The sequence below is a fragment of the Moschus berezovskii genome, chromosome 20 (genome assembly GCF_049115385.1).
Source record: "Moschus berezovskii isolate FMDL1 chromosome 20, NW_MosBer_1.0, whole genome shotgun sequence".
In the NCBI taxonomy this organism is placed as follows: domain Eukaryota; kingdom Metazoa; phylum Chordata; class Mammalia; order Artiodactyla; family Moschidae; genus Moschus; species Moschus berezovskii.
This window is the reverse complement of record NC_142479.1, coordinates 38,513,606-38,650,601: the sequence shown is the minus strand read 5'-3', so window position 1 is coordinate 38,650,601 and position 136,996 is coordinate 38,513,606. Positions and strand designations below refer to the sequence as shown.

Here is a 136,996-nt window from a genome sequence, read left to right as displayed (position 1 = left end):
CTAGCCTCAAATCTATCCACTAAGTAAAAAATTAGGCTGGGACAACAGAAAGTACCTCTAAGTCTCCTGGTCACCAAGAATGTAGTTAGCATGCATGCTCATGCATGCTGACTCTTTGCAACCCCATGGACTGTAGCCTGCCAGGTTCCTCTGTCCATGGGGTTTTCCAGGCAAGAATATTGGAGTGGGTTGCCACTACCTCCTCCAGGGAATCTTCCCAACCCAGGGATTGAACCCCAAATATCTTCCATTGGCAGGCAGATTCTTTGCCACTGAGCCACCAGGGAAGTTAGCTTGGGTGGGGAGGGCAAAAACCAAGAAACTCCTGAAACCAGGAATATAGTTGTGAAGGAGTTAGCTGCTTCATTTTTCAGACTGGTATCATCAGCTTCCTGAAGGACCTTTACTAAAATGGAAGGTGAGAGTGACTAATTTAGGGGCAACATCATTGGTAGTAAACGCTGCAGTCCAGAAGAGTATGTTTGGGTTGATACAAGACCCACAAGTCTCTGTTAAACAATCACAGATGGCTCTACACCATCCAGACACACAGGAGGTTATTCCTGAGGAATAAACCTGAAGCTATCCAGGGAACCATTGAGTCACCTCATTAGCATAAACTCAGGTATAGTTGAAAGGGGCCTGTAATGAATAACAAAAGACATTCCTCTCTATCACTCAGGAAAATTTCAAGGGTTTCATACAATATTGAGCCAGAAATGTGGGACAAAGGCCAAATATATATTTCTTTCTGGCTGTAATGAGTCTTTGTTGGGAAATTCAGGCTCAGTAGTTAACGCAAGTGGGTTTAGTTGCCCAGAGGCTTGTGGGATTGTAGTTCCCCAACCAGGGATAGAATTTGAGTCCCCTGCGTTGGAAGGTGGATCCTTAACCACTGGACCACCAAGGAAGTCCCCCAAATATATATTGTTTATGTCAAAATATCACACACCCCCAGCTTTTTCCAAGAGTGTTGTAAAACACACCCGCAGACATCAGTTGTCTCACATGCATCTACAACAAATAAGGCCTTTTAAAAAGTGTAACCACCATGCCATTGTCATACCCAATAAAATTAACAATAATTCTTTAATATCTTATCATAGTACCCAGTTCATATTCACATTTCTTCAATTGTCTCCAACATGCCTTTTACAGTTGGTTTGTTACAATCAAGAAATAAATAAGGGTGGCTTAGCAGTAAAGAATCTGCCTGCCAATGCAGGAGGCATGGATTCAATCCCCGGTCCAGGAAGACCCCATATACCATGGAGCAACAAATCCCTCACACCACAACTATTGAGACTGTGCTCTAGAGCCCGGGAACCTCAACTATTTAGCCCACATGCTGCAACTACTAAAGCCCATGCTCTAGTGTCCTCTAGCCACAGCAAGAGAAGCCACCACAATGAGAAGCCCAAGCTCTGCAGTGAAGACCTACCACACCCATAAATAAATAAATAAAAATTTTAAAACAAAGAAATAAAGAAGATCCACAGGTGGCTTTTGGTTGTTATGTCTCTTCAGTTTGGGTATTTTGTTTTGCTTTTTGTCCTATAACAAGCCTCCTTCCCTTTTTTTATGTTCACACTGAGTCAATGAGTAACTAAATCATCTGTCCTGTAGAATGTTCCTCATTCTGGATCAGGCCGATTACTTCCTCTGTAAGGTTTTTATTTTTTTTAATCTGTGCATCTGTATTCTTTTGTTCCCAAAAACTGGCAGTTAGATCTAGATAAAAATGCTCTTTTAATGTGGTCCCTGCCAACCTCCAAAGGCTGATTTCATCCCACTTCCTGCCCCCATCTCTACCCTGGAGCCAGAAGCTCTAAATGAAGACATTTCTAAGTGTGGAACTTCCCCATTTTCTTGCACAACAAATTCCTTTACAGCTTAAAGGTCACTTCCTTAGAAGGGTAGCCTTCCTTGAACCCAGATGAGGGTAGACCTCCCTCCACAGTACCTTGTGCGTCTCCTAATGCCATAAAAGGGCAGCCTAGGTCCCTGATGGATTGAGGGGAAGTAGAACTTTTCGTCACTCCCCTGGCCAGAAAAATAATCTCTCGCTAAGTTCCTGTGCTCGCCTACATAGAAGTACCAAAGCATATCGTTATCTCCAAGCGGTAGCGTTACCAAGGGTTTGTTTACTGTATTGTTTTGCTGTCCTGCTCATTTTTCTTGCATGAACACACAGTACTTTTGTAATAAAAATGTTTAGATTACAAACTGCCTACTTTGATAATTCACTTACTAAATACTCATTGAATGCACACATGGTTTTGTGTTAGAGGGGAAAAAAACACAAAACACAAAAGAATGGTCCTTGCTTCCACGAAATTTACAAGGATCTCTTATCCTCATCACTCTACTCTTTTATTTTCTTTGAGCATGTGTCACAGTTATTTCATCATGTCATTCATTTATGTTTATTACCCCTCCTCCTCCAACACACACTAAAAACTAAATTCCATGAAAAGGGAAACCTTGCCAGTCTGATTGTAACTATGCCCTTGCACAGTGCCTGAGACATAATAGCCACTTAGCATTTACTAAAGGTATTTTTTTTTTCTTGGCTGGGCTGGGGCATAGATCTTTTCAGTTGCAGCGTGTGGAATCCAGTTCCCTAACCAGGGATAGAAGCTGGGCTCCCTGCCTTGGAAGTGTGGAGTCCTAGCCACTGGACCACTGGAAAGTTCTTCCAGAGGAATTTTAGAAAGTTATTCCTGCTATACTGGAGGGAAAATGGACTATGAAAGAATAAGGCTTGAGACAGATGAGCTAGGAGTTTTTGGTAATAATATAGGCAAGAGCTGGCGGTGCCTTGATGCTGGAGACAGACAGGTAAATCCTGGGGCTAATGAGAAGGTAGAAATAACAGGTGGTGAGCAATCATACTGGAACAAGGTGGGGGGCAGAGAAGGAGCTGTAGGTTCCCAGTCGGGGCAACTAGATGGAAGGAGGTGCCGTGTGCAGGCAGTAGGGACACAGGAAGAGGAAGGGTGGAGCTAGAGAGGCTGGAAGGAGTGGGAGACAAAGGTCATGAATTCATGTTAAGTTTGAAACGCTCGTGGAATCTCATGGTAGAAATTCTGCTAGGCTTTTAACATGTGGGAGAGGGAATTCACACAAAGAGGAGAGAGGATGAGGGCCCAATAGAGAAGAAGTGGCCTTAAAAACAGAACCCTGGGGACGTTCCAGGTGGTCCAGGATTTAAGACTCCACGTTCCTAAGGCAGGGAGGCCCGGGTTCGATTCCTGGTCAGGCAATAAGTTCCCACATGCCACAACTAAGACCTGATGCAACTAAATAAATTAATATTAATTAAGTAAGTAATATATAAGGGTTTTCCCAGGTTGCACAGTGATAAAAAATCCACCTGCCAATGCAGAAGACACAAGAGATGCAAGAGATGTGGGCTTGATCCCTGGGTCAGGACGATCCCCTGAAGAAGGGAATGACAATCCACTTCAGTATTCTTGCCTAGAGAATCCCATGAACAGAGGAACCTGGCAGGCTACAGTCCATGGGGTTGCCAAGAACAGGACACAACTGAGCACACACACACATACATATATATATAGGTGGGTGGGAGGACACTACCCTAATGGCAGAAAGTGAAGAACTAAAAAGCCTCTTGATGAGAGTGAAAGAGAAGAGTGAAAAAGTTGGCTTAAAGCTCAACATTCAGAAAACTAAAATCATGGCATCTGGTCCCATCACTTCATGGGAAATAGATGGGGAAACAGTGGAAACAATGTCAGACTTTATTTTGGGGGGCTCCAAAATCACCGTAGATGGTGACTGCAGCCATGAAATTAAAAGACGCTTACTCCTTGGAAGGAAAGTTATGACCAACCTAGATAGCATATCAAAAACCAGAGACATTACTTTGCCAACAAAGGTCCATCTAGTCAAGGCTATGGTTTTTCCCGTGGTCATGTATGGATGTGAGAGTTGGACTGTGAAGAAAGCTGAGCACCGAAGAAGTGATGCTTTTGAACTGTGGTGTTGGAGAAGACTCTTGAGAGTCCCTTGGACTGCAAGGAGATCCAACCAGTCCATTCTAAAGGAGATCAGTCCTAGGTGTTCAATGGAAGGACTGATGCTGAAGCTGAAAATCCAATACTTTGGCCACCTTATGCGAAGAGTTGACTCATTGGAAAAGACTCTGATGCTGGGAGGGATTGGGGGCAGAAGGAGAAGGGGACGACAGAGGATGAGATGGCTGGATGGCATCACCGACTCTGTGGACATGAGTTTGAGTGAACTCCGGGAGTTGGTAATGGACAAGGAGGCCTGGCGTGCTGTGATTCATGGGGTCGCAGAGAGTCGGACATCACTGAGCAACTGAACTGAACTGAACTGATGCAGCATGAGATCTTAGTTCCCTGGCCAGGGATTGAACCTGTGCCCTGTCCAGTGGCACTATGGAATCTTAACCATTGGACCACCAGAGAAGTCCCCAAACTATTTTGGGGTTTTTTAAAAGTTGGGTTTTCTTACTTAAACATATGTAAATTTCTGGTTTGTTGCATTGTGGTCAGAAAAGGTGGCCAGTACAATTTCAGTTTTGAAGTTATCTGGTATTTCCTTCAGGGCCTTATATTTTATCAGTATTTATAAATGTTTCATTAACGTCGAAAAAGGTGTGTTCTCCATTTATGATATACAAAGTTCAATAAATATCATTTGAAGCAAGCTCCAGGATGGAGACTTTATTGCTGCATTCCTGGTATCCAGCAAAGGGCATGGTGCACGTCATACACATTCAATAAATATTTGCTGAATGAGTGGCTAACTAATCAATCCCCTTATTATCATTTAGATTCTCAATACCTTTGAACCCTTGGGTATTTTTTCTTATTTCATCTGCTACAGACTTCTGAGTTATACCACAGTTTCTCGCTACTATTATATTTTATAGTCCTGATAGCTACATATAGCCATATATATATGTATGTTTGGTTTCCCAGGGTATCTAAGTATTTTGACTTTATGTATTTCAGTACAATACGATTTTGTGCCTAAAACTTTATTGTTGTTATATAATCATTGTAAATATACCCTATATCAGTATAAAATGAACACTTAACAAAACATTACCTATACTATATGTTTTAATTTTATTATGCATTTATTATCTTGAATAATCGAAACATAATAATAAAATTCAGAATACACAATAGGACCCTTCCCTGGTGGTCCAGTGGCTAAGACTCCACACTCCCTAGGCAGGGGGTCTGGGTTTGATCCCTGGTCAGGGAACTATGTCCTGCATGCCGCAACTAAGACCCAGTGCAGCCAAATAAATAAATAATTGTTTTAAAAAGATGCAATCATACATTTTCATAAAGGTGAAAAGCAATTTTCCTTTCCCTCTTGTCTTCCATATCCTGTTTCTCTCCTCTGAGGTAACTACTGTTAACAGAATTTTGTTGATTAGCTTAATTTGAAAACATTAATTTTTTTCATAGAGGAGTTTAAAATATTTTCATGAATTGTTCTGATCCACATTTTTGGTATAATCAGTCATCTTACATCTTTCTCTTTCTTATGCCTCTTGATACTTTATCTCCTGCTATATGGATTAAATTTTCTTTGTTTTTATCTTCTCTGGAACTTCTTAGAACATATTGCTATTTAGTCGCTAAGTATGTTCAACTCTTTTGCGACCCCATGGACTGTAGCCTGCCAGTCTCCTTCTTTCCACGGGATTTTCCAGGCAAGAATACTGGAGTGGGTTGCCATTTCCTTCTCCAGGGGATCTTCCCAAACAAGGAATTGAATCCACGTCTCCTGCATTGGTAGGCGGGTTCTTTACCACTGAGCCACCAGAAAGCCCAACTGGCACGTTACTCTCTCATAACTCCCATTTGCTCAGTTGTCAACCAAACTTGCAAAAATCTTTTCACAAGCCAAGAGGGAGGCAAAGGGGCCTTGTGTTTCAGCATTTGTGATACACAGGACGCCCTGCAGTCTTGCTACCATAGTGTGGTCCTCGGAACAGGAGCCTCAGCATCACCCAACTGCTTTTAAGAAATGTAGACCCTCCATCAAAAAATCTACAAACAATAAATGCTGGAGAGGGTGAGGAGAAAAGGAAGCCCTCCTACACTGTCGGTGGGAATGTAAATTAGTGAACAGTATGAGGAATGGAGAACCGTATGAGGTTCCTCAAAAAACTAAAAATAGAACCACCATATGATCCAGCAATCCCACGCCTGAACATGTATCTGGAGAAAAATACGGTTCAAAAAATGCATGCACCCCAATGTTCACTGTAGCACTATTAACAGAAGCCAGTACACAGAAGCAACCTAAATGTCCATCAACAGAGGAGTAGATAAAGAAGATGTGGTGCATATACACAATGGACTGTTACTCAGCCATAAAAAGGAATGAAATAATGCCATTTGCAGAGACATGGATAGACCTAGAGACTGTCACACAGAGGGAAGAAAATCAGAAAGAGAAAAACAAATATATAATATCTCTTTTATGTGGAATCTATAAAAATGGTAGAGATGAACTCATTTGAAAAGCAGAAATAGAGACACAGATGTAGAGAACAAACTTCTGGATACCAAGGTGGGGGGTGGGCGTGGAATGAATTGGGAGATTGGGATTGACATTTATACACTACTAGTATGAAATGGATAACTGATAAGCACTTACTGTATAGCACAGGGAACTCTACTCAATGCTCTTTGGTGACCTATATAGGAAGGAAATCCAAAAAAAGAGGGGATATATGTATACTTAGAGCTGATTCATTTTGCTGTACAGTAGAAACTAATACAACATTGTAAAGCAACCATGTGCTGTGCTAAGTTGCTTCAGTCATGTCAGAGTCTTTGCGACCCCAAGGGCTGTAGCTTGCCAGGTTCCTCTATGGGATTCTCCAGGCAAAAATACTGGGGTGTGTTGCCATTTCCTTTTCCAGGGGCTCTTCCAGACCCAGGGGTCTAACCCTGGGTTTGATCAAACCCAGGAGTTCTGTTAAGGCTCCTTCATTGGCCAATGGGTTCTTTACCACTAGCACCTACTCCAATAAAAATTAATTTAAAAAAGAAATGCAGACTCTCAGGGCTCCCTCAGCCCTGATGAATCAGAATCTGCAAGATCCCCTGGAGGTTTGTATAAAGTTAATCTGAGAGCCAGGGAGGAGCCCCTCTTGCCAAGGTCTCAGTGTGGTTCTGGCTCTGTAACCACAGGATCTAGAGTAGCCACCCGCCCGAGTTGCTCCCCATCACATCACATTGCTGATTTCCCTCATAAAATTCAGCAAAGTGTTGGGACTTCCCTGGTGGTCCAGTGGTTAAGAATATGCCGTGATATGCAGGAGAAGCAGGTTCAATCCCTGATCGGGGAACGAAGATCCCACATGCTGCAGAGCAACTAAGCCCTCGAGCCACAACTAGAGTCTGTGTGCTGCAATGAAAGATCCCACAAAGAGGGCTTCCCTGGTGGCTCAGTGGTAAAGAAATTTGTCTGCCAATGCAAGAGATCAATCCCTGGTCCAGGAAGATCCCATATGCCTCAGAGCAACTAAGCCCGGGCACCACAGCTATTGAGCCTGTGCTCAAGAGCCCTGCAAACACGACTACTGGGCCCATACGCTGCAACTACTGAAGCCTGTGCACTAGAACCCGTGCTCCCCAACAAGAGAAGCCACCGCCATGAGAAGCCTGCGTACCTCAGCTATAGAGTAGCCCCCGCTCACTACAACCAAATAAATAAATACTTTTAAAAAAAATCTGGAATAGTCTCTAACTTTTAGTTTCCTGCCTGTCTCCCAGAGTATAATATAAGCTACGGGGAGGGACCTTGTCTGGCAAGTTTAGTGCTGGATCCACTGGGTTCAGAACTGGGCCTATAAATAGAATTTCTTGAGACATCTCCAGAGGCGACACACACTATTATTTTGAAACTGCAATACTTTGGCCACCTCATGCAACGAGTTGACTCACTGGCAAAGACTCTGATGCTGGGAAAGGTTGGGGGCGGGAGGAGAAGGGGGCGACAGAGAGTGAGATGGCTGGATGGCATCACCGACTCTGTGGACATGAGTTTGAGTGAGCTCCGGGAGTTGGTGATGGACAGGGAGGCCTGGCGTGCTATGATTCATGGGGTCGCAGAGAGTCAGACACGACTGAGCAACTGAACTGAACTGAACTGAACTGAAGAAAGAATGCTGCCTGGTACATGATAGAACAACGCTTTCCTAGCACTTGAAATGTTTGTTGTATGCTAATTAAAAGTTCTTCCAAAAAAATCATGTTGATGCATACGTGAAAAGAAAACTGCAAGTAAAGTAAATTCCCCAAATTTCTTCAAAATCTGACTCTTCTGATTTGTTTCCTGACTGAGTCATAGATGACTGTTTTTACACACAAAGCTGACTGTTGTGCCGTCAAGGGCACTGGTGATGCAGCATTTCTCGAGTGCTCCCCTACTGTCACCAAGGTTTTCTGCCAAAGCGCTGGTGCTTTCTCTTTTAAAAGTTGTTATTTATTTTATTTAGTTTTGGCTGTGCTGGGTCTCTGTTGCGGCGTGCAGACTTTCCCTAGTTGCAAGCTTCGGACTGCGGTGGCTTCTCCTGTCGTGGAGCACAGGCTTATTTGCCCTGTGGCATATGGGATCTTCCCAGACCAGGGACAGAACTGGGGTCCCCTGCATTGGCAGGTGGATTCTAATCCACTGGATCACCAGGGAAGTCCTGATGCTTTCTTGTTTTACCACATGGTATCCACAGAATCAACACCTTCACTCAGTCCAATTTGTATTCCACTACTTTGTTTCCATGACTTTCTAAATATATCATCAGCTTTTTTGTCTTCCTTTTAAAACACAATGCAACCTTTTTTGAGTCTTCAAAATTGAAATATAGTTGACATATAACATTGTATTAGTTCAGTTCAGTTCAGTCGCTCAGTTGTGTCCGACTCTTTGCGACCCCATGAATCATAGCACGCCAGGCCTCCCTGTCCATCACCAATTCCCGGAGTTCATTCAAACTCATGTCCGTCAAGTCGGTGATGCCGTCCAGCCATCTCATTCTCTGTCATCCCCTTCTCCTCCCACCCCCAATCCCTCCCAGAGTCTTTTCCAGTGAGTCAACTCTTCTTGTGAGGTGGCCAAAGTATTGGAGTTTCAGCTTTAGCATCAGTCTTTCCAATGAACACCCAGGACTGATCTCCTTTAGGATGGACTGGTTGGATCTCCTTGCAGTCCAAGGGACTCTCAAGAGTCTTCTCCAACACCACAGTTCAAAAGCATCAATTCTTCGGCACTCAGCTTTCTTCACAGTCCAACTCTCACATCCATACATGACCACTGGAAAAACCATAGCCTTGACTAGACGGACTTTTGTTGGCAAAGTAATGTCTCTTTGCTTTTTAATATGCTGTCTAGGTTGGTCATAACTTTCCTTCCAAGGAGTAAGCATCTTTTAATTTCATGTCTGCAATCACCATCTGCAGTGATTTTGGAGCCCAGAAAAATAAAGTCTGACACTGTTTCCACTGTTTTCCCATCTATTTCCCATAAAGTGATGGGACCAGATGCCATGATCTTAGTTTTCTGAATATTGAGCTTTAAGCCAACTTTTTCGCTCTCCTCTTACACTTTCAAGAGGCATTTTAGTTCCTCTTCACTTTCTGCCATAAGGGTGGTGTCATCTGCATATCTGAGGTTATTAATTGTATTCTATCAATATATTTTAAGTTTACAACATAATGATTTCCTGTACATATGTATAGGGCTTCCTTGGTGGCTCAGCTGGTAAAGAATCTGGCTGCAATTCCTGTACATATATATAGGGCTTCCCTGGTGGCTCAGCTGGTAAAGAATCTGGCTGCAATGCAGAAGACCTGGGTTCGATCCCTGGCTTGTGAAGATTCCCCTGCTGAAGGGAACAGCAACCCACTCCAGTATAGAGGGCTTCCCTGGTAGCTCAGACAGTAAAGAAACTGCCTGCAATGCAGGTGACTCAGGTTTGATCCCTGTGTTGGGAAGATAGCCTGAAGGAGGAAACAGCAAACCACTCTAGTATTCTTGCCTGGAGAATTCTATGGACAGAGGATCCTGGAGGGCTACAGTCCATGGGGTGGCAAAGAGTCAAACACGACTGAGTGATTCCATATATATACATATGTATATACTACAAAATGATCACTACTGTAAGCTTAGTTAACGTCCATCACCTCATATAGTTATAATCTCTTTTCTCATTATGAGAATTTCTAAGATTTACATTCTTACAGATCTTGAGAACAGATGTGTAGTTGCCAAGAGGGAGGGGGAGTAGGGGAGGGAAGGACTGGGAATTTGGGATTAGCACAGGCCACTATTATATATAGGGGGGATAAACAATAAAGTCCTACTATATAGCCACCTGAACCAATGAATGCTTTTTGTTGCAGTAGAGTTGAGTTTCTGTGACCTCATATATTTCTTTAAAATGGACTCTGGTCATGGAAGGCAATACATGATTGACATCTATACTGTTGTTAATATAATTTTTAGAATTCACTATATATTTTCCCTTTAAAAGGATTTTTGAAACTTATATTTTGTGTTCTAACTAGGTTTATAAAAATTATTTACAGTTATGCCAAGATTTCCCCATTTTGGAGTTTTCATTTCACTTCATGTCTTGGTAAGTTAAAATATCTTAAAAAAAAAAAAAAAGGAGAAGAAGGAGTCACAATGGTATTTCCAAACCCAAACATTCTCAGAAATTCTGTTGCCCCTCACATGAAAAAGAAACTTGGATACATATAAAATAATTGACTCACAGCTTGTGACATAAATGTAGACGTTGTTCCTTTGTCTCCTGGGCACTGAGTGTCACAGAGAAGTCTCAGGCTTGATTGCTTTCTGTTCCTTCTTAGGAAGATTTTTCTTTTTTTCTTTATTTGGGGTATAGTTTTCCCTTATGATTCAGCAAGTAAAGAGTCCCCCTGCAGGTTCAATCCCTGGGGCATGGAGATCCCCTGGAGGATAGAAATGGCAACCCATTTCAGTATTCTTGCCTGGAGAATCCCATGGACAGAGCAGCATGACGCACTACACAGTCCATGGGCCCATAAAGAGTTGGACACGACTTAGGGACTAAGCACACAGGATAGTTGCTTTACGATGTTAGGTTAGTTTCTCTGTACAACGAAATGAATCAGCTATGTGTATACAGGTATATTCGAGAATCAGCTATATTCGAGATCCCCAGTGGCTCAGCAGTAAAGAATCTGCCTGCCAATGCAGGAGATGCCGGTTCGATCCCTGGGTCAGGAAGATCCCCTAGAGGAGGGCATCACTACCCACTCCAGTATCCTTGCCTGGAGAATCCCCATGGACAGAGGAGCCTGGCTGGCTACAGTGTATGGGATCACAGGGTCAGACATGGCTAAAGCAACGGAGCACAGCACAGCACATTTACAGTGAAGTAAGTAAGTCTAGGAAACCTTTTAACTTTGCTGAGATGCATCCTTTAATTCAGACATTTAGTCAGGATGGATCTGGGTTCAGTTCACTTTAAAAAATAATAATAATTTTATATATTTATTTATTTACTTTGAGCTGTGCTGGGTCTTTGGTCCTGCAAGGGCTTTTCTCTAGTTGCGGCAATCCAGGGCTACTTTCTAGTTGCAGTGCACAGACATCTCATTGCAGTGACTTCTCTTGTTGCAGAGCATGGGCTCTGGGGGATTCAGGCTTCAGCAGTTGCAGTTCCCGGGCTCTAGAGCACAGGCTCAGTAGTTGTGGTGCATGGGCTTAGCTACTCTGCAGCGTGTGCGATCTTCCCAGACCAGGGATCGAACCCGAGTCTCCTGGCATTGGCAGGCAGATTCTTTATCACTGAGCCACCAGGGAAGTCCCTGTTCACTTTTAATACTTAACCTGGGATACAGTACACCCTCCAGCCCGATAATTCAAGGGGCACCACACCCTGGAGAAACCTCCCAGCACAGATTTGTCACCTGTGACGTCACCAGTTCTGTTCTTATCTTTGGGAGCAGCTGGTTTCCTGACCTGATCTCTGTTCTCTCTCATGTTCCCTTACAGTGTTTTTGTTGCTTGTCCTCTTTCCTAATCTTCCGGTCCTTTTCTTGTGCATTTTGCTCAAGTTTATCCTTAGTATCCCTCATCAGCTCTGTTCCACCTTCAGTTCTGTTCTTTAGTGCTTCTCACATGGACTTTGGTTATCTTGGTGCATTTTGAGTTTCCAGGCAGCAGCAGCAGCAGCAGCAGCAGCAGGCAATTCTCTGTCTCTCCCAAAAGAGAACCACTGGTGCCTTTTCATCTCAGCCTTTCGTTTCTTAAAGTACTCTGCTCCTACTTCTAGTGAAAACCTTCCTGAAAATTCCTTTCAAATCCTACAGTAAATATTTCACAAGAATTCTGTTTCTTTCTTTCAGTCTTCAGGAAAATATGCCCCTTCCTTTGTTTTGATGAAATTTTTCAGAATCTCTATAATGTTTTTAACATTATTTCGTGCACACAAAATTGCACAAAATGTAATATAAATAAATACCTGTAAACCACACAACTTTTCTTTTTTTTCTCTTTACTTATCCTGAAAAGCAGAACCATCTCTCAGACTCAGAACTGATGAACTTGTAGACAAATATGCAGCTTGCTCTTGTCCCTGTTTCCAGTCCACTGGGACAGCGCTACAGTGGGAACACCCGCGAGGTGGGCATTACAGCTTTTCTGGTGGTTCAACGTCACTTCCAGTGACTCAGCAGAAACACTGGTCATCTGCCTCTACTTTCCAGTGCCTGGGCTTCTTCCTCCTGTACTGTTTCTGAACAACTATTCTCTACACAAATCTCTTCCTATGTCTTCTTTAAAATATATATATATATTATTTATTTGGATATGCTGATCAGGGATTGAACCCAGAATCCCTGTATTGACAGACCATAGTCTTAGCCACTGGACCACCAAGGAAGTCCCTTTCTTCCTATGGTATCCATTTATTTATGGATGCAGTTGCTTCGTGGCTTCTGCTCACTCCCTGCTTTCATTCTTTTCTCAGTTTCTTTTATATTTATTTTAGTTCTGGGCCTCCCCTCTGTCTGATGATTCTCAGGTTGTCTGTAGTCAACTTTCTCAAGAATGAAGATCCAATTTGTTGATCAGTCATCATTCAGTGAGGGTACCTCTCTCAGTTGGGCAGAGTTCTTACCTTCGGCAATCATACAGGTCTCTGGTTTCATGTCTGTTTTTGGGTTGCCTACTTTTTCTTGGATCAATCAGCTGTGGCCTAGATGACAGGATCTGTGTCAGTCAGCTATTGCTGTGTTACAAAAAAATCCCACAAAGTCTTCAGTTCAGTTCAGTTCAGTTGAGTTGCTCAGTCGTGTCCGACTCTTTGCGACTCCATGAATCACAGCACGCCAGGCCTCCCTGTCCATCACCAACTCCCAGAGTTCACTCAAACTCATGTCCATCGAGTCGGTGATGCCATCCAGCCATCTCATTCTCTGTCGTCCCCTTCTCCTCCTGCCCCCAATCCCTCCCAGCATCAGAGTCTTTTCTAGTGAGTCAACTCTTCGCATGAGGTAGCCAAAGTATTGGAGTTTCAGCTTTAGCATCAGTCCTTCCAATGAACACCCAGGACTGATCTCCTTTAGAATGGACTGGTTGGATCTCCTTGTAGTCCAAGGGACTCTCAAGAGTCTTCTCCTACACCACAGTTCAAAAGCATCAATTCTTCTGCACTCAGCTTTCTTCACAGTCCAACTCTCACATCTGTACATGACTACTGGAAAAACCATAACCTTGACTAGATGGACCTTTGTTGGCAAAGTGATGTCTCCGCTTTTTAATATGCTGTCTAGGTTGGTCATAACTTTTCTTCCAAGGAGCAAGCATCTTTTTATTTCATGGCTGCAGTCACCATCTGCAGTGATTTTGGAGTCCAGAAAATAAAATCTCTCACTGTTTCCACTGTTTCTCCATCTATTTGCCATGAAGTGATGGGACCAAATGCCATAATCTTTGTTTTCTGAATGAAAAAGCTTTAAGCCAACTTTTTCACTCTCCTCTTTCACTTTCATCAAGAGGCTCTTTAGTTCTTCTTCACTTTCTACCACAAGGGTGGTGTCATCTGCATATCTGACGTTATTGATATTTCTCTCAGCAATCTTGATTCCAGCTTGTGCTTCATCCAGCCCAGCATTTCTCATGATGTACTCTGCATATAAGTTAAATAAGCAAGGTGACAATATACAGCCTTGACGTACTCCTTTTCCTATTTGGAACCAGTCTGTTGTTCCATGACCAGTTCTAACTGTTGCTTCCTGACCTGCATACAGATTTCTCAAGAGGCAGGTCAGGTGGTCTGGTATTCCCATCTCTTTCAGAATTTTCCACAGTTTATTGTGATCCACATTAAACATTGGCTTTGGCATAGTCAATAAAGCAGAAATAGATGTTTTTCTGGAACTCTCTTGCTTTTTTTGATGATCCAACAGATGTTGCCAATTTGTTCTCTGGTTCCTCTGCCTTTTCTAAAACCAGCTTGAACATCTGGAAGTTCACGGTTCATGTACTGTTGAAGCCTGGCTTGGAGAATTTTGAGCATTACTTTGCCAGCGTGTGAGATGAGTGCAATTGTACAGTGGTTTGAGCATTCTTTGGCAATGGACAATGCCAAAGAATGCCAAAGACCATTCAGGTATGACCTAAATCAAATCCCTCACGATTATACTGTGGAAGTGACAGATTCAAGGGATTAGATCTGATAAACAAAGTCCCTGAAGAACTATGGACAAAGGTTCATGACATTGTACAGGAGGCAGTGTTCAAGACCATCCCTAAGAAAAAGAAATACAAAAAGGCAAAACGGTTGTCTGAGGAAGGCTTACAAATAGTTGAGAAAAGAAGAAAAGTTAAAGGCAAAGGAGAAAAGGAAAGATATACTCATTTGAAATCAGAGTTCCAATGATTAGCGAGGAAAGATAAGAAAGCCTTCCTTGGTGATCAAGGCAAAGAAACAGGAAAACAATAGAATGTTTCATTTGGGAAAGACTAACTGAAGCGACTTAGCAGCAGCAGCAGCAGAGATCTCTTCAAGAAAATTAGAGATACCAAGGGAACATTTCATGCAAAGATGGGCTCGATAAAAGACAGAAACAGTATGGACCTAATAGAAGCAGAAGATATTAAGAAGAGGTGGCAAGAATACACAGAACTGTACAAAAAAGATCTTCATGACCCAGATAACCATGATGGTGTCATCACTAGAGCCAGACATCCTGGAATGTGAAGTCAAGTGGGCCTTAGGAAGCATCACTATGAACAAAGCTAGTGGAGGTGATGGAATTCCAGTTGAGCTATTTCAAATCCTAAAAGAAGACGCTGTGAAAGTGCTGCACTCAATATGCCAGCAAATTTGGAAAACTCAGCAGTGGCCACAGGACTGGAAAAGGTCAGTTTTCATTCCAATCCCAAAGAAAGGCAATGCCAAAGAATGCTCAAACTACCACACAATTGCACTCATCTCACATGCTAGCAAAGTAATCCTCAAAATTCTGCAAGCCAGGCTTCAACAGTACACGAACTGTGAAATTCCAGATGTTCAAGCTGGTTTTAGAAAAGGCAGAGGAACCAGAGATCAAATTGCCAACATCCACTGGATCATGGAAAAAGCAAGAGAGTTCCAGAAAAACATCCACTTCTGCTTTATTGACTATGCCAAAGGCTTTGACTGTGTGGATCACAACGAACTGTGAAAAATTCTGAAAGAGATGGCAATACCAGACCACCTTATCTGCCTCCTAAGAAATCTGGATGCAGGTCAAGAAGCAACAGTTAGAACTGGTCATGGAACAACAGACTGGTTCCAAATCGGGAAAGGAGTAAGTCAAGGCTGTATATTGTCACCCTGCATATTTAACTTATATGCAGAGTACATCACGTGAAATGCCAGGCTGAGTGAAGCACAAGCTGGAATCAAGATTGCTGGGAGAAATATCAATAACTTCAGATATGCAGATGACACCACCCTTGTGGTAGAAAGTGAAGAAGAACTAAAGAGCCTCTTGATGAAAGTGAAAGAGGAGAGTGAAAAAGTTGGTTTAAAATTCAATATTCAGAAAACTAAGATCATGGCATCTGGTCCCATCACTTCATGCCAAATAGATGGGGAAACAGTGGAAACAGTGAGAGATTTTATTTTGTGGGGCCCCAAAATCACTGCAGATGGTCACTGCAGCCATGAAATAAAAAGATGCTTGCCCCTTGGAAGAAAAACTATGACCAACATAGACAACATATTAAAAAGCAGAGATATTACTTTGCCAACAAAAGTCCGTCTAGTCAAAGCTATGGGTTTTCCAGTAGTCAGGTTCGGATGTGAGAGTTGGACTATAAAAATTGATGCTTTTGAACTGCGGTGTTGGAGAAGATTCTTGAGAGTCCCTTGGACTGCAAGGAGATCAAACCAGTCAATCCTAAAGGACTCAGTCCTGAATGTTAATTGGAAGGACTGATGCTGAAGCTGATACTTTTGCCACCTGATTTGAAGAACTGACTTACTGGAAAAGACCCTGATGCTGGGAAAGATTGAAGGCAGGAGGAGAAGGGGACGACAAAAGATGAGATGGTTGGATGGCATCACTGACTCAATGGACATGAATTTGAGCAAGCTCCAGGAGTTTGTGATGGATAGGGAAACCTGGTGCGCTGCAGTCCATGGGGTCACAGAGTCAGACACAACTGAGGTACTAAAGTGAACTGACAAGAAGAAACAAAAAAAAACACCACCATCTTCTTGGTTTCTTTCCAGGAGGAAGCTTCTCTGTGGAGCTAAGAAGCAATGAGGCCACCACACATTGGCTTAGTGTGTTCTTTGTTACAAAATGCTTCTCACCCTCACCTTGACCCCTTTTTTTTTTGGCTGCACCACATGGCATGCAGGATCATAGCTCCCGAACCAGGGATTGAACCCAGGCCCCTGGCAGTGAGAGTGCAGAGTCCTAACCATTGGACCACCAGGGAATTCCCTATTTAATCCTCACCACCAGCTCAAGAGCCCAGGAGCATCACTATGCCCTTTATATGGATGAGGCAACTGAGATTTAGAGCCATTAAGGGGCTTGGGTAAGTCACAAAGCAGGTAAGGAGCTGATGGAGGGTCTGTGGAGAGGTGTGCAGAAGAGGAAGAACACTCCATGCGAGTTCCTCTGTGAGTCAGCCTCCCCCAGTTCGTCCACCACATCCTCCTCTTGGCCTATGTCTCTGCAGCAGCCCCATGTCTCCTGCCCCTGTCCTTTATCATCAGCTGCTGCCAGCTTCGCCACACCTCCTCCCCGACCTTTGCTCCTGGCTTGTTTTTTCCTCTGGACCCGGGAACCTTGGGTCCACTTTCACTCACCGCCTGTCCTTGCTGAGAGCCTCATCATGTGCACTGGCAAGTGTGCCCGCTTTGTGGGGCTGTCTCTCATCCCCCTCTCGCTGGTCTGCATCGTGGCCAACGCCCTCCTGCTGGTGCCCAACGGGCAGACCACCTGGACCAAGGACCACCTCAGCTTGCAAGTCTGGCTCATGGCTGGCTTCGTTGGCGGGGGCCTGATGGTGAGAGGACTGGCCGGGGTGCACAGGCCATGGGAGGGGGCACCTCTCTCTGGGGTCCTGACTAGGAACAGGAGGGAGTGAGAAGAAAGGATGGCAGTGGCTTGGTGGGGACCGGGAGCCCGCCCAGCCTGCCCCCAAAGGCTAAGCACTGCATAGGGTTGCAGCTCAGCCCCAGGATCCTGAGCGGAATGTTTGAGGGCAACGAGAAGGAAGGAGCCTCACTGCTCTCAACTGTTCCCTCCTGGGTAAGGAGTGTGTCCTCCCAGACCCTCCCCATCCCACTACTGAACAGATGCTGGGAACACCACATGACAAGTGTTGATACAGAAGGAACAGCTGGTTCCCTGGGAGGTTATCGGGTTAAGATAATAATGGGCTCTGTGTGTGTGTGTTGGGGGGGAAGTTTACAGTGATAGTATAGTGTCTGGAGTCAGGTAGCGATGTCGCAGATCACTCATTCTACTTATCAGCTCAGTGTCACCTCCTCCACCTCCCTGTCCAACATTTCTGGATGCCCACCATGCACTGGGCACTAACGATAAACTCAGAAGCTAGGTCAGCGTGGTGGAGAAGGGGTCCCCGTTGCTTCCTGGAGACAGGGACCTGTCAGGAGAAGTGGGGGAAGGGGAGACACAGATTTCCTGGACTTCTTAACCTCTATTTGCCAACCTCTCCCGTGAAGGGGAACTTTTTTGTTTGTGCTCCGCATGGCATGCAGGATCTTAGTTCCCCCACCAGGGGTTGAACCCGTGCTCCCTGTAGTGGAAGCACAGAGTCTTAACCACTGGACCACCAGGGAAGTTCCAAGGGGAACTTTTTGGATTGTCAAGTGAGTTTAACATCTTTATGGCCTGAAGGCAAAAGATTTATCCCCCGCACTGTTCCCCACTTCTCAGGAGGGCTGACTGATGAAATTCTCTAGGGGAACGCTTCATCTTTGTTTCTTTCGCTGACCACAGCTCTGTTCGCTAAATGGGGAACACCTCTTCTCTATTATACAACAATCCGCTCTTACCAGGGCTTCCCTGGTGGCGCAGATGATAAAGAATCTGCCCGAAATGAGGGAGACCTGGGTTGGGAATATCCTCTGGAGAAGGGCCTGGCAACCCACTCCAGTATTCTTGCCTGGAGAATTTCCATGGACAGAGGAGTGTGGCAGGCTACAGCCCATGGGGTCACAAAGAGATGGACGTGACTGAGCTACTAAGCACCCCTCTCACCCCCCTGCCCCGGGGCCTTTTCTCCCTGTCTCATGGATTTATGTCAATTGGACTCCACTCCATACCTCTGACCTCAACCCTCTCCAAAACATCACACTCCTCCCAGCCCTACTCACTCACTCCCTGTCATATCATACCCCTTTGCCAGCCCAAACCAACACCACCTCCCCACAATCTCACCAGCCTGCTCCTGGGAAGCAGGTGAGATCAGCAGTGGGCAGAGGCCAGAGCATCTACACCCCTGAAAAAGCACAGTGAGGAATTTGAATTTTATTATAAGTGCACAGTAAACTACTGAAGGAGTTTTTAGCCTTTTAAAAGTCATATAGACAACTTCCCAGATCCTTAATATACAGTTCAGTGAATTTTTATAGAGGGGACACACTTATGTTCTGGGCACTTAGATCAAGATCTGAGTCATTACAAGAATCCCAGACAGGCCTTCCACCAGGCCCTACTCCACACTGCCAAAGGCCCCACTATCCTGACTTCTACCTCAGAGGTTAGATTTGTCTGTTTAGCACTTTATATAAATGGAATCCTACACTGTGGACACTTTTGTTCTGACTTCTTCAGATCAAAATTACATACGTTTGTGAGTTTCATCCATATTAGCACACAATGCTGTAGTTTATTATTTCTTATGCATTCCATTGTGTAAATATTAGCACAATTTATTTAAACATTCTACTGTTGATGGATATTTGGATAGTTCCAAACTTGGATTTATTCCAAATAATGTTCTCTAAACATTCCTATAAATGTCTTTAGGTGAATGTATGTTTGCAGGTCTATTGGATAGATACCTACAGAGTAAAACTGTTGAGTCTCAAGGTATACAAATATTCAGTGCTAATAGATATCACCAAAGAGTTGTCTGAAGTACTTATAACAATTGTATTCCCATCAGTAAACTATGAGAGTTCTAATTGCTCCATATCCTGTTGGATATGGCTGGCTGCTGGGTGGACAGTGGACAGTAGGTCAGCAGTGGTTGCAGGAAGACCAACTGAGGTCACTACAGTTGTCCAGGAGAGATAACAGTGGCATGGACAAGTCCAGTGATCATGGAGATGGAGAAAGGTAAACAGACCCAAGCTATAAACTCAGTGCTTCCTCCTGCTTCTTCAATTACCTTTTTTCATTGAGACAGAGAGCAGAGAGTGAGACAGAGGAGCTCAGAAACAAATACAAATACAAAAAGGAAACAAATACTGTGGCTAAAAAAGCAAAAATTAGGGATTTCCCTGGTGGTCCAGTGACTAAGACTCTGTGCTCTCAACGCATGGGGCCCAGGTTCAATCCCCAGTCAGGGAACTAGATCCCATACGCCACAACTAAAGAGTTCACATGCTGCAGCTAAAAGATCCTGCATGCTGCAACTAAGACCTGCCATGCATGCTAAGTCACTCAGTCATGTCCAACTCTTCATGACCCTATGGACTGTAGCCCACCAGGTTCCTCTGTCCATAGGGTTCTCCAGGCAAGAATACTGGAGTGGGTTGCCAGGCCCTCTTCCAGGGGATCTTCCAAACTCAGGGGTTAAACCCATGTCTCTTACAGTCTCCTGCATTGACAGGCAGGTTCTTTACTATTACTACCACCTGGGAAGCCCAAGACTTGGCACAGCCAAATAAATAGACAAACTTTTCAAAAATCACAAACAAGGAAGTCATTTGAAGTTGGTAAATCCAAAAAATAAATCCAGGTGTCTCTGGGTCCAAAAGCCTCAGAGTAAGTAATATAACCAGACAGGCTAAGCAAGGGGGCCACTCTGGCCCCAGACCTGCCATGAGACAAGGAAGAGGGAAGAGCATCTAGAGGAAAGTTCACTCAACTCTGCAGGTGTTTCTGTAAGGTTGCTTGGATGATGTAATGGAACTAAAGCTCTCAGCCTCTCCCTTGGAGAAGACCCAAATGTTGCCTTGTTGGTGTGAGATGGACAAGGAAGACAGGGAGGCAAAGATCCAGACAGCTGCATAATTACAGAGATGGGAGATAAGCAAAGAACCTGGTTGGGTGCAACAAAGCTAAGGCTGAAGCCAAAGGGAGGGCGCCTCAGACACCTTCATAGAGTTCAGTCTTGACAGGTGACTCTTTGAGGAGACTCTAAGGGATTGGATCAGGGAAAAGATCAGTTGAAAGCTAAGTTTAATCTGGTGGTAGCAGGACTTCCCTGGTGGTTCAGTGGCTAAGAATTTGCACTCCCAATGCAGGGGAACCGGGTTTGATCCCTGCTGGGATCAAGCTAAAACTAAAGATTCTGCATGCCGCAGCAAAGATCAAAGATCCGTTTGCTTGAACTAAGATCCATTGTAGTAAAAAAAAAAAAAATCTGGCAATAGAAATGTAGGATTGAGTATGGGCACAGGGCAAGAGATATGGAAACCCAATAGGGTGACTGGGGACTGACTGGGTGGAAGAAAGGACTGACAGATTCAAGAGCCACTGAAGGACTTGAGGTCTGGCTCGGTATGGAGGATTCAAGTTTTCAGGACTGGGTGACCTGGAGGATATTTCCACTTATGGAGACAAGAAAGCCAAAGGGAGATGAATTTTGGGGAGGAATAAACTGTGAAGTCTAGTCAAGGCTATGGTTTTTCCAGTGGTCATGTATGGATGTGAGAGTTGGACTGTGAAGAAAGCTGAGTGCCAAAGAATTGATGCTTTTGAACTGTGGTGTTGGAGAAGACTCTTGAGAGTCCCTTGGACTACAAGGAGATCCAACCAGTCCATTCTAAAGGAGATCAGTCCTGGGTGTTCATTGGAAGGACTGATGCTGAAGCTGAAACTCTAATACTTTGGCCACCTCATGCGAAGAGTTGACTCACTGGAAAAGACTCTGATGCTGGGAGGGATTGGGGGCAGGAGGAGAAGGGGACGACAGAGAATGAGATGGCTGGATAACATCACTGACTCGATGCACATGAGGTTGAATGAACTCCAGGAGTTGGTAATGGACAGGGAGGCCTGGCGTGCTGTGATTCATGGGGTCGCAAAGAGTCAGACACGACTGAGCAACTGAACTTAACTGAACTGAAACTGTGAAGTCAGTATGAGGTTGGATGAACTTGAGTTAAGACCAAGACATACAAATGAACATACCCTTCAGGCATTCAGATCTGAATTTGAAGGTACTGATTTAGGAGACAACTATTGTTAGAAGCAGCAGCTGATGCCCTGGGAGGGGGTGGGCTCTCTGAGGAAGACCACAGGAGAAAGAAAGAAAGGATCAGGGTTGTATCTTGAGGATTCCCACCCTTCCCATCAGAGTCTTCACTTACATGCTCCTTCACCCTCCATTATAATCCCAGTTCACCAGACACCACTATTCCTTCCTGCTGCCGAGGGACTTCATACTTATTGACCATTTATGCTGAGTTAGTCTTCACATCAAGTCAACCTGTTATTTCATTAAATCCTGATAACAGCCATGGGAGGCATGCAGACCCATTTTACAGAGGACAAAACTGAGACCCAGAAAGATGAAACAGTATATGGAGTGTGAAATGAGCACAAGTTTGGCATTAAACCCAGGCTTCCTGATTCCCATTTACTTGGGCACCTACTATATACCGAGATTTATGGGGGATATAAGAATATTGGGGCCCTATCCTCCTGGAGGCTACAATCTGGACAGAGATAAGTAGGCACATAAATACAGATAAACTTAAAGCAGAGCCCCACAGTGTTTCAGGAGAAGTAGAGATAAGGTCTCCTTATAGTTCAAAGGGCTGAAGGCATCACAGGAAGCTTCCAGGAGGAGATAAGCACTGATGCAAGTTGGGGACCTGCGGGCCTTGCTATTACATCGACTCTCCTCCAATAGGTACTTTGTCCGGGAATTTCCGCCGTTCGGGCCGGTGGCAAAGGCTGTTGCGGTGCTGGCTGCTGTGGAAACCGCTGCAGGGTAAAATCCAAATTAAGCCGGGGCTCAAGGGACTTTCTTGGTGGTCTAGTGGTTAAGACTGTGCTCCTAACACAGGGGGCCCAGGTTTGATCCCTGGTGGGAGGAAATAAGATCCCACATGCCATAGGACGCAACTTTAACTAGTAAATTTAAAAAAATAAATAAATAAAGACAGCATTCAGCTTCCGTCTTTGAATCGGTCTTCGAAGAACCACATCTCAAGTCATGGTCCCTCTACTGAATTCCCAGCTTCATGAGCACCTCTGCAGAGTCCTAGGCTCCGTCTCACCCCTCCCTCGCACCGACAAATATTAGGCTTCAGTGGGCCTGACCAGAGGGGACTACACCCCCCTAGAAACTCCATGGCCACCGGCTCTTAGGAGTAAGCGGAACTCCAGCCCCGGGGTTTGACGGGAAGTGTATTTTTAACGACACTGGAAAAGATGCGGGGGCGCGGCCAGGCGCGGTTTGCCCACCACTAGGTAGGGGACCGTCCAACACACCTCTCTTCGCACTCTGCATGTAGATGCTGCGCTCAGTCTTCTGCTCAGCTATCGGGTTGCTTGGCGCCATCTACTGCCTCTCGGTCTCGGGAACCGGGCTCCGAATTGGACCACAGTGCTTAATGAATGGCTCCTGGGATTACCACTTCCAAGACACCGCGTAAGGCTTAGCCTGTTTTCGCGGCCCTGCCCCATTCTCTGTCTCTGCCCACCTGCCTTTCCCACGTGGACCAGGGAACCTAGGCCAGACTCGGCTTTGAGACAGCTTCCTCCACGTGGGCCAACGAGCTCTGTGCATGTCCCCCTCGGCGCCTGCGCGGGGCGCGAAGCCCAGGGTTGGGGGCGGGGGCACGCTCCGCATGACCTCCTGCTCTCGCGTGACCCTGCCCCACCCGCAGAGGCTCTTACCTGCTCAACCGCACGCAATGGAACTTGTGCGTGGAGCCGCCCGATGTGGTCCTATGGAACGTGACGCTCTTCTCGCTGCTGGTGGCCGCATCGTGCCTGGAGATCTTGCTCTGTGGGGTGCAGCTGGTGAACGCGTCCATTGGTGTCCTCTGTGGCGATTGCAGGAAGAAGCAGGTGGGACGGTGTGGGATGGAGCTGGCAAGGAAACCTATTTGCTCCCTGGCTGTGTCCTGTCCTCACTTTATCTTTTCCGCAGGGCTCCTCTCAGTGAGGCTCCATCCACCTGGTCTGTCCAACGCTCCGGGATACCCACCTGGCCCGCCCCCACCCTGGAATAAACTATTTAGAGTATTTAGAGTTCTCTTCCGAGTTTCAGACTGTGCCCTTATACAAGGAGTGTCAGAAGGCCTCCAGGTACACCGTTGCTTGGGGCTCTTACACCTTGCTTGCTATTTTCTTAATAAATAGTTACTGAGCTGTTGGTGCGCTGAAAGTACTGTATAGACAGGCAACTTCTGTGCTCTTAAAGAATTTAACATTCTAGGGGTTAGAAGATGGGCAGTTTTTAAAAGAGGCAGTAGATTATTTCAGTTGGTGATAAGCACTTTTTAAAAACATGGAGGTAATGGGAATAGATATTGACTGACACATGACCTTTTTCATAAGACAAAGTCCAAGAAAGAAAAATTGGACCTGAAATCTGGTGGATGGGCTAATCATCTGGACTGTTGGGAGAGTCAAGGCAGAGAGGGCAGCAAGGACAAGGACACTTATTAGGACTCAATATACAGAAAAGCCACTGTTTGAGTTTTGTAGCCGGAAGAAAAGGAAACATATGGAAAAGATGAGCTTCCCAGGTGGCTCAGTGGTAAAGAATCTGCCCGCCAAATCAGGAGATGAGGGTCTATCCCTGGATTGGGAAGATCTCCTGGAGGAGGAAATGGCAACCCACTCCAGTATTCTTGCCTGGGAAATCCCCTGGACAGAGGACCCTGGCAGGCTACAGCCCATAGGGTCATAGAGTCGGACTCCACTGAGTGGCTGAGCAGGCACGCATGGAAAAGACATGTTAGTCTCCTAAGTTCTAGAAAATGAAGCCTTAAGACAATATAGCATTGTCACCTAATTTGGTAGAAGTTTCTTAATCTGGGATCACTGGTGGTTCAGAAAGGAAACAACCTGGGCTCTTAAAGGGGATGACATGTTTGCAGAGGCTGTCAGAAAAGCAAGGACTTCCTCAACCTGTAAGCAAAATCTGTTTAAGTGCGTTTTTTTTTTTTTTTCTGAACTATGGGTCGGTAACTTTCAGTAGCTTGCCCTAGACTTCTGAGTGTGCTTAGTCGATCATTCGTGTCTGGCTCTTTGCAACCTATGGACTGTAGCCCACCAGACTCCTCTGTCCATGGGAATTCTCCAGGTAAGAATACTGGAGTGGGTTGCCTTGCCCTCCTCCAGGGGATATTCCCAACCCAGGGAAGGAACCCAGGTCTACCGCATTGCAGGCAGATTCTTTACTGTCTGAGCCAGCAGGGAAGCCCAGACTTCTGAGACTAAACCCTAACTGGGCCTGGCCCAATGCCAGGTTAAGAGGAACACGGGACAACGCAGTTTCCCATTCCCCATCCCCCATCACTAAAGCAAGCCAGACCAAAGCCAAGACAGAGAAGCTTTAATAGCGGAAGTGGGACGAGGCTTCGGGCTGGGAGATGACGGCGATGGTATCAATTGCGGCAGCAGAAAAAGCGCGCGTCATTGATGGCGGTGTCGTCGCGGACGCCTTGAGGCTGCTCGATCTTGGTCTGCAAGCCGCATACGCCTTTAGAACAAAGCTCACTCCAGTCTCCGAAGTCTCCCCAGGTCAGGCCCGGCCCCTGCAGCTCCGTGCCGTCGGAGCAAAGGAAGCGCACGTTGTTCGCAGCTGTGTTGTCCCCGAAGGTCGCGGGTGCCTCCACGCGAAGCGAGAAAGCCACCAGGAAGCCGCCGACGGGACACCACAGCGGCTCACTCCACGATCCCCACCTGCGAGGGAAGCGAAGACGCAGTGGCTCCGCGGCGCCCCCTACCCACCTCCAGCCCGACCCAGGCCTCGGGGGCTTCCCCGCCAGGTGCTTAGCCACCTGACCTCCACCGAGATGCGGGGGGGTGGGGTGGGGTGGGGTGGGAGGGGGAGGTCTCCCACCCGCTTCCCAGGTCTAAACCTCCTGGAGGAACCTGCCCGTCGGGAGGGGAGGGGATGTGTGTAACCGAGGGTAAGGGGCATATCCCGACCCTAGGGGATCCTCGGTCCCTGCCCCCCACCTTCCAGACTGGGACTCCACCACGTGCGCGTTGAGATCCGCTTGCCCGCGCGCACAGTGCAGCCGGATCCCGTTCAGGGCCGTGTCATCGCCAGGAATGCCTTGTGGGGGCTCCACCTGGGCGACCCACGACGAGTCAGAAGACTGCCACCCTCGGCTCTGGGGTCCCCTCCGAGACCGAGGCATGAGTCCCTACCTTGAGCGAGAACCCGCTGGCGAAGAATCCGTCAGGACACATCTCGGGCCAGGCCCAGTCGCCCCAGGGGCCCCCGTTGGTCACCTCGATGACCGACATGTAGCCATCTGCTCCTGTGTACCCCAAGCAAGTGGCCCGCAGCAGCAGCAGCAGCGGCAGCTTGGCTCCTGCTCCTAGCTCCATCCCGCAGCCTCCGTGAGCCCAGGCTCCTTAGCAGGCTTAAAAGCAACCTTTACTTTTAAGAGGGCTCGCATTGCGGAAGGGCCACCCGGATTAAGTGAAATTCAAAACTAATCCGGTCCAGTCGGGAAGCCTACAGACTTGACTCTCAGCCCAGCGCCAGAGGAGGAGGGGCAGCAAGAAACCACGAGTTTGAAAAACCACCCACTTACACAACGTTAACAAACTTTAAACCAAGAATCATGGTTCGCGTTTTGCAGGCATATTTTATTTAATCCACAAGACAATTTTAGATGGTGGAAATTACCCTTCCTATTCTGCACATGAGGGAACTGGAGCTGCAAAATGGCAAACAATTTGCCTAAGGTCAGGCAGCAAACCGGGGAACGTCCAGCATTGGGAAATGAGGAACCCAAGGCTAGGGATGGAAGTGATGGTTCCAGAATCCCAGGGGACAGGGACCCCAGGGACCTCCAGGATGTGAGAGAGCATCAGAGTGAGACAGGGTAAGAAAGAATCCATGGACTATGGGAGCCAGGAAGCATCGAGTGGTTGGAGTCCTGACTCCTTGAGAATCTGGGACACCTCTCTCCCTCAAAAGAAACTGTACACAGAGACAGGGAAGAAGTCTAATAAGTTTACCGATAGGTGACTGAGGACAGGAGATGCTATTTATTCCATTTCTTCCTGTATCCTTTCCCTCAATGTTTTCCCCGCTATGACCACCAGAGGGACTCCTAATTTGAAAAAACAAACCAAAAAAAAAAAAAAAACCCAAAACACCCGCTCAGGTTTGTTGTGGGGAGTAGTGAAAAATGAAAGTGAAGTCACTCAGTCCTGTCCGACTCTTTGGGACCCCATAGACTGTCGCCTACCAGGCTCCTCCATCCATGGGATTTTCCAGGCAAAAGTACTGGAGTGGGTTGCCATTTCCTTCTCCAGAGGATCTTCCTGACCCAGGGATTGAACCCAGGTCTCCTGCATTGCAGGCAGACGCTTTACAGTCTAAGCCACCACTGGGGAGTAGTACCAACCGTCATTGGCCTGCCCCTCAGGCACATTCCTTTGCTTTATTCAATACATACTTATTTAGAAACAATGTGTTGTATCTCAGGTAATATTCTAAATCCTGTAAATAGAGTAACAAACATGAGAAGGCCCCTGTCTTCATCAGAGTTCACATCCCAGTTGGAGAGACAGATGATAAATTCTTCAATGCACCTTGAGCTCTGTAAAGGCACATTTCTATTCCTGGGGCCTATACAGGGCCTGACATGTGGAAGTATTTATAAAGGTTGGTTTGACTGAGGGATCATTTTGGAGGTTTAAAGAATTAAACAAATGTAAAAGGAGACAGCCTAAAGTATATAAGACATCAGGCTTCCAGTTCAAGACAAGGTCCCCTGAGGATAGGATGGGGCTTCCCAGGTGGTGCTAGTGGTACCTGCCTGCCAATGTAGAAGATGTAAGAGATGCAGGTTCGATCTGGGGGTCGGGAAGATCCCCTGGAGGAGGGCATGGCAACCCACTCCAGTATTCTTGCCTGGACAGAGGAGCCTGGAGAGCTACAGTCCATCATGTCACAAAGAGTCGGACAGGGCTGAAGTGACTTAGCACACATGCACAAGGATAGGATACTTTAGAAGTGGGTGTTCCCTGGGTCCCAGGTGCCCCATGCTTGAACTTAAAAAGTAAGATTTATGGAGCAATTGTGGTAAGCTTTTCCATTTACAGTGCTTGCACATATGATATCATTTAATCCTCACATGAGGCCTTGCAAAAGAACCTGTTATTATCCTCAATTTACAGTGGAGGAACTCAAGCCCAGAGTCAGCTTAAGGCCTACCATTGTTCCGTAGGGGACCTGCTTCTGACCTCAGCCTCTCTTCACACTACCCACGCTGCCTCTTACTACCACCCAGCCATCAGGGAAGGGAAATGTAAGAGACGTGTCACTGCTACCGAATCCCCTAAATTCTCTTCATTCCAGTCCCTCATCCCTCGGATGCTGCCCTCTGGGGCAAAGGGCATAGGGGAAGGGGCCTTGGTAGGTTAATTATTAACTCTTTGCACCTCAGGCACTGCGGCTTCTCTCCCCTACTGGAGGCGGAGGGACAAAGCCCGGCTAGCGGCTGGCAAGGGGGCGGTGGTCCCTGCCGCAGCCATGGGGGTCGCACTGCCGCGGCACATCCCGCGGCACTGGCTGCACAGCGCAATTCCTCTCGCTGTCTTCGCGCTACTGCTTGTTTATCTCTGGGCTCGGAACCTTCGTGAGTAGCCCGTTCTCTCACCTGCTCTGGGAGGAACCGGGGAATCCAGGCCCTGGGGACCTAAGGCCTCACCTCAGATCCTCACCGCTCTGTCCCGCCTCCCCCTCTCAGGCTGCGGATCTGGGACGCAGTCCTGCATTGCGGAGGGGCCGCCGCCTTTCCAGGTACGCTACCGGCAGGGCTGGAACTGGGAGCTCCTGGCGGGGTCCTGAGCCGGGGGAAGTGGACCAGTCTGAGGATATGATGAAGGGCAGGCCCTCCTCCTACTCTCCCCTCTCCCATCAGAAGCTGAGTCCTGCCAGAGGAACACCAGCTAGATCTAAGGAATAATTTCTTCAGAGCCCAACTGGGCTGCTTGGCGAGCCCAGCAAGCTAGGGGTTCTGCTCCCATCTCGATGCCCTCAAATCTAACCTGCAGGTCCAGCAACAGTCGGGACCCCTGGAGGGCCCGGAATTGAAAGAGCCTCAGTGTCTGGGCCCCCAGGGGATGCTGGGCCGTATGATGAGGCCGTTCCACGCCAGTCTGAACCCGGAAGGGGACGTGGAATTGTCACAGTACCTGGCAGGATGGAGGGAGCTAGTTAGGTGAGTGATCTCTCTTCTCCCATCCAGTCCCCGCCTCTTGGTGGCTCCATCGCCCTCTCTCAAACCTTCCTACCCCTCCCACTATCACACACACACAGGTTCCTAACTCCCCTCGGATCCATCTTCGCCTTCGCCACAAGCGAGGCCTCCGCCAAAGTGACAGCCCTCGAAGCTCTGGTGCACGGTCCAGAGGCCGCGCACTACACGTCCCTGGGGACGATGGTGGCATGGGAGCGGCCCGAGATCGCCCCACCGCCCACGGCCGAGGCTTCGGGCTCGGTAACGATGCTCCTGCTGCACCGTGCGCTACGCTGGTCCCAGCTCTGCCTCCACGGGGTGGCGACCGGGATGCTTGGAGGCCCGGACGCCGGCGTTCAGTGCAGCGACGCTTATGGTACGGCCCTGGCACCGCATCACCCCTGGCTCGTCCGTCAGGCTGCCCACTTCGCATTCCTCGCTTTCCCGAGTCGCGGCCGCTTACTTGAGCTGATGTGTCCCGGAGCCAGAGAGACGGAGGCGAGGGCCGCGCTGGCCCGGGCCGCGGGCACCCTGGAGGACGTCTACAACCGTACCCAGGGCTTATTGGCCGAGCGTGGCTTGCTTGAGCTGGCCTGATACCTGCTGGCGGAAGGAAGGAAGCACAACGCGGAGGCGCCGGTGCGGCTGGGGTTGAGCCCTCGGCTGGCCTCTCGGCGCCAGGGGCGTGGTCACCACATACCCCGCCTCCGTGGTGACGTCACCAACCTTGCGTGGGCGGGGTTTTAGCCTCTTCCTCTCTGCAATCTCCTGGAGGAGGGAGGAACAGTGGGGAATAAAAACAGTGGGGCTATTCTCTGATAGTCGTCGACATAGGGCGTTTTGTGCAATGATGGCAGGCGCTTAAGGGAAATAGGAAAAATAGATGCGGGAAGAAGAAGGTGTGTTATTCCTATTCCCCGCCGCCTAGAGACTCGCTACCCCTGACCTGTCTCAGTCATTCCTACAGCTTCGCTTGTCCACTACTGTCTCCAGTCCAGACCTGTCCCCTGAACTCCAGCCCCCATAAAGCCAACTCTGTCCCGGACATCTCCACAGACACCGCAAATGCAACACATCCTACACGGATCCAGTCACCTCCCCGCAGAACCGCACCTCTTCTTATGTTTCCTATCTCAATAAATGACACCCTTCCCCGTCAGCTGCTGCTGCTGCTGCTGCTGCTAAGTCACTTCAGTCGTGTCCGACTATGTGTGACCCCACTGACGGCAGCCCACCAGGCTCCCCCGTCCCTGGGATTCTCCTGGCAAGAACACTGGAGTGGGTTGCCATTTCCTTCTCCAATGTGTGAAAGTGACGTCACTCAGTCGTGTCCCACCCTTAGCGACCCCACGGACTGCAGCCTACACAAGGCTAAAACCTGTGCGTCTTGACTCACGTCAAGCAGGCGCCAGCTCAATAATCTTCGTTTGTTGACTCCAGTGAACAAAGTTATACACTGATAACTCCCAAATTATAACTCCAACCCACTTTTCCCTGGATTCCAGAATACTATGTATACTCGTCCTTATTCCACATCTCCATGTGGATTTCAACTAAACATAGCACACTTAGCAAGTCCAAAACTGAGCTTCCCATATCCTCTCCTAAAATGCTCCATAGTCCTCACTACCTCAGTAAATGACAATTCCATTCTTCTATGTCCTCAAGCTAAAAATCCCTGTGGTCATCCAGACTCTGGACTCTTTCATCATACCCACCTCCAATCTGTCAAATTCTATTTCTTACTATCTCCACTGCTACCCACCTATCAAGTCAATTTTATCTATCACTCGGATTGTTGCAGTAGCCTCCTGTTTCTCTCTCCCATACTCTGCTTCCCTACAGCATATTTTCAATAAAGCAGCCACAGTGATCTTTAAAATGTAGAGCATATCATGTCACTTCCCTGCTCAACATTTTCCGATGGCTTCCTATTTCACTTAGATTAAAACTTATAAAAACTTAAGCAGAAGATTTTCTGGATCATATCTTCAGTTGAGAAGGATGAAAGTTTCTCAAAAGTCCTCTGTGATCTGATTGCACTAGCCAAACTGACCTCCTCAATATTCATTGAATGTGTCAGGCAGGGGCTTCCCTGGTGGCTCAGTGGTAAAGAATCTGCCTACTAATGTAGGATTCTCGGGTTCAATCCCTGGGTTAGGAAGATCCCCTGGAGAAGGAAATGGCAACCCATTCCAGTATTCTTGCCTGGGAGATCCCATGTACAGAGGAGCCTGGCCTGCTGTAGGCCTTGGGGGTTGCAAAAGTCAAATACAACTTAGCAACTAAACAACAACAACAATATGTCAGGAAAGATCCTACCTCAGGACCATTGTACTTGCTCTTCTCTCTGTCCAGAATGCTTTTCTCCAATATATACAAATGACTTCCCTCCTTCTTTTTGGTCTTTACATGTCTTCTGAGTGAAACCTGCCTTGATTATTCTTTCTAAAATTTCAACACGCACACACACACACACACACCCTTCCTATCTCCCTTCCTTGCTTTGTTTTTCTTCTTAGTATAATTCACTATCTAACATACTGTGAAGAGTTGACTCACTGGAAAAGACTCTGATGCTGGGAGGGATTGGGGGCGGGAGGAGAAGGGGACGACAGAGAATGAGATGGCTGGATGGCATCACTGACTCGATGGACTTGAGTTTGAATGAACTCCGGGAGTTGGAGATGGACAGGGAGGCCTGGCGTGCTGTGATTCATGGGGTCACAAAGAGTCGGACACGACTGAGTGACTGAACTGAACTGAACCGAACTGAACCGAACTGAACTGAACTGAACATACTATATATTGTACTTTTTTTTTTGTCTCCCCCAGTAGAAAGTTCCTTGGGGCTAGAATTTGTCTACTTTGTTCCTGGATGTACGTTCAGTGCCTCAAATGGTGTCTGGCACCCAGCAGACATTCAACAGCTCTTTGATGAATGAATGTATGAGGAAGCACTAAAAATAGTTCAGATGATTGCAGTCAAGAGTGTCGAAAAGAGGGGATAGCACAACAATATAAATATACTTAATGCTATTGAATTGTATACCAAAAATGGTTAAAATGCTAAATTTTATATTATTTATATTTACTACAACAAAAAATATTAAAAGAGGAGATGTGATTACAGTCAGGTGGGCAGGAGCAAGTTCACAAAGGCCCTTATAAACTATTATAGGGATGGGAGACTGTATCTTGAGAGTTAATTTTAAGCGAGGGTGTGTCAGGGTCATATTTCAATTCAAACCCCAGCTCCAGCTGAAGTATGTAAACACATTATGCCAAGTTCATAGGAAGACCACTCCACACAATAACAGTCAAATATATATTCTTTTCAAGCACACATGCAACCCCAGAGTAGACCATAGAGTAGGCCACAAGAGTCTCAAAATATTTTTAAAGGTTGAAGTCACAAAATCTTCTCCAACTAAGCTGAAATTAGAAATCAATAGTAAAAGGAAATTTGAAAAATTCACAAATATGTGGAAAGTAAAAAAGCACACTTTTAACCAAACACTAGGTCACAGAAGAAATCACCAGGAAAATACTTTTTCTCCCCCACTCCAAGAAAAACACTTTGAGACTAGGGAAAGTGAAAACAAAGCACACCAAAACTTGGGATGTAGCATAAAAAGTGCTCAGAAGAAAATGTGTAGGTATCAGTTCAGTCCAGTCGCTCAGTCGTGTCCGACTCTTTGCAACCCCATGAATCACAGCACACCAGGCCTCCCTGTCTATCACCAACTCCCGGAGTTCACTCAAACTCATGTCCATTGAGTCAGTGATGCCATCCAGCCATCTAATTCTCTGTCATCCCCTTCTCCTCCTGCCCCCAGTCCCTCCCAGCATCAGAGTCTTTTCCAGTGAGTCAACTCTTCACATGAGGTGGCCAAGTGAATGGGAATCAGGAAGTCTGGGTTTAATGTCAAACTTGTGCTCATTTCACACTCCGTATACTGTTTCATCTTTCTGGGTCTCAGTTTTGTCCTCTGTAAAATGGGTCTGCATGCCTCCCATGGCTGTTATCAGGATTTAATGAAATAACAGGTTGACTTGATGTGAAGACTAACTCAGCATAAATGGTCAATAAGTATGAAGTCCCTCGGCAGCAGGAAGGAATAGTGGTGGTGGAGTGTCTGGTGAACTGGGATTATAATGGAGGGTGGAGGACTATGTAAGTGAAGACTCTGATGGGAAGGGTGGGAATCCTCAAGATACAACCCTGATCTTGTCTTTCTTTCTCCTGTGGTCTTCCTCAGAGAGCCCACCCCCTCCCAGGGCATCAGCTGCTGCTTCTAACAATAGTTGTCTCCTAAATCAGTACCTTCAAATTCAGATCTGACTGCCTGAAGGGTATGTTCATTTGTATGTCTTGGTCTTAACTCAAGTTCATCCAACCTCATACTGACTTCACAGTTTCAGTTCTGTTCAGTTCAGTCGCTCAGTCGTGTCTGACTCTTTGCGACCCCATGAACCACAGCACACCAGGCCTCCCTGTCCATCACCAACTCCCGGGGTTCATTCAACCTCATGTCCATAGAGTCAGTGATGCCATCCAGCCATCTCATTCTCTGTCGTCCCCTTCTCCTCCTGCTCCCAATCCCTCTCAGCATCAGAATCTTTTCCAGTGAGTCAACTCTTCGCATGAGGTGGCCAAAGAATTGGCGTTTCAGCTTTAGCATCAGTCCTTCCAATGAACACCCAGGATTGATGTCCTTTAGAATGGACCAGTTGTATCTCCTTGCAGTCCAAGGGACTCTCAAGAGTCTTCTCCAACACCACAGTTCAGAAGCATCAATTCTTCGGCAATCAGCTTTCTTCACAGTCCAACTCACATCCATACATGACCACTGGAAAAACCATAGCCTTGACTAGATGGACCTTGGTTGGCAAAGTAATGTCTCTACTTTTTAACATGCTATCTAGGTTGGTCATAACTTTCCTTCCAAGAAGTAAGCTTCTTTTAATTTCATGGCTGCAATCAGCATCCACAGTGATTTTGGAGCCCAAAAAAATAAAGTCTGACACTGTTTCCACTGTTTCCCCATCTATTTCCCATGAAGTGATGGGACTAGATGCCATGATCTTTGTTTTCTGAATGTTGAGCTTCAAGCCAACTTTTTCACTCTCCTCTTTCACTTTCATCAAGAGGCTTTTTAGTTCCTCTTCACTTTCTGCCATAAGGGTGGTGTCATCTGCATATCTGACGTTATTGGTATTTCTCCTGGCAATCTTGATTCCAGCTTGTGCTTCATCCAGTCCAGCATTTCTCATGATGTACTCTGCATATAAGTTAAATAAGCAGGGTGACAATATTCAGCCTTGACGTACTCCTTTTCCTATTTGGAACCAGTCTGTTGTTCCATGTCGAGTTCTAACTGTTGCTTCCTGACCTGCATACAGGTTTCTCAAGAGGCAGGTCAGGTGGTCTGGTATTCCCATCTCTTTCAGAATTTTCTACAGTTTATTGTGATCCACAGTCAAAGGCTTTGGCATAGTCAATGAAGCAGAAATAGATGTTTTTCTGGAAGTGTCTTGCTTTTTCCATGATCCAGTGGATGTTGGCAATTTGATCTCTGGTTCCTCTGCCTTAATGTGGTCCACTGGAGAAGGGAATGGCAAACCACTTCAGTATACTTGCCTTGAGGACCCCTTGATGAACAGTATCAAAAGGCAAAATGATAGGATACTGAATGAGGAATTCCCCAGGTTGGTAGGTGCGCAGTATGCTACTGGAGATCAGTGGAGAAATAACTCCAAAAAGAATGAAGGGATGGAGCCAAAGCGAAAACAATACCCAGTTGTGGATGTGACTGCTGATAGAAGCAAGGTCCAATGCTGTAAAGAGCAATACTGCATAGGAACCTGGAATGTTAGGTCCATGAATCAAGGCAAATTGGAAGTGGTCAAACAGGAGATGACAAGAGTGAACACAGACATTCTAGGAATCAGTGAACTAAAACAGACTGGAATGGGTGAATTTAACTCAGATGACCATTATATCTACTACTGTGGGCAGAAATGCCTTTGAAGAAATGGAGTAGCCATCATGGTCAACAAAAGAGTCCGAAATGCAGTACTTGGATGCAATCTCAAAAACGACAGAATGATCTCTCTTTGTTTCCAAGGCAAACCATTCAATATTACAGTAATCCAAGCCTATGCCCCAACCAGTAATGCTGAAGAAGCCGAAGTTGAACAGTTCTATGAAGACCTACAAGGCCTTTTAGAACTAACACCTAAAAAAGATGTCCTTTTCATTATAGGGGACTGGAATGAAATACCAGGAGTAACAGGCAAATTTGGCCTTGGAACATGGAATGAAGCAGGGCAAAGACTAATAGAGTTTTGTCAAGAGAACACACTGGTCATAGCAAACACCCTCTTCCAACAACACAAGAGAAGACTATACATGGTCATCACCAGATGGTCAACACCGAAATCAGATGGGTTATATTCTTTGCAGCCAAAGATGGAGAAGCTCTATACAGTTAGCAAAAACAAGACCAGGAGCTGACTGTGGCTCAGATCATGAACTCCTTATTGCCAAATTCAGACTTAAATTGAAGAAAGTAGGGAAAACCACTAGATCATTCAGATATGACCTAAATGAAATCCCTTATGATTATACAGTGGAAGTGAGAAATAGATTTAAGGGACTAGATCTGATAGAGTGTCTGATGAACTCTGGACGGAGGTTCATGACATTGTACAGGAGACAGGGACCAAGACCATTCCCATGGAAAAGAAATGCAAAAAAGCAAAATGGCTGTCTGAGGAGGCCTTACAAATAGCTGTGAAAAGAAGAGAAGCAAAAAGCAAAGGAGAAAACGAAAGATATAAGCATCTGAATGCAGAGTTCCAAAGAATAGAAGGAGAGATAAGAAAGCCTTCCTCAGTGATAAATGCAAAGAAATAGAGGAAAACAACAGAATAGGAAAGACAAGAGATCTCTTCAAGAAAATTACAGATACCAAGGGAACATTTCATGCAAAGATAGCCTCGATAAAGGACAGAAATGGTGTGGACCTAACAGAAGCAGAAGATATTAAGAAGAGGTGGCAAGAATACACAGAACTGTACAAAAAAAGATCTTCATGACCAAGATAATCATGATGGTGTGATCACTCACCTAGAGCCAGACATCTTGGAATGTGAAGTCAAGTGGGCCTTAGAAAGCATCACTACAAACAAAGCTAGTGGAGGTGATGGAATTCCAGTTGAGCTATTTCAAATCCTGAAAGATGATGCTGTGAAAGTGCTGCACTCAATATGCCAGCAAATTTGGAAAACTCAGCAGTGGCCACAGGACTGGAAAAGGTCAGTCTTCATCCCAATCCCAAAGAAAGGCAATGCCAAAGAATGCTCAAACTACCGCACAATTGCACTCATCTCACACGCTAGTAAAGTCATGCTCAAAATTCTCCAAGCCAGGCTTCAGGAATACGTGTAGGTACACATAACTATATTAAAAATGAATGGGGGGGGGAATGAAGGGGACTTCCCTGGTGGTCCAGTGGCTAAGAGTCTGTGCTTGCAGTGCAGGGGGGGCTGGTTTGGATCCCTAATCAGGGTACTAGATCCTCCCTGCCACAACTAAGATCCAGTGCAGCCAAAATACAAGTAAATAGCACAGGGAAGTACCCTTAATATCTTATAATAGTCTATGGTGGAAATATATGTATATATATTATTTACGTAACTTAATCACTTTGCTATACACCTGAAACTAAAACAATATTGTAAATCAACTATACTTCAAATTTTTAAAAAGTTTGATGTTGGGAGTTCCCTAGTGACCTAGTGGTTAGCATTTGGGTCTTTCACTGCTGTGAACCCTAGTCAGGGAACTGAGATCCTGCAAATCACAAGGTGCAGCCAATACATAAAAAAATTAAAAAGCCTATTTCAACAAGTTTGATGTTTTGCTTATGAAAGAAAACAAAACGAAACAAAAGCCCTTTTAATAACTCAACAGTAAAAATAAAAAAAGATAATCAACTTTAAAATGGACAAAGCACTTTCCAAAAAGATATGCAAATAGTCATTCAGCACATGAAAATATGCTCAATGGTACACAAGCTATCACTTCACACCTTCTAAGAGAGCTAAAGTTAAACATGCTCAGTAACGATTAGGAAGTGGAGAAATCGGAATCCTCATTCATCGCTAATGGGAATGTAAAACGAGGCAGCTGCTGCGCAAAAGCTGTAAGTTCCTTAAAATGTTAAACAAAAAGTTACTACATGACCCAGCAATTTTATTCCTACTATATACTCCTAAGTATATAACTAAGAGAAATGAAAACATAGTGCGGTCACTATAAACCGGAGATGCACAAGTCTATCATGAAGGTTCTTTGATCCGCAATTCCGATCAGATTTATCAGTCCCGCCCGAACCGAGAGGAAAGTAGTCTTTCCACACGGTTTGCGGGTTTTTCTGTTGAGTTTTTTTGGTTTGTTTGCCAGCCACGCTGCCATCAAGCGCTCCCTGTCGCAAAAGAACTTTCCCTATGCATTTCTTTTCCCTTCTGCCGTCAACCAGAAGTCCTCAGAGCACGACTTAAGAGCGTGACAGAGCGCTTTACGGCAGTTGCTTTGCGGCAATACCGGAGGAGGAAGATGGCGGCCACCTTAGTAGCAGCTCGGGGAACAAGGCTGGCACCAGCCTTGGGGCCTGAGGCTATTGCCCCCGACTGGGAGAACCGGGAAGTTTCCACAGGGGTAAGGAAGAACTCGGGATTCAGGAGATATGCGCAAGGCTTGAAGAGATAGAAGGATAACGCTGGAGTGGGTTGGGAGAACTGAAGGGGCGGGAGGAGAGAGGTGGTTTGTGCGATAAGCTCAGTCAGGGGGAAAGGTATCCTAAGGATGCAGGAGTGATGTGGTGGGAGGTGAAAGGTAGACTGAAGCGTGGGATTCTGGAATCTTGCAGGAAAAAAACTTAAGGCCAGGGTGGCCCTTTGGGAATTTGAGGATTGGAATTATGATACCCTGCGGTGTATGGCACCCCACTCCAGTACTTCTGCCTGGAAAATCCCATGGATGGAGGAGCCTGGTGGGCTGCAGTCCATGGGGTCGCTAAGAGTCGGACACGACTGAGCGACTTCACTTTCACTTTTCCCTTTCATGAATTGGAGAAGGAAATGGCAACCCACTCCAGTGTTCTTGCCTGGAGAATCCCAGGGACGGGGGAGCCTGGTGGGCTGCCGTCTATGGGGTCGCATAGAGGCGGACACGACTAAAGTGACTTAGCAGCAGCAGCAGCGGCGGCGGCGTATTGAGACACCCCCCCCACCATGAGATTTGATGATGGTTTGGTGGCGCACGACTTAACTGGTACTCTGGGGACTGGATAGACGGATCATTGAGGTTTGTGTGTGCTGGAGAATATGGAGAGGCCAACTCGCCCCTTTATCCTTTTTTCCAGACCACTATCATGGCCGTGCAATTTGATGGGGGTGTAGTTCTAGGAGCCGACTCCAGAACAACCACTGGGTGAGCTCAGGACAACTATGTGAAAGATCTTCTTCCCATCTTTCCCTTCCTTCCTTCCTTGCCTGCCAGCCCATCCTTATCCTCCTTGGGCTGCTGTGGGAACGCAGATTTCTCCCCTCCCCGGAGATCAGGATTTGTTCCATCTTTTACTACTTTGTATTTCTCTAAACCTTTTGGTGAAATTGTCGCAAAAGTTTGTTTTCCAGCCTGTTTCAGTTTAGATGAAGACTTATCGGGAATACTAGAATTCCTACTGAGGTAGTGGATAGTGAAAGACGGAGGTGGGAGACAGGTGGGCTCCTTCCCTCACTATTCTGCCATCCTGCAGGTCATACATTGCCAATCGAGTGACTGACAAGCTGACTCCTATTCACGACCGTATTTTCTGCTGCCGCTCAGGCTCAGCAGCTGATACCCAAGCAGTAGCTGACGCAGTCACTTACCAGCTTGGTTTCCACAGGTACTTGTGGGCAGGGGAAGAGCAAGTGTCTGAAAGGAATTGAGACCTGAAGGGCTGAATGGTCTGACACTGTCTTCCCTATGACTGTCTTCATCATCTAGCATTGAGCTGAATGAGCCTCCGCTGGTGCACACAGCGGCCAGCCTTTTTAAGGAGATGTGTTACCGATATCGAGAAGACCTGATGGCAGGAATCATCATTGCCGGCTGGGACCCTCAAGAAGGGGGACAGGTCAGACACCACCACCCCCAGAATGCTGGAGCCATGCCTTTCAGTCTCTCCCCACCCCAGCCATTTTCTAGTTCTTTTTCCAGTCTCTACATCACTTATTATTAACTCTACACAGACCACTCCCACAATGGACAGGTGAATGTATTTGTACAAATGATGACATTCTTCTCTCTCTGTCTGGTAGGTGTACTCAGTGCCCATGGGGGGTATGATGGTACGACAGCCCTTTGCCATCGGGGGCTCTGGGAGCTCCTATATTTATGGCTATGTGGATGCTACCTATCGGGAAGGCATGACCAAGGAAGAATGCCTGCAGTTCACTGCCAATGGTGAGAATTTGGGCTCCTGGGTCTGTGAGCCTAAATCTTCCTACCCAAGCCAGATCAACATTCCTCTTCCCTTGTGATCCTAACTTTCTTCTCTTAACCTAATTTTCTTCTTTTATCCACAGCTCTCGCTTTGGCAATGGAGCGGGACGGCTCCAGTGGAGGGGTGATCCGCCTGGCAGCCATTGCAGAACCAGGGGTAGAGCGGCAGGTACTTCTGGGAGACCAGATTCCCAAATTCACCGTTGCCACTCTACCACCTCTCTGAATCCTGAGATCCTAAGATATAATGAGACACCCCATACATACCCCATTCAAAATTCAATAAACAGTTCATCAGTGAGAATTTGTGTGCTTTGGGGTTCTTTCCTTGATCTCAAGCATGAGCTTGTCTGACCCATTCCTGTTTGTATAAATCACTGCCCTGAGGGAGCTGGAATGGACCCTTCTAGAACCAGGTCATCATCCCCCACACTTTCTTTATCACATCCAGGCCCTTGTGACAGGATTGTGGTTGATGTGGGGGCTTTCCACAGATGTTCCACTCCCCTTGCTATTCAAGCCCAAGATGGAACTCAAAATTCTGATGGAGACTGGAGTCACCTCCCCTCAGCCTGCCCCCTGGAAGGCTACTGGCTGTGAGGCCAGAAGGATTCCATATCTCCAACCCAGGCTTATGGTCCCCTGTCTTCACACGCACCTCTGTCACCTCATAAGAAGCAGCAGTGTGACTTCTTTGGCTCTTGGATGGAAGGTGGACCTTGACGCAAGTGGAGTTTAAGACTGATGTCGAGTGGGAGAGAGCTGCCACTGGGAGTGCTGTGGGTCAGCTCCAGCAACCTTTCCTTTGGGAGGGTGATGGGAAGTCAGCTTTCAGTCCCTCAGATGGGAAACTGGGAGTGAACTCTGGCCCCTGCAAGACTGGCTGGACCCACTGACCTCAGTGGTACTCACTGACAGTGACCGACAGTCTTCTCTCATCTGTTTCTCCAGTCAATGGCTAAGGGAACTGTGAAAGCCATATTTGGAAACCTGGTTCTAGAATAGAATCCTGCCTTGGGGAATTCCCTAGCGGTCCCGTGGTTAGGAACTAAGATCCCACAAGTCAAGTGGCATGGCCAAAAAAACAAAAGCAAACAAAAAAACAATCCTGCCCTGGAAGATTTCAGGGGGTACAGAGGAATCTTCTTAAGGATGTGGTGAGGTCCTGGATTAAGTGAAGAATCTCTGACCCCAAACGTGTATCTCAAGCTTAAAATAACCACTGCAGAAGTTTTGATTTTCTGTAAAACCTGTTCTCCCAGTCTTCCCTGTCTCAAAGCATCTTTGATTCCTCTCTCCCTTATATTCTACAATACTGCAAACTCCATCCCTCCACAGAAAGGCCTTTCCTAACCTGAATTTTAAGAAACACCACTACCCTTTTCTCACATTATCTGTTTATTTTCTTCACAGCAGTTCATTTCAGTGTCTCCTATTACCATGCTTATTTATTATCCGCCTCCCCCTACCAGAAAGCAAATTCAGTGAGAAGAGAATTCCTTGTGCTTGAGTGACTGATATATTTTCAGTACCTGGCAGGGAGTGGACATTTGATATTTATCAAACGAATATGCTTCCTAGCCCAATCTGCTGTCCTGCCTACTCACTAACCGCTCCAAACTGGTTTCACCACCTTCGGCTCTGAAGCTTGGTTTCAGAAAACCTACTTCCCGCTGGGCATACCTGGGCTCTGCTGGAGATCAGGTGCCTCCTGTTTCCCACTCTGTGTCCTCACTCCCACCCTGCTGCACTTCCCACCTCAGCCCCATCACACAGGCCTGGTGTCGTGGTTGTCATCTCCTCTCCAAAACACACCACACACACACGCGTGCAATACTCAGAAGCAACTCTCAGTGTATTTAATAGAAGGTCATGAGAGTCCTGGGGGAAGGGCCTTGGGCTCAGATGAGAAGGTGGGGAAGGAAGGTTGCCAAAGCCTGGAGGTGTAGCCCACGGTTCCCCGCATCAGATGGTAGAGTCGTTGGCTGATGCTACATCATGCAGCTGGTGGCGGAAGGAGAGCCGGGCCTTCCTGCTAAAGTAGGCACCAGACCCTAGGGATGGTATCCCTCCCTCGGCGGCAATGGGGGCTACAGCCGGGCTGCTGTCTGGATCTGGAGGGGCAGCTGGATCCAGGCCTAAAAGGGACGTTGGAGGGGGAAAATGGGCAGTGGATCAGGAGGAGGAAAAGAGGCCAGGGAAGATGGCTGGGGACTTGAGGGGTAAGTGTCACCAGCATCAGATGGCTAAAGGGAGAGGGGAAGCTGGAGGCAGGGTCGGCTTCCCTGGCCCTTGACCTGTGTGCTGGCACAAGGGGCCACACTCAGAAGGGCTCCTGTGCTTGGTGTCATGCTCTGCTATCACTGTCTTAAAATTCTTGATAATTTTTTTAATAAGGCGGGCGGGGGTCCCACTTCTCCACTTCATACTGGGGCCTGCAAAGTGTTTAGCCAGTCCTGTGGCAAAGCGATAGATCCACCTCCTGCCCAGGAAGAGAGATCATCCTTTCCCTTCCCTGGTCTGAGCATTTACCTTTCTCTCCAGCACAGTTTGTCTGTCTGACTGGCAGCCCGCCTTTTCCTCTGTCTCCCCCATACCTGCTCCTCTGTCAGTCCTTCGCTGTCTCCGGCACCCACACCATGGGAAACACCATGCCCCCTTCAGACCCATCTCAACAGTGGAGAAGACAGAGATGCTGAGAATGGCCAGGAGGGCCCCAGGAGGGGTGTGGTTTCCAAGCCCCTCCACTGTGGGCAAAACTACCACTTAGCCTCAGACCGCCCGGTGATTATCGGCGCCAGGAGATGGAAGGGGGAGAAGAGGGAGGAGATCCCCCACTCAAACACCTCTCCTTTTGCACCCCCTTAATTTGGGGGCTGTCTCTGATCTCCATGGAGAAGCAGAAGACTGGGAGGGGAGGTAGGGTAGAGACAGACACATACGTGCCAGGACAGACAGGCACAGTGAAAATTCATTGCAATAATGCCAGACAACTTTGTGCCAGGCTGGACCCTGCTGGGGATGAATCTGTATTTCACAATGAGATTCATTTCTATTTAGAATGCCCAAGATGTAAAATTTAAAAGAATAGTCTATTTTTTCAGAACAAGAAAGGTTATCAGTCAGGGAAATGTTTACATTCTCATTAAACGGTCCAGTAGCTCTTGTCCCCTCTTATGAAAACAGTCCCAATTAATTAATTATCCTGTGCCAGGTAGATTCTAGGGACTTTTACACATTATCTCATCTGATTGTGTCAATGATCTTTTAAAGTCATTGTCATTCCTGTGTGATTGCACAGATGAGGAATCCGAGGCACTGAAAGATTAGGTCACTTGTCTAAGGTCACACAGGCAGTCATCAGAAGAGCAGTAACTTTCCCTCACCCTCTTCAGTCTGACCCCAGAGTCTACTCTTTACCACCTCACTTGAGCTTCCTGAGCTTGTTCCTAGCAGGCTTTGATGCCCCCAGCAGGTTCAGGGCAGCCAGAGTCCAGGCTGGGAGCCGTGGGTCCCAAGTGTGCTAACCAAAGACTCTAAATGCCCTCCAAGCAACTATACTCCAATAAAAATTAATTTTAAAAAATAAATAAGGGCTTCCCTGGTAGTCCAGCAGCTAAGACTCTGTGCTCCCAATGCAGGGGTCTTGGATTCGAACCCTGGTCACAGGAACTAGATACCGCATGCTGCAACTAAGATTTGACATGCAGCAACTTAAAAAAAAGAATAAAGAAAAAGATCCTGCAAGCCTCAACAAGATCTGAGATCTATGCTGCAAGTAAGACCTGGCACGGGGACTTCCCTGGTCATCCAGTGGTTAAGAATTCACCTGCCAATGAAGGGAACATGGGTTTTATTCCTAGTCCGGAAAGATTCCACATGCCGCGGAGCAACAAAGCCCCATGCTCTGAAGCCCTCGAGCCCGTGCTCCACAAGAGAAGCCACCTCAACGAGAAGCCTGAGCACCGCAACCAGAGAACAGTTCCCACTTGCCACAAACAGAGAAAGCCCTCTAGCAGCAACAAAGACCCAGCACAGCCAAAGATTAAAAAAAAAAAAAGACTTGGTACAGCCAAATATTTAAATAAATAAAATGCCCTCCGAGAGCTACACTGTCATTCCCGTAGGGTGTCATGATGTGGGAAAGGTCAGAAAGCACTCCTGACTCCATTGCTTGACTGAAATCTACACTTGATTTTTTATTTTATATTGGAACATCTGTTTTTAAAACTAACTTTATTGAAGTAAAAATTTACAATTTAATGCACATATCTCAGTGTGCGGTTTCATGAGTTTTGATAAGTGCATTGTTGTTCAGTCGCTAAGTCGTGTCTGACTCTGTTACCCCATGACCTGCAGCACGCCAGGCTTCCCTGTCCTCCACTATCTCCCGGAGTTTGCTCAAGCTCATGTCCACTGAGTTGGTGATGCCATCCGGCTGCCCCTTCTCCTCCTGCTCTCAGTCTTTCCCAGCATCAGGGTCTTTTTCAATGACAAGTGCGTACACCCATGTAATCCCCACCCCAATCAAGATAGGGGACATTTCCCTCCCCCAGTTCCCTATGTGCCCTTTACTGTCCCTCTTTTCCCCACTCCCTGCCACAGGCAACTGCAGATCTGATTTCCATCACTATAGATCGGCTTTGCTGTTCCAGAACTCAATACTAATGGAATCACATAGTACTCCTCTATTGTGTCTGGCTTCTTTCAGCATAATGTTTTTGGAAGTCACCCATGTTGTATGCATTAACAGTTGTGTGTATTAACAGTTGTATGCATTAACAGTTTGTGTTTCTTATAATAACTTTATTGAGAATAATTCATATACCATAAAATTCACCCTTTAGTCTATGCTTCAATGGTTTCGTTTTGTTTTTTTTTTCCACAGAGGTGAGCAACCATCACAGCTAATGTAACCTTCTCATCACCCTCAAAAGAAATGCTGTGCCCATTAGCAGTCACTCTCCTGTCCCTCTCCCCAGCTACTGGTCCAGCTATAGTCTCTTTGAATTTATTCTGGACATTTCATAGAAATGGACTCATATAATATGTGGTCCCTTGTGTTTCGCTTCTTTCACTTAGCATAACATTTCAAGGTTCATCCATGTTGTAGCAGGCTACCAGTACATCATTACTTTCAGGGCTGAATACTATTTCATGGTAGGGACATATCACATTTTGTTTATCCAAATATAACTTAATGGACATTTGGTTTGTGTCTACTTTTCGGTTATTTGAATAACATTTCTATGGACAGTCCTGTGCAAACGTCTGTGAAGAAATGTTTCAATTCTTTTTGGAATATACCTAGGAATGGAATTGCTTACCCTTACACTAGTGGTAAACAACCGAGGCAGGAAACCTAAGAGACATGGGTTCAGTCCCTGGGTTGGGAAGATCCCCAGGAGAAGGAAATGGCAAATCACTCCAGTATTCCTATCTGGAGAATCCCATGGACAAAGGAGCCTGGCAGGCCACAGTCCATGGGGTCCTAAAGAGTCGGACACGACTGAAGTGATTTAGCACAAGCACAACACAAGCACAGTAACTCTACGCTTAACATTCTGAAATTATTTTCCAAGGTGGCCGCACCATTTTACACTTTCTTTATTTTTATTGCTGAGTAATAGTCTATAGGCCACAAATTAATCAAAATAAAAAACCTCTGCTTTTCAAAAGGAATTATTTATTTATTTGTTTTGGCTGTGCTTCAAGGCTGGGCCCTGTAGTCAGAGCCAAGTCCTAACCACTGGACAGCCAGGGAATTCCCAAAAGGCACCATTATTTTAAAAAGAGAAACTATCTTCTGGGTGAAAATATTTATAGTACATTTATCTGATGAAGGATTTGTATCCAAAATATTAGGTTGGTCAAAAAGTTCGTTTTCATTTTTCCATGACACCTAATGAAAAACCCCAAAGAACTTGAAAATTCTGAACAAACTTTTTGACCAATTTAATATATAAAGAACTCTTACAATTTAATAAGTCAAATAACATGGTTTTCTAAACAGTCAGTGAAAGAATCAAACACTTAATACGAGATAGATAAAAATAGTCAATAAGCACTTGAAGTATGGTCAGCATCATTAGTCATTAGAGAAATGCAAATAAAACTACGATGATGTATTATTTTACATTTACTAGCATGACTAATGCTAAAAAGATTGACAATATCAAATCTTGGCCATGCTGCAGATCAATTGGAATTATCATACACAGATTTTGGAAATGTAAAACAGAACCACCATTCTGGAAAACAGTTTGGCAGAACCTTCTCATTTTAAAATACCCCACATTTTAAAATATTTCACTTATTTAAAAAGTGCTTTTTAATGGCCATTTTAAAATAGCTTTGTCACTTTCTCTATCATGTCTCCATATAAATGTGTGCAATTAGAGATCAAATAGATTTAGCAAGTTTCTAGCTATTTACTGAGGAGAAACGAAAAGGTATTTCTACAGAAAGACTTACCCAGGAATGTTTCAGTTCAGCTCAGTCGCTCAGCCGTGTCCGACTCTTTACAACCCCATGAACCGCAGCACGCCAGGCCTCCCTGTCCATCACCAACTCCTGGAGTCTACCCAAACCCATGTCCATTGAGTCGGTGATGCCATCCAACCATCTCATCCTCTGTCGTCCCCTTCTCCTCTTGCCCCCAATCCCTCCCAGGATCAGGGTCTTTTCAAATGAGTCAGCTCTTCACACCAGGTGGCCAAAGTTTTGGAGTTTCAGCTTCAAAATCAGTCCTCCCAATGAACACCCAGGACTGATATCCTTTAGGATGGACTGGTTGGATCTCCTTGCAGTCCAAGGGACTCTCAAGAGTCTTCTCCAACACCACAGTTCAAAAGCATCACTTCTTCAGCACTCAGCTTTCTTTATAGTCCAACTCTCACATCCATATATGACTACCAGAAAAACCATAGCCTTGACTAGATGGACCTTTGTTGACAAAGTAATGTCTCTGCTTTTTAATATTCTGTCTAGGTTGGTCATAACTTTCCTTCCAAGGAGTAAGCGTCTTTTAATTTCATGGCTGCGGTCACCATCTGCAGTGATTTTGGAGCCCCCCAAAATAAAGTCAGCCACTGTCTCCACTGTTTCCCCACCGATTTCCCATGAAGTGATGGGACCAGATGCCATGATCTTAGTTTTCTGAATGTTGAGCTTTAAGCCAACTTTTTCACTCTCCTCTTTCACTTTCATCAAGAGGCTCTTTAGTTCTTCATTTTCTGCCATAAGGGTGGTGTCATCTGCATATCTGAGGTTATTGATATTTATCCCGGCAATCTTGATTCTAGCTTGTGCTTCTTCCAGCCCAGCTTTTCTCATGATGTACTTGGCATATAAGTTCAATAAGCAGGGTGACAATGTACAGCCTTGACTTACTCCTTTTCCTATTTGGAACCAGTCTGTTGTTCCATGTCCAGTTCTGTTACTTCCTGACCTGCAAACAGGTTTCTCAAGAGGCAGGTCAGGTGGTCTGGTATTGCCATCTCTTTCAGAATTTTCCACAGTTTATTGTGATCCACACAGTCAAAGGCTTTGGCATAGTCAATAAAGCAGATGTTTTTCTGGAACTGTCTTGCTTTTTTTGATGATCCAGCAGATGTTGGCAATTTGATCTCTGGTTCCTCTGCCTTTTCTAAAACCAGCTTGAATATCTGGAAGTTCACGTATTGCTTAAGCCTGGCTTGGAGAATTTTAAGCATCACTTTACTAGTGTGTGAGATGAGTGCAATTGTGCGGTAGTTTGAGCATTCTTTAGCACTGCGTTTCTTTGGGATTGGAATGAAAACTGACCTTTTCCACTCCTGTGGCCACTGCTGAGTTTCCCGAATTTGCTGTCATATTGAATGCAGTACTTTCACAACATCATCTTTTAGGATTTGCAATAGCTCAACTGGAATTCCATCACCTCCACTAGCTTTGTTTGTAGTGATGCTTCCTATAGGAGCTTTATTCACAATAGACAAAAGCTAGAAACAACCCAAATGGTCATCAAGAAATGTCCATCAACCCATTCTTCCATCTAGAAGAGATAAAGGAATCTGCTTTGAAAAAAATGAAATATTTTGTCTTTTAGAATCTGAAATTTTTCCTGTTTGCCGCTAGACTGCTATTTCTAGAAGTGCAGTTCGTGTATTACTGTAGGCTCGGAGTCTGGCGAGGGGCAGGGACGCAATAAACAGTGAATGAATGAAAGAATGCAAGCTTGCGCACGTTAATGAATTTGTGGCCACCACCCCTCCGGCCTTTCATCATTCCTTTCTTCTACAAACGCTGGCTAAGCCGGCCCGATGTGGTTCGCAGCCCGCCGGGGAAATGAGCACTGCTCGGTTCTCGCCGCGGAGGCGCGTCCCGCCAGGGACCCAGGCGGGATCAGCGGCCGGAGAGGACCCGGGGTCCTGGCCCCCGAGTGGAGGAAGGTCGCTGAGAGCCCACAGGGCACAGTCCAGGCCCGCTCGGACCGACGGCGCAGGACAAACGGACAGCCAGGGGGATGGCGCCGCACGGATGCGAGAAGCGGGCGGCGAGGTGCAGCAGAGCTGAGGGCGGCCCCGCGTCCCTACTGCGTGCAGGACGCCGGGGCGGGCCGAGGGCGGCGGGGGCGGGACAGGACAGACGAGAATCCCGCGGAGGTGAGGCCGGGGGCCTGTCCCGCCCCCGAGGGCAGGCCCTGAGCGCCCGCTCCGCCCTGGCCCTCTGGGGTGTGGACTCCAGCTCCGGTTCTGCTCCGCTCCCTCCGCTCGCGAAGCCGCGCCGCCGCCCGCTCGGGCTGTCCGGGTAAGGGGGCCGGGGAGGGGGCGCCGCGGAGGTCCCGTGTCCAGGAGATCTGGCGGGGTCAGGAATGCGCTCGGGCTGCGGGGCCTCCTGACTCAGCCGCATGCTCAGATTTCGGGGTTTCTTTCCCGGGCGGGGAACGCTTAACTTCCTCATTCCTTCCTGGACCCCTTCTTCCAGCTGGCTTGGCCTGGCTGGAGACCCGGCGGCTCGGGACCCCTTGCAACCCCCCGGGGCCCCTTCCTCTGCCCCGCTTCTGGGCCATCCGGGCCTGGCCGGTTGTTCCTTGGCATCCTGATTAAGGGACAGGAGGCGGGGCTCGGGCGTTCTGGATGAAGGATCGGAGATAGGGGATGGAGATTAGAGTCGAGTTGGCAGGGTAGTGCGGTCCGATGGATTCTAATCAAAGAGAGATTAAGAGTCAGCGGGAGCCGGATGGGGGAAAGTGGGGGACCTGGGGAGACCGAGGACCGTGGGGGTGGGATGTGGGGGTAGAGTTCTGCAGAGCGGATCACCGTTCTGAGGCCTCTCCATATTCCCAGGATGGCGGCAACCCCCCAGAGCCTTTTCCCCTCTGGGGATGACCTGGACTCCAGCCAGTTACAGATGGAGCCCGATGAGGTGGACACCCTGAAGGAGGGAGAGGACCCAGGTACACAGGGAGGACGGCCTCGGGGAGAGGAGGAGGGGGGCTGAGACCTCCTGGAGTCCACATTCTTCTACTTTGTTTCCCACCAGCCGACCGGATGCACCCCTTTCTGGCCATCTACCACCTCCAGCCTCTGAAAACGCACCCCTTGGTGTTTGCCCCTGGGGTCCCCGTCATAGCTCAGGTGGTGGGCACTGAAAGATACACCAGTGGATCCAAGGTGGCTGGGCTGGCCCCAAGGGAGTGGGGATGGGGGAGGGCTGGCCACAGTGAGGGGCTGCCTTCCAACCAGGGAACATCCATTCAGTTCCTCACTCCCTCAGGTGGGCACCTGCACTCTGTATTCTGTCCGCTTGACTCACGGTGACTTCACCTGGACAACCAAGAAGAAGTTCCGTCATTTCCAGGAGTTGCATCGGGACCTCCTGAGACACAAAGTCTTCATGAGTCTGCTCCCTCTGGCTCGGTGAGGGGGACAAGGCTGCCTCCTCTGTAGGTCAGGTGCCCCTCACCTTGAGGCAGCCGGGGGTGTCACTGCCCCAGCCCCCATCGCTGCTTTGTGCCTGTCTCATCCCCAGGCCACAACTGACCCTACCCCAGCTACTTTGCTCCCCCAACTCTGGCCACTGGACCCCCCTCCTCTGACCCCAGTTACCAGGAAACCTTCCCTGTTCAACTCTGCCTGTCCGTGGTTCTGAGCCAGATCTCAGCTGGGCTGGATGCCCAAAGTGCCCTTGGCAGCCTCCCACCTTTTTCTGTCTCCAGGGTAGGGGGCATTCCTGCTGCTAGGTCTCTTCGCCTTTTTCAAGTCCCCGCCTCCAGTGCTTCAGGATCCCAGGCACCAAGCCTCCAGCTCCTATTGACCCTCCCTCATCCCTTCCACAGTTTTGCTGTTGCTTCATCTCCAGCCCCAGAGGGAGACAGCAGAGAGATACCCTCTCTACCCCGAGCAGGTCCTGAGGGCTCCTCCAGACGTACCTCTAGCAAGCAGGTGGGACCAGACACCAGGTCCTCTGGGAAGGTGTTTGGGTGCAAATGGCTCTGGTCCCATCTGTCTCTCTGTCTCCCATTCCTTCACTTCAGAAATACCTGGAGAATTATCTCAACCGCCTTCTGACCATGTCTTTCTACCGCAACTACCATGCCATGGTAAGGTCAGGGGCTGGCACCAGGTCTCTTGAGATGGATCAGGGGGCAGAGGACCAGGCTTGGTAGGATTTGAGGGACTGACAACTAGTCTCTCCTCTGAGCCTTTTTCTTCCTCTGCAGACAGAGTTCCTGGAAGTCAGTCAGCTGTCCTTTATCCCAGACCTCGGATGCAAAGGATTGTGAGTGTCTGACACTCTTCACCCACCGTCTGCCAACGTCTGAATCTCTCCCTCCCCCAAGAATAGGGAAAGCAGGGCAGGGTGGGCTGGGGGTCTGATTTTATCCCCACAGGTTTGAACCCTGGATCCCTCTCCAGCACCTCTTCCTGGTTTTCTCCACAGGGAGGGGGTGATACGGAAGCGCTCAGGTGGCCACCGCGTTCCTGGCCTCACCTGCTGTGGCCGAGACCAAGTTTGTTATCGCTGGTCCAAGCGGTGAGGGCTGAGCAGAGCGGCTGGAGAGTGGGTGGGGGTGAGGAAGGAGATCCAGGTTGGGGGTGGGGGCATGAAGTAATGGCTGGAGCCCTTCCACTCCAGGTGGCTGGTGGTGAAGGACTCCTTCCTGCTGTACATGTGCCTCGAGACTGGTGCCATCTCCTTTGTTCAACTCTTCGACCCTGGCTTCGAGGTGCAGGTGGGGAAAAGGAGTACAGAAGCACGGTACGGGGTCCGGATCGACACCTCTCACAGGTAAGGCCTCCCTGGTGTGGACGGGCATCTGGTGAGTGAAGAGCCATCCTGGGGCCCTAAGGGGAGATCCGCGGAAGAGGCCACGGAAGAGAGGAAGGTGTTCCCACCCCACCCCTCTGGAGATGGCCATGATTTGGAACCAGGGAACGTTCTAGCCAGATGCTTCGGGCTGCTCCTAGAGGCTGGCCTAGAGCTTTCTCTGGGGTTGAGGGGGAGTGGGAACAAACAGCAGGTTCCCTTGCTTGCTCACTCCCTAGGGGAGAGGGAGGAACCAGCTGCTTCCTTATGTGGGAGAGGGTAGGGATGTGTCCGGAGGTCAGGCCGGAGGGGTGGGTTAGGTGTTTTGCCCCTCCTTTAGGTGGTGGTGTGTACAGGGGGCATGTACTATATACCCTGCTTTTGCTCTGGGCTTTGGGCAGTTGGGTTTTTGGTCTCTTTGTATCTTTTGTCCAAAATTTGCCCTAACTGCTCATACACACAGTTATTTTTAGTCACATTTAGCTTCTTTGTGTTTTGTTGCTCCAGGAGAGGTGGGTCCAGGTGCAAGCATTGCAGCAAAGGGTCCCAGGTCCCAGGCCTGTCTTAGAAGGGCTTTTGGTGCAAAGAAAGGGCACTCTGTCCATTCATTTATTCATTCAATAAACTTGCGGGACTTCCCTGGTGATCCAGTGGTTAAGACTCCATGCTTCCACTGCAAGGGGCACAGGGGTGATCCCTGGTCAGGGAACTAAGGTCCCACATGCCATGCTGCATAGCTCACCCCCTCTCCCCACCCCCAAAAATACAGACAACAAACTTGAGCGGCTGGCACAATACTAAGTGCCAAGAACCCAACTGTGAATAAGACAGATGTATGCCTTGTCCCTGTGAAATCAAGTATGGACTGAAGAAGGAGGTGGGGAAGAGCAGACAGCTAAAGGAAGAGGGTTTCTGGGCCAAGCCAGAGGTATGGAGGGCGAAGATGGTGGTCCATCCTTTGTTCTTGCCCAGGTCCTTGATTCTTAAGTGCAGCAGCTACCGGCAGGCACGGTGGTGGGCCCAGGAGATCACCGAGCTGGCCCAGGGCCCGGGCAGAGACTTCATTCAGCTGCACCGGCACGACAGCTATGCTCCTCCCCGGCCTGGGACCCTGGCCCGCTGGTGAGACACTGATGTCCTTTCTGAAACTGTCAGTGGTCTTTCAACCTCCTTGGTATTCTCTGAGTCCTTGATCTCTCTCCTCTGATCCCTTCTGACCTCAGTAACCTACCCCTTTGACTTCTCTGGTCACCCCCACCCCCTGACCTTTGATCATTCTGATTCCTCTGATTACCCTCTGATCTTTCTGAACCCCAAATTAGGTGATCTCTGACCCTGACCTCTCTGACTGACCTCCTGTGACCTTTCCAAACCCCTTTCACCCCATTGACCCTCTTTGTTCTCAGGGATCTCAAATCTCTCTGATTCTTTCGGTCTATTTAATAAACATTTTCTGCTGCTGCTGCTAAGTCACTTCAGTCGTGTCCGACTCTGTGCGACCCCATAGATGGCAGCCCACCAGGCTCCCCTGTCCCTGGGATTCTTCAGGCAAGAACACTGGAGTGGGTTGTCATTTCCTTCTCCAATGCGTGAAAGTGAAAAGTGAAAGTGAGGTCGCTTAGTCATGTCCGACTGAGTGACCCCATGGACTGCAGCCTACCAGGCTCCTCCATCCATGGGATTTTCTAGGCAAGAGTACTGGTATTTTCTAAGCACCCATTATGTGCCAGGTCCATGGCAGGGATAAGACACAGTAGGTGATTCAATCATGAAATAGTGGGAATTTGCCACGCTGGCAATAGACACAGAGTACCAAGCACAGACAAGGGGCATCTGCTCTAGTGCAGGATGTCTGGACTGGCTTCCAGAAGGTGGTAATTCTGAGGTTCACGTTAGCAAGATAAAATGGAGAAGGGCGGTCCCTGCAGAGAAGCTAGAAATAGTCTGGCTTGTTTGGGATTCATGAAGGCTGACTTGTTCCAGTTTGAGGAGCAGCAGTCAGGAAAGAGTCTGGAGCAGGGGATTTCCCTGGAGGACTAGTGATTAAGACTCAGCGCTTCCAATGCAAGGGGTGTGGGTTTGATCCCTGGTCAGGGAAATGAGATCTTGCCTGCCATGTGCAGCGGGGCCAAAAAAATGTCTGGTGGTCTCAGGGCCTGATCAGCACCTCTCCTGCTAGCTAAGGAGGTTAACTTTTATCATAAGCAGAGAGGAGTCATGGAAACAATTTTTCCCCGCCTTGGTGTTAGTGTTGAGAACTTTGTGGATTTTTTGAATTTTTATTGGAGTTGATTTAAATGTTGTGTTGGTTTCGGATGTACAACAAAGAGAACCAGTTATATATATGTCCACTCTTTTTTGATTCTTTTCCCATATAGGTCATTACAGAGTATTGAGTAGAGTTCTCTGTGCTCTATACTAGGTCCTTATTAATTGTCTATTTTATACATACTACTGCTAAGTTGCTTCATAGTAGTATATATATTTCAGTCCTGATCTTCCAATTTATCCCTGCTTCTCCCATTACCCCTACATCTGTAACTATTTCTGTTTTGTAGATAAGTTCATTAGTACCCTTTTGAAATTTATTTTTTAACAGAAGAACTGATTGTACCAGCCGTGAACTGTTCTGAGTGTTTATGCTTTGTTGTTGTTGTTTAGTCCCTAAGTCATGTCTAACTCTTGTGTGATGCCATGGACTGTAGCCCACCAGGCTCCTCTGTCCATGGGATTTCCTAGGCAAGAATACTGGAGTGGGTTGCCATTTTCTTCTCCAGGGGATCTTCCCGACCCGGGATTAAACCTACGTCTCTTGCACTGGCAGGCAGATTCTTCCTGCTGAGCCACCAGGGAAGCTGCTTTATGTTTATGAACTTACTCCGTGACACAGGTACAGTTGTTATCTCCATTTTCCAGATGAGAAAACTGAGTCAAGGAGAAGTTAAATAACTTGCCAAGGTCACACACCTTGTAAACAATAGATTCAAATGCAGGCAGTCTGGGTCAAGACCCTCCTCTTCACCATCAAACAGAACAATTATTTAAAGTCTAACGGGCTTCCCTGGTGGTCCAATGGCTAAGACTCCCTGTTCTCAATGCAGGGGGCCTGGGTTCAATCCCTGCCGAGGGAACTAGACCCCACATGCTGCAACAAAGAGTCTACATGCCCAACTAAGACCCTCTGCAGCCAAATAAATAAACAAATATTTTAAAAGTAAATAAAAGTCTTAACAATACAGAACTCCCACAAGCCTTTACCTACTCTCCATACCTTAGTTCTTTGCTACTCCCCTTCCCACAAATCCCATTTCTTTCCCCAAAAGTAATCCTGGTGATAGTTTGATATTTATCTTCCCAGATCTTTTCCTGCATATGTTCATGCACTTGTGCATATATGTTACTTTTTGTTTTAATGTAAATAAGATCCTGTGCCCTCTCCTTTGTTTTTTTTCCACTTAATACATGTGTTAGAGATTAGGCATTTACATTATTTCCCACTTTCAGTCTTATAAACAATACTGCAATGAACACAATATTTGCCTAAGCATTTAATAGGATGTCTTCCTAGATACAGAATTACTAAGTGCATTTAATGGTATTAGGGAGTATGTACATTTTAATATTCTGTTAGATATTGCCAAGTTGTCCTCTAAAAAGGCTATAAAGCCAATTTATATTCTCACAGTCTATGAGAATACTCCCCCTATGCTGATACTGTTACTTGTGATTTTAATTTTTGCCAGAGTGGATTTAAAAAGTGTTATTTTATTTTAATATCAATTTCCTTGTTTAGCGATGATATTGAACATCTTTTCAGCTATGACTGGCCATTTTCTCCCCGTGATCTATTCGTTCTTATTCTTTGTTCAGTTGGCTTATATATCTTTTTGTTACTGACTTGTTGGAACTCTTTATATGTGATGTATTAATCCTCCCAGGCTTTAGTCATTTTCTTTAGTTTATTGTGTCTTTTGTAACTTTTAACTTTATTTAGTTCATACTGGCAAATTTATTCCACTTTGAAATATCTGCTACTATCTGACCTCTGTGATCACTCTTGGTCTTTGACCTTGCTGTCACCTCTGACCCATGACTATCCTTCGGTCTTCACTCTCCAGAGCTTTCTGGCTTCTGACTTCCCTGACCTCCTTGGCTTGGCCTCCCCCCAGGTTTGTGAATGGGGCAGGTTACTTTGCTGCTGTGGCAGATGCCATCCTGCGAGCTCAAGAAGAGATTTTCATCACAGACTGGTGGTAAGTGGGGGAAGAACCTGAGCAAGAAAGGGTGGGTTAGTACCTGCAACAAGTCAGCTTATGGGTCAGTAAAGGAGTGGAAGGGGAGGAGTGGCTGTTGTTGGGAGCTTAGCTTACCCTCACCTGCTGCCCTGAATCCCAGGTTGAGTCCTGAGATTTACCTGAAGCGTCCAGCCCATTCAGATGACTGGAGACTGGACATTATGCTCAAGAAGAAGGCGGTGAGGAGAGTGGTCTGGCTGGAGGGGAGGTATGGTCAAGGGGTGGCTTGTGGGTGGAGATTGGTTGGAAGAGACTATAGCATGGCGGGGGGTGGGGGCGAGAGGTAAGGAATCTGAAACTTGAGGAAGAGGAAATGTACCCATCCTGGTTCAGTCTCTCAAACATCACCTCTTCCACTTCCCTAGGGAGAACTCCCTTAGAGAAGAGGACCAACCTCCCTGTTCTTGCCCCTCCTCTCCTTGGTGTAGACTTTCCTCCCAATACCCTATACTCTCTATTGTGTTACGGGGGATGGACATATCTGTCTCTCTCATTGGGCTGATGAATACCACTAGCTGCAGTACAAGGCACAGTGTCTGCTATGTTGGGAGCATCCATTGATGTTGATGGATGGGAGGAAAGATACGTGGATGATGGAGAGCGGGTGGGTTAGGGGATGGATAGATGATGGAAAGGGAGACAGATAGAAAGATATGAGGTTGGGAAGGTAGATCCCAGCAGAGTGAGTAGACAGATAGATGAATGACAGATGGTAGATAAGGGGATGAGTAAATTGTTGGGAAGATGGATGGCTAGATAATGCTAGGTAGGTGGGTAGATGTGTGAATGGATGAGTGAGTGAGCAGATAGATGGTATTCAATCTAAGTTTGCAGTAAGCATCAAAGCAGGGTGTCAGTGGCATAGCATTGAGGATCTCTGGCTGGAGAGGAGGAACATACGGGAATCCTGAAGGTGGGAAAGGGTCATTAGGATCTGATTCCCTCACTGATCACCAGGAGGAGGGTGTCCGTGTGTCTGTACTGCTGTTCAAGGAAGTGGAGTTGGCCTTGGCCATCAATAGTGGCTACAGCAAGAGGGCCCTGATGTTGCTGCATCCCAACGTAAAGGTGACTCAGGCCCCAGAGACCCCTCCCCTCCGGCCCTCCACACTACACTTCCCCATCCTCTCAACCCTACCTGTCCTTGAACGTCTCATCCTTCCATCTTCCTGTTCCCCGCCTCCTCCAAACGCTGCCTCTGGCTTCTTCCACCTACGCCCACCCTCATGAACTCCTCCCATACCTGCTCCAGGTGATGCGCCACCCAGACCAGGTGACATTATGGGCCCATCATGAGAAGCTCCTGGTGGTAGACCAAGTAGTGGCCTTCCTGGGGGGGCTGGACCTCGCCTATGGCCGCTGGGATGACCTACACTACAGACTGACTGATCTGGGGGACTCCTCTGAGTCAGCTTCCCCCCAGGTAATCCTCCAAGGCCTTCCCGAGCTCCCCCCAACTCAACTAATGTAAATCCACACACCTTCCCAGTTGCAGCCTTCCTCTCCAGTCATAGCCTGCATTCAAGGTTCTTAGGCCTCTCTGGGACCCCAACAACCTGCTTTGAATATACTGACTCAGTTGCCTCCCCATGACCACCACCCTTTCCTCTAGGGATTTCAAATGCATCTGAAGGGGAGAGCCCGGGAATCAAACTCTCTTTGTTTCATTCTTCCTCTGTGTGTCTCTCTGTCTCCCCATCTTCCAGTGCTCCTTTCTTATCTTTGGCCTGGCTCTGTGTGACCCATGACCTCTCCTTGCCCCTGGCTTGGGTGTGTTCCCCCTACAGCCTCCCACCTCATGCTCAGACCTTCCAGCTACCCCCGACCTCACTCACAACCAACTCTTCTGGCTGGGCAAGGACTACAGCAATCTTATTACTAAGGACTGGGTGCAGCTGGATCGGCCTTTTGATGGTAGGGGGTCCCCATTCTTCGAAGTCCCTGAGAGCCGGGAGCTGGGGCAGAGGGCGGGCCTGGGTCTGAGGATGGGATGAACTGGGTCAAGGGTAATGCCACCTCTTCTCTGGTCAGCACCTCCTTCTCCCTGACCCAAGTGTTTCCAAGGGACCGTCCCTGACCTATTCCCTGACTCTCCTGGGTCATTCTCCTGCCCCCCAGATTTCATTGACAGGGAGACTATGCCCCGGATGCCATGGCGGGACATTGGGGTGGCGGTCCACGGCTCACCCGCTCGGGACCTTGCCCGGCACTTCATCCAGCGCTGGAATTTCACCAAGGTGCTTGATCCCTCCGAGGCTGGAGGGTGGGCGGGAGCCAGGGGCAGCTAGCTATCTCCCGCTGACTCTGCCACCTCTCCGCCTTAGACTACCAAGGCCAAGTACAAGACACCCATGTACCCCTACCTGCTGCCCAAATCCACCAGCACTGCAAACCAGCTCCCTTTCACACTTTCCGGAGGGCAGTGCGCCACTGTGCAGGTGAGGCTCGGAATTCAGCCCGCCCTCTCCCTGCTCCTTTCGGCGCAACCTCCCTTCAGCACTCTCCCTGACCCAGAGCGCCCTCCCGCCGCCCCCCACCCCCGAACCCCGCCTCCCCTGGACTCAGGAGGCACATCCTATACGTCGTTCCCGCAGGTCTTGCGGTCAGCGGACCGCTGGTCAGCTGGCACCCTGGAGAACTCCATTCTCAATGCCTATCTGCACATCATCAGAGAGAGCCGGCACTTCCTCTACATTGAGGTCTGTCGGAGTGAGGGTGGAGCAGAGAAACTTAGGATATCCTGTCAGTGGGCTCAGTCTTTGAGGGCTGGCATAGCTGGACCTGGAGAACTTGGTGAAGCCTGGACCCAGGGCCGGGAGCCTGGGGATCGGGATGGCAACAGGGAGCTGAGGGCAGGAAATGCTGACGGGGGTCATTGGTCCCTGCTGCAGAATCAGTTCTTCATTAGCTGCTCAGATGGGCGGACGGTGCTGAACAAGGTGGGCGATGAGATTGTGGACAGAATCCTGAAGGCCCACAAGTAAGGCGGACCAGCTTGGAATCTGAGGGTTATGGGCGTGGTTTAAGACTGACTAGAGGGGTGAGGGGAGGGGTGGGGCTTGGGAGACGGGTCACACCTCTGACTCCGCCCCTCTCCAGACAGGGGCAGTGCTTCCGAGTCTACGTGCTTTTGCCCCTGCTCCCTGGGTTCGAGGGTGACATCTCCACAGGTGGTGGTAACTCCATCCAGGCCATTCTGCACTTCACTTACAGGTGACCACCGCCTCGCCCCTCCCACCCCTACCCCTGCCAGACTCTGCCCCTCCATGGCCCCATCCTGATCCCTTCTTGCTGGACTGTTGCGGTCCACCTCTTCTGACATCCCCCCACCCCACCCTGCCCCACCCACCCGCACTGTCCAGTCTCTGCCTTCCTCACCCATTCTTTTTGCTCAGGACGCTGTGTCGTGGGGAATATTCAATTTTACATCGTCTCAAAGCAGCCAGTGAGTTCTAGGGGCTGGGAGTTCAAGCCCTGGACCCCCGGGGAGGGGGAGATTGAGGGACTGGAGCCCCAGGGATGGAGGGACAGAGGCTGTCACGCCCGCATGCTTCTGTGGTTACTGCCGGAGCCCGTGGTAGCCTATTAGTGCAGAAAGAAGTGTATAGACCAGGCTATATAGGGCTTCTGAAGTGAGACGGTAGATGGACCAGGACTCTGTCTGCAATGGAGGGCACCTCTCACCTCACTCCCTTACCCCCCATCTCTTGCTCACAGTGGGGACAGAGTGGCGGAACTATATATCCATCTGTGGGCTACGCACACACGGAGAACTAGGCGGGCACCCAGTCTCGGAGCTCATCTATATCCACAGCAAGATGCTTATCGCAGATGACCGGACAGTTATCATTGGTCAGTGCTGGGTCCCCAGCAACGAGAGAAGGGTGGGGAGAGGTGGAGCAGGGCCCAGCCAGGGGCAACGGGATGGGACTGGGTGATGGAGATAGCAGCTGACGTCCATTTGGGAATGGAAGCCAAAGAAAGCATGTTGCCCACAGGCTGGTGCTTGGGTAGAGGTGATGGGGTGGGGTGGGGTTCCCTGGGCTCAGGAAGACACAGTGTGTCCTGCATCCACCCAGGCTCAGCAAACATCAATGACCGGAGCTTGCTGGGGAAGCGGGACAGTGAGCTGGCCGTGCTGATCGAGGACACGGAAATGGAGCCATCCCTCATGAATGGTGTGGAGTATCAGGCAGGCAGGTTTGCCTTGAGTCTGAGGAAGCACTGCTTCAGGTAGAGCCAGGTGGGATGCTACAACGTTGGGGGGAGGTGGAAAGGGGGAGGGTTTGCCCTTTAAACAGGTGTGAGGATTGTCTAGAGGTAGTACTGGATTACTAGTACTTGTGCTGTGCTAAATCACTCAGTCGTGACTGACTTTTTGCAACCCTATGAACTGTAGCCCACCAGGCTCCTCTGTCCATGGGATTCTCTAGGCAAGAATACTAGAGTGGGTTGCCATGCCTTTCTGAACCAGGGATCAAACCTGCTTCTCCTAAGTCTCCTGCATTGGCAGGCAGGTTCTTTACCACTAGCATCACCTGGGAAGCCACTTACTAGTATTTACTTAGTACTTGCTTGCATTCTTAGTCACTTCAGTACTTAGAGGCAGACTATGACCAACCTAGCTAGTATATTAAAAAGCAGAGACATTTCTTTGCCAACAAAGGTCCGTCTAGTCAAGGCTATGGTTTTTCCCGTGGTCATGTATGGATGTGAGAGTTGGACTGTGAAGAAAGCTGAGTGCCGAAGAATTGATGCTTTTGAACTGTGGTGTTGGAGAAGACTCTTGAGAGTCCCTTGGACTGCAAGGAGATCCAACCAGTCCATTCTAAAGGAGATCAATCCTGGGTGTTCATTGGAAGGACTGATGTTAAAGCTGAAACTCCAATACTTTGGGCACCTCATGCGACGAGTTGACTCATTGGAAAAGACTCTGATGCCGGGAAAGGTTGGGGGCGGGAGGAGAAGGGGACGACAGAGAATGAGATGGTTGGATGGCATCACCAACTCTGTTTGAGTGAACTCCGGGAGTTGGTGATGGACAGGGAGGCCTGGCGTGCTGTGATTCATGGGGTCGTGGAGAGTCGGACACGACTGAGCAACTGAAGTGAACTGAACTGAATCCAGTTTAGGGTACCTGCAAAGCGGGGATACCAAAAAAAAAAGAGAGGGAATCAAATACTTCAAAAATAATTTGTTATTTTTTTTTAAGCATTAAAGTAGTCACCAAAGTAGAGACAAATTAAAGCTCTGTTGGACTTGTTTACACTGATTTGATTGTTTAGCAAAAGTGTTAGTTGCTGACTCATGTCCAGCTTTTTGCAATTCCAGGGACTGTAAGCCCACCAGGCTCCTTTGTCCATGGAATTCTCCAGGCAAGAATACTGGAGTGGGTAGCCATTCCCTTCTCCAGGGGATCTTCCCAACCCAGGGCGCCTGAGCCACCTGGGAAGCCCTGATTTTACTGTTTAACCGTGCATCTATTTTCAATTACCTGGATAGGTGTACCATAACTTTTCTGGTATTCAGGACCTTGAAGGATCTTAATCTAGCCCCACTGGGACCCCTTTCTCCTGCAGTGTGATTCTAGGGACTGCTACTCGGCCAGATCTTGATCTCCGAGACCCTGTCTCTGATGCCTTCTTCCAGTTGTGGCAAGACATAGCTGAGAGCAACGCCAATATCTATGAGCAGGTGGGTGGGGGTTGGGGGAGTGCTGGTCCAGGGAAGTTGAGGAATTATCCTGTCCAGGGTAAGATGGAGAGGAGCCACTTCACACAGCCATTCTCATAAGGAGATGAGGGTCTGGGGACATCATGGGATTCAGGGTCAGTGTAGGGGGATATGTGGAGGGTGTGGGGAGTGGAGGCATGTAGCCTGGTTGGGCTTGGGCTCTTGGCAGAGTCTCCTCAAGCCTTATTGACTTCCATGCATCCCCCACCCACAGATCTTCCGATGCCTGCCGTCCAATGCTACACGCTCCCTGCGGGCACTTCGGGAGTATGTAGTCGTGGAGCCCCTGGCCACGGTCAGCCCTCCCTTGGCCCGGTCTGAACTCACCCAGGTCCAGGGCCACCTCGTCCACTTCCCCCTCAAGTTCCTGGAGGATGAGTATTTGCTGCCCTCCCTGGGTAGCAAGGAGGGTGTGATGCCCCTAGAGGTGTGGACATAGCTGCAGCTCCTCTGGCCTGGATGAGGTCACCAACCTCTGGGCTACATCGCCTCTGGTTCTCTGCCCACTAACCCTCAGGACCGGGGCAATGCCTTTGAGACCTGGGGGAGGCAGGCATCCCTGGAGGGGACTAGAGAAGTCACAAAGGACCTTTTTTGGGCACTCCCAACCCCAGGTTGGGGAGATGGAAGAGGGTCCCAGAGAGTTTCCTCCTCCTTGCTGTCCAGTTCAAACCACTACTACAAAGGAGAAGCAAGATTCCTGCCAGGATGCCTGGGGGTCGGCCTCCTACTCCAGGAGGACCAGACTCGGCCCTGGGCCTTCTCATCTCTCCCTTGTTTTCCTGCTGTGGAACCCCCTCCCTGCCCCAGGGCCTCTCCCAGCTCATTACTGCCAAGGCGGAGGGAAGGATGGAGCCACTGCTGGCTTCAGCGCCCATGGTGGGGAGGGGTGGAAGGGGGGATGCACACTAACCCCCTCCACCAGCTGCTGACAGACACTAACTTTGTATCCGTTCATTAAGCATTTCATAAATAAAAGCCTAGAAAAAGTCCTTGTCTCTTCCTTGGCTGGACTGAGTATGTGTCTCAACGCAGCCCTCCAAGCCCACACAGGCCCTTCACCCCCTCTCCCCACCCCACTCCTTTCTTTCTTTGGCTTCATCTCAGCTCTGCTCCACTTGTCTGTGGCTTTTGGAGCTCCATCACTTGGTGCTGGGAATATTGGTGTTCACACAGGGTTGCCTGGGTAGGAGGAAGCGTGGACCCCAACCAGAACTCCTGGAGGAAAATGCAGCTGCAGGTGAGGGAGGTGCCCAGAGAAGGGCCCAGAGGGGCCACACCTTGTTCCTCAAGTGACTGCCCAGGGGAGGCTTAGGGAAGCCCCTGGGAGTCGGTAAGGGTATAGGCTTGAGGTCAGGAAGAACTGGGCCCAAGTCTCAGGCTTGTCACTTTTTACCTCAATGGCTTTGTCAAGTCACATCACTTCTCTGGGCCTCGGTGGTCCCAACTGGGGAATGAGAATGAAAGTGAAAGTGAAACTCACTCAGACGTGTCCGACTCTTTGCGACCCCATGGACTATACAGATCATGGAATTCTCCAGGCCAAAATACTGGGGTGGGTAGCCATTCCCTTCTCCAGGGAATCTTCCCAACCCAGGGATCGAACCCAGGTCTCCTGCATTGCAGGCCGACTCTTTACCAGCTGAGCCACAAGGGAAGCCAGGGAAATGGGAATAATACTTACATAACTGTCTTGCTGTAAAGATTTAGTCGTTGACTTAAATATTTATTGAGCACCTGCTCTTTGCCAGACATCATATAGACCCACAGCAGTGAGTACCACAAAATCCCCACCCTCATAGGACACAGCTTCACTGTCCAGTACAGTAGCCACCAGCCACATTTGGCTATTTACACTTAAATTTATAACAATTTAGAACTAGGTAAAGATTTAGTTCCTTGCATCAGCCACCAAGTGGCCAGGAGCCACTGGCAGCTAGTGGCTAGCATACTGGATGGAGACCATTTTTGTCACTGCACATTGTCTATTGGTTGGCACTGCTGCAGAGGGAAGAGAGAAAGTACATGGTATTGTGTATGAGAGTGTGTTCAGTCGCTCAGTCGTGTTCCACTCTTTGTGACCCCATGAACTACAGCACACCAGGCTTCCCTGTCCTTCATCATCTCCTAGAGCTTGCTCAAACTCATGTCCATTGAGCTGGTGATGCCATCCAAACATCTTGTCCTCTGTCATCCCCTTCTCCTGCCTTCAAACTTTTCCAGCATTGGGGTCATTTCTAATGAGTCGGCTCTTTGCATCAGATGGCCAAAGTATTGGAGCTTCAGTTTCAGCATTTGTCCTTCTAATGAAGGACTTTAGGATTGACTGGTTTGATCTCCTTGCAGTCCAAGGGACTCTCAAGAGTCTTCTCCAATACCACACAGCTCAAAAGCCATCAATTCTTTGGCGCTCAACCTTCTTTATGGTCCACCTCTCACATCCATACATAGTTACAAGAAGGTATATAGCACACACTGGATTGAGGAGGGTTACCTCCCATGGCAGGTAGAGAGAAAAGGCTAAGATAACGGGTATACAGAGAGAGCTCTTTGAACTGGTGACTTTTATTATTATTAATTTTTAATATTTACTTGTTTGGCTGTACCAGGTCTGATCTTCGGTCTTTGTTGCGGCACATGGGATCTTTAATTGCAGGATGCAAATTCTTAGTTGCAGCATGTGGGATCTAGTTTCCCTGACCAGGGATCCAAGCCAGACCCACTGCCTTGGAAGCATGGAATCTTAGCCACTGGACCACCAGGGAAGCCCCGACTTTTTTATTTCTCAAGTTGGGTTGTGGGATATAAATTTTATGGAAAAAAAAAAGATATTTTTTCCATATCTTTTTGTATATCTGAACTTTTTTTCAACTGGAAAAAAGTTTGGCACAGTGCTGGCTCTTGCCCTTCATTCCTCTGGTCTCACCCCTCATTTTCAGAATTGTGCAGGAAAAAACAGAGGGGAAACAGAGTGAGTAGTTTAGGAGGCTTTCCTGGAGGAGAGGTCCCTGTGGATGATGACGTGGAGAGGGGATGCTATGGCTTTGCTCCCACCCTCTCCTTTGAGTGCAGCCCTCTGGTCCTCTTAAAAAGCCATTTCCACACAAGCAATTCCCCCTCCCTTGCATAACGGTCCCCAGGTACTAATTGGCATTCTGCTAATTAGCCTCATTGTCAGCACTAAGTGCCTCTTTCCCTAGGGGACCATTATCTCATTAACTGTGGGGTGGAGGCGGCAGCTGCCCTGGGACAGGACTGGGGTAGGTGGGCTTCTGCTTCATACCATCTGTTGGTCTATCTGCTCTGCCCTCATTGGTCATGGAGTTTCTTGAATGGAGACCCCCAAAGGGCAGGGAAAAGAGCAGTGAGCTTGCAGTTGGAAGAGCTGGCTCTAGACCCAGGATGAAGAGAAGAAATCCAGCTTCCCAAGATAGGTGGGAGGATCTGAGGGTGGTTGTGTCTGTGCAAAATATCCATCCCCCAGGGATTCAAAATTTGTCTTATTTTTAATACTTTTAACTTTTTTCCCTCCCAATATTTATTTGGCTGCACTGGGTCTTAGTTGTGGCACGTGGGATCTTTATTGTGGCACCACAACTCTTTGTTGCCACATGTGGAAGGGATCTAGTTCCCTGACCAAGGATTGAACCTTGGCCCCCTGCATTGGGAGCATGGAGTCTTACATGTGTCCCACTGGGCCACAGGGGAAATTTCTATTTTAACTTTTCTTGATACCCAATTCAGGGCTTCCTCCACCACATTACCTCTTTTTAAATTATTATGGACAGTTCATAGATAAAAGTAGAGAATAGGGGATGGTGATCCCTTAGGTACCCATGCATCAATACTCCAGCTTCAGTAATTATCAGCACAGGGACTTCCCTTGTGGTCCAGTGGTTAACAATCTGCCTTGTAATACAGGGGACATGGATTGGATTCCTGGTGGGGAACTAAGATTCCCCATGCTGTGAAGCAACTAAGAAAGATAATACAACAAAGACCTGAGGCAGCCAAATAAATAAATATTAAGAAAAAAATCATCGGCATGGGGCCAATCTTGTTTCTCCAGTCTTCTCCAGATAATCTTGTCTTCCCCAGGCCCAGATTCCATTGCCTCTTGATGTTTGGCTGGCCGTGTAGCCATGATCTTCATTTGGTCATTCATTGATTAAATATCTCTTTATTAAACACTGCTGATGGACAGGGAGGCCTGGCTTGCTGTGATTTATGGGGTCGCAAAGAGTCGGTCACAACTGAGCGACTGAACTGAACTGAAGAGTAAAGTGAAAGTGTTAGTTGTTCAGTCATATCTGACTCTGCGATCCCACAGACTATTGCCTCACAGGCTCTTCCGTCCAAGAGATTCTCTAGGCAAAAATACTGGAGTGGGTTGCCATTCCCTTCTGCAGGGGATCTTCCCAACCCAGGGCCTGAACCCAGGTCTCCTGCACTGCAGGCAGATTCTTTACTGTCTGAGCCACCAGAACAAGACCATGGGGTAGAAGGGAAAAAACACAGAATTTAAAGTTAGTGCTTTGTGAAAGTCATTAATCTCTCTAAGGCTCAATTTACTAATGTCTTACTCTTCAGTTCAGTTCAGTTCAGTCGCTCAGTCGTGTCCGACTCTCCACAACCCCATGAATCACAGCACGCCAGGCCTCCCTGTCCATCACCAACTCCCGGAGTTCACTCAAACTCATGTCCACAGAGTCGGTGATACCATCCAGCCATCTCATTCTCTGTTGTCCCCGTCTCCTCCCACCCCCAATCCCTCCCAGTATCAGAGTCTTTTCCAGTGAGTCAACTCGTCGCATGAGGTGGCCAAAGTATTGGAGTTTCAGCTTTAGCATCAGTCCTTAGGCATTAGTAAATTTATTGAGAGCTTCATACATACCAAGTACTTCACACACTTAATTTTATTTTATTCTAACCTCTCTGTTATTATCCCTATTTTACAGTGATAGAATTGAGCCTCAGAGGGATGAATGACTTGCACAAAGCACTAACTTTAAATTCTGTGTTTTTTCCTACTATCCCATGGTCTTGTCCTTGAGTTACTACCCAGTGCCTACCCAGATACGTAGGCTTCATTCACATACCTGTTACTAAACCTCTAGTGGGTGCCAGGCCCTGTGTTGAACAAGGCTGACATAATTCTTACTTTTAAGGAGATTCAACATTTTACAATTCAAGGTATTAAAAGTTACCATGGGTTGAAGCCTGGTGGCTAAAACAGAAGAGCCAAACTCAGTCTCAGGGGGTCAAGAAAGTCTTCATGGAGGAAGTAATTTAGACATGAAGGGCAAAGCAAAAGGCAGTGAGAATGGGCATGGTCAGAATATTCCAGAGAGAAGAAATGGCAAGTGCAAAGGCTGGAGGAGGGTCTGTTGAGTTCTGGAAACTGCATAGAGAGGATTTCCATATGGATAGAGTGTGTGAGGTTGAATGGAGGGAGTACTGAAAAAGAGGGCTGGAGAAGCAGGCAGAATCTTGAAGGGTCATGATTGCCACACTTTAGACTCAAAAGACAGTAGGGAGTCAGGGAAGGATCTTAACAGGAGAGTGACATTAGATTTGAGTGAGTTTAAGAAAAATCAGGCACTATGAGCATAGAGAATTGACCTTAAAGAGGTCAGGCAAGAAGATTAAGTAGAAGGCTAATAAGAGTATTGAAGGTGAGTGATGATTGTAGCTTGGACAAGGACAAAAGGAAGGTAAACAGAAGAGGGGGAGGGTGGGGCGCAATCAGGATGTGCATCTGAATGTGAAAAGAAGGGTCCAGAAAGGAGAGTGTCTGTCCCTTTCCAAGGACTTCTCATTTAAACTCTCCTAGTGAAAAGTGAAAGTGTTAGTCGCTCAATTGTAGTAGCTCAGTCGTTGTGACCCCTTGGACTTGTAGCCCACCAGGCTCCTCTGTACATGGAATTCTCCAGGCAAGAACCCTGAAGCCATTCCCTTCTCCAGGGGAGATTTCCGACTCAGGGGTCAAACTCAGGTCTCCTGCATTGCAGAAAGAGTCTTCACTGTCTAAGCCACCAGGGAAGCCCTAAACTCTCCTAAGTGATGTTTATATGCTTCCCAGGTGGCTCAGCAATAAAGAATCTGCCGTTAATGCAAGAGACACGAGTTTGACCCCTGGGACAGAAAGATCCCCTGGAGAAGAAAATGGCAATCCACTCTAGTATTCTTGCCTGGGAAATCCCATGGTTAGAGGAGCCTGGCAGGCTACAGTCCACGGGTTTGCAAAGAGTTGGACATGACTGAGAGACTAAACAAGACAACAACAAAGTAATGTTTACATTAAGGCTGGAGGTGGGGTCTTGCAGAAATACTATCACTGTAACAAGCGATCTCCAAGATCAAACAGCCTTCTCTTTCAAATTTGCAAAGAAAGGCCCAGAGAAGCAAAGCAACTTGCTCAAGGTCACACAGCATGTCAGTGGCAGAACGTGACTCCTTGTTCTTTATATAGAATTACCCAGCCTCCAGTGAGGCTAATGGCTGGGGGTTCTATGCCAACATGCCTAGACCTAAGGTGACCCAAGCAAGATTTGAAGGGGGTCGACATAGATTCTTACTGCTCCCCTCCACCTCTCCCTGCCACCCCTCCTCCATGCACAGTTCCAGTGATCAGTCAATGAATAATTGTGGAAGCAGTTCTGTTGTGCCGAACAAGAGGTGCAGAGACAAAGGCCTGCAGTAGGATTTCCTATCCTCAGATCTTAGAATAGGAAGATCTGAGATCTTCTCAACACTTCCCACTGCAGTCGGGGAAGGGGTAAGGGGCAGTCACGAGGCAGCCAGTCCCCGCTCCACTCCCCAGCCCCCAGACGGTTTCTCCAGCCAAGTTCTCACGAAGAGGCCCCTCCCTCAGCGGCTCCACTGTTGCTATGGCAATTAGGTGGGTGGACAGCCCATCCTATCTAGAGGCCACCCAGCCCTCGCGTGGGGAGTTACCATAACAACTCCCCTAGTAATAGAGGGGGTTGGTTGGGTCCCACCCCCTTTCCCCCGCAAATAGAGAGGTGGGTGGTTTGATTGGCAGCTGGGCACACGAAAGAGGAGGGAAAAGGAAGGAAAGGCGTCAAAGGAGAGCTCAGAAGGAAATGGGGGAGAGAAAGGGCAAAAAACAGGGGAAGGGAAGGAAACGCATGTGCGCACGCGCGCCAGCTGGTGGGCGCGCTCCGCGGCCGCCTCGGCCGCCGCCCACTTCTTTCACGCCAGGCTCGCGCGGTCCCTCAGTCCTCGCGCGCGCCTTTCGCTCTCTCTCCTGCGCCTGCGCGCAGGTGTCGGCGCCGAGGGGGGAGGGGGAACCTGGCGCGCCCGCGTCACGTTCCCTCTTCCACCCTCCCGGTGCGCGGCCACTCCGCGCCTGCGCAGGAGAGGCGGGAGGCTCGGGTTGCAGGCTCTGGGGCGAGAGCTCCTGTCAGTCGGCGGGTCGGTCCTCCCGCCGGCCCTCCCCCTCCCCGTTCTCCGGGGGAGGCGCGGTGGAGCCCGCCCCCAGGATCCCCCGATGGGGGAGAAGCGGCGACGGCGGCAGCGGGATAATCGAGCCGGAGCGTGAGCGGCCCTGGGGCCCCGTTCCCGGTGGAGGCCATGGGCGACCCAGCCCCCGCCCGCAGCCTGGACGACATCGACCTGTCCGCCCTGCGGGTGAGCGCGCCGGCCCCCCAGCCTCGCCCCGGTTCCCGTCCCCGCCGCTGGAGAGCGGGTGGCCGCATGCCTCGCGCGCTCCCCGGGCGCCGGGTCCCCCGCGGCGACCCCCGCCCCTCTCCCTGGCCCCCGCCCTCCGCTCCCCTTCGCTCTCCACGCGCTGCAGATTCTGGGAGCCAGCTCGGTCCCCGCCCTGGGCTGCCCCGCCCCCATTCCTCTCTCCTCCTCTACCTTTACTCAGCTTCCGGACCCCTTCCTCCCAGGTGTTTGCGGGTCACCCTCCAGTTCCCCTGAACCTGCGGTATCTTCACCGTGGTGCCCCTTCCTGGCCCCTGATCCCCTTTGGGGCCTCTTTTCCCCCCGTTTTTCCTCTGTCTTCTTCCCCCGCCTCCTGTTTGCCGGCTCCTCGAATTTTGACTTTGCTACTGCCTCGCCAGCCTCCCCCTCATCACCCTCTCTCCTCGCCCAGCCCTGAATTGCATCTCTTAGCCGGCCGGCACTTCAGCCTCCCGTCTCGGGCCGCACACCTCCTACCGCCGCCCTCACCCCGCTGCTCGGCTCCTGCCCGCCCCGGTGCCTTCGCTCGCGTTTCAGGTGCAGCAGTCGAGCACCAGGCATTTCCGGTCTCAGGGTCCCCCGCATATTACATTACCAACTCTGCAGCAGAGCAGTGGGGCTGGGAGGAAAGTCAAGTGCACCGGGGGAGGAGGGGACGCGTTTCTGGTCTTCAGAAACTCTGGTCTGGGCTGGGAAGAGGATGTTTACAGGTCTGTACACACACAAACACAGGCAGCATGTGGTCCTTCGGGTTTGGAAAAGCTTGGGTTTTCATGGCTTTGCTGGAAGGCGGGGGAGGTGATGGAGATCTCTCCAGGGAGGGGCTCATTAGAAAAGGGATCAGAGGGGAACAACTGCAGCAGGAATTTCTTGGAAATACCTATTCGTTGTCCCTCCTGGGGCCCTTGCACGTCCTCATTTGGGAGCTTTCAGCAGCATTTACCTGTTTTTCTTCAGCAGGGAGCCCTGGCTTAAGGGGCCACTGAGTGATTTCAAGGTGAAGATTCCAGCCTGTCCCCCAGGGGGTGTTTTTATCCTGTGTCCTTCAGGCTCTCTCAACAGGCCAGGGTGTTTGGGGAGAGCAGGATTTCCCATCTCTGGGTTGGGTGCTCTGGAGGCCCCTATTGAAATGTCTTCTGGTTTTTGAGTTGGCCAGGGAATGTGGCCAGTAGCGGGAAAAGGCGGTCAGCCACACAGGTGCCCCGGATATGACTGGAGGGGAGAGGGGAATTGAAGAGAGCAGAGTCATGTCGTTAATTGGGTTTCTCTAGGTGACACAGTTTTTCTTGCCATTCAGGTCATAATTTGTTTGGTGCAACGTTGGGCTAGGAGACCTGACTTGCTTCAGATAAGGTGATGAGTTGCTGAGGAGGGAGATGGAACATTGAATTTCTCTTTCTCTCTCTCTCTGTGTATGTGCGTTTAGGGGAAGAGGGTCTGAAGGCTTTGGGAGGGAGAGTCTTAATCAATTTAAACTGTGATTCTCAAGTCAGGCCAGCTGGGGTATAAGATGGAAATCCAGGCTCCCCTTAGTGTACTGTCTATAGGATGATCCCCACCTTCCCTTCCCACCTTGGTTGTTGATTAACTCTGGCTGCAGGTTCCTGTTGCTGAGGTGACTTAAATATAATAAAAAGAGGTAGGTCCAAACCATGACCTTTGGCTTAAACCTTGGGCCCTGCCTGGGCTTCTTTTTCCTTTAGCCTCTTCTGATAGTTTGGCCTGGATCCTCGGCCTGGAATTTCCAGCAATTCTGCAGACACCCTCTGACCTTGGATGTGGTATTTCCCTTCTTAACTTCTCTACTTTTGAAGCAGTGTTAGCCTCTTTGCTCAATCATCTCCTGCCCTGTTCTCCTCTCCTTCCCTCCAGAGTGGCCCTTGACCTGCTCCCAGTGCCTATGGTCTTTCCTGCCTCAGGCTTTTTAAGAAAGCATCCCTCTTCCCCCACTACCACCCCAGTACTCCAGGGCTTGAGGAGGGGGAAGCACTTCTTTTGAAATAGGACTGCAGAAGGCCTGCTGGACTTTTCTCAGGGAAGGACCTGTCCCCTCCGCCCCACCTCAGAGAGCTCCCGTGGAACAGCTGGGCTCAGTCATCTCTTATTCTGTTCCTGTCTGTTGAGAAATGGCAACCTGGAGAATTAGCAGAAAAGCGTTTCTCTAAACTGGAGAGGGGGATGGGAGAGGAGCATATTCAGCATTTATTAGGCAGCCTCACAGAGTCCAAGTTGTTTTTCTTCTCTTGTTTTCAAGATAAGGCTTAAGGGTTCGGGAGGGAGAGCACATGTACACCCGGGTCGGATTCATGTCAGTGTATGGCAAAACCAACCAAAATAATAATGTAAGGTAATTTGCCTCCAATAAAATAAATTAAAAAAAAAAAAAGGCTTAGCTTTCAGGTGGTGATGAGAGTAATAGGCTGATATTAGGAAAGATTGAATGGCACTATCTCTTAGCCATGGGTGGGGAGGCGGGTAGACCTGCCACTTTGTGACCACAGACATGCTTGACTTCTTTGAGGCTCTGTCTGTCTTCTGGCCCAGCAGTGTGGGGTTGTGTTCCTAAGTTCAGGTCCCCGCTTTCTCACTTATGAGGAACCATGGCCTTTCTCCCCCTTCTTTCCTGGTTGGCTGCAGATTCTGCCAAGAGCCTCACCTTCTAATTCTCTGTTTGCTCATCTGTATAGTGGTGATGGTACTGAACTGAGTTACTGAGGACTGGGTGAAATACTGCTTGTTAAGTACTTAGTCCAGTTCCTGGCACATCATGACCATGATTGCCCTTGTTAATTGTTATCAGATGACAATCAGAGAAGGCTTCTGGCACAAGTGTATCTAAAATAGCACTCCCGCCCCTGCTTCATTTTTATATAAATTTTTATATAGCATCCCTCAGTCTGCTTTATTTTGTAGTCTTTATCACCAGCTGACACGTGCTTATCAACCCTAACTAAAATATAAGTTTAGTAAAAGCTAGGATTTTGACTGTTCTGTTCAGTTTTGCATCCCCAGGGCCTTTAACAGAGTTTTGCACGCGGGGGAGGGTGGGGGGGTGGGGGGGTCTCAACTATTGAATAAATGCGTGTCCTAACAAGTGAAAACTCTTAGCTCTAAGCTCTGCTTGGAGAAAGCCTTCAATAAACATCATGCTGGTTAGGCTTTCTCTTGCCTTTTGTATACACACAATTAAGAATATATCTTTTCTGAGTCTTTTGGAATGAGAGCTCGTCTGGTGGTAAACAGAGCTCTGGAAGCCTCCATCTGAGGCTTGAAGTAAAGTTAGGATCTTTCAAGAGAAAAAAAAATGGGCCTCTTATTTCAGCCCTTCTCTGTGTCCAAGTTTGGTTCTATTCCAGAAGAATCTTCTGACTGGGAACTCCTGGCTTCTTACAGAGCAGAAGTTTCGGTGGAAATGGATGGGACAAGGAGGGAGCGGACCCTGGGCTGACCTCTTTCCTTCTGTGCTGCTCCTCGTGGTTGACCCACTTCACAAACCGAGCAGCTTCTCTTTACTGCCCAGCCAGCTGGAAGTTTTAGACTGCAGTGTCCTTGGAATCGTGGGGCTGCGCTCAGTGTGTGTTGAAATAACACCATGGCGCGCGGGCAGGAGGGACTTGTTGCCGGGCAGTCGTGCTGACGGAGACTTTCTTACTCTAATGGTCTTGTAACGTTGTGTCTCCTCTCTGGAGGAGCCTCTTCCCCTTCCTTTTGTCTTCGCGAGGCTGTGGAGCCAGCACCACTTGGAGGGCTGGCAGTCCTGGGCATGTGTTTCTAGGCCTCTGAGCAGCCGCCGCACTCTGATGTGCTGGCTGTCCAAATGTTGAGGACAGATGCCTTAGGCCAGGGCTGGACAGGCTGATCTCCTGCAGCAGAAGCAGGGGCTTTGAGTGGGGACTTTTTTCCTAGAGTACTGCAGGTGAGGGTGGGGCTCTTGGGGGAAGTAGTGGCACTTGGAGTGAAGTGAAAAGTTGCTTTGGCCAGAGGATGGAAGGAAGGTAGCAGAGAACTTTGCTGGAATGAGATGTTCAGCCATCTCCCCAGCTAGGAAGGAGACATTGCTGCCCTTTGTGATCCACAGAGGGGCGGGTCTTTGGAGAAGTGAGGTTTTCACAGTTAAGAGAACAGTAAGAGGGTCAGCAAGAGAGCTGGCCTGCCTACCACCACCAGCTTCTCCCAGGAGCTCAGTTAACAATAAAATTCTAATTTCAGATCTGGCCTCTATTCCCTTCCACTCTGAACTGTGTGCCTAAAACGGGACAACAGCTTGTGTAGGTAGAGTGTCCTTGCCCGTCATCCTGGGGACAAGATAGCAGGAAGTGTGCAGCTGCCCTTTACAAGCTTATACTTTGGCCTTGGTTAATAAATAAGGAATGTGGTGACCTCTCAACCCAGGAACATAAACAGTTCTGGGACTGCAGAGCATCTCCAGAAGCCGTTTGAGACTCTGCCCAACTGATCTTTCTATCTCCAGAGTTGTACCAGAGAGAGTTGCCTGTGACATCCTTTCCTGCATCAGTCAGTCACCAAGCATTGTTGGTCTACTATATTGAGAATCAGGTTCTGGATACTACAGGAAGGATGTAATAGTGTGTTGATAACATTCTAAGCCATTTAATCAGAGCTCTGGGAGCTTCCACCTAAGCAATGCCTTTGCAGGCTGAGGCTCCCCCCCAACCCCCTCACACATATCCCCTACCACCCGCAATTTTTAAACTGTTTCTGCCTTCCTCTATCTTACAACCCTCAGGGTCAGGAAGTTTTTGTTAACTCTGATTGCTGTGACTCATACTCATTTTCTGTTTTCTCTCTGTAGTGGTCAGTCATCTTGAAATCTGATATCCAGTCTTTCCCCCTCCTCCAGCACTCACTTTTCACCCACAACTCGCTCAGTTTTTTCTTCAGTAGGATGAAGAAATAGAACAGAAAATGATCAAGTTAGTAAGTCAAGTCTCAAAGCATTTCTCAAATGCCCACAGAATATAAGAAGATACAAAAATATGACTTGGGAGAAGCCCACCTTCATTCTTTTCTCTCTCTTGTTCTCCCTGGCCTTTTCCTCCTAACCAGCCAGTCCTTGACTTCAGTCTGAGATTCTTCCATCTACGGGACACTCCCCAAGAGGGTAACTGAAAAGATGCTTGAGGTTTTTTGTTCTTAATATGGGTAGGAGATGGTAGAGGGAGGAGAGAATAAAGGGATGGAATTATGGTGACCAGGAAGCCCCTGGAGATTTTGCCCAGTGACCAGACAGCCAAGGATGTCCTTGCTAAAGGTGGATAGGATTTCTGGTTCTCCTTGAGAAAAGAACCAGAACTAGGCACAGAAGATACAATGACACACAAGATAGACATGGTTTTCCTACGTTCTTGTAGTGGGGAGAGATATTCATAAAACAATCATATGTATATCTCTCTATATATAATCACATATACAGAAAATTGCAAGCCATGATAAGTACTGTAGCAGAAAACTTTAGCAAGCCATGAGAGAACATAACAAGAATTGTTTTTACTTTTTACAAGACAGAAATATTTGGTTGGTTGAGAGACAAATCACCTGTCAGAAAACCAAGCTGACAGTGCCACAGAATGTGTAGCTAGAGGTGAGCCAGCAGGTAGAATGTGGTGATGACCCGAACTGGGAGACCCTGGAATGGGGCCATTCTTAGAGTGGGGCTTTAGGTCAATGGTTAACCAAGGGATAGGGGCTTGAGGATGGGGTGAAGACTCCAGGCTTCATTTCCAAAAGGATTTCTTCTGAATCTTCCTATGAGAGAGGAAAAAAAGTTTGGTTCAAAGGGTAAGGGTATGTAGAAAGAGCATATGACTCTTATTTTTATTTAGCGGAGGGAAGGTCTCTGAGTACTGGGTGTGTGCGAATTCACATGTCGCTCTACAGAGGGTGACTGCGTGTGCTTGTTGTCTTAAGTGGGTGTATGAGGGAGAGGGTGTACCACTAGATGTTATATCAGGGGTGCCCAACCTCCGGGATCTACTGCCTGATGATCTAATATGGATCTGATGTAATAATAGTAGAAATAAAGCGCACAATAAATGTGATGCCCTTGAATCATCCTGAAACCATCCCCCACTTACCAGTCCTTGGGAAAATTGTCTGCCACAAAACCGGTCCCTCGTTCCAAAAAGGTTGGGGACTGCTGTTTTGTATCATATTTGTGTATGTAAGGTACACACATGTTTTGATAGACATAGGCATAGTGAAATGATAACTGCAGTCAAGCTAATTAACATTTTCATCTCCTTACACGTGTGTGTGTGTGAGTGTGTGTGTGAGAGAGAGAGAGAGACTTTGATGTCATTGGCCCCAAGTAGCGGGTAGGGTTGGAAGGTAGGTAAATCTCACAGGAATAAGCATGAGCAGGCCCAGCCTTGGAGTTAGCTTCCGTGGTCAGTGGGATTCTGCCTAACGCTAGGTGGATACTGTATGTATAAACAGGTCTCTCTCAATTTACACTGTACAAGTCAAGGATGAGTGGGGTGTGTCAGGAAGTGTTACCAATTTTGCACAGAGAACCGCAGTCTTGGATTTCTTGGAGGAGCCAGACTCTAGGAGCAGCTGAAATGTCAGGAGGATGGGGCGGGCTGCCAGCAGTGTGTGGTGGCCCAGCCCGTGGTGTGGAGAGAGGGATAGGTGGAGGACATGGAGACTCTGCCTGCAACAAGAGGAATGCTGCAGGTTGGTCAGGGAGCAGCCGAGAAGACCTTGGACCGAGGAGGGAAGTGTGTGTCCTCACAGTGGGAGAGTCTTTGCACTCAAGGGCGACAGGTGAAGCTTCTGTAGTCACAGACAGGGACTGCCCCCCTCAGAGCCTGTGACTAAGTCTGTGCCTGTGGTGGTGAATCTGCTCTGCCTTTCGGAGGAGAAGGGCCTCTTGAAAGCAGGCCCATGACAGTGGGTCTTCGGAGGGAAAAGGGGAACCTTCTTCCACCAAAACCATCCCAGGATAGGATCTGAAGGGCCGGGCTTGGCGAGTTGCTCCTAGACCACAGGCTTGGAGGAGTTTTCTTTCAGCAGTGGTCTCTGTAGGGATACACTGAGAATCAGTAGGGCCGAGTGAGGACGTTTCCACCTCCTTCCAGTCACCTCAGTGTCCACTTTCTGCACGAAACCTCCCCTGACCATGCCAGCCCTCACTGGGCACCTTCTCACGGACCTTGTAATTTAGCATTTGAATATGTATCACCCCTACTAAATCATATTTCATTGTCTTGTTTTCCCTTTCACTTCCTTAACTATAGGAACCATAATCCACACTTCCTGTTGAGCCTCACAGTGCATATACAGTACACAGCAGGGTTCAGTACTTACTCCCTTGATAAGCTATCAGGAGCCAAGCATTCTTGTCACTTTCCCACCGGAGTGCCTCATATGTGCTGGGCACCATGTGACACAAAACAGCACAGTTCCTTACTAAGTGCTTCTCAACCGAGGGGGGCACTGCCCTCCTGGGAATGTTCGGAAATGTTGGGGAGGAAAGTTTCATTGTCAGTTTGTCTCAGAAGCACTAACAACCTTAAATATTAATATGTGGGGATCAGGGCTGTGAACCACCCGGCAATGACCAGAGAGCACACTGGAGAATTATTTTCCCACCCACCTTGCCAATAGGGCCTCTTGTGAACCTGTTATGGATGTGGGAAAGGTCAGGGGAAGGACTGGACAAGTTTCTCCCGTGAAGTCAAAAGTGATCCTAAGCTCCCTCCTTTCCTTCTTTACGGGCGGAGAGAGGAACTACTCGTGCGCATGGCACGAAGCTCTTCTCACAGCTCGGATCTGTCTGCCAGCACACCTCTGGAGGTAAAATGGGCCAGCTCCAAAGCCAGACTGCAAGGAAGACGATTTTCATGTTCTTTCTTCACCGCCCACCCACTCTCTCTTTCAAGGCACATTTGTAAGAGAGTGGCTGAAAAGCAAGTCATACTTGGTCTTCAGTTCTGAGCAGCTTAGGAAAGAGTCTTCAAGAAAAGATTCAGACAGGCTTTGTCTTGTCTGTAATGGAAAATAATCTTATATATATATATAATTGAATCACTCTGCTGCTGTAAGCCAGAAATTGACACAGTTTTGTAACTCGGCTCTACTTCTATTGAAACAGAACAGTTGGACATGGGGTGCCCTAAAATTTGAGCAGCAGGGAGGCAAGAGGAGGAGGTAGGCGTGAGGTCCCACTGTGAGAGGGGAGGCTGGTGCAGTGGTCTCTTCTCTCCAGTCTCTGTATCCTAAGGTTGGCCCCCTGAAACCAGAGGTGTGCTGAGGGAGTGTCGTGGCTCAGTCTGCAGGGGAGTGACTAGAGGGAAGACGACCACTTGCCTGGTGTCTCCTTTGGAGAAGGACAGAGCTCTGGGGGTGAGTGAGTGACTGGGAGCAGAGTGGCTGGTGGGGATGCGTGAATGTCGCAGGGCCACCATCACTTCTTGCTATCCGTATTCGACTCGAGGGGGCAAGACTGGATGGGCTCTTGGTCTAGTTCAGCTAACGTTTGGAGAAGTTGGGGAAAGTCCCTCTCACCTTCACAATGTCCTTCTTCACCATGGAAACTACCTTCAATCCCAGAGAGCAGGGTTGGGGAGGACAGGCAACATGTGGTTCAGAAGTTGGCCAGTCCCTGTATCCCTTCAGACCTCTAGGAAGTCCTCTTTTTCTCTCTTTCTTCAGTTTGGAACAAAAGCTGCTCTGATACAAGTCATTTATATTTTAATGTGGATTCATTTCAGAAGGGGTTCTGGAGTGGAATAGGGAAAATAATGAATACTTGCTATGCAGAGCGTTCCCTCCTTGTATAATCTCATTATTCCTCACAGTAACCCTTTGAAGTGGGATATTTTCCTCATTTTTCAAGATGAAGAGACCAAGGCTTACAGAACTTGGAAATTAAATAACGTGCCTGTGGACAGCCACTAAGCAGCAGGTCGTGGAGTCGGGCTCAGGTCTGACTCAACCCAGAACCTGAGCCCGTGCACCCCTGAGCTGCTGGCGGCCTGCGCCCAGGTGGCAGGCGTCTCTAGGGTGTGTGGAGGGGAGGGCGCCCTGTGCTGACATTCTGGACTGTGTGCCTCGAGCAATATTGTTTTCCACTTGCTTTAATCATGGACGTGTGGCCTGTGGGAAACAGGCTTTGTGGGCTCACTCGGGACAATATAACACTGTCCATAAAATGTCTGTGGTGAAGAACTGTATTAGGAAACTTTGAAACATGGCCTGTTTCATGGTTTGGAGGCAGCCTTTAAGAGCAGTGGTCACCGTTTATATCTGTGTCTTGGCAGTGGACAGGTTTTAATCACATGGGAGCATTTTTTGAGAAGAGAGGATGACTCTACTTACTTATTTATTTAGTAAATGACTTAAAATTTTTTTTTTAATATTTAATTGTTTGGCTGCAGCAGGTCTGAGTTGTGGCGCTCGGGATCTCTGTCACGTCATGTGGGATCTTTCGTTGCTCACATGGACTGTAGTTGTGGCACAGGGACTTAGTTGCTCGGCATATGTGGGATCTTAGTTCCCCGACCAGGCATCGAACGTGTGTCCCCTGCATTGGCAGGCAGATTGTTAACATAGTAAATGACCTTAGCCTGAGCCATTGGAACTGCTGTTGGGTTGGTGTTGATGGGCACATGCTGAGAATACAAAGATCCAGGGGCCTGTGCCCAGAACTGGTGGAGATTTCTGGATGTCAGGCTGCCGGGCAGCGTTCTCTGATGATGGGAGTGAAAAGGGTGTGCAAGAATTCAGATTTATTCTGGAGGAAAGAGCATTAATGATTCAGAAGAAGCCCTGTTCTTCAGAGGGAGGAGAAAAAGACTGGCTCATCCCTCCCACCTTAAAATTTTTAAAAAAAAAATTGCAGTTGTTAATAAATATACACAACATAAAATTGACCATCTTAGCCGTTTTTAAGTGCACAGTTTGGTGACATCAAGTACATTCTTGTTGTTGTGCAACCGTCACTGCCATCCCCCTCCAGAACGTTTTCATCTTCCCCAACTGAAACCCTGTCCCCATGAAACACCAACTCCCCGCCCCCAGCCTCTGGCAACCACCCATCTGTGTCTCCTCCCATTGTGTGTGTGCAGAGCTAAGCAGAGGGCTGACATGGCAGATACTTACTATTTGTCGAGTCAGGTGAGGTGACCTGTTTCAGAAGTCCGTGTGTCATCAACCAACCCGGGACACTGCCCTTCCTCCTGGCTCCAGCGCAAGGCAGTAAGCCTCCGAGGGGGGTTTTCAATGAAATGGCCACATGGAATCACAAAAGATTCAGGCAACGGAAAGAGAAGTTGAGGGTTTCTTTTCCGTATTCAGCTCCTTTTGCCATCTCCCAGCTGGGCTTTGCTTTCTGGTTCTGTTGTACTTATATGCGTCATCTTGTTTACTCTCAGCCCTTACTTCTCATCCTGGGGGTGTGGTGGGTAGCTATAGAGGAAGGTGGGAAGAAGATCATGCAGGGGATGAAGCTAATAAAATGAAACAGCATATCTCTGTGTGTGAGGGGCCTGTGTTAACAGAGAGGGCTTTTCCCTGGAAGTAGAAGAAAGCCATCCTTAGAGGAGTACATTGAACCCAGAGGAGGGTCTCTGTCTTTTCTGTGTTTCCCCTTTCCCAAGGGGTGGCCACTGGTGTAACTCCGGCTGGTAGCTTATTTGACAGTCATGTATTCATGTATCATTAGGAGCAGAAAGGCGACATCAAGTAGAAGGAGGTAGTTGTTTAATATCAGGCAGTCTGAGCTCAGGAGCTTCTTTCCTATGGAATGACAGGCCACAGCAAAGGCCTAGATTCTCACGGGGAGGAAGGAGTGGTTAGCTGTTAAAGCTGTCATGGGGAAATCAAGGGCAGCCTTTGAGGCCCCTTTGGTGTCACCTTCCTGGGTCTCCAGGCCTGCAAAGTTTGGAGCCTGGTCAGGCTGTATTCCTCTGTGGTGTTCACACCCCTGGACAGACCCAAAGCATGACCTAGAATTGAGTTGGATTTCTTAGAATACAGGTGACCAATTCCATGGCCTGCCTAGCTTCCTCCCTTTGTTCACACCATTTACAGTTTTTTCATTGACCTTCGTGGGGAAGGAAGTAAAAAGGAAGGAGAGGCAGGCTGGGCACTCAAGTCACCCAGGAAGAGAGGAGAGCAGGGGAGCCCTGTATGGTGGAGAGGCCTGTCTTACAGGTCAAGATCCAGGCCACAGGGCCTCTAGTTGGAGGTTCAGGGGGAAACTTAGGGTCCGGATCACCCACCCTGCTGTCAGGTCCCAAGGTCTGAGGACTCATGGTCTTTTCTGTTTCCTACACACAACCTTACAGGAGGTTCCACGTGTTCACCATCACCTTCCAGGGTCTGCTCTGTGGCCCTTCTCACCACAGCCCCTCTCACTCCAATCTAAAGCCTGTTTCTTTCTTAGACTGAGTCAGCTATAAATGGATTGGTGGTTTTTCTTGGGCTGCGCCTGGTTCGCTCACCCCTGGTGCTCATGGTGTGAATGGAGGAACACTCCACTCCTCACTCATGGGAACACGGCCTTCCCTAGGTATTACCCTGCCACCTGGCATTGTGCCTGCCTGGATATGGTTGTTATCGCCACCACCGATAAAAGCAAGGAGTGGTTTAAGTTTCCATGTTTAAAGCAGAGCCTTCATGGACCATCTGACAATTTTAAAGGTGCCAGCAGTGGGCCAGCGTCCCAGAGCTGGTTAGACCTGGACTCCCTACTGCTCTGCTGCCGTGCCCAGGCCCCAGCAGAAACGGAGGGCTCTCCATTTAGTCAGCCTGGAGTTCAAGGTGCATTCTGTGCAGATGAGGTATGTGTTGCAAGTCAATGATTAATGTCCCCACTGCTGCCCACATCCCCCACCCCATCCTTGTAACCTGCCCAGATGGGGCGGGAGTGATGTCTCCAGAGAGCTCCCTGGTGGAGGCCTGCTGACACAGGACTGTCAGAGTTGAGGCAACGTGATACATGGAGCCGGCGTGGAATCAGGAGCCTGGAGACCTGGTTCCTGTTTCGGTTCCTGTCGCTTACAGGATGAGCGTCGTCTCTCTGGGACTTGGGTTTCCTCACTTAGGAAAACAAAGGGATAAGAACAGTGGCTCTTAATCAGAGGCACGCTCAGAGTCACCTGGGTAGCTTCTTTAACCTGCGTTTTACCCAGACCCTGCCCCTCCCCCCAGGTGATTCAGCCCTCCCAGGGCAGGGCCCTGGTATGTGTGTTTTCCCAGGTGAGCAGATTCCCTTTGAGAACCACTGGACCAGATAATCCTTAAGGGCCCCCAGACCCAAGAGACCCCTCCTCCCTTCTTTCCTCTCTTCATTGCTAAAAATCTTTGAGCACCAAGTTGGGGTGTGGACGTGGGACGGGGCATCCAGGAAGGATACCAAAGAAAGGGAAGGTTCAGCAAAAGGTCTGAAGGACCATTTGAAGTAAGACCATCAGTGTGAGTGCGTTCCTTGTTGTTCAGTTGCTCAGTAGCGTCCAACTCTTGGTAACCCCATGGACTGCAGCACACCACGCTTCCCTGTCCTTGTCCATCTTCCAGAGTTTGCTCAAACTTGTGTCCCTTGAGTCAGTGATGCCATCCAACCATCCCATCCTCTGTCGTTCCCTTCTCCTCCTTAGGCTCCACTGAGTCTGTTAGAGCCAAGGGAAGAGCAGACAGACCTGGTGAGGACTGACCTGGGAAGACAGGACATCTTTACTTGTTCCTTGAAGATAGGGAGGGACCTGGATATCCGGGCCTTTCCCATCCTCATAGATGTTGGGGGAGGGATTTGAATCCAAACTGCAGTTCTGTCACTTACTGTGTGACCTCTGGCAAGGTCATAATTACCCCCATGCCTCGTCTTTGCCATTTGTCAAAGACCCAATTAACAGGGCTGTTTTGAGGGTTAAACAGAAGTGTATAAATACTTGGCTGGTAACTGCTCGTTAGATAGGTGGTAGCTGCATGATTTCTCCTATGAAAGTCCCCAGAAAGGATGTCTCCTGGGGTTCTGTTAACATTCCTCTTCTCCTTCACATTTTGTTTGGGGAAAGAGAAAACCACCCAGTGTCTTGAGTTCAATCTTAATGGCTGTGGGTGAGTGAGTCACTCAGCCCCCAGGTGTGGGTCTGGCTTTCCCTTCTCTACCCTAGAGCATTCTACCTTTTTCCACTGGAAAAAAGAGCAACTTCAAAATCTAATGTCTGAACTTGAAACTCCTGTTTGTCCTGCCCTCCTGAGTCAGGAATCCAGCCCCACATGCCCTTGTGTGTAGAAGCTGCGGGCTCAGCCGGGGGTGTGGGTAGACCTGCATCTCACCCTCAGGGACATTCTGATGGGGATACACGGCTTCGTTCAGATGAGAGAGACAGGACTTTACACAAAAATGTGTGTAAAGTGGTTTCTGGAAAGGCTACTTGGATCCTCGATGGCCTTGCCTGGAGACTTAAGGCTCTTTCTCCTTCAGGGCCTTGGGCCTTCCCCACCTCTGACCTTTGCTGAGTTAACTCTGACTTGTCTTTTTAGTCTCAGACTAAATATCACTTCCCCATCAGCCCTTTACTGCCCCAACCCCTATCATAACCGCCCTTTAATCTTTCAAAAAGTACTCTGTGTACTTTTAAAAAATGTATGCATTTATTAATTTATATTATTTTTGACTGCGCTGGGTCTTCGTTGCTGCACGGGGGCTACTCTCTAGTTGTGGCGTGCGGGTTTCTTATTGTGGTGACTTCTCTAGTTAGGGAGCACGGGCTCTAGGGCACACAGGCTTTAGTAGTTGTGGTTTGAGGGTTCGAGAGCACAGGCTAAGTAATTGTGGTGCCTTGGCTTCTTAGTTGCTCCACAGCATGTGGGATCTTCCCCTACCAGGACATGAACCAGTATCCCCTGCATTGCAAGGCGGACTCTTAACTGCTGGACCACCAGGGAGGCCCTGTACTTTTTCTTACTGCCTGTCACAGTTCAGTTTGTGTAGTTGTGTAATTGTGTCTTTAATGTTTGCTTCCTTAAGCTCCACAGAGGAAGGGTCTGTTTCTGTTTCATTTATTGCCACATTCTGGTCTCTGCCAGGCACTCAGTGTTTGTTGAATGACTGCACAAACTGGTCACAGGGCCCTAAAATTGGCCGGAATGTAGCCAGGGAAGCTTTCTCAGGAAAAAAGAGGAGAGGTGGGCCTGGTAAATAGTTGGATGAGCATGTTTGCTCCATCTTGCTGGTCAGGAAATTCCTCCCTCTGTCTCACCTATATACCCCTTGGGCTGTAATTTATTCTGAGTTGGTCCTTGGTGGGGCCAGAGAATTCCTGGTCTCCACCCTTCGGAGAGTAACCCTTTCTAAGTCTGATTCAGACAGCCCTTCCTCCCCCTCCCCGTGGGCCCCACCCTCCACCTGCTCTTCTCTCACTGACTCAGCTTGGCGCCCTCTACTCTTCCTTCCAGGGTGTCTTCTCATAGGCCCCTGCCTGTCACAGCCTTCCTCCCTGTGTCCTCTCTGATGGCATCTGGCCGGGTCTCCCATCTGGAAGTAGGAGCCACACAGGGGTCAGACAAGACCTGGGCTTTCTTGGTCACGAACCCTCCCCCGCCTCTTGCCTGGTGTTCATGGACACCTGACTCCCACAGGAGGCCACTGGCAATGCAGTCTAATGGTTTGTTTGTGCTAGAATGGAAAACCAGCAGCGAGAAGCCTTATTATTATCCAGCCCCTGATTATTGTTGTCGTCCTGCGTGAGCTTGGTGTCTGCCAGCCTGAATGGGCTTGATGTCTGCCCTCCTCCTGCCTTCTTGCTTCCAAGCTCTGCCCTTTCTCTCATTGTCTGATTGCCAGGGACCCCCTCACACACGCCCCCGCTGCGCCTTTCAGCCCTGCCTCCAAGGCCGTAGTCCTTTTTTCCCTCCCTTCTCTCTCGCCTGCACTTCTCACAATTCTACTTTTTTGTCTTGTCTCTTTTCTCCCAAGCTGCCACTCTTCACTCTAAATCCCAGGAGAATCACCTTCTGACAGTTTTTCCTTGGCTCTATGGGAGGCCAGTCTCTTCATAACGACTCTGCAAATGTGTAGCACTTTGTGGGTATCAAAATGTTTGCACATCCGTGAACCCTTGTGAGATGGGGTTGGGTTGATAAGGAAAAGAGGCTCTGCAAGCTTAAGTGATTTGCTGATTTGCCTTCATGATATGAAAGAATCAGAACCAGTGCCCAGGCCTTCAGATTCTCAGTGAAGTCTAAACCATTCCCTGTCATTCCGTCTTACTAGCCTCCTGGTTGCCTTTCTGCTTCAGCTAAGAAAACATGACCCCGAGTCATCCGCTCCTACTTTGGAACCTTCCTTTGTCTAAGATGCGACCTTCATCTGCCCTTCACCTAACCCAGCCTCTGCCCCGGTCTTTCTCCTTTCCAGAAAGCTCGGCTCTCTTCTCCCTCGGGAACCTTCCCTGTTCTCTGTTCTTTCCCTGTTGCTTCTTACAGCTTTTGGGTCCTTGTTAATGTTTCCCTTTGATTTTAGCCAGCTATAGAGGAGTTCCTGCTGTAGGAAAGTCCGCTTTCTAGTAATGTGTATTTACCCAGCATATAAATTATGGGGCGCTGATTCACATAACAAAAGAGGATTCACTTTTAGTAGCTGCCCTCGTTTGTTGCCTTTAAGTGACTGTTTGTGGATTATTTTGGAAAAAATGGAGATTAAACCCAAAGCTGGTGTTAGAAACCATAGCACTAGGGAAAGGGGATGTTTTATCTAGATAGCACCTACTTTCTTCTGTTTTTATATCCATTCAACAGAAAGGTATTGAATGTGGCCTTGGGCTTCTCTGGTGGTTCAGTCAGGAAGGAGTCTTTTGCAATGTAGGAGACCTGGGTTTGACCCCCTAAAGAAGGAAGTGGCAACCCATGCCAGTATTCCTGCCTGAAAAATCCCATGGACAGAGGAGCATGGTGACCATTGGGTCTCAAAGAGTCAGACACAACCGAGTGACTAACACTTTGACCTCTTAAGACTTTGTCTTGCAGAGGACAAACAATTAAAGAATCAGTCACAAAAATGAAATTGGTGCCATGAAAGGGGCCGTGCAGAGTGCTGTGGGAGCAGGACCACAGTCAGGGAAACTTCCTGGAGGAGATGGGGGTCTCTGTTGAAGTCTGGAAGAATGTATACAGGACATCCAGGTAAAAGGGAGGGAAGAGATGGAGTTGGAAGAGTGGACAGCATGTGCTGAGACCCAGAGGTGAAAAGGGGCATGGCGTATTAGAAGAACCAAGAACCCTTGCCTTGTCCTTCTCCCCCCCAATCCCCCTCCGCCACAGGACAGGAATAGGTGGGGCTCCAGATAAACCATCAGCTGTAAGGCAGTCAGATCTGAGCCTGTAAGGCAGTCAGATCTGAGCCTGAGGAAGAGCCTCTCTGGCCCACAAAAGGCCAGTGGAATCATCAGCTGTAAGGCAGTCAGATCTGAGCCTGAGGAAGAGCCTCTCTGGCCCACAAAAGGCCAGTGGAATCCAGTGGACAGAGCTCTGGGGCACGTGGATCATCAGCTGTAAGGCAGTCAGATCTGAGCCTGAGGAAGAGCCTCTCTGGCCCACAAAAGGCCAGTGGAATCCAGTGGACAGAGCTCTGGGGCACGTGTGCCATGGGAGGCCTCCTTGGATTCGCCATCAGAAGATGAACCAGGCTCCACTTTGAAAACACAACGTCTTGGAGCCTTGGTTTCCTCATCTGTGAAGTGGAGTAATAATTCCTGCCTGGCTTCCCTCCAGGTCAGAGGCACAAATGAGATAATGACTGTGGAAACACCTTGTAAATTGTGAAGAGCTGGGTGGTTGGATGATGGCAGCAGAGGCAGCAGCTGGGAGGTGATGAAGTTGATGCTGTTGGCCACAGACAGAGACAGTCTCTATGTTCATTATGGCAGAACCAAGATCAAACTCTGACAGCTTGTAACGTTTTATTCGCAAAGGCTTTAAAAACTTGAGACTTGGGAAGTGAGTATTAGAGAAGTAAAGGGAAGACATCACCCTCAGCTGCCTGGAAGGCTTTGAAAGACCTTCTAGCTCTGAGCAGGGGGATGGCTAGAATAACCTCCCTTCTGAAGCTGGGAGTTGTCACCCCAGGCCTGTAGTTCTTGGTTTTCCCTTAGCTGCTGGAGCCAGGCGGAACCTCAGAAGCAAGCTGTTTATCTTGTAGGTTTTGGTTTATTTTTAAGTTTCTGACTGTGACGGTATTTATTTTTTCCTTTTCCCTTTCCCCACTTCTCCAGCTCAGCATCAGAAAGAGACCATCTGTCCCCGGCCTCGCCCGCGGCCATTTTAGACCCAGCACCAGGCTGCTGCTCGAATTCTGGTCCCCTCGCCTCCTCCCCTCCCTCCCGCATTGCCTGTCTCTCCTCTGGCTCCCCGCATGGGTCAGCTGCCCGCCTCCTGTGGGGCTTTCCATCCTGGAAAACCCTCTGGTCTGGATAAAGCCCCCAGCCCAGGGTGCCTGGGCAGCCAGGTCTGTGGGGTACCTGGGCGCTGAGGCATGGAGGGCACGGCTCCCAGCCTGGCGCCGGCAGGGCCCCTGTCCACTCTGACTGGTTTCTGATCAGAATGGTATTTGTGTTCATGTGTGTGTCGGGTCTGGACTTGCTTCTGCCTCTTCATGTATCTGTGTGTGTGTGTTCATGATCGTGTGTGTCCTTCCAGGCGTAGAGACCCAGAAAGAGTGACTTAAAAACTACCCTCTGCCAGCACATAAACATCCTTCCTGGTTTCTCTCCTGCTCCTCCACTCCACAGCACACTCAGTTCCCTCCCCTCCTGTACTGCTTTTCCATAGAAATACTTCAAAGCCAGCCGATAAGCAGAGGGTGAGTACTTCACGGTGTGGAACCAGAATAAAAGGATGCACTTCAGTTCTGCAGTGTGGGGTAGGCTTATCCACGGCAGAGTGGAGCGTCAGCTTCAGAGAGGCACGAAGACTAGGAAGGGAGTTTTCTGAAGGCTGTCTGGTTTATTACTGGATGTTGTGGATGACGGGGAGTTGAGGAGGGTTTTAACCTTCCTTTAGAGCTCCCTTCTCTCCAGTTTGTTGGCTCTCTGAGGAGGTGCCTTGATGGTCTCCCCCCACCGCCGACCCCGGCCGACTTCCCTTCTCCCACGGGAGTGTCTGTCTGTCTCATGCTTTGGCCTTGGGCCCACTTTCCACACTGAGCCCTTGGCGTAGGAATGGGGGTAACACAACACACTCCCTGGGTCATTGGCGGGTAGGGGGCGGGATGAGACTGACTCAGCCCTTGGAGGCCCTCCTCCTGTTGACACAGGCAGGCGTCTGGACCTGCTGGGTCCTTGGGGCTGTGTCTGCTTTCTGTGTTTGGGGACGAAGGAAGAGGGAACCTGAGGAAATTTCCTGCCACTCCCCCACCCCCACCGCAGCCCACATATCCACTCCCATTTGCCTTGTCTTACACCCATCCTTTCCCAAAACACACACCCTCCTGTATCTCTTCTCATAGGTGAACACACACACACATCCTTTAGTTGCTTACAGCTAAGTGAAGGACATCTCTGTGTCCACTGTCCACCAAGACAGCCCCCCCACGCCAAGCTCCTGCCAGCACCGACTGTGCCTGCATCCCTGCGGGCCTCAAGCTGCTGGGGAAACCTGTCTGGCCCCCACCCCACCGCCTGGCCCCTTCCCGGTGGGGGCTCCGATAGCAGGGGCTTAGGGTTAGTGATCTGATTGGTCGTGGTACGAGGGACAGGGTTTGAAGCTGCATTTGCAGGGCAGTCAGTGGTTTAGCGCTTGGATGGTTGGCATGTAGAGGTGGCTTCAAGGCCTTGGTGAGCTGCTAGGAGACTGAAGGCCCCCTCCTCCAGGCTGTGCCTTGGTGCCAGCCCTGCCTGTGCCCCCCTCTTCCTTTTCCTGAGGGCCTGCTGGGTCACAGGAAGAGCTCAGGAAAACAGGCCTATTGTTTTCTTCAGGGAGGGAGGGTAGGAGGCCCTCTCAGCCCAGCCTGGTCTCAGCACCAGATAAACAGAGGCTCCACAGGCCCTGGCAGCCCTGCTTTTCCAGGCGAGAGGGTGGTTTGGCCACAGCCTCCATCATGCCAGCTCTTGTCGGTCCCCTCTGTGGACCGCAAGTTCCCATTCTCTTTCCTGAGTGGCCCTGCGGTCCTTTTCCCCATTCTCCATCGACATCACAGGCTCTCTGAGGCTCTGGTCCTCTGTGGAGCCCTGGTGTGCTTGGCGATAGGGGAGGTGGGGCTGAGGCCCACACTTGTCCTCCTGCCCCCCAGTCTGGGGGCAACCCCGCCTCCTGGCACTGCTCCCCCGTAGAGGGGTGGGTGGGATGGCACCTCGCCTAGGTTAGGGAGCCACACCAGTTGCAGCAGGAGGACCTGCCAGGGCATATCCCAGTGAATAATCACAGCGGGGCCTGAAGTGCAGGAGAGACCAGACCTTCCCTGGTGTCTTTCCCAAGGATTCTCAGCCCTCCCCAAACTGCAGGGTTCTGGTTCTTTCTACCATTCCAGCAGCCTCCTAGAATCTCCTGGAAGGGACAGACCCTCCCAGCTCTGAAAATTCTATCGTGGGTCAGCAAAAAAGTTAGTGTGGTTAGTGTGGCTCCCTAACCTAGGCGAGGTGCCATCCCACCCACCCCTCCACGGGGGAGCAGTGCCAGGAGGCGGGGTTGCCCCCGGGCTGGGGGTCAGATTTGCCACTCCTACCTGCTTCTCTGGCAGTTGCCTCACAAGCAGCATTATCCCTGAGACTTCAGTGTATGTAACTCTTCTCAGCGTGTTAATTTTCCATTCTGGCGTCTTGATTTATAAGCTCCTTGAAGGTAGAGCCAAGGTTTAAGAAGGCACTCTTTGGCAGGCAATTTAAAAAGATACTACAAATATTGATGCTAACAGTTTGCATTTATTAAAGTACTTCGGAAACCCCTGTCCCCCTTGGGAGGTTTTATCTCCATGCAGAGCAGATACCACACACATGACTCCCCGCTTGGAGGTGGATGATCTTGAAGCAACAGCACAGGGAGGCACGTGGTCAGAGCAGCACCGAGGCCAGGGTTTGACCTGCCAGCTCTGGGCCACTTCAGGAAATGTTGACCCCAAACCTGAGGGACTGGCCTGCTTTTACCTTTCTGTCACCCGCCCTTCATCCTGGATTCCCCTGTGACTCCAGACCTCTCCTGTGGATTTCTGGGCACCTGCACACCAACTGTGAGGGAGCAGTTGGGGCGCTCCTTCTCTCCTCCTGTGTCTTGCAGCCGAGCCTCACAGCTCCTTCATCCTTGAGCTTCAGTTCTTGCTGCCTGCCACCCCATCCCAGCCAGGCCTCAAACATGGAAGCATAAGCTCTTCTGCATTTCCCTTGGGAAATAGTCACCGCCTTCATTTTTCATCAAACGATTCCTTGGTTTTTCAGAGAAGGAAGAGGAGAATGCCAGTCAGTGCTGGTCCCCAGGCCTCAGAATACCTGCCTTGCTATTTGTGAGAGCTCTATCACCATCTTTCCCTTGTCCTTTCTCCAGATATGAGCTGGGGCAGGGGGCGAGGTCGGTTCAGGGAGCCCCTTGAGGATCAGCAGAGCAAGGGAGAAAGCTTCCAAGACAGTTTGTGCCCAGTTCTCTCCTGACCAGTCCCAGCAGTGAGCAGAACCCCCACTGAAGGTACAGGTAGGCACCTTGGGAAGGATCAGGTCCCTGTGCCCAGTCCTCATTAAGCTAACTTTTATTGAGCACACAGCCTGTGCCAAATGCTGGAGAGATTCTGAAGCACAAGGCAGTGCCTTCAGGTAGTCTTGGGCTACAGCTGGGCAGACTGACACACTGGAAATCATGAGAGGGGAACTGAAGACAGAGGAGTCTGAAGGGATGGCCCATTCCCACTGCCCCTTGCCTACCCCAGGGGTCTCCTCTCTATCCATCCAGCTTGGTGCCTCTTCCCTACCCCCAGCCCCTCCAGCTCTTTATCTTCCACTTCTTCCAGAAAGCTCTCCTGGACCAAACCCACCTCCTCCTTGCTCTGCTAGCATTTAAAGGTTAAATCAACAAGCATCTGAGCACCTCACAGGTACTTAAAAACACACCTGGTGCTGTGAGAAAAACAGGATCGGTGCCAGCTGATGCCCGAATCATGCGAGGGCAGTGTCCTGCGTGAGTGCACATGTGGGTTGGGAAGAGAGGTGCGTGTGGAACGCCATCCCTTGAATCGCACCTGGAGGCACGTCTACCTGGAGAGTTACTGCAGATAACATCACTGCTGTCTCTTCATACCCGAACACATACAATTATAAATCACAGATGACATCATACGGCGTGAAGTCCAGTGCCATGTGATGTCTCCCTGGCAGTTTTTGACCTGGATGAGGGGGTCTGTCTCACAGCCCCACTCTTGAGGAACTGATCCAAACACTTTTGCTGCCTGCCACAACCTCTCCACCAACTGAAGACCTGGTGGCTCAAACAGTAAAGAATTTGCCTGCAATGCAGGAGACCCAGGTTCGGTCCCTGGATCAGGAAGATCCCCTGGAGAAGGAATGGCAACCCCCTCCAGTGTTCTTGTCTGGAGAATTCCATGGATAGAGAAATCTGGCGGGCTACATACAGTCCATGGGATCGCAAAGAGTTGGACACGACTGAAAAACTGACTTGCACTTTAACTTTCAGGAAATGCTTAGTAACATAAACCCTTGTGGGTGAAAGTAGCCACAGACTGTTATTCCACATGCTCATGATTCAACAAAAGTGATTTTGCGCATGACACAGAGAGCTGCCCAGGTAATAAACATTTGGGCACCCATATCTGTGCAAGTCTGTAGAGCTCTCATACCAGGTGGCAACTGGGTACCACTTGAGTGTGGTTCCTGCCCTGAAAGAGCATCTCTTCTACTTTGGGAGATGAGACATAATCATGTGAAAAGTTAAATAATGAGGTTGTGGTCCAGCTTGTTTAGTTGCAAGGAAGCTCTCAAGTGAGGCTGAATACAAGAAGTTGCAGCAGAGACTCTGGAGCCAGGCTGTGTGCTTTCAAATGCTGGCTCTGCCACTTCGTTAACCATTTGACTTTGGGCAAGTTATTCACCTTCACCAAGCCTCTATTTCCTCATGTGTAAAGTGGGAATCACAATAGTATCAGCGTCGTGGAGTTTTGTGGGATTAAATTAATTGGTACTACTGCTATCATGTTGATTTTGATTTACTTGAAGCTTCTGAATCTCACTGCAGTCTGAGCACATGAACAGCATTCAGCACGGCCAGTTCCTTGGAGCTGGAACTGTAGGGTGATTCTGAGTTGTAGTAAAACCAGGCACAGTAAGCACCAGTCAGTCCCCTGTCCCCCAACTTCCCTCTCCCTCCACTCTGTTCTGTTCTCAGCCGGCCTCTCTGCTCACAACAACCTCTGCCACCCTGACTCTCCAGGTACCTTCCTGGTGTCTTCCTTCTGGGTTTTAGTTGGAATGGCCGAGAGGGAAATTTACCCTCATTCATCTTTTCTCTTGGTTTCAGACTGGCTACCCTTGGATCAGGAGCCCATCTTTTGGACTCGTGAGCTATGATTGGGGTAAAAAAGGAACCACATGGTTGAAAACAGGGTCCCTTAGGCAACAGGAACTTTGATCAGGACAAAGCAAGCCTAGAAGTCAAATTTTGAGGGCAGACCTGGGCTCCTCTGCTTCCTAGCTGTGTGTAACTCTGGGCATGTCATTTAATTGCTCTAATATTCCTTTCCTGTAAAATAAATATGCCAATAACACCTACATTACAGTTTTCTGTGAGATTATACTTCTCAAGCACTCAGCAGTACCAGGACCAAAGAAAATGCTCAGAACCTGCTAACTGTTTAATTATTACAGGGATGTGGGGAGGGTAGGCAATGAGAGAGAGCTCCGAGACAGAAAATGTGGGAGATGTCTCATGAGGTGGTCAAGGTAAGAGGCACAGGGATGGGACAGATAAGGGCATCCTTGCTCAGAGAGTCCTAGGAAGGCTGTTAGACCCCAGCCATCATCCTTATTGTTGCCCTTGCCTGACTGCCCAAGTTTTAAGTCTGGGGGATCACGAGAGAGCAACCACAGAACTGTAGAGTTGTTTAGTGTCTGCCTTCCCCATCAGAACACTGTTGTTACAGCAGGGACTGCCCCATTTTACTCAACTATCTGCCAGAGCCTAACACAACTCCTGGCACATGGTAAGGAAGTAATACGTAGTCATCAGGTTGGCAGCTTTGTGGAATGTGGGCCTGAGCATTTAAAATCATATGGTTATGGGGACTTCCCTGTCAGCCCAGCCATTAATACTCCATGCTTCCAGTGCAGGGCATGTGGGTTCAATCTCTGGTCTGGGAACTAAGATCCTACATGCTTCGTGGCACGGCCAAAAACAAAAAATCATAAAGACAGAACCAGAAAGTTTTCTCATTGAAAGGGAGCCCAGAGAGTTTAAGTGACTTGCCCACAAACATACAGCCTGTTAGCAGCAGAGCTAAGAAAAGAAACCAGGTTGCCTAATTCTAAGTTATATATGTAGTTATATTTTATCATTGTCTGTGTTTGTCTCAGGACTTTTTCACATGTGTTATTAGCACTTTGAGGGGTCCCTTCCATGTGAGTAGGTTAACTTTCTTAGGATGGCAGTTCTTACTGTCAGCAATAATTTATGGAGTAGTATGAGAGAGGCTTTAGGGTTATTATTTTTAACAACAGTTCTATTGATGTGTAATTCACATAGCACAAAATACACCCTTTCACAGAATTTCAAAGTGGTTTTTGGTGTATTTACAGACTTGTTATCACCACTGTCTAATTTCAGAACATTTTCTTCAGCCCCAAATAAAACCCAGTACCCATTAGCAGTCACTACAATTCCTTCCTCCCAACCCCTGGAGGAGGACTAATCAATCTGCTTTCTGTCTCTAAGGATTTGCCTATTACAGACGTTAAACATAAATGCAGCTGTAAATATGTGAAGGTTTTTTTTTACTGCCTTCTTTAATTTAGTGTAATGTTTTCAATGTTCATCCGTTGCTGTAGCATGTATCGTTATTACTTCATACCTTTTTGTTGCCAAAGAATATTCCATTATTGGAATATCCATAAATAGATACATCATATTCATTCATCAATTGATGGACATTGGGCTGTTTCTGCTTTAGGGCTGTTATGAATAAAGCTGCTGTGAACATCTTATGTTCAGATTTTTGTGTGTTGGTATGTTTTCGGTTGCATTGGGTATCTACCTAGGAGTCAAATTGCTGGGTCATGTAGTAACTCTATTTTACAAAGAGTTAGCTGAGAAACTGCTAAACTGTTTTCCAAAGTGACAGCCGTGTTTTACCTTCCCACCAGCAGTGTATGAGGGTTCCAGGTTCTCCGGTCCTCATCAGTGCTTGTCGTTGCCTGTCATTTTGATTAAAGCCGTCTTCGTGGGTGTGAAGTGGCGTCTTGTTGTGGTTTTGAGTCTTACTTCCCTAGTGACTCATAGAACACCATTTCACGTGCTTATTGGCCACTGTATATCTCTTTTGGAGAAATGTCTATTCAAATCCTTTGTCCATTTTAAAATTATTTGTCTTTTTATTGTGGAGTTATTTTATTCTCAAGTTTTTTAGTATTCTGTATACAAGTCCCTTATCAGGTGTAAATCCTTTATCTACATGTCCCTTATCTCTGATATATAATTTGCAGATGTTTTTTCCAATCCTGTGGGTTGTCTTCACTTTCTTGATGCTGTTCTGTGAAACATACAGTTTTAGGCTTTGATGAAGTCCAATTTGCCTTTTTTTTTTGTCTTTTGTTACTTATGCTTTCAGTACCATACATAAGAAACCATTCCCTGATCCAAGATCTTGAAGACTTACTCCTGTGTTGTCTTTTGATTTTTGATTGTTTTAGCTCTTACAAAAAGGTAAGAGCCATGATCCATTTTGGGTTAATTTTTTGTGTATGGTATGACATAAGGGTCCAAATTCATTCTTTTAAATATGGATATCCGGTTTGTTGAAAAGACTGTTGAATGATCTTGGTACCCTTGTTGAAAATCAGCTGACCACAAATTGAAGAGTTTATTTCTGGATTCTTGATTCCAGTCTATTGATCCATATGCTTGCCGTTGTGCCAGTATCACGTGGTCCTGATTGCTGTAGCTTTGTAGTAAGTTTTCAAGTTGAGCAGTGCAAGTCCTCTAACTTCATTCTTCCTTTTAAAGACATCTTGTCTTTTGGATCCTTTGCATTTTCATATGACTTTTAGGCTAAATTTATGCCCAAAAAAGCCACCTGGGTTTTTGATAAAAGTACACTGAATGTGTGGATCTTAATAGTACTAAATCTTCTGATCCGTAAATGCAGGATGTTTTTCCATTTACTTAGGTCTTCTTTCATTTCTTTGAATAGTGGTTTCCAGTTTTCAGTGTCCATGTCTCACTGTTCTTTGATTTATTCTTCCTGATACTCTTGTAAGTGGATTGTTTTCTGAATTTCCTTTCTGGATCATTAATTGTAGTATACAGAAATAAGAGTTGGTTTTCATATATTGATCTTGTATCCTGCAACCTTGTTGAACTTGTCAATGAGTTTAACAGATGAGATCAGTGTGTGAAGTTGAGGTTGAAATTCATGGGTTGGATAGCTTGTGGTGGGCTAGAATGGTTAGTGCTTTCCTAGAAAAACAAAAACCACCACCACCACCACTTGGGATTTAACTTGGCTGACAGGAGAGGTCATCTTTTGGCGGGGCTGGCCCCTGACAGAGGAAAGGGGCATGAGTTGAGTCAGTGCAGATGGGGTGCTGTGGCGCCCTTGTAGGAGAGCAGTAGCTCTCCACCACTGTGCCTCCTTTCAGATCCCTGATGCTTCCTTTCGCCTGTTAGTAACTCCCCAAAGCAGCACAGCCTCTCTGAAAGGGGCTACTGACCTCCACATTGGAATCACCCAGGGGATCTGTTAAACATACAGATTCCCCTCCTCACCCCAGACGTGTGGTGCTAAATCAGAATCTCTGGAGCAGGATCTAGGATTCTCACATATCCTAAAGCACCCTGTCTAGTATCTGTTCCCAAGCTTGTCCAGCCTTATTCAGGCCCCAGACTCCCGCTTAGCAAATGATCTTCCCTCCGACGTAATCACCTAAGGCAGAGTCACTAGGTATTCATGGAGCTCCCCCATCTTCCTTTGTCTTTAATCTCGACAGAGCAGTAACTCTTCACATCTCATTTCTTCCTGTCCTTCTCTCATCCTCCTTCATTAGTTACCTGTACCCCCCCCCTTTCCGCCTACCAGCAGCTGGCTGGACAAGAATGAGGCTGCTGAGAACAGAGTCTGAGCACCAAGGCAAAGGGCTGGAGGAGGCTCCAGAGCTGTGCCCTTGTGCAGGCGGGCAGGCCGGGACTGCCTGGTGGCTTCCCAGGAGCAGAGCATTTCCCTTTGGGGATGCCCCTTCTAGATCGCCATCAAAGAGGGTGGCCACGCATGCAGACAGGCAGATATGTGAAGGGCCTACATCTGAAGCCAGATCAATTCATTAAATCATATTTGAACTGTGGTATTATGTATTTCTGGGCATTCTGAATCCTTGAGTATGGCACTGTTGTATTTGATCTGTGCTGTAATCCACTGATGCAGTTTACATACAAATAGATACATATGCACCCATGTATATCATTAAACAGCAAGTTGTCAGGCATCAGCAGTCGTTTTTTAGTCTTCTTCCCTTAAGTATTTGAGATCTTCCCTATTTTGAAAACCCTATTGTCTGACTTTGCTGCCTCCTCTAGCCATCATCTGCTTTTCCCCTTCCTCTCCAAGTCGGACTTCTCCAACGAGGGTGCTGCCCCCAGAGCCTTCACTTCCTCATCACCCCACCTCCCCACAGCCCCCGCCATCTGCTCTTACCACTACAGTCTGCATGGGGATGCCCAGTGGGGCCTTTGGTGCTACGGCCTGTGACACTTTTCTCAGTCCCCTCTGACCACGTCCTCTCTGGTGTCCGTTCCTCTGCTCGCCCATGTGCAGCACGTGGCCCTTCCTCAGGGGCTGGCCTTGGCCCTTCTAGTCCTCATTCCCTGTGCATCCACCCTGAACACCATTTCCCACATTCACAAACGGTCGTTAAATCTTTCTCCTCAGACCCTTGTTTCTAGCTGCCTGGTAGACAGTGACTTCTCTGCATCCCCAAACATCTCAAACTTAACATCCAAACCCAAGCTGCTGTCCCTCAGCAGGGCCTGGCCTTCCCTGCTCTTCAGTTCTTGTCACCACTCAGACACTACCTCTTCTAGGGAGCCTGCCTGAGATTCCCACCCTGAGTCAAATTCTGTCCCCTGAAACCGCAGAGCTGGCTTATTACCCAGTCCAGCTTCCTCTTAGCTGTGTGAGGAAGACGAGGCCCGGACAGTGAAATACTTGCTCAGGGACACATAGCAATGCCCCCTAGAAATCACTCTCCGGCGCTCTTTCCTCTGCTCCAGCCTGGAGTGCCTTCCATTGCTCTCATGGCGTGTAACCACCGGGTGTCCACGTGTCCACGCTGGGGTGCTTGGCCTGTCTGTAAAATCACATGGCCCTTGAGGGGCTGTCCGTGGTTCTCATACAGCACGGTTGAGATCCCAATTGTGCCTCACTGAGAACTTGTCACATAGTCAGATAAATATATAATGGATAAATGGAAGAAGACAAAGTCACCTGGCAGATCTCCCCAGATTAGGGCCCAGGGCAGGGTCAATGTAGACACTCACTCAGGCAGTATTTAGCAGTTGTCTGATGATGGGGCAACTTTAAGTATCTGGCTGAGGTGTTTGGACTCCCTTCTGGGCAGAGGAGCAAACTCAGGAAGGCAGGGTGAAGCAGAAGGCAGCAGCAGAAGGCAGGGTGGCGAGGCAGGTGCTGCAGGAGGGAGGGGGTGGAGGGATGGGCCTGGAGTAGCAGCTTCGGGAATGGAGAGGAGGAGAGACACGGGCATCTTGAAAGGAGAAGGAACTGGGGAGAGGATGCTGCCAAGGTGGGGCTTGGGTGAGGGTGGTTCTGTCTGTCGTTGAGAAGCAGAGTGGGGGCAGGCCCCTGTGGAGCACGTTCCCTGGAGGATGTTTTGGACCAGGACTCCTGTGTCACATGCACAGTCTCAACTTAATTCTCAGAATAACCCTTTCAAGTAAGTGTGGTCAACCTGGCCGGGGGTCAGGAAACAGGCTTGAGACCATTAAATCCATGTCTGAACGTGAGTGTCTGACCTCACAGGCAGACACTTTGATCCCTCGGTGCCTCCCAAACAGAGCCTAAGGAGACAGCCTGGGAGCTCAGGTTACAACCTCTGTTTGTGTTGATCCAAGGTGATGATGCTGTGTCACTGTGACTCTGCCAGGCCGCTCTTATCCCCCTCTTAGATTAGTCACATCAGAAAATCAAGTCTATGTGTCCTTTCTCCTGTCTCCGCCCATTTCAGAAAGAATTAAGATGGAAGAAAGGACTTCCCAATGGTTAAGAGTTTAGAGGCCCCAGGATGTATGAGGCCATTCTCTGGGAGAGATTTTTTAGGGAAGTGAGTTCCCTTCAAGCCTCTGAGTCTAGACTTGCAGGTGGATAAGATAACTTCTTCTAGGTCCCCTGCAGCTCTCAGGTTCAAGCAGACCTCTTAGCAGCCCTCTCCCTTTCCTGTGGGGCCTGCTGATTTTTAGACCTATTCAAGGGTTTTGTTTTGCTTAGTAACTTAATTTGGAGCTAAGTAATTGAACATAGAACCAGGAAATTCTTGGTCTGGCCAGCCCAGGCCCCTTCAGAGCAGGTGGAAGGAGTCTCTCTGCAGCTTCTGTCAAGGCTCCTGCAAACCTGGCTAGTTCTGGAATGTTCTTTCAGGCTGCTGCTTGCAAAGCCCTGGGCTAGGTGCTGGACAGGCAAGTAAGCAGGGAGGATTCAGTCCCTTCCTTCCAGGATTTACAGACAAGTCGGTGCACAGTTACGGCATGTGGAGGCACGGGCTCTGACGAGGATGTCCGGAAACCAGGCCACATTTCTGGTCCTCCCAGGACGTTCCTGAGGTGGAGGTCTCCCTGGTCTCCAGCCCATCCAGGTTACCTTCCACGTCCCCTTGCTGCAGTGGGTGAAGGAGGAGGTGTTCTTTTGGTTTGTTTGGTTTGGGGAATTTCTTTGGTTGTTTTTACAGAAATCCTATCTTGGTTTTCAAAATCAGAGAGAAAGGAGCTTTATATGGTATACTTTGAGGATTGTTGGCAAGGAGGCACGGGTGTTGGCTGGGGAGTTTGTTTTCTGAGTGGCATGTGTCTCCCCTCCATCCTGCAGGTGGGGGAGAGCCTTCTTGTGACCCCAGGCGCCCCGGTCTGGCCTTGGCCTGCAACTCCACCTCCCAACCCCTCTCTCTCAGAAAGGAGTCCTGCCCAGAGGAAGCTGGTGGCCTTCCTGCAGCTGTGCTGCTCAGCCCAGCAGGCCGTGAGCCTCTTCGGAGGCGTTTGTCTGAGCCCTTCAGGCCCTCACCCCTCCTCTCCTGGTACCACTTGGCTCCAAACAAGGGGAACTGAAAGTTCTCCCTTCATACCGCCTCTCCCTGCTCTCCATCCCCCCTCCGCCCTCCAGATCCCTCTACCCCACCAAATGCTGGGAGCCCTGGGCTCAGGCCTGGGAAAGGGCAGAGGGGTGGCTCTCGTGCTCCAGCTCCTCCTAGCTTTCCTCATCCCTGCTTTTACTTTCACTGCACACACACCTGTGCCAGGTACCGACTTAATAAGCATTTTGTGGGCGTTGCCCATTTGAAGTTGCCACCAGCCCAGAGGTGGGTACTCAGGTCCCCCGTGCAGATGAGGCCACAGGCTCTCAGAGGTCATCACTGAGTCTGAAAGCAGCAGCCTGTCTAAATAGCCAGCGGGGCTCTGCCTCCTGCTTTCTCTCCCCTTCTTCTGGCTATCCCCTCCCCAAACATGAACTCTGACCCAGTCCCGGAAAAGGGCAGCCCTCCATCAGCCCCCCAGCAGCCCCATTTACACAGTCATTCTCAACTCCTGGTCGAACAGCCTTCCCCGCAGCCTCTAGCTCGTGTTCCTGTTCTGAAGTGCTGATACCTCATTCTTTCTCTCCCCCGCCCCCTCAGGACCCTGCAGGCATCTTCGAGCTGGTAGAGGTGGTCGGCAATGGCACCTACGGACAGGTGTACAAGGTGAGGCTCTGGGTGTGGCGGGAGGGGGCCCTCTCCCATGGGCCTCTCTGGAGTGGGCCGCGGTCTGGAGATTTGAAAGGGGCTGGAGGGATTACAGGGGCCAGGGGCCCTGGGAAAGGAGGAGGCCCAGGGAGGGAGAGGAAACGGATAAAGTCAGGAGGAAAGGAAGCAGCGAGAGGCGGGTGTTTTTACTGGCCTCTACCTCTGAGCTTAGAACCAGCCCTGGGTGTGGCAGGAACAGTCTGGAGCTGGGTGGGGTGAGGAACGGGGACACGGAGGGCAATGGGAAGGGTATGGGGGACATGTGTGTCTGAACTCAGAAGTACAGGTTTGACTTCTCCTGAATCCACAGGAGACCCAGCACTTGGGGTCAGTGGGACCTAGAGAGGGCACCCTCAGCAGAGGGGAACCCACTTTCTTGAGCTCCCCTGACTGGCCTGCAGCAGGACTGGGACCTGAGCTCAGGCCTTCTGCTTTTGAGGCTGCCTCCCTCCCTCGCCTCCACAGCAGTGGCATTTCCTCAACCACGGACTGTGGCTTTTGGCCTGCCCAGTCTGGCCCTGCATGTGGTCTAATCACTGGTCACACTCCACGGGGGAGGCAGCTGCGGCAGAGAGGTACTCAAGGTGGATGCTGCCCCCAAGCACATGCCTGGCTGCTTCAGCCCTAGATATGGCACTTGGCCTCTTCACGAGTCTCCTCTCTCAGGGGCCAGGGTTTCCTGGGTCACTGGGACTACCCACCTGTCTCTTACCCTTCTTTTCTGTAAGCTTTGGAAAGCAGGTGCACCCCCCACCCCAGTCACCCCATCTCTTGCCTAGTTGTTGCCATGGAAATAGCAGCTCTGTGTTCTACTACTTCTCTGGGCTTGGGGTCGTGAAAAACTGCTGGGGATAAAAATAATCCCTGGGCTGGCAGTCCCCCTACACACACACCTTTCTCCTCCCCAGGAAGCCTTGGACCTTCCTACTGGAGCCTGAGATGACTCCTGCTAGGAATTTTGGAAGGATGAGGGGGGCAGAAGGGGAATGGCAGGGACACGCTCTAGAAGAAGTTTCTTCCTATTAGCACTGGTGGTGGGGTATCCACACAGCAGTCAGCCCTCCCGTGTTTCTCCAAGTTCCCTAAAATCTCAGCCCTGTCTACTCTCTTCTGTTAACAGTAATAAAAAGCCCTGTGTATGTGTCTGGGGGTGGGGGTGATTCTGGGAAAGGCCTCCTGTCCAGAGAGGTGACTCAGGAGAGGACCCAGGCAGTCTGTCTTGCATAGAAGATGCTGGAGAGGCAAAGCCCTCCTCCCCCAGCCGCCTCTCCCAGCTCCATGCCGCTCCATCTGAGGATGGAGAGGGAGCCTTCACTCCCTGCTCTAACTTTCAGACAAGGTTGTCTAAGCCAGAGAGGCTGGAACAAAGCACAAGTGTCTCTCCCTCAGCCCTCTTGAGTGTTTCAGGAGAGGAGACCCTTCATCTTTATCCAGCTTAGCACTTGGAATCCAGGCGTGGTGATTTTCCTACGACCGACTCATAAACTGAGGTGTTTAGCCAGGGGCATTTTGTAAGAAAGAAAGCAGCCAAAAATTGTGGCCTTTCCCAGAATTAAGCCCCTCCCGAGTGCAGACCTGACCACCCCCCATGCCTGGCTTTCCATCCTGCAGGGTCGGCATGTCAAGACTGGGCAGCTGGCTGCCATCAAAGTCATGGACGTCACGGAGGTAAGGCGCGTATAGGACAGGGGGAGGGTCAGAGTGTTGAGAAGGGGGCTTGCGGGGGGAACTCTCAGGGTTCACCTCCCCCTATTCACGTAGGATGAGGAGGAAGAAATCAAACAGGAGATCAACATGTTGAAAAAATACTCTCACCACCGCAACATCGCCACCTACTATGGGGCCTTCATCAAGAAGAGCCCCCCAGGGAACGACGACCAGCTCTGGGTGAGGAGCGCCCCTGGCCTGCCCCAGTTAGTGCATCTGTTCTCCTACTTCTGAGCACAGCTCCTGGGAAAGCAGCACATCTAATATGTGTGGGTGGTGGCAAGACTTGGGCCCCTCCCAGCAGCGCACAAGCCTCTCAGGACGATTACTCTCCAATTACTCGGCCACAGCCCGCTTAGCTCTTTGGGGCTCCCCCCGAAATTCCCTCGAGGCTTGGAACATTCCTAAGAGTCATCGCCTTTCCCGGCCTGGGCACTGTTGCCCACTAATTCCCTGGCCTCACCCTTTCTGGGGCTCAGCCCAGCCCGGAGGAGAGGGCAGCAGGGAGCACAGCCGTGGCTGGGGGACTGGCGCTCAGGCCAGGTCCCCCTCCCAGCAGTTGCTAGACAAGTACAGATGATCATGAGTTGTGGTCCCTGCCTCTAAGGCACTTATTCTTTTTTGGGTGGGGAGAGACACGTGTAGAGAAAGGTAACCAGCTGTGTGTAGTGGCAGATTATTAAGGGCTAGAAAGAGCGCTAGTGACCCGGCGCCCCCTTGTGGACCCCATCCTCCCCTCCATCTATGGGAGGGGTGCCCCAGATGTGCAAATTACCTCTTTGGCACATGCAAATAAATATAGGTACCTTAGGCCGCCTTTTTTTTTTTTTTTGCATTGGATGCAGCTTGTAGGAAACACAGTGAAAACATTTGGACGGATGTACTGATTCCCCCAGGATTTGTTTGGCCTCTGCTTTGGGTCCCTGGAGGTGGGAAATATACAGTGAAAACATTTGGACAGGCATACTGATCCCTCAGGATTTGTTTGGCCTCTGCTCTGAGTCCCTGGAGGTGCCAGCCAGCTGGAGTTCTTCTCATCTCCCAGCCTCAGCCTGGCCTGTTTACAGACTTTGTGCTGAAGCCTCAGATTCCCTTCTGCCGCTCTCTGGTAGCCCCTGGGCTCTGTCTTGTCTCTCTAGCAGAGCTGGGGACTTGCTGACTCTGAGCCCCTTTCTTGTCTGTCTCAGGGGTTGACCAGCTTTTCCTTTGAAGGGCCAGACAGTAAATATATGGGGCTCTGCAGGTCATAAGCTTCTAACAACTACTCAGCTCAGCCATCAACAATGCAGAGATGAAAACAGGAATGTCCCTTGACTCCAAAGAGCTTTGTTTAAGACGCTAAGATGTCAGTTTCATGTGATTCTTCTTAATTTTTATTCCAGCTGTTTAAAAATGTAAAAACCATGCTCAGTCTCTTGGCCATAGATTGCCGGACCCTGCTCCGGAGCAGTGGTTCCTCACTCACTGTGGACTTTATGGGTCCCAGTGAGGATCTGATGGAAGCTTTGGTCCCTTCCCTAGGGAAAATGCACAAACCCACGTCATTCTGTCTGCAAGTTTAGGGATTCCCTGGGCTCCTCTTCTGGACCCAGACCATCACCTCCCTCAGCCCACCTGCCCTGTGTCTCCCAACTGTGTCCCCTTCCCCTTTCTCTCCTAATCTCACCAAGTTCTGTGGCTTTTACTAGGGGTCTCATGGCCTCTGCTCTCCAGCTCATACCAGTTCTGACCCAAGGACTCCAGTCCTCCCCCAGGGGCCTGGCACGGGAAGGAGGCCTTGCCTGACAGACACTTTTCCCTCCGGTGCCTCCCTGGGACCATAGCTGGTGATGGAGTTCTGTGGTGCTGGCTCTGTAACGGACTTGGTGAAGAACACGAAAGGGAACGCCCTGAAGGAGGACTGCATAGCCTACATCTGCAGGGAGATTCTCCGGGTGAGCGCCAGGTCCCTCCCTGCCTCCTCCTCCCATCTCCCTGGAAGCGGGCCTTCCCTGCACTCACAGGGAAGGAGCTGGAACTGTGCCCCCTTGAAGGAACAGATGGCCTGATGCGGGTGCGGGTGGAGAACCCTCCGAGGGACCCAGCGCCTCTGTTTCCCAGCTCTGCCCTTTCTCCTTGGGACCTTGCAGCTGGATCCTCCAGAGCCTCCAGTCTGAGGACACTTCCCCCAGAGCTGAGCCTTTACCTGGGCTCCTGGCTGCCAGGTGGAGCGGGACAGCTCCCCCGCCCCTCGACTCACATCCTTGTCCTCTAACACCAAGGCTACTTCCCCTCACCCCTCCTGCCCCAGGGTCTGGCCCATCTCCACGCCCACAAGGTGATCCACCGAGACATCAAGGGGCAGAACGTGCTGCTGACAGAGAATGCCGAGGTCAAGCTAGGTACGCCGACGCCTTCTGACCTCTAGCATGGAGTTGGGGACCCATGTGTTCATTCCCTCTAGTGGCTCAAGCCCACCTGTCTATGGGCTGGGGGATTTACTCCCCGCCTTCTGCTGAAAACCACTGGAGAAGCATTTTGTGTGCTCCCTGGTGTGTCTGGGTGCTGTGCCAGCCCCTCTGGGGAGATGGGATTGTTTGGCCCCTTCTGCCTGGAATGCTGTCCCTTGGTCCTTTCACCCTGGTTTCTCCCCCAGACACAGGAAGACTAGGTCAGGGCCTTTGGGATGGATGTTGATGGGGTGAAGAAGTAGCTGGGTGGGGCTCACACAGGACAGCCCAGAGGGGGCCGCAGGTGCAGCGTTCCATCATGGCCTCTGCCTCTGCCCTCCCAGTGGATTTTGGGGTGAGCGCACAGCTGGACCGCACCGTGGGCAGGCGGAACACGTTCATCGGGACCCCCTACTGGATGGCCCCCGAGGTCATCGCCTGTGATGAGAACCCTGATGCCACTTATGATTACAGGGTACGGGCGGGGAGGCAGCCAAGGGTAGGAAGTGAGATGGGGGCAATGGGCAGGTTGAAAATGTTGGGAGCTTGAGCAGGTTGGGGAATGAAATGAAGGCCCAGGGTTGTGGTAGCAGTGAGAGGCAGGGGAAGGGTTTGTGGCCAGGCAAGTATGGATGGGCGGGTGGAGGAGCCGGAGGACAGTGAGGGTTGGAGCAGAGGGGCCGCAGGAAGGGTGTGGGCCAGGAAGCAACCCGGAGAGGAGAGGCTGGGGATAGTGGGAGAGGGGAGTGAGTGGTCCACAGCGTTCACCTGTCCCTCTCTTCATGCCTCCACAGAGTGACATTTGGTCTCTAGGAATCACAGCCATCGAGATGGCAGAGGGAGCCCCCCGTAAGTGCAGGGTTTGGGAGCAAAGGGAGGGCCCAGAAGGAGCTGTAGGGAGGAGGTGGGGTCACGGGAGGCCGATGAGACCAGCTGATGGTGCCTCTTCTGTGTTCCAGCTCTGTGTGACATGCACCCCATGCGAGCCCTCTTCCTTATCCCCCGGAACCCACCGCCCAGGCTCAAGTCCAAGAAATGGTAGGTCTCGGGGGATTGGCGTTTAGCAAGTCTCCCCTTCTTCCTGGAACCACCCCCTTTCCGACATGAGCCACCATCGTCTCCAGGTCTAAGAAGTTCATTGACTTCATTGACACGTGTCTCATCAAGGCTTACTTGAGCCGCCCACCCACCGAGCAGCTGCTCAAGTTCCCGTTCATCCGCGACCAGCCCACCGAGCGGCAGGTACGCATCCAGCTCAAGGACCACATCGACAGATCCCGGAAGAAGCGAGGCGAGAAAGGTTAGTGGGCGGGGAGGGAGGTGGAGGGTCTGGAACACACGTCCACCGCCCCTACTCCTCTTCACCAGCCCTGGCTCCCGCTCAGGCCCAGCTCTCCCTGTCCTAGGAGATCTCCTTTCCCTAACATCCAACCCCAGAGGGCTTTTTCCACCTTAGGTGGGGAGGTCTAGAACTGCTCATGCGCATGTGTGAATGCGCAGACACCTCCCACCCACCGTGGGGTCCTATCCCCATCTCTGTCAAGGCCCAAACCTGGGACCTGCCGTCATCCCCCATTGCTCAAGGAGGCGTGCCAGACATTACTGGTTATCCCCATCTAAGGTTTCCCCAGCCCAGGGTGGGGTCTGGGGCACTGGGTGAAGAAACAGCCACGATCTCCCTCCTGCAGAGGAGACGGAGTATGAGTACAGCGGCAGCGAAGAGGAGGACGACAGCCACGGAGAGGAAGGAGAGCCAAGGTGGGCCTGGCAGGCGGAGATGGGGGACCGTCACCGTCCGAGGGACAACAGTGGCCCTTGGCTTGGGGACTCAGCCTGGGGGTGGTGGACACAGACAGGTGGACCCATGGGACGGAGGCCCTGTGTGCTGAGACAGAACGGAATGAATGCTGGAGCTGGAGGGAACTCAGGGCTGCAGACTGGGGTGTTGAAGGAGTGCGGGCCCAAGGCGGGGCAGAGGGAGGACAGGTCTTCGGTCATCCGGGAGCGACCCGAGGCAACCCCGTCTGGTTTGCTGAAGCACCTGTTCAGGGCTCCCAGTGGGGAGGGTGGCTTCTGACCCCGATACTCCCGTGTACCATCTTGCCCAGCTCCATCATGAACGTGCCGGGGGAGTCGACCCTCCGTCGGGAATTCCTCCGGCTCCAACAGGAGAACAAGAGCAACTCCGAGGCTTTAAAGCAGCAGCAGCAGCAGCTGCAGCAGCAGCAACAGCGAGACCCCGAGGCGCACATCAAGCACCTCCTGCACCAGCGCCAGCGGCGCATAGAGGAGCAGAAGGAGGAGCGGCGGCGGGTTGAGGAGGTGTGGGGGCGGGGCACGTTGAGGGGCGGGCCCTCCTGGAAGGGCCTGACCTGACCGGGTCCTGGTCCCACTGTTGGTCCGCTGGTGCGCTTCGGTTCAGTTCAGTCGCTCAGTCGTGTCCGACTCTTTGCGACCCCCTGAATCACAGCACGCCAGGCCTCCCTGTCCATCACCAACTCCCGGAGTTCACTCAAACTCATGTCCATCGAGTCGGTGATGCCTAGGGCAACATGAAGAAGAGGGAGCGAGGGGGGCCAGCCCCCCCCACCTTCAGACTTGCAGGGAAGGGCTCTGTCCTCTCTGAGGGGCCCCTAAGACACCCACAAGCCCAGTGTGGGTGGTGGTACCCTCAGCGTCCCTTCAGAGCAGAGAGTTTTCTAAAAAGCTACTATCTCCCCTTCTTCGTGTCTGTATGTAAACCTCAGCTCGGGTTTGTCTGCTCTGTTTCCCTTCAGACCCAGGGAGGCTGAGGGTCTCTGCTCAAACCCCTCCATGTCCTGGGCACCTGTCTCTCCAGCAGGTGCCTCGTCTGTAGATGAATAAGATCCCTCAAAAGGCCCTCCTTTTACTTATGGTTGTTGGGGCTTAGATTTGCTTCCTACAAGCTTGTCCAGCACATTAATTGGAGGTGGATAGAAGAAATTAATTTTAATTAATAGAGAATCATTTATAAGTAGCTCTTCAGTTTTTTAAATCCCAATTAAAAAATACTTTGTATGTGTGTATAAAGTTATTTATTTTGCAGGGGGCACAGTAGGGAAGAAGAGCCGTTATAGATTGGTTAAAATTTTGCCTTAAATGATGGGATTTTTGTTGAAACAATTACATGATCCAAAGTTCATGGAGGGCTGAGCTTAATTTAAAAGTTATCTAAGCAGTAGGCTTCCCTGATAGCTCAGTTGATAAAGAATCCACCTGCAATGCAGGAGACCCTAGTTCGATTCCTGGGTCGGGAAGATCCACTGGAGAAGGGATAGGGCTACTCACTTCAATATTCTGGCCTGGAGAATCCCACAGACTGTATTCCATGGGGTCACAAAGAGTCTAACACAACTGAGTGACTTTCACTTTCAAGCAGCAGGAGATAGGCAGAAGCCTCCACACTGCCTGTGTACTACTCTCCAAAGTGGGCCCCTGTCTTCATTGAACGAAAAATAATTTTCAAAAAAGGCTGCTCAAAGAGCCTAGTACAAATTATTCTTAATAAATATGGTTTTTAGGTAGCAGAGTAACCCAAATCTGTGTCTACCAAGGTGTTTCCTGGAGAAGGCCTGATGCTTCTTCAGGGCTTGTGCTCTTTCTTTCTTTCTTTCCTTCCTTTATTTATTTTTTTTTTGGCAGAAAGATTGTGCAAATTATTAAGTGAATGTGATCTGGGCTACTGACGTTGCCCAGGGTCCCTTGCTAAGTCACTTTTCTGTGCATGGGCACCTGGTGCCCTCTTGTGGCTGAAGGCTGCCACTGCAGCCCACTCCCTTTGGCCATTCAGTTCAGTTCAGTCGCTCAGTCGTGTCCAACTCTGCTCGACCCCATGAATCACAGCACGCCAGGCCTCCCTGTCCATCACCAATTCCCGGAGTTCACTCAAACTCATATCCATCGAGTCGGTGATGCCATCCAGCCATCTCATTCTCTGTCGTCCCCTTCTCCTCCCGCCCCCAACCTTTCCCAGCATCAGAGTGAGTCAACTCGTAGCATTAGGTGGTCAAAGTATTGGAGTTTCAGCTTTAGCATCAGTCCTTCCAATGAACACCCAGGATTGATCTCCTTTAGAATGGACTGGTTGGATCTCCTTGCAGTCCAAGGGACTCTCAAGAGTCTTCTCCAGCACCACAGTTCAAAAGCATCAATTCTTTGGCGATCAGCTTTCTTCACAGTCCAACTCTCATATCCATACATGACCACTGGAAAAACCATAGCCTTGACTAGATGGACCTTTGTTGGCAAAGAAATGTCTCTGCTTTTTAATATACTATCTAGGTTGGTCATAACTTTCCTTCCAAGGAGTAAGCATCTTTTAATTTCATGGCTGCAATCAGCATCCACAGTGATTTTGGAGCCCCCCAAAATAAAGTCTGACATTGTTTCCACTGTTTCCCCATCTATTTCCCATGAAGTGATGGGACCAGATGCCATGATCTTTGTTTTCTGAATGTTGAGCTTCAAGCGAATCTTTTCACTCTCCTGTTTCACCTTCATCAAGAGGCTTTTGAGTTCCTCTTCACTTTCTGCCATAAGGGTGGTGTCATCTGCATATCTGAGGTTATTGATATTTCTCCCAGCAATCTTGATTCCAGCTTGTGCTTCTTCCAGCCCAGCATTCCTCATGATGTACTCTGCATATAAGTTAAATAAGCAGGGTGACAATATACAACCTTGACGTACTCCTTTTCCTATTTGGAACCAGTCTGTTGTTCCATGTCCAGTTCTGACTATTGCTTCCTGACCTGCATACAGGTTTCTCAAGAGGCAGGTCAGGTGGTCTGGTATTCCTATCTCTTTCAGGATTTTCCACAGTTTATTGTGATCCACACAGTCAAAGGCTTTGGCATAGTCAATGAAGCAGAAATAGATGTTGGCCATTAGGGTCCAGGTTCATTTGAGAGGCCAGTAGCTGGGACATGGGGGACACTCTTGTGGACTCTGGGTTTTGTTTGTTTGGTGACGGAATGGATAGGGGACGGTTTTATCCAATTAGGCCCCCTCCTCTTGGCAGCTCCCATCCCAAGCCCACAGCCATTTAAACAGCAGCTCCTCCCGAGCCAGGCCCCTGTGGGCTCTCGTGTGAGGGTAGGTAGGTTTGTAGAAGCAAGTTGAAGCCACCTGCTCTCTCCACCATCCCCAGTGAGATGGAGCCTAGCCCGGGAGGGACAGAAGTGGGCTGAGGTGGGTCCCTGCTTCCGCGTGCAGTGCTGCCCCGTGTCTGGTGTGGTCCTTCAGGCTGCCTGTCCCCTCACCTGCAGCAACAGCGGCGGGAGCGGGAGCAGCGGAAGCTGCAGGAGAAGGAGCAGCAGCGGCGGCTGGAGGACATGCAGGCCCTGCGGCGGGAGGAGGAGCGGCGGCAGGCCGAGCGCGAGCAGGTACAGCGCCCCCAGTGCACACCGGACTCACCCCTTCCCACCCTGGCCTCCCCTCCTGCTCCTGCTGCCTGCCTGCCCTGCTCCCCAGTCCCCTTCCCTTTCTCTCCCTCCCCCGAAATTCCTCCTATCTTTTCCAGCTTCACTCTTTCTCTCTGTTTTCTCCCACCCTTCAACCCCCCACCCTGGCTCCCTTCCTCCTGTCTCTGTGCCTTCATTCCCCATCTCTTTGCCCTGCTCCCTGACTCCTGCCCCCTGCACCTTCCCTCATGGGGCCTCCGCCCCGGTGTCCTCATTCCCTGCCTCCGTGGGGCTCATCCCACCCCGGCCTCTCTCTTACTCTCTCCCCACCCACCCCGGCCTCCTCCTCATCCTCACCCCGCTGACCCCATCCTCCAACTCCTTCGCCGCCGCTGCCGCCCCCACCCCCCCCCCGCCTCTCCCTCTCTCCCTGCCCTCTGCCCCCCACCCCGCCCCCCAGGAGTATATCCGTCACAGGCTAGAGGAGGAGCAGCGACAGCTCGAGATCCTTCAGCAACAGCTGCTCCAGGAACAGGCCCTGCTGCTGGTAACGGGGTCCCCAGCTTCCCCCGGGAAGACGCGCATTCAGAGTATCTCCACCACAGTGGGACGGGAACACTTCAGGGGAAGGGGTCACCCGGGCATCAAGGGAAGAGACCTCTCCTCTCTAGGCAGTTGGAGGAGAGCAAGGGCGTGCCTGCTCTGGCTTCCAGGGCCCACCCTGCTGAGCCCTCTCTCCCTACCCTTGGGCCCAGGAATACAAGCGGAAGCAGCTGGAGGAGCAACGGCAGTCCGAGCGCCTGCAGAGGCAGCTGCAGCAGGAGCACGCCTACCTCAAGTCCCTGCAGCAGCAGCAGCAGCAGCAGCAGCAGCTTCAGAAGCAGCAGCAGATCCTGCCTGGGGACCGGAAGCCCCTGTATCACTACGGTCGGGGCGTCAACCCTGCTGACAAGCCAGCCTGGGCCCGAGAGGTACTCAACACTTCCTGTGCTGCCTGAGACTCCGTTGGTTATTGCGCACGGGAGGCCCCGGGGAGGGGAAAAGGCAGGCAGTGCGGCTGGGTGGTGCTGGAGAGGTCGGGACATGATTTGGAGAACAGGACAAAAGCCATCCTGCTTGGCTTCCTGTCGCATCACAGGTGGAAGAGAGAACAAGGATGAACAAACAGCAGAATTCTCCCTTGGCCAAGAGCAAGCCAGGCAGCACAGGGCCTGAGCCCCCCATCCCCCAGGCCTCCCCCGGGCCCCCAGGACCCCTTTCCCAAACTCCTCCTATGCAGAGGCCGGTGGAGCCCCAGGAGGGACCACACAAGGTGAGTCTCTCCCTGTTCCTGTCTTCACACACAGACACAGTTGGTGGGGGGGCCTTGCGTGCACATACTCATGCATGTGCCCAGAGCCAGGGGCCACAGACCTCAGGACACGCAGGCAGAGACAGCTACGCGTCTGTCTCTCTGTCTTACCTGTTCTCGGGCTCTAGGAGCCCCTTTCGATGGATAGTTGGAACTCAGACAGAGGCTTGACCTGCCCCTTTCTCCCCACCCAGGCCCCAGCTCCCAGGTGGGGGCATGCCACAGAGCAGGCGGCCCACCCTCCCTGGTCTCTCCCCGCAGAGCCTGGTGGCACACCGGGTCCCACTGAAGCCATATGCAGCGCCTGTACCCCGCTCCCAGTCCCTGCAGGACCAACCCACCCGAAACCTGGCTGCCTTCCCCGCCTCCCACGACCCTGACCCTGCCGTGCCCGCACCCACCACCACGCCGAGTGCCCGAGGAGCCGTCATCCGGCAGAACTCAGACCCTACTTCCGAAGGGCCTGGACCCAGCCCAAACCCCCCAGCCTGGGTCCGGCCTGATAATGAGGCCCCTCCAAAGGTAAGAGCAGCCTCGCAGAGCCGGAAGAGGGCAGAGAAATGGGGGGGATAGAGCAGGAGTGGTCAGCAGGTGAGGTGGATGTGAGCTTGGGGGTCTGGATGGAATAGAAGGGTGAGGAGTCCAGCCTGGCCCATCCTGCAGGGGTCACCCTGATGTCTGGTGGGCTGGCCGGCATGCGAGTGTGTCCAGGTGATTCCATGGTGCGTGTGGGAGCAGAAGAAGCCCCCAGGGGGTTCAGGGAGCACCAGGGGCAGACTTGCTGGTTAGATCCCAGCTCTGCCGTCTCCCCACCTCATGAACCTTGGACAAAGGTCATCAGCTTCCCCAACCTAAGTCTGCCTCTCCGTCAAGGTGGGGGGCGCCCCTTCCAGGGTCTCACAGAGGGGCCTGGTGTCCGCCGTGCTGTCACAGAGCCCTGACCCCTTCCTTCCCTCCTCAGGTGCCTCAGAGGACCTCATCAATCGCCACTGCCCTTAACACCAGTGGGGCCGGAGGGTCCCGGCCAGCGCAGGCGGTCCGTGCTAGGTAACGCCTAGCTGGGGGCGGGTAGCAGTCTAGGGCTTGGGGCGGGCGGCAGAGGGCAGTGTGCCAGGTTGCCCACTTAGGGGTGGGCGAGCCCCGCCCCAGTCACCTCAGCCCCCGCCCCGCCCCGCCCCCGGCACCCTGTGCTCCCTCCACAGACCTCGCAGCAACTCCGCCTGGCAAATCTATCTGCAAAGGCGGGCAGAGCGGGGCAGCCCCAAGCCTCCAGGGCCCCCTGCTCCACCCCCCGGCCCGCCCAACGCCTGTAGGTAATGGAGCTGTCCCCCCTGCTCCCTCCCACCCTCACTTCTGCCACCTGTCCCCCCCCCGGTGATGGCTCCCTCTATGGTGCAGCTCAGCCTCCTGGGGCGCGGACAGTCCGTCACCCTGACCCTGCCTCCGCCCCTCCCACAGTAACCCCGACCTCAGGAGGAGTGACCCCGGCTGGGAGCGCTCGGACAGCGTCCTCCCGGCCTCTCACGGGCACCTCCCACAAGCCGGCTCACTGGAGCGGAACCGGGTGGGAGGTATGTGAGCCCAGCCCTGGGGGCAGTCTCCCCAGGGTGGACCCCACCTTTGGCAGCTCTGGACTGGGTAGCGTGGTTACCAGACTGGACTTGAGGCCAGCCCCTGGGGCAGTGTCAGTGACCTCCTTTCCCCCCAACCCTGCCACGTCTAGCCTCCTCCAAACTGGACAACTCCCCTGTGCTCTCCCCTGGAAACAAAGCCAAGCCCGATGACCACCGCTCGCGGCCAGGTCGGCCCGCAGTAAGTCATCAGGTGGCCCCCTCCCGTCTTCTCATGGTTTGGGACCTGGCCACTGTGGAACCTCGAGCCCCAGAGAGCTGGGCGCCAGGGGCAGAGCCATCATTATTCTGAGGCCGGAAGATCTGTGGGATAACAGGGTGGTCCTTCCCAGTTACTAACCTTTCTTAACCTCTCTCCTGCCTCCTCCTGGCTGCCCTTCTTCCCCCGCGGCCCTTCCCAGAGCTATAAGCGAGCCATTGGAGAGGTTAGTGAGCAGGGCCGCTGGCAACCCCTCCTGTTCCCTGCCTTTCTCCGGCCTCCACGTCACCCCTGACTCCGCACCTCACGCCGCTCCTCCCCTGCAGGATTTCGTGTTACTGAAAGAGCGGACCCTGGACGAGGCTCCCCGGCCTCCTAAGAAGGCCATGGACTACTCGTCGTCCAGCGAGGAGGTGGAGAGCAGCGAGGACGACGAGGAGGAAAGCAACGGCGAGCCGTCAGAGGGGAGCAGAGACACCCCTGGAGCCCGGTATGGGGGCGTCCCGCGGCAGGGGCACGTCCCTGCCAGAGGCGCCTGAGAAACAGGTGCTGGGAGAGGGGATGTTGGGTCAAAAGGGAAAGCAATTCCCTTTTCCCCCTAAGAGGGGCCTCGGCTGTCATTGCCAGTCCGTTCTTCCTACCCTTCCCTAGAGAACGGGATACAGGCCTGGGGGCTGGTGTCCCCTGCTGTCCTTCACCGTCCTGTGAGATGAGAGCTTCTTCAGGACAGCCAGCACTCCCCCACTGTGGGGCCGGGGGCGGGCGCTGCTGGGTGCCAGCAGACACTGCAGGTGCCCGTGCCCCTGCTCTCATCTGCTCCCTGTGGTACTCAGGTGGCACTGGGGTGGCAGGCAGTGCCCATGGGGCCTCCTGACCTTCCTGTCTCCATAGCAGCGATGGAGACACAGACAGCGTCAGCACCATGGTGGTCCACGACGTGGAGGAGATAGCCGGGCCCCAGACCCCCTACGGGGGCGGCACCATGGTGGTCCAGCGAGTGAGTGCCCCTCCTCCCCCGCTCTGCCCCAGCCTGCCCTGCCCCTCCTGGGCCCCAGCACTGGCCCCCCTCCCTTTGTTCCTTTAGACCCCTGAGGAGGAGCGCAGCCTGCTGCACGCTGACAGCAACGGCTACACCAACCTGCCAGACGTGGTCCAGCCCAGCCACTCGCCCACTGAGAGCGGAAAAGGCCAAAGCCCCCCCTTGAAGGACGGAGGCAGTGACGTAAGTGGGTGGAGATGGCTCCACGGGGCAAGAAGAGGTCACCGGCCATGGACAGGAGACCCAGGGGCGCTGGGGCACTGTGGTCGGCAAGGGGGAGCCCTGGGGAGCTGGTTGGCCAGGCTGCAACAGGAGGGGTGGGCCCGGGCTGGGGTCTGGCATGTTTGCCTCACTGCCACCCCCACCCCACAGTACCAGTCTCGTGGGCTGGTAAAAGCCCCCGGCAAGAGCTCGTTCACGATGTTTGTGGACCTGGGGATCTACCAGCCCGGAGGCAGTGGGGACACCATTCCCATTACAGGTGAGACAGGAGGCCTGGGGAGGGGTCAAGTGGCCTCTGATGACAGGCTTCACTGAGTGGTCACAGCCTCCCCTGTGGCCCGCACCTGCCCTGACACGAAGGCAGTAAGGGCTTCTGGGGCCGCCTTGACCCAAGGAGGGGCAGAATGCTCAGAGGTGACCCAGGGACCTGCATGAGGGAGCGAGGGCTTTGCCAGGCCTTCTGGCCCATTTAAACCCTTCCAGGCACCTGGTCCATTCTCTAATCTTTCCCTTTGGTTCACAGTATCCTGGAGTGTGGGATATAGTGAGACAGAGTGACAGGACTCAGCCCACTCCTTTCTGCTCTCCTCCTCCCGCAGCCCTGGTGGGTGGAGAGGGCAGTCGGCTCGATCAGCTACAGTACGACGTGAGGAAAGGCTCTGTGGTCAACGTGAACCCCACCAACACCCGGGCCCACAGTGAAACCCCCGAGATTCGGAAGTATAAGAAGCGATTCAATTCCGAGATCCTCTGTGCGGCCCTTTGGGGTAAGCCAGGGTGGGGAAGGAAAAGAGGGGCCTGGTGTGCCCCCGTGCTCCCGCTCAGGTGAGGGCCTGGCTCTGCCTCTCATCTGCCCAAGGGCTCCTCTTGCAGGGGTCAATCTGCTGGTGGGCACGGAGAACGGGCTGATGCTGCTGGACCGCAGCGGGCAGGGCAAGGTGTATGGACTCATCGGGCGGCGGCGCTTCCAGCAGATGGACGTGCTGGAGGGACTCAACTTGCTCATCACCATCTCAGGTTGGGGGGAGGCGGTGGCCAGGAGGAGGGCTCAGTGCCTGGGGGGAGGGCTGTGCCAGTACAGGAACTGGAAAATGGGGGCCCTACTTTCTCACCCCTCGAGGTCCACACAGGATGGTGGGGAGGTGGAAGCTGGGCCTCCAGCGAGAGTTCTGTGTCCCTCAGGGAAAAGGAATAAACTGCGGGTGTATTACCTGTCCTGGCTCCGGAACAAGATTCTGCACAATGACCCAGAAGTAGAGAAGAAGCAAGGCTGGACCACTGTGGGGGACATGGAGGGCTGCGGGCACTACCGCGTGGGTGAGGTCACAACACAGCGGCCAGGGCACATTCGTTTATGAGAAGAGAGAAGGAGACGGGGTCCTGGGCTGAGAAAGCCTTGAAGGCCAGAGATGGTGGGGGGGCCTGCAGTTGGGGGTGTAGACAGACCCGGGGAAGGGGCTGCAGCCCAAGCAGGGAAGCCCCTGCATCTCCCCTTTTCCTGCCCCCAGTGAAATACGAGCGCATCAAGTTCCTGGTCATCGCCCTGAAGAACTCTGTGGAGGTGTATGCCTGGGCCCCCAAACCTTACCACAAATTCATGGCTTTCAAGGTAACCCATGCCTCAGCCTCCACTGCTGGTCCAAGGTGGGCTTCTCTGCCCACATCCCCTGAGCCCTTTCTCCCCCACAGTCCTTTGCTGACCTCCCGCACCGCCCTCTGCTGGTGGACCTGACGGTGGAGGAGGGCCAGCGGCTCAAGGTCATCTATGGCTCTAGCGCTGGCTTCCACGCTGTGGACGTGGACTCGGGGAACAGCTACGACATCTACATCCCTGTGCACGTAAGCCTGACAGGGCTGCAGGTGGAGTGGGGCCCAGCCTGGCCCAGCCTCGGGGCCTCCCACCTACTTTCTCCTCCCCAGATCCAGAGCCAGATCACGCCCCACGCCATCATCTTCCTCCCCAACACGGATGGTATGGAGATGCTGCTGTGCTATGAGGATGAGGGCGTCTACGTCAACACGTACGGCCGGATCATCAAGGACGTGGTGCTGCAGTGGGGAGAGATGCCCACCTCTGTGGGTGAGTGAGGGACCCGGCTCCTGGCCTGTGTCCCCGAGCCAGCCGGGCTGCAGCCCACTTACCACCCCTCTCCGCTTCCCCCTAGCCTACATCTGCTCCAACCAGATCATGGGCTGGGGAGAGAAAGCCATTGAGATCCGCTCTGTGGAGACGGGCCATCTGGATGGGGTCTTCATGCACAAACGAGCCCAGAGGCTCAAGTTCCTGTGTGAGCGGAACGACAAGGTGGGAGTAATAAGCTGCCCGGGCTCCTGCACAGCGTGGGCCCCATCCCCACCCCCACCCGGGCCCCTGAGCAGAGCTGGGGGAGGGGTGGTTATAGGTCTTCCTTAGAGGCAGCCTGCCCTTCCCCCACCTTCAGTCTCTGAGAAGTCTGGGCTGCTTCATGCCACATGTTCCTGCCTTTTGGAGGGGAATGGGGGCACTCTGCGGGACTAAATCCTGCAGTTTCTCCCTCCTCCCAGTTAACTGAGGCACCCCTACCTTGGCTGCCCCACTCACCCTGGTGACTTCTTCTCCTCCCCACCCAGGTGTTTTTTGCCTCGGTCCGCTCTGGGGGCAGCAGCCAAGTTTACTTCATGACCTTGAACCGTAACTGCATCATGAACTGGTGACGGGGCCCTGGCCTGGGCTGGCCTCTGTGGACCAGATCACCCCCCACAGCCAGACTCCCCGGGCCGCCCTTCTCTTCCCTCCCTGGGCTTTTGCTTTTACTGGTTTGATTCACTGGAGCCTGCTGGGAACGTGACCTCTGACCCCTGATGCTTTTGTGATCACGTGACCATCCTCTTCCCCAACATGTTCTCTTCCCAAAACTGTGCCTGTCCCAACTTCCAGGGAGAGGCACAGCTTCCCCTTACCAGGAACTGAGTGGGCCTAGCCCCACCCCCCTTTCTCCACTTACAAGGAGAGTGCTTGGGGCATGGACCCCATACCCCACTGCTGCTGACTTGGCAGGGCCCTGGGCCCCATCATTTGCACGTCAGGGGAGCCGGCTCCCCCCTTGAATGTACCAGACCCTGGGGGGGGTCACTGGGCCCTAGGTTTTAGGGGGGTCACCAGCCACTCCGGGGCAGGGACCATTTCCTCATTTTCTGAAAGCACTTTAATGATTACCCTCCCCCCAAACCCCAGGGAATGGAGGGGGGACCCCGCCAGCCAAAACATTTACCCCTTTCCAACCCCCATCTCTTCTAGCCTCTGCCCTTCCCCGGTGGAGGGGGGAGCAGGGAGCTCTCACCCTCTCCCCCCTTGCTTGCATCTGTATATAGTGTGAGCAGCAAGTAGCCCGCCCCCTCCCTGCCCCCACCCCTCCTCAATGTAGTGGCCTTGGAGATCTTGTTTGTTAATAAAGACAATTCAACCAGCTCCCACCACTTCAGGCCCTAGGTTACTCTGTTGTCTCTCATCATCCCGGGTTCTAGCCAGGGCCCACCAGTGTGGCTAGGATGAAGGGGGTGGGAATCTGCAATCCCTGAGTCTTAGTGAAGAGGGGGTGGATGGGCAGTGCTGGGCTAAGAGAAGCTACAAGAAACAACTAAGGTAAGGCCCAGGCATCCTCAGCCTTAAACCCGTGGACCTTGAGCTGGGACCACTTGGTTCCTACCCACTCCAGCCTGGCCAGGCCACAGAGGTGCCTGGCTTCAGCCTCTCAATGTGCAGGTTTTGCAAACAGGTCTCTCCTCTTTAGCCTCTGAGAGGTTCACAGGGCTAGAGGATCACATGGGACTGGGGCCCAAGAAAACTGGGAGGCCAAGAAGACTGAAGTGAGAGTGGTTCTTGCTTTCTGGAGGGTTGAGCCTGCCTGCACCATCTGCAGATCTTTCAGTCACCTGGCTGGACCCACACATGTATGTGCACACACATGACTCCTTGTGAAGTTGAATAGATTTATCATTGGCAATGGGAAAGGATAGTAATAAAGCAGTGGTAGCAAGGTGTTTTTCAAATATCCTGGAGATGGGTGGGAATTCTTGTCGGTGTGGCTGTGGCCTCAGGTCTACATACATGGCGGGTAGGGCAGCTGGGGCACTCGGTTGAAGTAGGCCCCAAGGAAGATGAGGCTGGAGCCCACGAGAAAGAGCACCAGAGCAGCCCAGAAGCAGATGTTGTCAAGGGCCTTCCCCATGCGCACCCAGTCGGACACCTCCTGAGGAAGGGGTGGGCACAAGTTGAGTCCCTAAAAGCTGAAAGAGCCAGCTGCGCAAGAGTCAGGGATGGTGGAAGCCCCACAGCGCCCCACCCCACCTCGGTGCTCCCGCCCCACCTCGCCAGTGGCCTCCTGGTCCCGCGTGCTTGAAGCCACGAAGTTCACGGCATCCACACAGCAGCGGATCTCCGGGGCGGCAGCACCCAGGTTCTGGCAGAGGGTAGCTGGTGGGGGCGACCCGGGGTGGGTGATAAAGAGCCTCGCCCTTGAAGGCGACCCCCCTTGGCCCACTCGGGCCAGTCCGCTCACCGGTCCAGGTTCCGTGCCGGTGCCTCTGCTGCTCAAACACGAGTTCGCTCCGCGGCTTTTTCAGTATCAGCTCCTCCGCGCGGAGCAGGAGGCCCAGGGACGACGCCCGCCTTGGGGGCGAGGCAGCCCGGGGGATCTCGGGGGGCGCGCCGGAGCCCAGGAGTTGGGGCAGCAGCTCAAGCAACACCTGGGGGGGCGGGGCGAGGCGAGTTTAGCTTGAAGCCCCACCTCCTGCCCGGAGCCCACCCGCCTGGTGCTTACGTGGCGCAGCCGCGGGGACATGGCGTGAGTGGTGGGCGTCCGCAATGACACGTTGAGCACGATGACGCAATTCATGACAATGAGTGTGGCAACCACCATGACGAAAATGAGGTACCTGAGGAGCCCAGAGTTCGTGACGTCACAGCCTCCCCGCTGCCGTTGAGCGACAGAGAAGCCACTGGTCCTCTGACCTCACAAAAGAGCCTCTCCGCAGGTGTGGAGCTGCTCCTCCTGGCGGGGCCAGACGGCCCGCCCCTCGGCCCGGTCTTTCTCCCCGCCCTCGCACGGCCAGTGGCAATCATGAAGGGGACCCCCAGTTCCCTGGAAACCCTGCTGTGGGTCTACCACTTCCACAGCTCCACGGAGGTGCGCCTACACGGATACCCGTAAGGGCTGCACCTCGAGAGGCTCGGGAGGGTTTCCACCGTCCCCCCGGTGACCTCTGCCCAATGTCCCGATGACCACGCTGCCCCGTGCCTTTCCAGGTGGCCCTCCAGCCCCCGCTTCTGTCTTCCCTGGAGCTCGTTGCGGCTGCTGCCCATGAATATCTGGAGCAGAGGTTCAGAGAACTGAAGTCCCTGGAGCCTCGAGAGCCGGAGAACCCGCCTGCCCGGAAGCCCACCCTGGGGCTAGTGCTAAGAGAAGCCGCGGCCAGCGTAGTGAACTTCGGGGCCACCTTGATAGAGGTGGGGCGCCGGGGGCGGGGTAGAGGAGGGAGTGGGGGAAGGAGATCGAGGAGCAGAGACCTCTGCATCCCCACCAACTTCTGTATCCCCACTACAGATCTCAGCCCTGTGGGTGCAGCAGGAGCTACGGAGACTAGACGGCGGCCCGGGTCCGGGCCCAGACGCTGGGGATCCGGGTGGAGCCCTGGCCCGGGTAGCCCAGGCCGCGGGTCAGGGGGCTCTGCAAGTGGGGGCTGCAGCAGGCGCGAGCGCCCGGCTCTTGCTCCAGGGGGCCTGGCTATGCCTGTGTGGACGAGGTCTGCAAGGGTCCGCCTCATTCCTGCAACAGTGGCAACGCCAGCTGGACCTCGGAACCCCTGGGGAACCGGTGAGTTCAAGATGAGGGGAGAGTTGGGGGCCAGAGGCGTCCCGGCTGGGTGGCACTGAGCCGGCCCACCCCCAGCAGAGATACTCCAGAGACCTCAAATTGGCGTCCAGCAGCACTGCAGAGGACGGGGGACCGAAGAACCCACCACGATCCTAGCCCCGTCCCACGTCCAAATAAAGCCCAGGTGAGGACCATACCGTTAAGGCTACTCGGAGTCCTTAGGTATTGGCCCTGCCCTCTCCATTGAGACCCCTGGCCCCGCCCCATGCTCGTCCGGCCCCGCCCTTCACGCTAGCCACGCCCCGCGTAGCCCCCCCGGGATCCTCTCCGCCCCTCACCTGCCCAACAGCGGCACGCTCAGAGATGTCTCTGGGATTTTCTGGGCAATCAGGAACAAGAAGACGGTCTGGGCGAGCAGGACGTTGATGGAAACGGTGCATTTCTGGCCGCCGGCTGGAGGGAGTGCCTGTTGAGGACAGGCCCCTCCCCCCAGGAGGGGGCCTGGGTTTGGGGTCTGGGCGACTCCATACCCTGCGCGGGCAGGAAGTAGGCGAGCAGCACCAGGCCCGAGATGAGCACGCAGGGCACGATGATGTTAATAACGTAGAACAGCGGCTTCCGGCGAATAATGAGCGAGTAGATGACATCAGTTTCCCCTGGGCCACCCGCAGAGTCACCATCGTGGCGGCGGATCACCCCGGGGCAGAAGTCGATGGCCCACTCGCCGTTCTCTGCAGGACGGGAGGCGCGGTTAGTCGGCTCTCGGGGAATGTGGCGCCCTGCTCTGCTCTCCGTCCCCACATCTCACGGTGGGGGGGCCTGAATTCCAGGCGAGGAGAGGATGAAAGTCATCTGGGCCAGGGCAGGTGTGGCATGGGGGCTGGTAATTGGGTCAGAAAGGGGCGTTCCCAGGGAGCTTACGGAACCACCACAAGGGAAGAAGGAGTACTAGGCCGACAACCAAGAATGATTTCAGGGAAGGCTCAAGTTAAAGCAGGGCTGTCAAAATCAGTCCCAGCATCGAGGGCCCAGGGCAACCCCACTGTGCAAGTCCCCTCTCGGGACCCGTCTAGAAGCGGGTTTTTCGGAGCAGGAGGGGGGCCTAACCAGTATAGGCCTCAGTGTCGATATCGATCTTGCTGATGGTCTCGCCCTCGTCGTCGACCGCAAAGACAAACTCCACCTCTTCGGCATTGTACGTCTGGGAGCTGCGGAGCCAGGATCCGGACCCCGACCCCAGAGGCTGGGACCCGGGCCTCAGGCCCCGCCCTGGAAGCTGGGTTCTGGCAGGGGAATTACGCTGCACCCGATCACCCAGGCCCCGCCTCCAAGCCTGGGTTTCCACCCCTACCTCTCACCCGCTAGAGCGCGCTATCGCCTTCGAATGCCTAGCCCCACCTCCAGCACGAAGCCCCGCCCCGGATTAGAGGTCTCCCCGCCCCCGCGCACCTGGCCCCACCCCTTAATCCCGCAATTGTCGGGGCCTGAGAACAAGACTTCCCACCGGAAAACGAGCGAGCAGTTCTGCCAGTCGAAAGGGAAGTAGGTGACCTCCACGGCGCAGGTGCTGCGGTAGATGGCCGGGGGCAACCAGCTCACGTAGCCGCCCTCGGAGACAAGCACATTGGCCTCGTAGGCCACCCCGAACTGGCCGTCGATACTGTGGGCTCCAGGAAAGAGAGAATTGGCCCAGATCTGTGGCTCCCTCACCCCCCAAGCAACACCCCTGCCCCAACCAGGTCCAGCCCAGCCCCCACCCCTCCCCAGACCTCGGCTTCGCTCCTGTCTGGCCCGGTCCTCACTTGTTTTCCAGCACAATCTCTGGCAGCCATACGAGTTCTGAAGGGACCCGCAGGGTTTCTACGCCCCCAAAGTCGCCCTTGCTGTAGTTGAGTCGGTAATCTTGCCAGTCCTAGGGGCGGGGGAGGGGACGGAAAGACGTGTGCCGCGCTGCCTGCCAGGCGTTTGGGAGAAAAGGGTCCCCTAGACCAGATCTCACGCTGTTCCCCAGCCTCGACTCACGATTCCAATCCAGACGCTGGTGGTGAGAGTCTCCTCTTTCTCATTCTGCGGGTGGGAGATGAAGATGATGGGGGAGAGCTTTAGGAGAGAGTTGAGCGCTTGGGGCCACAAGTGGGATTTTAGGCTCCGAGATGGCGCTCGGGTGAAAGTGCGGGTATCTTACCAGGGAGATGAGGTTGGTCAGGGTGACTTTGAGGGAGATGGTGACAATGTCCTCGGGCTCCTGCACTGGCCGGCGTCCTGGGTCATAGTTGTCGAAGAGGTAGTGGTAAAGGCGCAGCTCCTCATTCTTCCCCTCACCTCTGCCTGGGGATGGGGCCAAGCACAGCAGGATCAGAATATGGAGAGGCTAAGGAGCCGCTCCGCTCTGCCTCTGGGTCTACAGGTCTCTGCTTCTCTGTATGTCTCTGAGGCTGTGTATTTTCCCATGTCTGTCTCCCGAACTAGTGATACTGTGCCTGGGGACCAAATATGTCTGTCTACATCCCGGTCGGCCTTTGTCCTGTCCCTTTATGTCAGTGTCCTGTGTGTGTGTGTCCCACCTCTTCCCCCGACCCTGGCCCATACCGAGGAGCTGCAAGAGAAGCAGGGCGCAGAGCAGAGCCCCTGCCATTCCGCTGTCTGGTCCTCCAGGTTATTCTGAGCTTTGGCAGGCTCCAACAGGGGCAGGCCAGGGTGCGTGAGTGAGGGGGAGGAGGGTGTTAGTTCCGGGCTCTGACTACCCCTACTGCAGCCAGGGACATCTTGGCTGCTTCCAGAGGCAGCTGCCCCATCCTGAGTTCCCTGCCCCCACCCCATCCCAGCCTTCTCTACCTGGGCTTCGGCCAGCTGTCCAGCCCCAGCCCGATCCTCTCATGACTGGAGCAGGCCCGATGCTGGTGGGCAGGTCCTTTAAGAACACCTGGAACCACAAACCTGGCAGACGGGGTGTGGAAGGTCCTGCTTTCAACACTGCACTGGTGTCCTCTGAGTCAGCTGCCCTGCGCAGGTGACATCCCTTGCCTGCTACACTCAACACCACCCATAGCCCAGCCAAGGTCACACAAATTCAGTTTCCGCTGGCAGAGTTCGGCAAAAGCAGAGCGTCCATAAAGATCCGGTATTGAGACAGGCAGCCACAGGGGATTAGCCTGCAATAACAAACTCCACATGGCAAAGGAGATGGTGACACAGAACAGGGCCCATCTCCTCCCAGAGCCAGACACTTCTGTCTGGGTGGGCACCTACAGAGATCCCCGTTTTTCATCTCTGTTGCCACCTTGTGGCCACATCTGAAAGTTACTGTCTGCCCCACCTCATTCAAAACCCACCTTTCAGTCTTTCCTAAATCTCCTTCAGTTCAGTCGCTCAGTCATGTCCGACTCTTAGTGACCCCATGAATCACAGCACGCCAGACCTCCCTGTCCATCACCAATTCCCAGAGCTTACTCAAACTCATGTCCATCGAGTCGGTGATGCCATCCAGCCATCTCATTCTCTGTCGTCCTCTTCTCCTCCTGCCCCCAATCCCTCCCAGCATCAGAGTCTTTTCCAGTGAGTCAACTCTTCGCGTGAGGTGGCTAAGTATTGGTGTTTCAGCCTCAGCATCAGTCCTTCCAATGAACACCCAGGACTGATCTCCTTTAGAATGGACTGGTTGGATCTCCTTGCAGTCCAAAGGACTCTCAGGAGTCTTCTCCAGCACCACAGTTCAAAAGCATCAATTCTTCTGCACTCAGCTTTCTTCACAGTCCAACTCTCACATCCATACATGACCACTGGAAAAACCATAGCCTTGACTAGATGGACCTTGGTAAGCAAAGTAATGTCTCTGCTTTTTAATACGCTGTCTAGGTTGGTCATAACTTTCCTTCCAAGGAGTAAGCGTCTTTTAATTTCATGGCTGCAATCACCATCTGCAGTGATTTTGGAGCCTCAAAAAATAAAGTCAGCCACTGTTTCCACTGTTTCCCCATCTATTTCCCATGAAATGATGGGACCAGATGCCATGATCTTTGTTTTCTGAATGTTGAGCTTTAAGCCAACTTTTTCACTCTCCTCTTTCACTTTCATCAAGAGGCTTTTGAGTTCCTCTTCACTTTCTGCCATAAGGGTGGTGTCATCTGCATATCTGAGGTTATTGATATTTCTCCCGGCAATCTTGATTCCATCTTGTGCTTCCTCCAGCCTAGTGTTTCTCATGATGTACTATGCATATAACTTAAATACACAGGGTGACAATATACAGCCTTGACGTACTGCTTTTCCTATTTGGAACCAGTCTGTTGTTCCATGTCCAGTTCTAACTGTTGCTTCCTGACCTGCATATAGGTTTCTCAAGAGGCAGATAGGTGCTCTGGTATTCCCATCTTTCAGAATTTTCCACAGTTTATTGTGATCCACACAGTCAAAGGCTTTGGCATAGTCAATAAAGCAGAAATAGATGTTTTTCTGGAACTCTCTTGCTTTTTCGATGATCCAGCAGATGTTGGCAATTTGATCTCTGGTTCCTCTGCCTTTTCTAAAACCAGCTTGAACATCTGGAAGTTCATAGTTCATGTATTGGTGAAGCCTGGCTTGGAGAATTTTGAGCATGACTTTACTAGCGTGTGAGATGAGTGCAATTGTGCAGTAGTTTGAGCATTCTTTGGCATTGCCTTTCTTTGGGATTGGAATGAAAACTGATCTTTTCCAGTCCTGTAGCCACTGCTGAGTTTTCCAAATTTGCTTGCATATTGAGTGCAGCATTTTCACAGCATCATCTTTCAGGATTTGAAATAGCTCAACTGGAATTCCATCACCTCCACTAGCTTTGTTCATAGTGATGCTTTCTAAGGCCCACTTGACTTCACATTCCAGGATGTCTGGCTCTAGGTGAGCGATTATCTGGTTCATGAAGATGTTTTTTGTACAGTTCTTCTGTGTATTCTTGCCACCTCTTCTTATTATCTTCTGCTTCTGTTAGGTCCATACCATTTCTGTCCTTTATCGAGCCCATCTTTGCATGAAATGTTCCCTTGGTATCTCTAATTTTCTTGAAGAGATCTCTAGTCTTTCCCATTCTGTTGTTTTCCTCTATTTCTTTGTATTGATCACTGAGGAAGGCTTTCTTATCTCTCCTTGGTATTCTTGGAATTCTGCACTCAGATGCTTATATCTTTTCTTTTCTCCTTTGCTTTTCGCTTCTCTTTTCACAGCTATTTGTAAGGCCTCCTCAGACAGCCATTTTGCTTTTTTGCATTTATTTTCCATGTGGATGGTCTTGATCCCTGGCTCTGTACAATGTCACGAACCTCCATCCATAGTTCATCAGGCACTCTATCAAATCTCCTTGGACCACCCTAATCAATCACTGGTGATGCTTGTTAAAAATACAGTTTCCTAGGCTCCATCCCCAAAGAATCCCAGTTTAGTAAGATGACACAGAGGAGGGGCCGGGAATCTGCTTTAAGAAATTTCCCATGTGTTTCCTTATGGGGTAGGAAGCACTCTTTACACTTATATGTTCTTCCTCACACCAGTCCAGCAAAGCAGTTGCCATTGTCCTAAACGTATCAAAGAGGACTCCAGGTCCAAGGTCATGTTACTGAGTCCAAGCTCTTGCTGCTTGCCACATGACAGGCCAATAAATCGAGAGACAAGTTGTTGGGCAACTTTATTTGGAAAGCCAGCAGACGGAGAAGATGGTGGATTAGTGTCTCAATGAACCATTTTCTCTGAATCATAAGTCAGGTTTCTTTTCTATTTAAGTGGGGTGGGGGGAGCGGGGGTGGGTGGGTGGCCAAGCCCTGGTTCCAGTCAGACTCTATAGGGGATGTGTTCATTTCTTCCTTCCTGCAGCCACTTACCTGTGGGCCTGGTCAGGATGTTTCCAGGGAGCTAAACAAAGGTATTTTAGCTTAATGCTCATTACCTAAGAGACAGGGTTCCCAGAGATGGGCCATTATGTATAATTTAAGCTTATAGGCAACATTTCTTTAGTGATTAACATAATAGAACACAAAAGGTTCTTCCTGACTACAATTCCCCACAGTCAATGGGGGATAACGTGCAAGGCAAATTGCTCTGCCAGGGAGTGGCTCCTGGCCCAAATTAGGTTCCCTGCTGAGTCTTAGCTGTTGATACCAGACCAGGTCCCTGTGCCCCAGGAACTAACAGGATTTTCTAATAGATCCCTATAAGGAAAAAGAGCCAGTCTGACCACTTTCTGAGCCCCAGAGTCAGGAATTAGAATTGGGGCCAAATAGGAGCAAGCGATGGTGGAAGGGGTGTGTATAGTGGCATAACAGTGAAGCAGCTGGGACAGCCAGCTGGACCAAAGGTTGGAGCAACATTTCCTCACCCTGCCCTTGGGTTTCTTTCTTTTTAAAAAAATATTTATTTGGCTACACCGAGTCTTAGTTGGGGCATTTGAACTCTTAGTTGCAGCATGTGGGATCTAGCATCCTGACCAGGGATCGAGCTTGAGGCCCCTGCATTGGGAGCACAGGGTCTTAGCCACTGAACCACAGGGAAGTCCCACCCTTGGGTTTCTGACACGACTTAGTAACTGAACAACAACCGTCTGACATTTTCCCACCCTGATGCAGTAGCACAAGAGCTTGCATATAAGAGGAACGGAGTGGGTTGCCATTTCCTTCTCCAGGGATCTTCCAGACCCAGGGATCGAACCCAGGTCTCCTGCATTGGCAGGCAAGTTCTTTACCACTGAGACCACACAACATAAGAGGATTTCATCATTTTCCCTTGCTTCTTCACAGAATAGCTATGGAGCCATTCAAAAACTGCTATAAAACCATATAGCAGGTGGTCATCTCTAACAATGCAAAGGATGCTTTTTTGCCTTAGCATCAACCAACCAGACTGAATTCTGGGGCAGGGCCTTTGTTGATATTTAGGGACCAAGTGGAATCTTTCTCTTAGCCCTGGGAATGTCCCACTTTTAGACAAGAACAGACTTTTTCTATTCCTTTCCTGCATTCGACATCAGTAGAAGTTTCAAATATCATAAAACTGATTTAGCTGTAACTGGAGAAATGCTACCAAAAACCTAAATGGTAAACCAGAAACCCTAAATAAACCCTCAAGTCTGGTCTTGGGGTTTAACAGATACCAATGACATGGGAGACCACACGTGATGTAATTAACAAACCAAGGACAGCAGTACATGATACACGGGGTCCCAGGATAACCCTGCATAATGAACCCCTTGTGAAGATCCTAGCAGGTACTGGGGCCACACATTTTCAACTTCTTAGTCATGGTTTCATAGCTGTAATCAGACCACTTATCCAAAATACGCCTCTGAGGACTTTCTTCAGGCATAGTTGAAATATTTCCCTTTTATTTATTTATTTGGCCACACTACATGGCTTTCAGGATCTCAACTCCTCAACAAGGGACTGAACTGGGCCACAGCAGTGAAAGTATCAAATCCTAACCACTAGATCACCATGGAACTCGCCATTCCCCATTTTTTTTTAAAGACACAAATACAAGACAAACCACATACAAATGCCAGCATCCAAATAAACAAACCAATTCACACAAATTGTGTAAAAGTCTATCAACTATGTCCTCTATCCTCTGTCCAACACGGTGCCCTACTCAACTGTGCTTCCCAGGTGGTGTTAGTGGTAAAGAGTCCACCTGCCAACGGAGGAGACACAAGAGATGAGGGTTCAGTCCCTGGGTCGGGAAGATCCCCTGGAGTAGGAAATGGCAACCCACTCCAGTATTCTTGCCTGAAAAATTCCATGGACGAGAGGAGCCTGGTGGGCTCTACAGTCCATGGGGTCACTCAGAGTCAGACACAACTGAGCAACTGAGCACACACACACACTCCAGTCAAATACAAATTGGCTTATTCTAAAGGAAAGAAGCCCCAAATAGAGAAGAAATAAAATCTCCAGTTGTTACATGGAGTGACTTACCTACTGTATGAGATGTTGATTCCTTGCTACACCTGCTAAGAGCTGGGGCAGCCAGAGCAGCTTCAGGAAATTTTAAGGGGAAGATCCTCAGGACGAGTGGTCCAGGCAGGTGCTAGGGCCTTATCCCCCAAATCCCCCAACCAGAGCTGGCTGGCCACGAGCGGCAAGACTGGCTGCTCATACAGCTTTGCCATATAATAGGTCAATAAATCAAGTAGTAAGTTGTTGGGGCAAGGAATAGTGGCTTTATTCAGAAAGCCAGCAGCCTGAGAAGATGGTGGACTTGTGTCCTTATGAACCATCTTCCTTGAGTTAGAATTCAGGCTTCTTTTAATGCTAAAAGAGGGAGTAAAGTCCTGGTTCCGGCCAGACTCCCAGAGGAATTTCTTCCTGCCTTCAGTCTTTCACAGATGGGCCTGGTCAGGAAGATGCTTCCTCATGAGCTAAACAAAGGTATTTTAGCTTAGTGCTCATTACCTGGGTGACACGTTTCCCGGAGATGGGCCATTACATGTAATTTAAGCTGATAGGCAACATCCCTTTAGTGATTAACTTGTAGAAGAACATGAAGGTTCTTCTCCCTTTTATAGTCACACAAGTAGATTGGCAACGACGCCTGAGACTTACAGTCAGCTTTATTGATCATGGACACCTGTGTTCCTTTTAAAGGCCACAGAACCGTTTCAGGTCCACCATTTTGGGGTCTCCTTCCTTTTCCCATAAGGTCCTTCATGACCACCCCCTGAGGACGCTGAGGGTCCACACAGCTTTTCCATTTCCCCACACACCCCTGAAACCTCAGCCCCTCCTGGTAATGCCTTTTCATTGCTCGTTTTAGACTTCAGTCGCCCAGCAAGAATCTCATTGGCCCAGCTCACCTCCTTGCACTTGGCTGATATGGGTACTGGATCTAAAATCTGCACTGCTGCTCATTCCACAGCCTCTGGGCGAAGGCTGGGCCAAGGACTGTTGTGATAAATGCAGCTATTTATTCAAACATTAATGGGCACCTACAAGTTTCCCTGCACAGGGCCAGATGCTTTGATTAGAGAGATGAATAAGCCATGGCCCCAAGGAGGAGGAAGAGACCTTGCAGGTGACGAGCAGAAGCCATGGGTAGGGTCCCGTGTCACTTAGCTTCCTTGTATTGCAAGAGTCAGATTCACGAGTGAGGTCCCCTGTAGGTTTCCACATAGGCTGGGACAGCCTGGACCACTGTCAGCGCCCAAGGCAGCCCTGGGGACTGGTCACTGCTGCCTTTGCAATGGGCTCCTCTCACACCTGCTTTTTCTATCTCTTACATTCTCTTCCTACTCTGTGGTCTCTGCTCTCTCGTGGCTTCCGCATCATCTCGCCCCTAGTCTTGGCCCCACATCAGCCTTGACTTCTCTCTCCAGAGAGCGCCAATTCGGGTTTTGCTGCCTGATGCCATGAGGCTGTGGGTGCAGGCACAGAAAGGTGCTGGACTGGGCCAAAGATGTCCCCCTTTACCCAGAGTGGTGGGCATGGCCACACGACCAGTGCCATTCATCACTTACCAACCCCACCCACCTCCTACATATCTAGTTATCAGGGCACCCTGGCATGAGTCCATTCTCACAGCCACAATTGAAGATGCATCACACCCTTCCAGCCAGGATTGAAACGTGATGTCTTACTTCCAAGACTGATGGTGACAAGGGCCCTTCGGAAAAGCTCTCAACCTCAGAGTCCGGTGTCCTCAGGTTTACGTTCAACCTCCTCCGGGTGTGGTTTCTGTCCGTTTTCCAAACCATGGACTAACTCCTCAGTTGAAGCGCCATCACTACATCATGTGTAAACAATACAGCTCTCTGTCTTACATGCACACATAGACGTCATGTAAGACACAACAAAGGGGCAAACCCACACTTGGACCAACAACCTGCATGTGGGAGAGTAGCCTGGGGTGGAGGGACAGTGAGTAGGAGTCATAATCCCAAACCTGGGACTGCAGCCTGGGTCGCTGGCCCCAGACATCTCTCGTGTTCTCCAGGAGAGGGCTTTACTGCAGAGTCTCAGTGGGGTGGTAAGTTGCAGGTGGAGATCTTGCTCACACCAGTGAATCCCAGGGGCACCTCCTGCAGAGTCAGCACATCAGAAAATCCTCCCCTGGGGGAGTCCCCAGGAGGGGCTCTTACCCTCCCCCCACCCTCCCCCTCCCCCACCTGCCAATGCCGGCCCAGAGCTGAGCCAGCATCTGTCCAGTGTTTGCTCTGGATGAACATTGCCTGAGGGATGCAGAGGCCGATTTGGAGTCAGGCACCTGATCCAGGCCTGGATTTTGTACTTTTTTTGGCCTTGCCACGAGGCACGTGGGATCTTGGTTCCCAGACTAGAGATCGAACCTGGGACCCTGCAGTGGAAGCAGAGTCTTAACCACTGGACCTCCAGGGAAGTTCCTAGTTTTGTCCATAAAAAGGACAACTGAAAATTCCACAGAAGCTCAGTGGGCTGCCTGGCAGCTATATTTCTGGAGACGCCTTGACTTCCAAGCTGGAGCCAAAGATCTCAGCTCAACAGGAAGCCACTCCCTTCACCTCCCAGCTCTTGGCTCTTGGCTGGCAACTCGGAACAGCTGCGCTGCTCAGGCAGCCAGCTCTGCTTCTCAGCCATCAGCACCCCATGGGGGCAATATCCTCAGGCTAAGGCCCCGCCACCAGCAACCAAGGGGCTCCTCTTTTTTGATGGACCTGGAGAGTGGGTCTGGCTGAGCCAGGACGGGGCAGGGGTGTGGCAGACACTGATTTCTAGCCTGTCTTGGGCTCTGAGACCTAAACCCTCGGATGGCTGAGACCTTGCTAGGTTCCTTGTTCACGGCACATGGCCCAGAGCCCAGGACATAACAGGCTCCATAAGTGTTTACTGGATGAATAAGTAAGAACAAATGAACGTGTATCTTCCCAGCACCCTCCCTTCTACTGAGAAGTACTCCTGTCCAACCACCTGACCACAGAGGCACTGCCAGCTCCTAAAAGATGCCCCTCCCCGCCCCCACAACCCTGGCCAGAGTTGATGGGCCAAGGGGAGGACATCTGACCCAAGCCAGGCCAAAGAAAGTTTTTCCTGAGAATTTTGTTAAACAGGAACTCAGGGTCAGTCTCTCTGCTGTAGAAGATGTGAAATGTAGACACAAGAGACAGCCACATTCATTCCTCGCATTTTCCACGGAGTGAGAGAGAATGTGGCTGATACACAAAGACAAGTAAAGACAAGAAAAGGCCTCCAGCCTCCCAGCCCCTGGCTCCAGAAATTCCTGAGGCCCAGCTGTGCTTGTCTCCTCCTGTAGCCTGTTTGCCCGTGATTCCTTTGATTGAATGAGGTACTACAGTACCTTACCAGCACATCTCCCTTTCCTTGGCTTAAAAATTTTAAGATTTAAGAAAATAAAATGATGCAAAGAGAACAAAAATGTCCTGTAACACAATGCCCAGGAAAATGGGCTGACAATAAAAAAGTAATACATGCCATCACCAGAAAAATGGAAGAGTCCAGAAAGACTTAGTAAAAATCAAAAACTTTCCTCTTCCTAAAGGTTAATAGCTCCCAGTAAATCAAATCCTCTTAGACCAAAGTCTGGCATATGTGTGTGTGAATATATGTACGTATATACACATATAACCTTCCCTGGTGGCTCAGAGGGTATAGAATCTGCCTGCAATGCAGGAGACCCAGGTTTGATCCCTGGCTGGGAAGATCCTCTGGAGAAGGAAATGGCAACCCACTCCAGTATTCTTGCCTGGAGAATATTCTACCCCATGGATAGAGGAGCCTGGTGGGCTACAGTCCATGGGGTTGCAAAGAGTTGGATACAACTGAAGGGACTGAGCATGCAAGCATACAAAGAAGCATCAGAATATGTTTACTATTTGGTAGTTTTTTCTCCCTCAGCATAATGTAGAGATTGTCTCGTATCATCACACACGAGTCTTCCCCAGTCTCCTTATCGCTGCAGTGTTCCACTGCATGCATATAAATCATAGATAATGCATTGCCCAGTGGACAGATGTTTAAGAAGCTAACAATTTTGGGCTTTGTGATCACATACTATGCAACTATATGTATGCATTTAACTTGGCTGGACCTTTGCAAATGATCCATAGGGTAAATTTATAGCAGTGAAATTGCCAGGGCAGAGTTTATGTAACAGAAAAAACAACAACTATTGATGCCTTTGCCATGTTCTCCAAAAAGCATGCACCCACTTACATTCACTCCAACACATCACAAGAATACCTGTTTCCTCATACCCTCCCCAGGCAGTCCATTATCAAATTTAAGACTTTTTGCCAAACCAAGAGGTAAACACTGCTGTCTCATTATTTTGATTAACATGTCTTTTTACAAATGTATTTATTTACTTTTGGCTGCACTGGATCTTCATCGTTGCACATGGGCCTTCTCTAGCTGCAGCAAGCTCGGGCTCTAGTCTCAAAGGCTCAGTAGTGACAGCACACAGGCTTGGTTGCTCCACAGCATGTGGGAGCTAGTTCCCTGACCAAGGATCGAACGCATGGCCCCTGCATTGGCAGGCGGATTCTTAACCACTGGACACCAGGGAAGTCCGATTTATACATCTTGATGAAGAAAACTGAGTTTTTTTTTTTTTTCAGCAGATAGTTTAGCCATCTATGTGTATCTCTTCTTACTTTTTTTTTGAAAACTGCCTATTCATTTCAGTGGAACAAAATAATATCTGTTCCAATATATGAGAATCTGAAATACAATGAAGATAAAATATATTGATGTTGAAAACTAGGGGATTTCCCTGGTGTTCCAGTGGTTAAGACTCCACGCTTGCAAAGAAGAGGGTGCGGGTTTCATCTAAGTTCTCACATCTTAGTTTTAGCCCAGTGATGCAGCTAAAAAAGAGGGGGGAGGGGAAAGAGAGGGAGCGACACAGGAAGAGGAAGGAGGGAGCAAAGCTGTCCCCAGGGGCACCCTTGGGGATCCAGGGGCTCCCAGAGGCCCCAGGGTGAAGGACTCACTCTCCCCAGGCATTTCTCTCTGTCCCATCTCGGATAAACAAGTCCTTGGGACTTACCAGTGCAGGAAAGAAAGTCCATACTAGTCATCTTGTTACAGGGGATCTCCAATCAACTTTTCACTTCAGGACAGAAGAAGACTAGAAAATGAATCATGAAGAGAAGTCTGGGTGTCAGTCAAGAGCTGGGAGCACCTTCACAGCAAGTTTCTACGACCTCATGGGCTTGGCCTCAGAGAAGGTGATCTGACTGCAGATGCATCCCTGGGACTCCACAGATGCTGAAGGCCCAGGAAAAAAATAACTGAGTCAGAGAAAAACTGCTAAGAACTCCCAGTTCCTAATAGCCCGATGAAGTGGAACTCCTCAAGCAAGTAGGAGGCAAAAGGCAATTATAAAAAGAAATGGACCGGGGCGGATTCATGTCAATGTATGGCAAAACCAACCAATATAATATTGTAAAATAATTCAGTTCAGTTCAGTTCAGTCACTCAGTCGTGTCCGACTCTCCGCAACCCCATGAATCACAGCACACCAGGCCTCCCTGTCCATCACCAACTCCCGGAGTTCACTCAAACTCATGTCCACAGAGTCGGTGATGCCATCCAGCCATCTCATTCTCTGTCGTCCCCTTCTCCTCCCACCCCCAACCTTTCCCAGCATCAGAGTTTTTTCCAGTGAGTCAACTTGTCGCATGAGGTGGTCAAAGTATTAGCCTCCAATTAAAAAAAAAAAAAAGAAATGGATTAGGGACTTCCCTGGTGGTCCAGTAGCTAAGACTCTGCTCCCAGTGAAGGCAGCCAGAGTTCGATCCCTGGTCGGGGAACTAGATCCCACATGCCCAAAATGAAAGATACTACCTACTGCAACTAAGACCCAGTGCAGCCAAATAAATAAATAAAAATAAATATTTTTTTAAAAAAGTGGGTTATATCCAGTGATTCCTACCCCTAAACTCTTTTTTTTTGACTCCTAACACTCTTAGTATTTATGCTGTTAATATTAAAAATAAGTGGAGCTCAATTTTTTAAAAGTCAGGTGTAAAATAGACTACCACTTTGGGAACTTGGCAGTTTCTTACAAAATTAAAAGCATGTATTTCCTATCTGACCCAGGAATTCCAGTCCTAGGAATTTATCCAAGAGAGAGAAAAGCTTATGTCTGTAAAAGATCTGCACACAAACCAGAGCAACAGTTGCTTGGCTGAGAGGACTGACCAGAAGGGGCACAAGGGAATGAATGAAAATGTCTGTACTGATAGCGGTGGTGATGACATGAATGGATGTATTTCTCAAAACTCATAGAACTGTCCGTCTCAGATCTGTGCATTTCTCTGTGTATAAGTTATTGCTCAATGTAAAAGGTTATTAGGGAATTCCCTGGCAGTCCAGTGGTGAGGACTCGGTGTTTTTACTGCCAAGGGCCTGGGGAACTAAGATCCCATAGGCCACCTGGCATAGATTTAAAACAAAACAAAAAAAAGCTTATTAGTTGAAAAAATTAAAGTAAGACATTGTTGGGACTTCCCTGGTGGTCCTATGGCTAAGATTCTATGCTCCCAATGCAGGGGGTTTGATCCCAGGTCAGGGAACTAGATCCTGCATGCTGCAACTAAAGATCCTGCATGCTATAGGTAAGACTCAGCACAGCCAAATAAATAAAATAATAAATTTTTTAAAAAGTAAGACATTATTTAAACGCACAATCAGTTAAGTTCAGTTCAGTAGAGGAATAGAGCATACAACTCAGTTTTATAATTTTTAAAGTCGATTTTAAATACAGTTGGCATTCTGTACATGTGGACCCAGAAGCCACAGAAACAGAGGGCTGACTGTATCTACCCAAATAAAGGGGAAATATCAGTAAACTGAAGCAGAAAGGAGCAGTGATAAAGAATAGCTAGTGATGAAATAGTAATGAAAGATCTCTCCTCCCAGCGAACCCACACCACGTAGCTTTATGAATGAGTTCTACCAAACTTTCAAGGAATGGATCACCTGTATTTTGTATAATCTGTTCCTGAAAACAAAAGAAGTCAAGCCAACTAGGTTTATGAAGATTTTACTCCAGCTAAGGATGGACGAGAAAATAAAAATATAGGCTTCACTCACTTATGAAAATAAATGTGAAAACCCCTAAGGAATTATGGGCCAACTAAATCCATAAGTTTACTGGAAAAGAAATCTTCCAATCTAACGAGGTCAAGTTTGCCCTGGGGGTGCAAGGACAGTGTGCCACCCCACATTCTTCCTTTCTGACAGAACCCCAGCTTGTTGGAGGCAGTGCGTGTGCCCCAGCCCCGAGGGATGAGTCACAATTAGTCACAGCCATGCCCTGCTCCCCGCCAGACACTCAGAATGCAAACCTCCCTTGCAACCAGAAGCACCAAGATCCAGTTCTGACTTATACCAGGACAAGTCGACTGGGGGAGGAGGTGTCGGTGGAAGTCTAACCTTGGCTGGTGAAAGGAGAGTCACTGATGGTAAAGCAGTTTAGCACTTCTGTTGTCCCTCCCTCCCATTCATCACTAGATTTGTGTCTTTGGATACAGCAGTCAGCTTGCACCCCTGAGGGTGCCGTGAGGACAAAAAAGCCAGTGTGCTGAGGATGGCAAGACAGAAAGAGAGACTCTTGACTGGAGGACACCATCAAGTGCTGGATTAACCTGAGATGGACCCTCTCCAGCCTGCTCGTTAAGTGGTTACTGTCCTTTGAGAATTCCCTGGTGGTCCAGTGGTTAGGACTCCATGCTTCCACTGCAGGGGGCATGGGTTTGATTCCTAGCTGGGAACTAAGATGATCCCTCAAACCGCAATGTATGGCCAAAATAAATAAACAAGTTAATTAATAAACTTAAAAAGAAAAAGTTACTGCCCTTAGATTTTTAAGGTACAACTGCTGGTATTCTGTTACATGCAGTGGAGACTGTATGTACCAGTTCAAATGGTTTAGCATCAGAAAATCTACCACCATTATTCACTGCATTAGTGGACTAAAGGAGGAAGAGCACACAATTGTGTTCTGTAATAGGAGAAGCTCAGGGCGCAATGCCTAATTTTAATCTATAAAACTTCAGAGGGAATTCCCTGGTGGTCCAGTGGTTAAGAATCCGCCGGCCAATGCAGGGGACACAGGTTCAATCCCTGATCTGGGAAAATCCCACCTGCCTCGAAGCAACTAAGCCCATGCGCCACAGCTACTGAGCCTGAGTGCCGTAGAACCTGTGCTCTACAAGAGAAGCCACCACTCGGCAACTAGAGAAAGCCCTCCAGCAGCAATGAAGACCCAGTGCCGCAAACAGCAACAACAACAACAAAGAAAACAAAGCAAACAAAACAACCCTATAACTAATGTATTTAATACTGCCCTCCTGGTTAACATGGATACAAGACAGAGTGACCACTACCACAACATTGGGGGTCCTGACCAATGTGCTAAATAAGAAAATGCAATAAGCAGTACACAGACATGAAAGGAAAAGATATACCCATTGTTACCTGTGATGACATGATCACCTATGTAGACAGTCTACCAGAAACAATAAGCAAGCTACTAGAACCAAAAACAGAGTCAGGGACTTTGATCACTACAAGAAAAATTTAATGCTAATAGCTCTCCATTAGGAATTATAGAAAAAAGAACATCATTCACAATAGTAATACAATATATAAAGTATTCAGAGCTTGATTAAGAATGTTCTTTCCATTTATGTAAAGCCTTTATGAAAAAAATTAAAACTGTTAAAAAGATATGAAATTTTGGTATAAATGGAAAGATCAACAATTTGTTTGGATGAGTCAAGTCAGTATTATAAAGATGTTGTGTTTAGTCACTCAGTCATGTCCAACTCTTTGCAACCCCATGGACTGTAGCCTGCCAGGTTCTTCTGTCCATGTGGAGTCTCCAGGCAAGAATACTGGAGTGGGTTGTCATGCCGTCCTTCAGGGGATCTTCCCAACCCAGGTGTCAAACCCAGGTCTCCTGCACTGCAGGCAAATTCTTTACCATCTAAGCCACCAGGGAAGCCCATAAAGATGTTAATTCTCCCTAAAATAATATATAAGTTAAAATTTCTGGAACTTGAAAAATCTATTCCAAAACGTGTATGACAGTACAGAGGTACATGGATAGTTACATCAGCTTTGAAAAAGAAAAGAGGAGAGAATCACCCTGCCAGGTAGTAAAACATATCATAATAATTTTGGCAGAATCGTTAAGACTATAATAAAAAGACACTAGAGGAAGCATATAAAAGCTAGGTATGAGACATAGACAAGCCAAGGCAGTGTCTTATTTGATGTGGTCAATCTATGAAACAGTTTCTACTCCTTAGAGCATGGGCTGTGTTTCTGAAAGCCTTCTATCCCAAAGCTTGCCATCTAGAGGGGTAGACAAATGCTGAAACAAAGTATCACCATAGTTTTGAAAGGATTGTCCAGAACTTATATACAGTAACAAATCCAGTCTAGGGAGCTCAAAGAACAAATACTCACCCTTACCAGAAGTCCTTCAGAGCTAGAGCCACCAAACCATAACCTTCCTGACAGAGTGCTCATGATTAGAGTACAAGAGGCCCCAGGGACTAGCCCAGTTAGTGGCTTACCATACAAATACTAGGTAGAAACATTCCATTCCACCTGCTGATACTTAGGTTCAGGTCCATGAGAACCCCACTTCTGATTCTAATTTTTGTTGGAGTCTTGATTACAAGCACAAAGGAATACAGTTAAATCACCTAAAAAAAAAAAAAAAGAGTTTCTCAACCTTCCTGGCCACAGTTGGTTTGTGCAAAAATCATCAATGGATGATTGTGGCTAACGTTTGACTGGGAACAGGATATTTACATGCTATCAAAGTATCTCCCTACAAAACTGCTTCTTAGCTACAAAATGAATAATAGTATCCTTTTTTTTCTTTTTTTTGGCTGCACTGCATGTGGGATCTTAGTTCCCTGGCTAGGGACTGAACCAGCTCCTGCAGTGGAAGCTCAGAGTCTTAACCACTGGACTTCAGGGAAGTCCTGAAAAATAGTATCATGACAATGGAGAGAATGGGTAGATTCCCCTTAACCAAACACTTGCGGTTTTAACATCACCAGTAATGGATCAAATTGACATAGTATACCTCCCGATATGATGTACTGAGCAAGACACATCACTCATCTAATATTCCTGCCAGGAAAACAACCCAAATCCAATCATGAGAAACATCAGCTAACAAAAAGAAATATCTGCATAATTGAGGGATATCCTGTGTAATTACCAGATGACGGTTTTCAA

At 50.0% G+C, this 136,996-nt stretch overlaps 9 protein-coding genes across 23 annotated transcripts; 6 read left to right on the top strand and 3 right to left on the bottom strand.

The window, feature by feature from the left end:
• The first annotated feature begins 17,365 nt into the window (after positions 1–17,365).
• On the top strand, positions 17,366–24,088 carry TM4SF5 (transmembrane 4 L six family member 5). The gene is made up of 5 exons (XM_055396397.2): positions 17,366–17,586; positions 22,636–22,716; positions 23,243–23,379; positions 23,618–23,801; positions 23,884–24,088. Exons 1-5 carry the CDS (start codon positions 17,413–17,415, stop codon positions 23,896–23,898), a joined length of 591 nt encoding a protein of 196 aa, XP_055252372.1. The 5' UTR covers positions 17,366–17,412; the 3' UTR covers positions 23,899–24,088.
• A 1,192-nt stretch (positions 24,089–25,280) lies between these two features.
• On the bottom strand, positions 25,281–29,819 carry VMO1 (vitelline membrane outer layer 1 homolog). Of its 3 annotated transcripts, none has more exons than XM_088828833.1 (4): positions 28,643–29,819; positions 26,121–26,338; positions 25,926–26,041; positions 25,281–25,646 (listed from the first exon to the last, which is right to left on the bottom strand). In XM_088828833.1, the coding sequence occupies exons 2-4, from the start codon at positions 26,301–26,303 to the stop codon at positions 25,349–25,351; spliced, it is 597 nt and encodes a 198-aa protein (XP_088684959.1). In that variant the 5' UTR covers positions 26,304–26,338; positions 28,643–29,819; the 3' UTR covers positions 25,281–25,348. The 3 variants fall into 3 exon arrangements, with proteins under 3 accessions (XP_088684959.1, XP_055260757.2, XP_055260767.2); XM_055404782.2 differs by having other exon boundaries at positions 26,121–28,778; positions 28,983–29,819; XM_055404792.2 differs by having other exon boundaries at positions 26,121–29,129; positions 29,637–29,819.
• On the top strand, positions 28,465–29,819 carry GLTPD2 (glycolipid transfer protein domain containing 2). Its single transcript, XM_055404805.2, is given in 3 exon segments — positions 28,465–28,734; positions 28,989–29,155; positions 29,254–29,819. Coding segments are annotated over 3 exon segments (954 nt in total). The 3' UTR covers positions 29,771–29,819.
• Positions 29,820–37,746: 7,927 nt separating this feature from the next.
• On the top strand, positions 37,747–40,038 carry PSMB6 (proteasome 20S subunit beta 6). The gene is made up of 6 exons (XM_055396386.1): positions 37,747–37,901; positions 38,608–38,675; positions 39,004–39,135; positions 39,237–39,366; positions 39,551–39,695; positions 39,818–40,038. Exons 1-6 carry the CDS (start codon positions 37,800–37,802, stop codon positions 39,958–39,960), a joined length of 720 nt encoding a protein of 239 aa, XP_055252361.1. The 5' UTR covers positions 37,747–37,799; the 3' UTR covers positions 39,961–40,038.
• A 1,661-nt stretch (positions 40,039–41,699) lies between these two features.
• On the bottom strand, positions 41,700–42,404 carry C20H17orf114 (chromosome 20 C17orf114 homolog). Its single transcript, XM_055396375.1, has 2 exons — positions 42,332–42,404; positions 41,700–41,872 (listed from the first exon to the last, which is right to left on the bottom strand). Exons 1-2 carry the CDS (start codon positions 42,402–42,404, stop codon positions 41,700–41,702), a joined length of 246 nt encoding a protein of 81 aa, XP_055252350.1.
• A 5,552-nt stretch (positions 42,405–47,956) lies between these two features.
• PLD2 (phospholipase D2) lies at positions 47,957–62,063 on the top strand. Of its 5 annotated transcripts, XM_055404734.2 has the most exons (25): positions 48,315–48,524; positions 49,064–49,173; positions 49,260–49,390; positions 49,494–49,636; positions 50,056–50,161; positions 50,254–50,319; positions 50,440–50,498; positions 50,661–50,753; positions 50,856–51,008; positions 51,999–52,148; positions 55,196–55,279; positions 55,422–55,500; positions 56,279–56,389; positions 56,574–56,744; positions 57,109–57,235; positions 57,440–57,558; positions 57,646–57,759; positions 57,916–58,020; positions 58,213–58,301; positions 58,421–58,534; positions 58,717–58,766; positions 59,039–59,173; positions 59,401–59,554; positions 60,901–61,015; positions 61,269–62,062. In XM_055404734.2, exons 2-25 carry the CDS (start codon positions 49,065–49,067, stop codon positions 61,491–61,493), a joined length of 2,802 nt encoding a protein of 933 aa, XP_055260709.2. In that variant the 5' UTR covers positions 48,315–48,524; position 49,064; the 3' UTR covers positions 61,494–62,062. The 5 variants fall into 5 exon arrangements, with proteins under 5 accessions (XP_055260735.2, XP_055260726.2, XP_088684958.1 ...); XM_055404751.2 differs by lacking the exon at positions 61,269–62,062 and having other exon boundaries at positions 48,301–48,524; positions 59,401–59,564; XM_088828832.1 differs by having other exon boundaries at positions 48,303–48,524; positions 57,916–58,301; positions 61,269–62,063.
• Positions 62,064–68,358: 6,295 nt separating this feature from the next.
• On the top strand, positions 68,359–116,385 carry MINK1 (misshapen like kinase 1). Of its 8 annotated transcripts, XM_088828827.1 has the most exons (34): positions 68,359–68,707; positions 98,824–98,889; positions 100,543–100,599; positions 100,693–100,818; positions 102,462–102,572; positions 102,929–103,019; positions 103,412–103,542; positions 103,862–103,916; positions 104,027–104,105; positions 104,192–104,367; positions 104,756–104,825; positions 105,176–105,389; positions 108,353–108,469; positions 108,948–109,034; positions 109,243–109,458; positions 109,626–109,799; positions 110,100–110,360; positions 110,800–110,885; positions 111,041–111,151; positions 111,297–111,409; positions 111,562–111,650; positions 111,871–111,894; positions 111,995–112,158; positions 112,560–112,665; positions 112,753–112,890; positions 113,080–113,188; positions 113,529–113,696; positions 113,803–113,946; positions 114,112–114,246; positions 114,438–114,538; positions 114,619–114,768; positions 114,850–115,009; positions 115,095–115,234; positions 115,540–116,385. In XM_088828827.1, exons 1-34 carry the CDS (start codon positions 68,651–68,653, stop codon positions 115,621–115,623), a joined length of 4,110 nt encoding a protein of 1,369 aa, XP_088684953.1. In that variant the 5' UTR covers positions 68,359–68,650; the 3' UTR covers positions 115,624–116,385. The 8 variants fall into 8 exon arrangements, with proteins under 8 accessions (XP_088684953.1, XP_055260436.1, XP_055260417.1 ...); XM_055404461.2 differs by lacking the exon at positions 108,948–109,034 and having other exon boundaries at positions 68,364–68,707; positions 110,160–110,360; XM_055404442.2 differs by lacking the exon at positions 108,948–109,034 and having other exon boundaries at positions 68,365–68,707; positions 112,563–112,665.
• A 473-nt stretch (positions 116,386–116,858) lies between these two features.
• CHRNE (cholinergic receptor nicotinic epsilon subunit) lies at positions 116,859–121,718 on the bottom strand. Of its 2 annotated transcripts, none has more exons than XM_055404585.2 (12): positions 121,617–121,718; positions 120,967–121,109; positions 120,804–120,848; positions 120,584–120,693; positions 120,286–120,441; positions 119,889–119,989; positions 119,312–119,512; positions 119,120–119,234; positions 117,729–117,843; positions 117,468–117,654; positions 117,276–117,382; positions 116,859–117,158 (listed from the first exon to the last, which is right to left on the bottom strand). In XM_055404585.2, the coding sequence occupies exons 1-12, from the start codon at positions 121,657–121,659 to the stop codon at positions 117,009–117,011; spliced, it is 1,473 nt and encodes a 490-aa protein (XP_055260560.2). In that variant the 5' UTR covers positions 121,660–121,718; the 3' UTR covers positions 116,859–117,008. The 2 variants fall into 2 exon arrangements, with proteins under 2 accessions (XP_055260560.2, XP_055260579.1); XM_055404604.2 differs by lacking the exon at positions 121,617–121,718 and adding an exon at positions 121,371–121,601.
• Positions 117,716–119,124, top strand: C20H17orf107 (chromosome 20 C17orf107 homolog). The gene is made up of 3 exons (XM_055404721.2): positions 117,716–118,094; positions 118,214–118,414; positions 118,512–119,124. Exons 1-3 carry the CDS (start codon positions 118,029–118,031, stop codon positions 118,794–118,796), a joined length of 552 nt encoding a protein of 183 aa, XP_055260696.1. The 5' UTR covers positions 117,716–118,028; the 3' UTR covers positions 118,797–119,124.
• Positions 121,719–136,996: the final 15,278 nt, after the last annotated feature.

Coding starts and splice junctions, on each gene's coding strand:
- CHRNE (XM_055404604.2), bottom strand. CDS start 121,416: ATGGCAGGGGCTCTGCTCTGCGCCCTGCTTCTCTTGCAGCTCCTCG. Junction 121,110..121,370: donor GCTTCTCTTGCAGCTCCTCG/GTATGGGCCAGG, acceptor CCCCATCCCCAG/GCAGAGGTGAGGGGAAGAAT. Junction 119,235..119,311: donor CTACTTCCTGCCCGCGCAGG/GTATGGAGTCGC, acceptor CACTCCCTCCAG/CCGGCGGCCAGAAATGCACC.
- C20H17orf114 (XM_055396375.1), bottom strand. CDS start 42,404: ATGGGTCTGAAGGGGGCATGGTGTTTCCCATGGTGTGGGTGCCGGAGA. Junction 41,873..42,331: donor AAGGACTGACAGAGGAGCAG/GTATGGGGGAGA, acceptor CGTCCCTTTTAG/GCCTGGATCCAGCTGCCCCT.
- PSMB6 (XM_055396386.1), top strand. CDS start 37,800: ATGGCGGCCACCTTAGTAGCAGCTCGGGGAACAAGGCTGGCACCAGCC. Junction 37,902..38,607: donor ACCGGGAAGTTTCCACAGGG/GTAAGGAAGAAC, acceptor CCTTTTTTCCAG/ACCACTATCATGGCCGTGCA. Junction 39,136..39,236: donor TACCAGCTTGGTTTCCACAG/GTACTTGTGGGC, acceptor TTCATCATCTAG/CATTGAGCTGAATGAGCCTC.
- TM4SF5 (XM_055396397.2), top strand. CDS start 17,413: ATGTGCACTGGCAAGTGTGCCCGCTTTGTGGGGCTGTCTCTCATCCCC. Junction 22,717..23,242: donor GCTGTGGAAACCGCTGCAGG/GTAAAATCCAAA, acceptor CTCTGCATGTAG/ATGCTGCGCTCAGTCTTCTG. Junction 23,380..23,617: donor TACCACTTCCAAGACACCGC/GTAAGGCTTAGC, acceptor CCCCACCCGCAG/AGGCTCTTACCTGCTCAACC.
- VMO1 (XM_088828833.1), bottom strand. CDS start 26,303: ATGGAGCTAGGAGCAGGAGCCAAGCTGCCGCTGCTGCTGCTGCTGCGG. Junction 26,042..26,120: donor CCAGCGGGTTCTCGCTCAAG/GTAGGGACTCAT, acceptor TGGGTCGCCCAG/GTGGAGCCCCCACAAGGCAT. Junction 25,647..25,925: donor GTGGAGTCCCAGTCTGGAAG/GTGGGGGGCAGG, acceptor CTTCCCTCGCAG/GTGGGGATCGTGGAGTGAGC.
- MINK1 (XM_088828827.1), top strand. CDS start 68,651: ATGGGCGACCCAGCCCCCGCCCGCAGCCTGGACGACATCGACCTGTCC. Junction 109,035..109,242: donor AGGAACAGGCCCTGCTGCTG/GTAACGGGGTCC, acceptor CCTTGGGCCCAG/GAATACAAGCGGAAGCAGCT. Junction 113,697..113,802: donor CCTCTGTGCGGCCCTTTGGG/GTAAGCCAGGGT, acceptor CTCCTCTTGCAG/GGGTCAATCTGCTGGTGGGC.
- C20H17orf107 (XM_055404721.2), top strand. CDS start 118,029: ATGAAGGGGACCCCCAGTTCCCTGGAAACCCTGCTGTGGGTCTACCAC. Junction 118,095..118,213: donor ACTTCCACAGCTCCACGGAG/GTGCGCCTACAC, acceptor GTGCCTTTCCAG/GTGGCCCTCCAGCCCCCGCT. Junction 118,415..118,511: donor TCGGGGCCACCTTGATAGAG/GTGGGGCGCCGG, acceptor TCCCCACTACAG/ATCTCAGCCCTGTGGGTGCA.
- PLD2 (XM_088828832.1), top strand. CDS start 49,065: ATGGCGGCAACCCCCCAGAGCCTTTTCCCCTCTGGGGATGACCTGGAC. Junction 49,391..49,493: donor GATACACCAGTGGATCCAAG/GTGGCTGGGCTG, acceptor TCACTCCCTCAG/GTGGGCACCTGCACTCTGTA. Junction 57,760..57,915: donor GGCAGTGCGCCACTGTGCAG/GTGAGGCTCGGA, acceptor TCGTTCCCGCAG/GTCTTGCGGTCAGCGGACCG.